The sequence below is a fragment of the Coffea arabica genome, chromosome 2c, assembly GCF_036785885.1.
Source record: "Coffea arabica cultivar ET-39 chromosome 2c, Coffea Arabica ET-39 HiFi, whole genome shotgun sequence".
In the NCBI taxonomy this organism is placed as follows: Eukaryota; Viridiplantae; Streptophyta; class Magnoliopsida; order Gentianales; family Rubiaceae; genus Coffea; species Coffea arabica.
In genome coordinates this window covers 75,628,140-75,753,696 of record NC_092312.1, presented here as the reverse complement: position 1 = coordinate 75,753,696, position 125,557 = coordinate 75,628,140, and the positions used below count along the sequence as shown (strand labels likewise).

The 125,557-nt window shown below is 35.7% G+C and overlaps 14 protein-coding genes and 1 pseudogene across 27 annotated transcripts; 11 read left to right on the top strand and 4 right to left on the bottom strand.

Annotated features, from left to right (window-relative positions):
- The first annotated feature begins 10,859 nt into the window (after positions 1-10,859).
- Positions 10,860-16,243, top strand: LOC113733237 (uncharacterized). The gene is made up of 9 exons (XM_072076579.1): positions 10,860-11,195; positions 11,334-11,601; positions 12,459-12,560; positions 12,659-12,741; positions 12,835-12,951; positions 14,170-14,272; positions 14,348-14,990; positions 15,278-15,483; positions 15,944-16,243. The coding sequence occupies exons 1-9, from the start codon at positions 11,062-11,064 to the stop codon at positions 16,058-16,060; spliced, it is 1,773 nt and encodes a 590-aa protein (XP_071932680.1). The 5' UTR covers positions 10,860-11,061; the 3' UTR covers positions 16,061-16,243.
- Positions 16,244-24,935: 8,692 nt separating this feature from the next.
- On the top strand, positions 24,936-27,552 carry LOC113723751 (1-aminocyclopropane-1-carboxylate synthase-like). The gene is made up of 4 exons (XM_027246728.2): positions 24,936-25,151; positions 25,275-25,406; positions 25,523-25,683; positions 26,388-27,552. The coding sequence occupies exons 1-4, from the start codon at positions 25,002-25,004 to the stop codon at positions 27,397-27,399; spliced, it is 1,455 nt and encodes a 484-aa protein (XP_027102529.1). The 5' UTR covers positions 24,936-25,001; the 3' UTR covers positions 27,400-27,552.
- Positions 27,553-39,388: 11,836 nt separating this feature from the next.
- Positions 39,389-40,420, bottom strand: LOC113724711 (putative ubiquitin-like-specific protease 1B). Its single transcript, XM_027247586.1, has 6 exons — positions 40,346-40,420; positions 40,167-40,259; positions 39,964-40,083; positions 39,761-39,870; positions 39,611-39,680; positions 39,389-39,490 (listed from the first exon to the last, which is right to left on the bottom strand). The coding sequence occupies exons 1-6, from the start codon at positions 40,418-40,420 to the stop codon at positions 39,389-39,391; spliced, it is 570 nt and encodes a 189-aa protein (XP_027103387.1).
- Positions 40,421-44,720: 4,300 nt separating this feature from the next.
- LOC113728123 (uncharacterized) lies at positions 44,721-46,065 on the top strand. The gene is made up of 3 exons (XM_027252637.2): positions 44,721-44,762; positions 44,859-44,934; positions 45,440-46,065. Exons 1-3 carry the CDS (start codon positions 44,742-44,744, stop codon positions 45,832-45,834), a joined length of 492 nt encoding a protein of 163 aa, XP_027108438.1. The 5' UTR covers positions 44,721-44,741; the 3' UTR covers positions 45,835-46,065.
- Positions 46,066-52,837: 6,772 nt separating this feature from the next.
- LOC113733235 (uncharacterized) lies at positions 52,838-55,915 on the bottom strand. The gene is made up of 3 exons (XM_027259491.2): positions 55,465-55,915; positions 54,892-54,967; positions 52,838-53,461 (listed from the first exon to the last, which is right to left on the bottom strand). The coding sequence occupies exons 1-3, from the start codon at positions 55,468-55,470 to the stop codon at positions 53,007-53,009; spliced, it is 537 nt and encodes a 178-aa protein (XP_027115292.1). The 5' UTR covers positions 55,471-55,915; the 3' UTR covers positions 52,838-53,006.
- Positions 55,916-60,570: 4,655 nt separating this feature from the next.
- On the top strand, positions 60,571-60,692 carry LOC113728330 (U6 spliceosomal RNA; annotated as a pseudogene).
- Positions 60,693-65,714: 5,022 nt separating this feature from the next.
- Positions 65,715-67,987, top strand: LOC113728119 (large ribosomal subunit protein uL6-like). 2 transcript variants are annotated; one of them, XM_072076577.1, is made up of 4 exons: positions 65,715-66,181; positions 67,216-67,338; positions 67,465-67,553; positions 67,748-67,987. In XM_072076577.1, exons 1-3 carry the CDS (start codon positions 65,807-65,809, stop codon positions 67,549-67,551), a joined length of 585 nt encoding a protein of 194 aa, XP_071932678.1. In that variant the 5' UTR covers positions 65,715-65,806; the 3' UTR covers positions 67,552-67,553; positions 67,748-67,987. The 2 variants fall into 2 exon arrangements, with proteins under 2 accessions (XP_071932678.1, XP_027108434.1); XM_027252633.2 differs by lacking the exon at positions 67,748-67,987 and having other exon boundaries at positions 65,717-66,181; positions 67,465-67,730.
- Positions 67,988-70,761: 2,774 nt separating this feature from the next.
- Positions 70,762-74,360, top strand: LOC113728120 (uncharacterized). Of its 3 annotated transcripts, none has more exons than XM_027252634.2 (7): positions 70,762-70,917; positions 71,924-72,029; positions 72,113-72,175; positions 72,286-72,333; positions 72,431-72,484; positions 73,811-73,868; positions 74,096-74,360. In XM_027252634.2, exons 2-7 carry the CDS (start codon positions 71,955-71,957, stop codon positions 74,137-74,139), a joined length of 342 nt encoding a protein of 113 aa, XP_027108435.1. In that variant the 5' UTR covers positions 70,762-70,917; positions 71,924-71,954; the 3' UTR covers positions 74,140-74,360. The 3 variants fall into 3 exon arrangements, with proteins under 3 accessions (XP_027108435.1, XP_027108436.1, XP_071932677.1); XM_027252635.2 differs by having other exon boundaries at positions 70,765-70,917; positions 71,938-72,029; XM_072076576.1 differs by lacking the exon at positions 70,762-70,917 and adding an exon at positions 70,970-71,030.
- A 1,779-nt stretch (positions 74,361-76,139) lies between these two features.
- On the top strand, positions 76,140-82,888 carry LOC113728118 (C-terminal binding protein AN-like). The gene is made up of 7 exons (XM_027252632.2): positions 76,140-77,059; positions 77,591-77,756; positions 77,837-77,967; positions 78,457-79,251; positions 79,374-79,421; positions 81,283-81,396; positions 82,452-82,888. Exons 1-7 carry the CDS (start codon positions 76,436-76,438, stop codon positions 82,521-82,523), a joined length of 1,950 nt encoding a protein of 649 aa, XP_027108433.1. The 5' UTR covers positions 76,140-76,435; the 3' UTR covers positions 82,524-82,888.
- A 1,968-nt stretch (positions 82,889-84,856) lies between these two features.
- LOC113728116 (protein REVEILLE 3-like) lies at positions 84,857-91,716 on the top strand. 5 transcript variants are annotated; one of them, XR_011839681.1, is made up of 10 exons: positions 84,857-85,309; positions 85,931-85,988; positions 87,030-87,153; positions 87,250-87,420; positions 87,547-87,681; positions 88,618-88,727; positions 89,874-89,933; positions 90,153-90,240; positions 91,074-91,192; positions 91,284-91,716. XR_011839681.1 is itself a non-coding variant. In XM_027252629.2 (9 exons), the coding sequence occupies exons 1-8, from the start codon at positions 85,029-85,031 to the stop codon at positions 91,149-91,151; spliced, it is 1,017 nt and encodes a 338-aa protein (XP_027108430.2). In that variant the 5' UTR covers positions 84,857-85,028; the 3' UTR covers positions 91,152-91,192; positions 91,284-91,716. The 5 variants fall into 5 exon arrangements, 1 of the variants encoding a protein (XP_027108430.2); XR_011839680.1 differs by having other exon boundaries at positions 90,153-90,246; XR_011839679.1 differs by having other exon boundaries at positions 91,074-91,716.
- Positions 91,717-92,543: 827 nt separating this feature from the next.
- LOC113728115 (uncharacterized) lies at positions 92,544-101,853 on the bottom strand. 3 transcript variants are annotated; one of them, XM_027252626.2, is made up of 11 exons: positions 100,822-101,853; positions 100,628-100,726; positions 100,255-100,466; positions 98,417-98,610; positions 97,460-97,565; positions 97,041-97,357; positions 95,783-96,145; positions 95,478-95,559; positions 95,373-95,402; positions 93,810-95,285; positions 92,544-93,021 (listed from the first exon to the last, which is right to left on the bottom strand). In XM_027252626.2, the coding sequence occupies exons 1-11, from the start codon at positions 100,887-100,889 to the stop codon at positions 92,864-92,866; spliced, it is 3,105 nt and encodes a 1,034-aa protein (XP_027108427.2). In that variant the 5' UTR covers positions 100,890-101,853; the 3' UTR covers positions 92,544-92,863. The 3 variants fall into 3 exon arrangements, with proteins under 3 accessions (XP_027108427.2, XP_071932679.1, XP_027108426.2); XM_072076578.1 differs by having other exon boundaries at positions 93,810-95,402; positions 100,822-101,007; positions 101,125-101,850; XM_027252625.2 differs by having other exon boundaries at positions 93,810-95,402; positions 100,822-101,850.
- A 5,780-nt stretch (positions 101,854-107,633) lies between these two features.
- Positions 107,634-110,269, top strand: LOC113728114 (large ribosomal subunit protein uL5c-like). Its single transcript, XM_027252624.2, has 3 exons — positions 107,634-108,093; positions 108,283-108,483; positions 109,649-110,269. The coding sequence occupies exons 1-3, from the start codon at positions 107,839-107,841 to the stop codon at positions 109,991-109,993; spliced, it is 801 nt and encodes a 266-aa protein (XP_027108425.2). The 5' UTR covers positions 107,634-107,838; the 3' UTR covers positions 109,994-110,269.
- A 1,480-nt stretch (positions 110,270-111,749) lies between these two features.
- Positions 111,750-116,109, top strand: LOC113728113 (sphingoid long-chain bases kinase 2, mitochondrial-like). Of its 3 annotated transcripts, XM_072076575.1 has the most exons (13): positions 111,750-111,893; positions 112,057-112,245; positions 112,377-112,453; positions 112,955-113,011; positions 113,088-113,147; positions 113,827-113,904; positions 114,048-114,094; positions 114,204-114,244; positions 114,405-114,489; positions 114,568-114,682; positions 114,832-114,954; positions 115,051-115,151; positions 115,563-116,109. In XM_072076575.1, exons 2-13 carry the CDS (start codon positions 112,074-112,076, stop codon positions 115,690-115,692), a joined length of 1,086 nt encoding a protein of 361 aa, XP_071932676.1. In that variant the 5' UTR covers positions 111,750-111,893; positions 112,057-112,073; the 3' UTR covers positions 115,693-116,109. The 3 variants fall into 3 exon arrangements, with proteins under 3 accessions (XP_071932676.1, XP_027108423.2, XP_027108424.2); XM_027252622.2 differs by lacking the exon at positions 111,750-111,893 and having other exon boundaries at positions 111,932-112,245; XM_027252623.2 differs by lacking the exon at positions 111,750-111,893 and having other exon boundaries at positions 111,933-112,245; positions 112,958-113,011.
- A 2,034-nt stretch (positions 116,110-118,143) lies between these two features.
- LOC140004290 (uncharacterized) lies at positions 118,144-120,221 on the top strand. Of its 3 annotated transcripts, none has more exons than XM_072076574.1 (5): positions 118,144-118,576; positions 119,222-119,331; positions 119,430-119,496; positions 119,647-119,698; positions 119,775-120,221. In XM_072076574.1, the coding sequence occupies exons 1-5, from the start codon at positions 118,204-118,206 to the stop codon at positions 119,866-119,868; spliced, it is 696 nt and encodes a 231-aa protein (XP_071932675.1). In that variant the 5' UTR covers positions 118,144-118,203; the 3' UTR covers positions 119,869-120,221. The 3 variants fall into 3 exon arrangements, with proteins under 3 accessions (XP_071932675.1, XP_071932673.1, XP_071932674.1); XM_072076572.1 differs by having other exon boundaries at positions 119,177-119,331; XM_072076573.1 differs by having other exon boundaries at positions 119,177-119,331; positions 119,430-119,506.
- Positions 120,222-121,820: 1,599 nt separating this feature from the next.
- Positions 121,821-124,927, bottom strand: LOC113728111 (uncharacterized). Its single transcript, XM_027252616.2, has 3 exons — positions 123,828-124,927; positions 122,205-122,747; positions 121,821-122,082 (listed from the first exon to the last, which is right to left on the bottom strand). Exons 1-3 carry the CDS (start codon positions 124,722-124,724, stop codon positions 121,969-121,971), a joined length of 1,554 nt encoding a protein of 517 aa, XP_027108417.2. The 5' UTR covers positions 124,725-124,927; the 3' UTR covers positions 121,821-121,968.
- Between the last annotated feature and the right edge of the window lie 630 nt (positions 124,928-125,557).

Below are 125,557 nucleotides of genomic sequence, written 5' to 3'. Positions count from 1 at the left end.
TATGGCGCTGGAGGAAGGATTTTTGAGGGGGTGCTGTGGGAGCGCGTGAGATTGAGGCTGGAAAGAGTTCATGAGATAAGAGTGAGGTGGCATGACAACTTGCAGATCATGTGGACCCCCTCTGCTTTTGTTCGGGTTAATAAAACGAGTGAAGAAAGTTCACAGTAACGCGTGCGCTGTAATATTAAATGCCATCTTTCTGGTGTCTGTAGAAGAAGTACAACTTCCTTTGGCCTCCCATCTCCGCTCTTTCCTTTTTATTTTTACCTCCTCCTCTCTCTCTCTCTCTCTCTCCTTTCTTTTTTTACCGGACCGCATCCTATGCCTACGGATCGATCGCAATGGATCAAAATTTGATGGAACAGAGATGGTAACGGTTGTCGTCGACTTTAACAGAGCAAGAGTTCTTCAATAACTTCTAAACTCGTTGCGATTCATTTGTATATTTTCATAATAAAAAAATTATTACAACGTCGTTTAGATTACATAAAGTATTATTTGAAATAATCACTGTAATATTTTTTTTAATATGATATATGTGAGATAAAAAAAAAAACAGTAATTAGAGTATTTGATACAAGCAAAATATTACGTGAAATAATTCAGTAATCCAAACACACTCTGTACTTGGAGCACTTGGGATCCTCGGTGACATGTTTTCTATGTCAACCCAATGCCACCACTAGTGTTGCGCCAAGTGTCATGTTATTATTTACACTTTAATTTTTTAATAATTCAATTTGGCTTGATTTAACACAAGTGTAAATAATAACATGACACGTGACGCAACACTAGTGGTGGCATTGGATTGGCATAGAAAACATGTCACCGAGAATCTCAATTAGAGCACACTTTTATTTTTATCGTTTCTAATTCATTATAAACGACTGTGATCGTTAATCACCGTTCATGTGAACCCGTACATGTTTGTTGTATCATGATTGTGCATTTTGTTCTCTTATCTTTACGATTTAATTTTTTTTACTTGGTGGGCAAAATTTATCTTCCGGGAACTTTTTGTCATTGGAATCGTCTGCGCCGTTGGTCCCAAGCTTGACACCGATGTCCGCATGCTCATATATTCACACTACTGTATCCTTCGTCTTACTACCTTTTATCCATATTTTTAAAAAAAGGAGAGGTATCGTGTTCCTCCGGAAAAGTATTTACTTCCCTGTTGGCTGCAAGCTTCCTACTTTTGAAAGGGGAAATTTGGATCGTCTCGTTACGTGACAAACACGAAAATAACGGAATCGGAGTGTGCAAAGGTGTTTATGTATTCTTGTTGGTCATGAGTTTTTCTTGAAGCGAAATGGAGAAGCACCATGAGTTCCAGTCCATTAATGGATATGGCCGGACTGTTGCCACTAAAATATTTGGCAAATCGAATCGTGACATCTACGTAAAAGGGTGTTTTTAAATATTCATATTTAGTCCACAAATAAAATGTCGGCTACCCGAAGATATGTCCAATCTTCAAACGGCGGGCACAGGACTTGAACCTCCTCCAGTCCTCCCGGAACTTGAAGGCGCGCGTGCGGGGGGCAGATCTTGCAGGCGCCATTAAAAGAAATTTAGCAAGCAGCAAATTTCTGGATTATCAAAATTAGAAAATGGACTATTGATAGTAATGTACTACTAACTTCATTTAGTTACAGGCATGCGGGAGGCTGCAAAAAATGGAATTCCGGCTGAGGGAAAAGTACACTTTTCATCCCCAGTAGCGGTTAAGGTGTACAGGATGCAACTGTTGGTGCAAAATACACAGCAATAAAACAAAATTTTGCAAATAAATGACAATCCAAACCATTCTTTCTTTCACATTAATATTTTTCTCCAATTAGTTGTAATGGAGTTGTTGGACATTTTTTTTTTCCCAATTGGCTGTAGTGGGGTTGTTTGTTTTCCACGACTTCATTTTCTCTGGATATATCTTCTTGTTCAATTGTGATTAAGAAGAGAGTAATGGTGGCTGAACATTTCTTAGTTTTTTTTTTGGTACTAAAATGAGAAAGTGAATTAAAAAAAGATTTTTAAGTTTTTTGTTAATCCAATGGTTTTTTTTTTACTAATGGGCATGCTGTGATCAAGTGACAATATTCTATTTAAAATCATTAACAATCCATCAATTGTCCTCAATTAGCCAAATCCATTAAACTATGAGGATGAAATGTGCTCGCGTGAAACTTTAAGGATGAAATTAGTTAAAATTATAAAATCACAATGATGAAATATGTTTTGCATGAAACTTTAGGGACAAAATTGTTTAACACCTTAAACGTTAAGAATGAAAAGTGCATTTTTCCCTTGGGCTAATCTTGAAAAGAAATCTACGCGAAAGATGGCTTTGCAGGGCCATCTTTTCTATTGCTGTAATTTTATTCTATTTTTTTTCTTTACACGATTGAAAATACTGACTGTATTAATTTGTTAAATGCGAGAACAAAGGTACAAGAACGAATATGAAATTTAGAGGTTCTGAATTCTAATCTCCTGCCGGTCCCTACTTCTTCAATGCCACCTCTTCCTGGCAGGGAAAAAAATCAACAAGGAAACTAGTGAATGCTAATATCTATCTTTATGCTCAAGCACGCATAACTGGTTATGGATTACTGAACAAATTTTGAAGGAAACTATCATGTGATCTGTGACTAATGTTCTCCAAATTAATTATGAGATAAAATAGAAAAATTATTTGATAGAGATCGAGTTGTTTAATAAACTACCAATTTTGAATGGGAAATGCTATTAACTTCAGGGATTTTTCGACGTGCTTTTTGAAAAGTAATAATCTTTTCTTCATGTTCAGACATAATTCAAATTAATCGCAAAGACTCAAAAATGCCATTTACCTTGTCCACTCAGTGCCACGAAATTTCCAAGTAAATACATGTTATCGAAGGGCATTTCTACCTGGGAATAAGCATATATTATCTAATGGGATAAAAACAACAACTTCCAACATTCCAATTTATAATTTCCCAAATATAATATTGCCGTCCATTCATGTTTTCACGGCAATATTCATACTCAACTTGTTTGCCTGATTCAACTGCTCTCCCAAATCATAATTATCTAAAGGATTAATCTTTTATATATGCACTGACAGTATATACACTGTTATGCATAGATGAATGTCGCACATGTTAAATTTAAATTTCACTTATGTGATATTCATCTGACGATAATAATGTATACACTGTCAGTGTACACAAAATTTACTCTTATCTAAGACGGATTAGAATAATTTTGGCAAGGAACCTCTTGTACGTTGACTAAAACAATAGTTGCTCGTCGTATCCATCATCCTCCTCTTGTCGCTAAAACCGTGAGATACTTTTGTCTTCTTCTTTTAGAAAAAATTTATATGACAATAAAATATTTAGATGTGCTATTCAAACTAAATTCGATGGACAGGCTAGAAAGAGTTTGAGTCCTCCTTCTAGAATTAGAGATTTCAGTTTCTGTGGCTAATTAAATTAGGATAAATTGCTACATTGAATAAGTAGCAAGATAGAATGAAAAGAATTAAAAGAGAATGAAATGAGGGCTCCATCCCAGCTATTTAGAAGCCAAAAATACCGGTAACATTCTAGGTATGTATATATGCATTGCAAATTGTGGAGAGAGCAAAAGAATATTTGATAGTTTTTAAACATGAATAATATTGTAGGCGAGTTTTAATTAGTTTCGGGAGATGCATCATTCCATGTCCAGCCCCCAGCCCCCTTTAATACTAAAAGATGGTAGCCGGTCCCTCTATTATATTTATTTTGATTCTGACTTCTGAGGGAAAAAAATTTGGAATTTCACTATTATCTAGTAATATTTGGCTATAAAAAAAAAGCTTTTAAATTTTTGTTGGGTGTTATTAGACCTTCTTACTTCCCTCCAAGCCCTGATACCAATGTTGGATCAATCTCTCCCTTACACATGGAGCACTAGTTTAGGATAATATCAACCTTTTATTCGATTTTACATCGGGATGAGTTGTTGTAATCGGGTTGGAACAACATCAACCTTTCATTTGAATCCATATTAGGATGAATTGTTGTAACCCGGCTCTAATATTAGCATCGGTACTATTAGACCCTCGTATCGTAAGAGTTAGCTCAAGAAACGAGACTTTCTCTCACACTTATTACCGAACACCCTGCTTCCTCCAGAACTCATGACATGAGATAAACCCGATAATTTCTACAAAGATTTAGTAGTAAAAGTATAAAAAAGACATAAATATTGTCAAGATTTAGCTTGTTCCTCATGAATTAAAACTGCATTGTGATGATAACAAGCTGATAGTACTACTTGCTATTTTTTATCGCCAGCTGGAGTTGAAGATTCGGGGATGGGGTCGTTTTCAAAATAGTCGGGTGAGTAGGGCCGGCAAGTTGCAATTGATCAATCCTTCAATTGTTTTTGTGCAGCCTTGACACGAGATGGCTCAAGTTCACGATCAAAGGGGTTGGAACGCTGGATCAGCTTTGTCGGTTGTAGCCGTCTTTGGCCCTCGATCCTCTGGCCGTTTTGCTTGTTTCTATTCTTTTTTTTTTTCTCTCTGACAAATATACCTCATTGTTATTCTAAGATGAGGTTGCTTAGAATATTATTGTAAGCGAATAATCTCTCTCTCTCTCTCTGCATCTATCAATTTCAATACACAGGATTCGCAAACTGCCGAATGCATGTGTCATTCACAAAATTGTTTCTTTACATAAAGTCATGAAGGGGATGGAATTTGACAGGAAGAAAGAACAGATTGTGAACCACGCGTATAGGATTCATATTACACGAGCTACCCAACCCAAGAAGTTCTGCCTGCAGATAGTTTCACGCTTGTTCTAGAGAAGGAAGCTCGTTCTTGGCCGGAATGACCTGTATCAGGATTTTTTTTTAAGGGTCAAAATTAATATTCCCACAAACGCTGATTTAGCAAGAATAGGAAGAGAGAATGGAAACCAAGAAACTGCTCCTGTCCCTTGGTCATGGGAAGGTGCAGCGGTTGTACGAAAGGTTTCAAAACCGCAAGCATGTTTGGTAGGCGGCGAGAGACTAGCCGGCAGGCAGGATGAAGCAGGGTTCTCGAAGTCTTCATCAAATGATAATGCAGGGAAGGAAGAAAGATAAGGCAACCATTAAACCGGACCCCACCAGCTACCGTAGCCACCCTCCATGCATTACTCCATTCCATGCATGTTTTTTCCATTACCATCTCCACTCTCCGTTGACTATAGCAAGTGAAGGAGTGAGGATCTTCATTCAAGGGCGCAGTAATATTCACCGATTTTGGACCAATTAAATATTTGGTATAGTAATTTAATTTATTCAAAATTATGAAAATAAAACGTGGCTCCACCATTAACCACAACCTAGTCATCTATCAATACATGTTGATTCAAGTTTAGTTAGAAAAGTCATTCTACTAATTTAAGAGCTTAGCTTAAGGTCATATGTTTGAATTACGCTACTATACTAATATAAGGGCTCTCTTTCACATTTATGCTTTCTCTGTAGATTTCTAAGGAAGATATCCTTTTTTTTTTTTTTTTTGAGATGATAACAGTTGTTTAATCTAATCTATTCTATACTAAGGGGGAAAGGGCGGACCTAAGGAGGCCTAAGGGTAATTCGGAGGGAACTGAATCATTACCGGATCAAACGGATGTACAACACACCAGCTTGAATTTTTTTGAAGCAATCTACTTAAATATGATATTTTGATGGAAAACAAGGTTTGAATCCTTACCTCCCACCCCAACAAACTAGGTGGTACCCACCAGCCTTTGGGCTGGCGGTTCTCTGAGGAAGATATCCCATTTGGTTCGTTCAGGATCTTTAAAATTTTATGGACACCCCTTCCCCAGTTGACTCCACTTCTGATTGCCTGGTGGGGTTTGTGTAATTGATCGCACGGGACTATAATCCTGCAAAATCAAAAGATATTATCGAATCCACCATGTCATGGTGCCGTCAGTAAAGACTAAAGAGGGGCCGAAGGCTTGAGATTGGAGGTTTTCAAGATTTGACTCGAAATGACTCGCAATCCTTACACTTTTCCCAACTTCAACGCATCGCGCCTTTTAGCGTTTTTCCAAACTAAGGTGCATCTATAGGCAAAAAAAATTGTGCCATTTACAAATCCTACATTATTTAAAGTTCTCACATTAGAATGTGTGTGCGTTTATAAATTTAATCAGTTTATACGTTTTTAAGAAATTTATTTGTTAATCGTTGAATAAAAGAGCATCAGCTGCTAGAATGTCTCCGACAAGTACGCTTTTGTCCTCCTCGCTTAATTTCTTTTTATTTTTTCACAATACTGAAAAAGTGTCTGCATTAATATTTTGAAACTCGAACCAACAAGTGAATTAGATGAACTTTTGGTTCAGGGTTCAGTTGGTTCGATTAGTTCAATCCCTTTTTTATTATTTTAATATTAAATTACTTAGATAATTTTAATAGATAAAAAATAAAAGAAATATTTAGCGAAAAGCCGATTGAAAGACTGTTTTTTTTATTAGTTTTGATCGGTCCAATCGATTATTAATCGGGTTTGAACAATTCATTTGACTTTCTATATTAAATATAGAATCGGACCGTTTGTAGTTCAACCAATGTTTTAAAAATCGGACCGTTAATTGAACCGGTGAAGTAAAAGGGTCGAGATTCAACCGGTCGGACCGGTTCAATCTCGGTTCAATGAATTTTTTAAAAAATTATTTATATAAATATATATATGTACAAAATAAGACATGTAATGGATTAATTTAATACTTTATATGACGAAAGGTTTACTATTTTTTAATAACTTTGATTTTTTAAAAATAAAATTTTTAAATTATAAGTTAAAACAAATAAATTTTATCTCAATTTCAATTATATCTAAATCCAACCAAAAAATATCACAATATTTTGAAATTATACAAAATTCACGTCTATGAGAATTTAGATATTGTGAACTTAAATTTTAATTTACGTTTTAGATATTGCAATTTAAAAAAGGAAGTTTGGAGTTCGAAGGAAGTCAAGAAAATCGAAAATAGAAATGTAAACTTGATAAGAAACAAAAAAATGAGATAAAAGTGAGTAGTTGTAGCATTAAATAATTTGGGTTAAAAAAATAATTCTTTTATAACTTTTTTTCAATTTAATGGACAAAAACAAAATTAAAAGATGGAAGAAAACATCAATAAATTAAAAATAAAGAGGTTTGATTAAAAAGGGAGTGACAAAAAAAAAAGATGATAGAGAGAGAGATAGTTGAAAATTAAAAAGAAAGAGCCATGAGAGGATGGGATTTTGTAAGAAAAATGAAAAAAAGAAATATGAGTATTTGATTTATATAAATAAGTTATCAAAAAAAAATAATAAGATGTGATGGTGCAATGGTTAATACATTGGTCTTCTATTACAAAGGTATTGAGTTTGAATCTTGATAGCTGCATTTTGCAAAAAAAAAAAAAAGAAAGGTTGAAAACCGGTTCAATAGCGGTTTAACCGCGATTTTTACGGTTCGACCGATTTTCTAACAAAGTCAACTATGATATTAAATCGGACCGGTGCCATGGCCGGTTCGCGGTTCAACCGATCGAACCGACCAATCCGATCCGATTTTCAAAACATTGAGTTCAACTAGTTGGATCAGGCGGGTCGGCCTAATTTTCAATACATTGGTTTGAATGGAAGGAATGGTGAAAAAAGAAATGATTTTGGATAGAATATTGAAAATTTCCTTCATTTGGGGATTTTAAGTTGAGAAGAAAAAGAAAAGAAATGGAATGATTGACTAACTTTTTTTTTTTTTTTTGGAAATAGATTTGACCAATTTAAAATGCTTTGCGTTCCTTTCCTGCCTTTTCTTCCTATAAGTGGCCGGAAATGAAAAGAAAACTACTTTTGTTCGTTGAGTTTTCGTGCGATATTACTTTACCCATTAGACAAACATTTAGTTACCACTCCTATTTGTAATTTTGTATAGGAGGACAGATTTGTAAAGCGAACATGCTGACTTACCTTCTCTCTTATTTTTATCTTTTCTCCTACGCCAAAATACAATTCTAATTCTTTTCTCTTTTTTTTTTCTGCCTCACCTAAAACTCCCATACTAGGCACAAGTTTTAAACCGGAACATATTATTGAAAACCTTTTTTACATTTAACATACATTTGTTTTTCCACACCATTGGATATTAAAGATGAATTTTTACATACAAAAATCAGAATGTCTGTTGAAAGGATGAATTTCTGAGGGCAGATTAATCAAAAAATAAATAAATAAAAAACTGTGATGTCGTGTCTGGATGAGGACCAATAGATTCTCACAGAAAATGGAGAGTCAGTTGAGGAGGCACACAGGTAGGGGATAGCCCCAGCACTACCAGAGGCAATCTTGCGTCTCCCAATCACTTCTACGGCTTCCGCCCTTTCCAGGTGCATGTATTTTAAACCATGGACACTTCAAAATTTCAGCCTTCCTTTGTGGTTCGTCCAACAATACCCAAGTCCTTTCATCTCTTCTGGAAAGAAACCTACACCACAAATGATAATGCAGGGAACTGATGATGACTCACTTCTTGATGGGCCAGTTTCTATTAGAGCATCCACAATGGATTACACTCTGTGGAGTGTAATTCACATGCCACGTCAGCATTTCACTTTCTCCTCTTTTATTACACTTTCACTCACAATGGATTACACTCCACAAGGTGTAATAGCATGGGTCCACAATTAATCAAATATTTATTTTAATAATGCATAACTCATATCCTATAAATAAATAAAGTAATTTTTAAAACTAATTTTGTTATTTTTAAAAAATAAAGTACTAACTTTCGTTAAATTTTGTACATTTTGAATTTTTTTATTTTCTAAAAATGATATTATTAATTTTTAAGTTTGAATAATATATCTTTTTCTATGTTTCAAAAATAATATATTGTTATTTTTTTAAAAATAATTATGTAGGAAATTAAACAAATATTTGATACTTCAAATGCGAAGATATCATAATAATCCATACTTAATTAATAATTTGGAATGTAATTAGTTGAACTCCATAACATAATATTACATAAGTTAAATCAAATAAAATACAAATAATAACAAAATGGGGAGCCGTGTAATCCATGGGAAGAAAAATCAACGGATTACACGCATCATACATATGATGCGTGTAATCCGCATGACACGGCTCCAATGGGGAGCCGTGTACCCCATTACACCCCCATTGGAGATGCTCTTAGCATAAACTCTCCAGTAGATGATCTGATCTGACTCTTGGGGGGGGGGGTGCTTTTGGCTTGATACTAGAGATGCTATAGGCAGGAGGATCAATAAACTCCATTACCCATCCCCTGCAAAACTCTCCAGTTTCCGGTCATTCATTATGAATTGATGCCTTTACCTTCATATTCAGCTCGTTAAGAAGTTTGGATTGTAAATTATTTGAGATATTTTTACTGCAACATTTTTTGTGATGTGATGTATGTGAAATAAAAGGTATTTGGGAAGATAAAAAGCCGTATTGAAAATTGTAATGATGATGTCAGCAAATATATTTGGGCAAATAATCTACTGTCCAAACAAACTAATTCCAACATTTTGACACCTTTTTGGCAAGTGCTCATACGAAGTTATGCTACTTAGATGCATACTCGCACTCAACTGCATTAGGTCCCTGTTTGGAATTGGTTGCGAGTTTTTATAAGTTCCTTTTTTGCAGGACAAAAAAAAACTGCTTATAACAACATGACGCGGGTGACGTGAAAGGATGATTAAAAAGATGTATTGAGAATATTTTAAACAACTAACGGACTTGACATTTTCAAGTTTCTCCAAATCCCAAATGAGTGAAATTTTTTTTTTAAAAAAAGATTAGATTTAGATTTTGAGATTTTTAAAAAATCAAAATTGCAAAGAAACAAGCGAACTTTTCAACCGGACCAGAAAAATAAAATTAAAATCCGAGGGTAAATCAAGACTTCTCAAACCACAATCCAAAAGGAGCCATTTAATTTAAGGTATAATATCGAAAACCGACCCTGAGATTTCTCTTAATATCACTTGGCACCCTTAAAGTTTCAAAAATATCGCTTACCTCCCTTACTTTTGTTATTTGTGTAACAAAATTTTTAAAAACCTTAAACTACCCTTTCACTTGCTAAATAAAAATATTCCTAAACCACTTTGTTCATTTCAAGAAAACCATCAACTCAAAAATAATCACTTAGAGTACTACTACATCATAATGTATACCCCATAAAAATATAAATTTGAAAATTCAAAAAAGTACGTGAAAAGAAATACACTTGCATCAATTTAATTCTATATGCTCAAAACTGATTTCTCATGAATTTATATATTTTTTATAATAACTTCTCAACCCTTGCTCAAACCATAAATTATACCAATCATTATAAAAATCAACTCAACATAAGCAAATAAACCACACTCCACTTTATTGGAATCACAAAAAGTAAAAGGCAAACAAAATTTAATTTATTATAATTTACAAATAAAATATTGCAAAGTCATTCAAAAAATACGAGTAAGAGAGAATGATGGAGAAAAGAGAAAAGGAAGAAGGTGGCTTTTGTTTCTTTTTTTTTTTTCCCAATTTTTGAGTTCTATTTATTTGATATGTTGTGAATTATGTGTCAAATGAGGGTTAATATACTATTTTTACGATTATTAGGGGAGGTAAGTAATATTTCTAAAACTTCAAGAGTGCCAAGTGATATTAAGAAAAACCTCAAGGGAGGTTTTTGATATTATCCCTTATTTTATTGGATTTGATTATTTTCACTTATTTATACACCTTGGAAAATTTTTCTTGCTATTTCTTCAATGTAAATTATTCGCCCCTTGTAGTTCCCGCGCAGTCTCTTGGTCCAAAATATTTGGGCAACCCGCCTCTTCCCTCCACTCCCACTCCCTCTAGAGTCTAAGCTCCAGAACCCTCCCTCCCCAGAAAACTTAAACTAATTTCAGAGCCCCTCAGTCCCATGCCATTTCTTACAATTACTATTGCCTTTGCCGCCGCAGGATACCAGATAAATGAGCGATGGTCGGGAGCAATAGTACGGCGGAGACGGCGTTTGCCAAGACCATCTGCTCAATCTGTTATGAAGACCTCAAACCCATTGTCGAAGACCTTCAATCCATCTCCATCTGCGGCCACGTTTTTCACGAGCTTTGGTTAGTTTCCCTATAATAATTTCTCAAATTACCCCTTTTTTGTTTACTATTTATCCAAACAGACAAATTCCAACTTTAATTTTTCTTGTTAAAAATGAAATCCTCAGTGTCTAATTGATTGGGAAAATTAAAATGTAGTCTTCAGCAATGGTTCGAGTATTGCACAAATGGGAAGAAGAAGAATTGTCCCGTATGCAAGCAGACTTGTTCCAATGCAAACGTGGGTCGGCTTTATTTTCAATCTGTTGGGGATCCGAATGACCCGGGTTTAACTCAGAAAGCAGGGAATTATGAGGAGAACCCCGAGGAATTGCGGAATGAAGTGAGGAGATTGGAAGGGAAGGTTCTAGGGCTTAGCTCAGCTTTGGAGCAGCTACAGAAGAGTTCTGAAGCTGTCAATGCTGAGGTACTATATTTGCTTATGATCTGTTTGGTTGCCTAGAAATGGAATGTCGGCTCACAAGTAGAATGCTCCAATGCTTGAGTTGTTTTGTCATGCATCTTTTATAAGTTAGGAAGGGTGGGAACTGGGAAGGAAGAAGCAGAAATTGATTAAGGATGGCCAGAATCGAACCCTTGTTCTAAGGCCAGGATCAGAGACCTTTATCTGGTGGGATTGTGTTCGAATTCCAATGATGTGAGGATTTTTTATTTTTTATTTTTTTTCCTTGTGGGGTGGCTAGTGGTGATGAAACTCGCGTTCTTCAGAGTATGTGTAGAACAGTAGAAGTTCAATTTTTTAAAAAAGCTAGCGAAGAAGCCTAAGCTGTGATCTCATCTATCTGCTTTCTTTCAGTGGAGGCATTTTTATATTGCGGTAGAAAAGGGCATTTGTCCTGATAGTATACTGGGTGTTTTAATTTGAAATATTGTAATTAGAAATGGATGGTCAATGCTTCCTGTTAAGAATTCGTGAACTACTAGAGCTTTTGAGCTGGTTGCTGCAATTTATGCTTGATATTAGTGATCTCTGATATTTAATCAAGTGTTCATTGCATAATGCGCTGCATTCTGGTGTTGCGGATTCTCTGTAGAGTTACACTTCAGGAACCTTGTAACACATTTACATGAGATACGTGGTTGAAATGTCCTGTTCATCCAACAGATTTTAAAAGATGAAATGGCTTAAGTTTTAGATAATTTGGCTCCTGTGCCATTCTTCTTGAATTGCAAGTGATAAAAAGTTGTCCTGTTTTCTGATATAATTTGAGGTTTTTATCATGATCTGAGGAAATTTATTCTCACTGGCTATCTTTGCCTTAGCTGTGCATGTATAAGGAAACGGTCCAAGTAGAGGTGGCTTTAAAGAATGAAGCTCTAAAGCAGAAAGCTACCATCCAGCAACTGATGCATTTCAAATCTGAGGTAGATGGTTACGTTCTATTTGAACAAGATGCAGTACTACATCATTTTTTTGGCACAACCAAAGAAATCTGCTGAACTGTTTAGTCACAATATTGCAGGAGTTGGACCGATCAACTTTGGAGTGCATGAAGCTTCAGGAAAGGAATATGGCCTTAGCCAAGGAACTTGCAGCACTGAAGCTGTAAGTGATTTGCAGAAGTAGCAAGTTAGAACATCTTCAATTTTCTTTTCAAAAGGTTCACTAACTTATTGTGGCTCTGGGGATTATACTTAGAGTATCTGATTTGAACTTGGATGAGGATGAGGCTCTGAAGCTTGCATGCTTGGGTAATGAGGTCAACAGCAAAGAGACTATTGATGTTCTGAAGAAATCATTGGTCATCCGTAACAAGTATGAATTCAGTGCTATAATTGTTATTATTGTTGCTCGTTGATTTCACGGCTGTTAATTGCTTATGATGTCTTGATCTTAGAGAAATTCTCAAGCATTTACACTTGATCTTCTTCTCATCTCTCTTCTTATTCTTGTTTGAAGCAAATGTGATTAACATATCCAGAGACTGCCATTCTAAAGATATTAAGGCAGCAAGATCGGACAGTGGTTTCAACAGCTAATATCACAACCCGTTATCATCCAAAAACAGAAAAAGCAATTATAAAAGGAAATACCTGTTATTTCTTATCATGACTAGTAATTTGACATGCCTATTGCTTTTAATTTTATATTCGAAATAAGAGAGATCAATATTGACTAACATTTCATATTCATCTCAATTATTATGCACAATCTGCTCATCCTGTCATTGAACATGCAATAAGGTGCACCAGCAATATCACCGGATAGGTGCATACTAAAAGATAGTCCACCTTTTGTTTTCCCTCCTTGGCATGCATAACACCTGTTCTTGGTCATTCTATGCCAGCTTAACAGTTTATTATGGTGGTATATCTAAATCTTTCTAAACAGAGGTAGCCCTGAGTGGTTTATTTGGTGTTTACCCATCTATGTATCATAGAAATGGTGTGATAGGTCATCCTGCAGCTTGTTAATTCGATTATCGAAGAGAAACTAGTGTCTATCATTGTTAGGTTTGAGCTGTTTAAGCATTTTTGTCTATTATTTAGAACAAGCCTTGTCTGAGGACTGTTATATTTAAAGAAGTTCTAATCATCTTTAATATGTTGTCCTTTCAGCTATTTTGCTTTTTAAAATGCATGTGCGCACTGCTTGTGCATCAGAAATGACCTCTTACATCTCAAAGAATGTTGTCTTTCCTTGCGTTCTTGAAATGAACTCACCTGCCAAACACAATTCTTTTACTCTCGGGAAACTCCATAAGAAAATACATTGCCCTAGAGGTAAAAGAGAAAGTTGACTTGTTTCATTTTAATGTGCCTATGTTTCTGGAAAGAAAACAAGATATAATAGCATCAATTTCATTCTGTATTTCATTTTCCAGCAATTTCCTTCTTTTGATTGTCTTTGATGGCCTTTCAGCTGGTTCTGTACATGTTAACTGGTAGAAATCCATTTTATATGCCTCTTTTGCTTCCTTAGTTGTCTCCTCTTGGTGTGGTTGGGATGATAGTCCTTGTGTGGATTTCACAGGAGCTACAAAGAATTGATGACTAAGTGCAATGTGCTTGGAAGAGGAGAGGCTCGGTCTCTTAGTAAACTAGAGAAGGCTAAAGATAAGATAAAGAAGCTGAAGGTTTGTCAGTCTCTAAAGTGATTCAAGTATTTTTTTTGTGCAATATAATGCGGACTAATATTCCTCACTAAATAGGAAAGGATCCAGGAACTTGAATCTGTTGCTGAAGTAAAAGTTAATGAAACTTTGAGAACTTTGAAAGCTTCTAGAAAATCTGCTTGTGAGGTAGAAAAACTTGCTAAGGGTTTCGACCAGGGTAGCAGAAATGACGTAACTTCATGCAGAGATCAAAACAAGGAACCTGTTCCGGAAACAGAAATGGGCACATCGGAGAATTCATCTTGTTCACTAAAGAAAAGGAAGCTTAACTCTTCTGGATTTACAAGTAATAGAAGTACAACTGATAATGTGGTTCCCAGGAAAATTAACCCAGCTAATCAGGATCAAGGCTACTTCTTGCATAATCAAGTTGAGAATGCGAGGGAGACTTTTGTTCACTTGAACTCGTGTGGACAATTGAAACCTTTAGCTGAAAATAGAGGGGCGGCCTGGAAGAGTGGCTCAAGGACAGGGGACACACTAAGTGAAATCCAAGCTGAGCGACATGGCAGCATGGATGGAGCATCAGGTGCTGTGGGAGATACAAAGCCTAATACCGAGAACAGAGCAGATATGGTGGATAATAACATGGTAATACTAGATGATGACATGGGATTACCTCAGTCTTTGCTGAATGTTAGAAAAGAAACTCCATTACCAGCTGTAGTTTCCCAGCCAGGTATTCTTTGATTTGTCTAAAACTTCTCTGGTTGTCCTCATATGAAAGAACGCCTCTTTATTGGCTGACATGATCTACCAGTAAAAATGACTTTTTAAGTTTGTAGGACCTCTCCTGATTTTCCATGTTGCATGTCAAATACCTCTTATGATACAAGGACAATTTTTTCTGTCTTGAATCTCATTTTTGGATGCAGTTCTTCTGGTTTCTTTGCAATGATTTTATAACTTAAACATACCATCAATCTAGAGCATTCATTTCATAGATACTTGTTACATCAAATGCAGGAAGTCACTGTTTCTCTGGGGGGTTGCTAGGTCCTGATGGGACTAAATGGCACTTGGGGAAATGGTGCAAGAGGAATAAGGGTCAAGCATCTCTGTCTACGGGACTGCAAGGTTCAAATGCAAGTACGGCAGACTTGATTGCTGTCGGAGCTGATGGTAGGGGTGGCAGAATTAAAGTTTTGAGATCTCTCAATCAGTCATCATTGGTGAGTTTCCATAGTCATCACATTGTGGATTCACTATGTATGTTGAAGTTTATATTCAAGAGTTCCCATTCGTTTGATCAGGAGTTTCATTTGAAGTTCTTTATATAGTCTTACATCTTTGGTTAATTTGAGTTCTGTGCATGGTATGATGGAAGTATACTTTTGTGGAGAGCCTAAATACTTTACATCAACATAATTTCTGCACTTCCTTTTTTGCTGATCTTTGAGAAAAGAATAAAACACCTGCTGCACTCTTTCAGGATACGTCATTTGTGATCCACTTAACAATAACTACAACTAATTTGCCAAGTGACTACCAGTAGTTAAGTTTGCAAATGACCAATTAGATGCTGGAGTGAGATTTTTAATTATTAATCGTATAATCTCCAACATACTTAACATATTTGTTAATCTTACGTAAGATGTTTAACTCCTGCTGTTTCAATTTTTTTCTGAGTAGGATAACAGAGAAAATCTCACAAGCACAAAGAAATGCAAAGTGGGAGACAAACCAAGTAGTTTCCAGTCTCATGGGTGCTTGCAAATAGAACACTTCTTCGGAAGGGCAAGTCAATAGTGGAGATTCTCGAGTGAAGTTTGTAGCCGGTTTTGGACATGAGGAGATTTTTCTCCTTGCGCTTGTGATTATGTTAACTTATCCTCAATTTAGTCTGTGGCTCAAATTAGGAAGGGTGTAGCCTTGTATGTTCCGAGTGTGGAAATCAAGTTGGAAGTGCTTAGTTGCATAAGCAATTTTTCATGTGCATTTTAGTCTCATGATTTACCTCTTTGTGTGCAGGGCAGTTTTGAATTTTCGTGATCCAACGCCATATTTGCTTTATTTCTTTTCCTCACCTACAAACTACAGTTATAAAGGGGCAAAATCGAGGGTGCAATTTCCATCGTCATGGTTCAAGGGATTGGAGTTATAAAACTTTGATGATTTTGAGTGGGAAACACATGCTTTGTAGCTTGACACCTGCCAGCACATGTTAAGAAGTTTTGCAAATTCTCTATGTTACTTTTTTGAATTCATTCAATCGTCTCTCCGAGTTTGTCTTTCTTTTTCGGTGGGTGAGAACGAGATGAAGAGGTAGGTAATCAGGGTATTGTTGGGCCTTGTTTCTGGTTGCCAACTTTGCTAATTTTCTGAGGTAACATTTATCTGTAGGAAGCAGCAGTAGTCATGAGCTGAAAATACAGTAGTAAAACTTCAATATGATTTGGCTAGAACTAGAAGTTGTCTGTCTATCCAAAACTGCAGATGTGGAATACAGAAGTTGCAGATTCACGGCCAAATTTGTCCGAGTTCGACGAATATCTTTAAGGCAATAACGAGGAGGCAAAAAGTTTTAGAGGTGAGACTATAAATTTCATTTTATGACTGCATAGTACTCTGGGAGTGGCAAGATGAACTGTTGTGCCTCGAAATCTTTCTCATTGAACTGTTTAATGGGGATGTGTTAGTTAGAAATTGGAAATTTCAATATGTAAGTGGGGAATTAGCTGGGGGTTGCCATGATGCCGGTCAAAGTTTCTTAAGGGTCATTTCTGGAGATTTTGATACAGGAGCCCCCAGATTTTTGTTGCTTTGAAAAATTTGTGCAGTCCCATTTTCCATGTCTCGTGAAAGAACAGATGCAAAAACTAGTCAGATAGATTTGGGAAGCACGAATTCTGATCAAATTGAAGTGTACAAACAAGATGGCATTGTGTATTGCATGGAGGAGAAGATGAAACGGGATTGTAAAGCTTCAAAAAATTGTGCATTAGTTTAGTTTAGAATCTGGAGGTTTTCGTTTCGTAACAGGTAAAAAAGTTAATGCCGCCTTTTGAACAGTTAGTCAGGATAAAGATTAGTGGCAGAAGCTTTGTTTGGTATATATTTGACTAAATATGAATATGTCTGGCGACAGGAAACATGTTTACTAAATAGTATTTAATTAGTATGCACTGGGGGCAACCTTAAACCGCTCCCTGTTTCACGAGGTGAAGTCAAAAGGATGCCTCGGACTGCATGTAAAATGGCTTAAAGCGAGTTTGATTTTGATGAGGAGTCGCAGGATAGTTTGATTTTTGGTAACTTAAATATTTTTTCTCAAGTGTTAAACGTTTTCGTATGCTGTATGTATGGATCATGATTAAACTGTTTCATCCACGGGTGGCACGATGTTGATTTTAGATAGCAAGAGTTTTTTGAGTGGTTATTAGCTTTTTTTTTTTTTTTTTTTTTTGGGGGCTCATGTTTTTCTTGCTTTCTTTGTTTGTTTTATACCATACAATTCTTGTGAAGTAGTCACACCTGAACATTTGAGGATGATCTGGCAACGACCATAGTTAGCTGCAGCAACTTCGGACTTTCAGTTGCAGACTTGACTGCGCCGGCCGGCGCGCGTTCATACATGAATTGCCTTCTTTTTGCTTAAAGTTTGGGTGTCAGTTGTTTCTTCTTAGGCTCTATCTTCTTCTGTGGACTCTTCTAGTAGTACGCAAGGGGTGGTTGAGAATCTTGAATTGAGTTTCGAAAGCTGGAGGTGGTGGTGGTGGCTCCATAGCTGAAGGTGGAAACAGAAAATGTTGTTATTGTTTGAAGATGATGGCATTGAATCGTGCCGAAGCTAGAAAGAAAAGGTTGAATTGGACTTGTTTGGAAGGGGAAAGATGATCCGAAATGGAGCAATCATCATCAATCCAATTAAGCTTGCAATTTGTTTATTTTTCCTTTCCCAATTCCCACCCACTCCATAAAATATAATACTACTACTCCTTGAGACGTCTGTGAATTGATATTTTTTGCATACTCGCTCGTGGAAGCTGTATCTTTCTCCCGTCCAATTTCACCCACTATTTCATGCAGCCATCCATTTTCTTGCAAAAAAAAAAGCTTTCGGTGATGCAGTCGCACGTTCTTTAATTTAACAGGCAGACAAACATTAAACATAACTGTTATTAGCACGACACACCGCGTGACGCAACAACGCAATGTAACGATTTAACGTACGTGGTGGTGCGGTGGATGGAAAATGTGTTGATAGAAAGGAACAAACGGACCAACCAACCAACGGGAAACTTCAAATTAATCAGTAGTACTACTTACGATCCAAGCAGCGCGTCGCGCGTCGTCACGTGGCTTCAAATGGCAAACAAGAATTTGTCAACCGGGAAACTGCCGGGAAAGTGTTATCAGATCTTACATACGACCGGGAGAGGAGGCGAGAAAGAAACGTTTTGGTAGAATCTTAGAATGAGGATAAGGATATGTGGAACTCACTCTCAGCGTGGAATTGGAATTATAAAAGAGTTTGGAAGACAGCCGGACAATGCGAGACAAAATGGTGTCCAAGACAAATACTACTACTACTACTACTTGCTAGTTTGTTTGTGGTACTTGAAAAATCCGAAAGAAAATCATAATTCCATTCCAATTCTCTGACTCGCAAATTCCTCGTGGCTATGCGAATCCAAAAGCACGATTTGGTTGACCTGTGTCTTCCTTGACCACATGTATTCATTCCATTTGTGAACTTGTCTCGGCCCTCAGCCTCAGGTGAGCAGATTTTGTGCGTGTTGATGACGATACATTTGTGAATTTTTCATTATTTAAGGAATATTCTCTCTTTCCTCTGACCTCATCAAGATGTGGAGAGGAGAGAAAATTTATCATGCCTTCCCTTTTGTCAAGTCCAAAAAAAAAAAAAACATTTCATCAAGCGTGCTTTTAAGAATTTTACCCCCTCTAGGTTTCAACTCCATTTGTGCTCAATTGCTGCCTCGTTTCATAATGTGTCAGGTAATTATCCAAAGATACCCGTTGGTGACGGCTAGTAATTTTCTTTGCGCACTATTTATATTATATCTATCTCCGGATCAGTGGCATTTTTCTAGAACGGTAAAACGAGAAATAAAATAGGATTTGAAAACTTCTGGAATTACCCAACCCGTGCGTCGTGGCTGCTGCTTGAATATTACTCCCCGCCAACAGATTGAACACCTATCGTGGTCCGCTGTCGTCTTGGCAAGCCATTCTCTTTATACTTACTTTACTAGTAGTTTTTTTGAACCTAAAAAAATTCCTCTTCTTTGAAAATTAGTCCAACACTGCTTCAACTCCATAATTTGCAGTGTGTGGTGTATATATATATAATTTCTCTTTGAAAATTAGTCCAACACTGCTTCAACTCTCTAATTTGTAGTGTGTGTGCGCGCGCGCGCATATATATAAGGAAAACATGCCTTGTACTCTCCGCAACATGCCTTGAACCACAAATTCGAATCATACTTGAGGATTTAAAATAATTGCTTCTTTTTTTTATTTTTCTTTCAATTTATCTAATTTTTAATATTCGTTTTTAAGATTTAAAATAATTATTAATTCAAAACTATTTATGGAAGCAAAGATATGATTTTTATAAAATAATAAGCAAAAACTTTTTTCTATTTTTTTGGATTACTTGAAGGTTAATAAATAAAAATATGTTCTTTTTTTTAATGCAATATGGCCTCAAAAAGGGCATTTTCGGCATTAAGGGGGTTTTTGTTAAATGTTTGATCATTCAAAGGGTGAGACCGTTATTTGGATAAATTACAGGGATTGGTTGGTAATATGGTCAAACCTCAGGGGAGATAAATGTAATTAACCCTAATTAATTTGATGATGAATAAAGGTCCCTCGATCGGCATATAGCTAGGCTGAGATCCCTCTTACACAATTTCCAAGGCTTGACTAACACGATGGTCAAAGATAGCCAATTAGCAGTCAATCCAGCAGGTCAGCCGTCTACATATATCAAGGATCACGCGTTGAAACTTGATGAACTTTGATTTGAACTCGAGCGTATATTTTGACAATTGTATAGTATGACAAATCAAATTTCCGTACACCTAAATACGATAGATAATATAAATAAAAATGATTGACGTCTAATTTAATTATATTTACCTCACGTGCATCATATTTAAAAATGTTTTTTAAAAATTATCTCAGATAATTTACTGTTCAGACGCACGGTCACTATCGTTACTGTTAATATTGAATTCACTTTATTTATTTAAAAGATGTAGTAGTAGTAGTAGTAGTGTTGTATTTATACGCACTTTTGACTTACAAGTGCAAACTATACGTACAGAGAGAGAAGACTCCAACACGTACGAAAAGCTACACTCACCAACCCATACGGCATATAAAGTAAACATGCTTAATTGAGTTGCAAGTAAAAGACACGTAGATATGTATCACGAAGTCAGAAGAATTTTGCATGCCAAAAATGTCAAAACCCATCTTCTTCTTTCATATCACGCAAAAACAACTTTCATTTTGGTCTTCACGGTTTTGATTTTTGAGGGAGTTTCGTGGGCAGCAATCCTACTTGTTAGGTAGCGGTAACTTTTAGGCCATGCTTGGATTGCTTGTTTCCGTCCGAAAATATTATCATTTTTCGTGATCACATTTCCCTATCACCTTTTTCCCTCACATATATCAAATCGTTACAGTATTTTTTCCATGAAAAATAACGAAAAATGCAATTCAAACACAACCTTAATTGTCAAACGTTTTTCCCCGGCTTTGCTACTTAGCCTTTAAAAAAAAAAAAAAAAAATCATATCATCATTTTATCTTGGAGCTCTGATTTTGCGGGCATGCGAATTGGCATAAAGCTAGCCTTGCCTTATCTAGCAACCTCTATATGGAATGGAACACCAATTACTCAATAACAATTCAGAAAACTAATAATAATATCCGGTGATTTTCAATGAAAAGATCGGTGCGCAACACTCTCCAGCCTTGCATTCTTCTGAACATTTCTTCTTTCGTTTTGTCCCTTAGCTCTCGTCTCGTAGTTTTTATTTTGACTTGGTTTGATTGAATTACCTTCAATGTACACACCAAGGCCCCTTCCAGCCACTCACCGGAGTAAATAGACAAATTTAAACAACTACTATAAAACCCTTCAAATTTTTAGTGTTAATGGAATTATGGATTAAAAAAAATTTTGCCATTATTTAAAATAGTTGCTTATGGATCGAGGATGTGAGACTACTTTATTTTCCGACTTGTGCCCTCCTAACAAGTTTCATTAATTTCTCTTATATATCATTAGAAGTATAAAAGAACTATCAATTTTGTTGCTAACATCTATCCAGATCAAACGTAAACCAGCAATTTTTTTGACGACTTTTAATATCATCCAATTTTTTTGTAACTCTTTTTTTTTTTGTATCAGAATCAACAATAATTAAAAACAAATTGCCCAAAATCACTACCAAACTATGGTAGTTCCATCACTAACCTAGTCCATAAACTTTTATTAAAAAAAAAAGTAGCTATAAACCTAAAAGCACAAGGTAACACTTTCTTCTCTATCTTAAAAAGAATCTATATTCCCAATAAAGCACTATAAAAAATAGCTTATCATAACAAAAGATTTATTGTTATAGTTGATCATTAAATAACAAATATCGGCATGAAAAACTTGAGGCTCCTTTTTTTTTTTTTTTAGTTGTGTCAAATTACTTTACAATTGTTTAGAAGAATGAATTGAACTTTATAAGGTAAGGGCATTTTAGGGTATTCATTAAATTTTTTACCTTATTTTAAGGTTTGGTTACCAAAGTGTCAAATCAATGGAGGTAAGTATAATTTTTAAAACTTCAAGGGAACTAAGTGAAATAGTCAAAAGCCTTGGGAAAGTTTATGAAATTATTCCTTTTCGATATCCTTTTTATCTTATATACACCACATTGTTACAATATATATCTTTATAAAAACTCCCAAAAACTCCATGATCTCTGCAAATCTTAGTCTTGTTTGTTCCCAACACTAGACTAAAACCTCAATATGCACTCATTGGCCTGTTCAAATTTAGTTTTAATCACCAAAATGCTCCTGAATTTGAACTGAAGATTGGAGTTTGTTCGAAATACAAATTCAAAACTTTGGAGACCCTAAAATCTGACTCAGGTCTGAGTTGGGAAATTTCTACATTTTTAAGTTGCTTGTACGTAAGCTAGCTAGATAGTTACCATATTGAATGCGTGGCGATGACGCGGAAGTTTACCATCGCGTCGTCGCATGAGGAATAGGGCATAAATCCGAAATCAAAGTTCATGTAAAGGCGGAGCAGTGGATTTAGGTCGGTGGATGTTTTTCTGGTTCATCGATCTTCTCAATGTCGTCCTCTACTCATTATCTTTCTGCAATTACTAGAATTGAATTGAAAAAGACGTATGCTTACAAGAAGTTTGGAAGCTGTACTGGTAATGATAGAGTAACTATACATAAAAAAAACCGCACTATAAGTTTTCCATTAATCCGTGGTGCACAAGGTGAAGAAATGGAAAATTGATGGACCAAAGAGTGGATTGATTATGTATAGTGATGAAAACTGCATAGTTTTTTTTTTTTTTTTAACCTGAAACATGTCCCGACTCAAACAACTTAGAACCCAAACCAACACATCAAACTGCGGGATACGCCGCGGCCCCCCACGACGCACCCAAGTTAGACGGGGTTCAAGTCTACGGTAAAATTTGAACTTAAGACCTCACTTAGTCCAAGAGTCCGTTTTACCGTTAGACTACCTCTTGGGGGCAAAAAGGGTAAAGCGTGCCTAAGTTTTTTTTTTTAAAATAAACCTTTGACATTCTAATTCCAACCAAAATGACCCCAGCTAAGGTAAAATAATTTGGTCGGCAGTCCCAACTCCAATTGGCAGCGGCGGCATGAGACCAGATTTGAATGAGCAATCCCAGAAGTTAGGGGGGTGGAGGGGAGGTTTAGGCGTGTAGAAGAGAAGATTTTGAAAGGGAAGGCAAAAGGAGAAAGGGGAATGGTCGGCCATTGTCCGTTAAAACTTCATTCTCACAAGTAAAACCTGAAAATGGCAACCTGCGACCTTGGAATGAGTTCGTGTGTTCCTATAACTACACTTGATTCACGACTGTAGTCAAAAGGGGATTTATTGTAGGACCAACCAAACCTAAAAACCAATAAAGTAGAGAGTTAGTACTACTTTCTTATCTTTTTGGTGTCAACGAATGCATTAATTCATCCGTTGATTTTTTTTTTGGTTTTTGACCAAAAAAAAAAAAAAAAAGATTTGATTCACAAAGTCTAAAAACCGCAGAGGCGGTCACCAGTCAGCACAGAAGCACGTGAGCACGTTCAAAGAAGTATAGCGCGTCGACAAAATTCAGATGGCTTCCAAACTTCATGGAATGGAAGTGAAGTACGAATTGAAATGTGTCCGCTCGCTGCTGCTCGGTGAGAAACTTGTGTTTGCGAAATTGGGCGACCAAACTTTTTTCTAACGCGAATCATCATCCGTAATGCCATAGTTTTCGAGTTTCAGGACAGCGGTAAGTGTTTTTCTTGACGAGGAAAACAAATTCTAACCAAACACTAAGCAGCCCATATGTGCATTAAGATAAATAGTAACTAGCATATGAGTTGAGTGGTAAAAAAGCAACTACCAGATGAACTCCTCTTCCATTATTATCACATGGTTACTATATGAAAAGTAACCATGTGATAATAATCAACCCAACATGTCCTCAAAATCCAACTTCGCTGGCTGGTTAGTAAGGATATTAGTCAGATGACGGTGAAATATGTGATTTGACTCTTAAATCCTCTCATTCCACTCGTCTTCCTTGTGATAATGCTTAGAGTCTCTATTGGGATCGAAAAAAGTTCAACAAAAACATTTCGAATTAAAATACATTTAAAAAAAATGAGATAATAGGAAATATACTGCAAGCATGTCCTCGCCATATAAAAGAGTCAGAAAGATATATATATGTATATATATAAATGTAAGATATATATGTCGTTTGAACCGCTCACTCCGTTTAGAGTGAGAATTACACAACTAGAAATTAAGTCCCAATCATTAGTGAATTTAAGTTATTAATAAATAATCTTTGTCTAAATATGTTGTATAACGGCCGAATTTAACATAAATATGGCCATTACAATAGTCACCGAAATTACAAATTTACGAAGAAGAATTGTAATTGGAAAACTAGTAAAATCATTTTTTAGATTTTTGTATTTTTGATTAGCAAGTACTGAGAAATTTCTTGGTCTCACGTGGAAATGATTTACACCACGAGTCACGCACGCACGCAAGCAATTACGACGCATGACTCATGACTAGTGCCAGCCAGACCCAGCGAACACTGATCAAACTATTCTCGGCAGCTCATTCTATATTCCCATTTTTCTCCTGTCAATCAGTTAATTTCCAAACTTTTGAACGTTGAAATAGGACTTTTACTGTCTTCAAGAAATAGGACTTTTACTCTCTCTCTCTGTCTCTATTGTTTTCAATTTATCGTGCCATTTTGCTCTAATCTCCGCCTATATATAGCTTATGTTAAGCCACACCTTGAGTCATCACACGACATTCCTACCTAGAGAAATATAGGGCGTGCCCCAAGTTAAGGCACACACACACAACACACAGAAGACACGTTGATTTATAATACCACAGACTTCATAGCCTAGAGGGATTGAGCAGATGGAGCAACTTTTGTCCAAGATTGCCACCAACGAACAGCATGGAGAGAACTCTTCTTATTTTCATGGATGGAAAGCATATGATAATGACCCTTACCACCCTACTCAAAATCCCAATGGGGTTATTCAGATGGGACTTGCTGAAAATCAGGTTTGAAGCGCATACCTAGCTAAACTTGTTTCCACGACTAATTCGTTCTTTATTCTCGGACGGTAACATCATTAATGTTGATATAATCAGTCTTACTCATTTCTCGATCTTTCTTGCGCGCAGTTGTCCTTTGACTTGGTGGAGGAATGGATTACAAAACATCCATCAGCATCCATTTGCACCAGCGAAGGAGTACAAATGTTCAGGGACATAGCCATCTTCCAGGATTATCATGGCTTGACTGAATTCAGAAATGTATGTCAATATTCAAGACCATCTCCCAGCTAACTTGCTTTTTGGTTCCCAAACTCTCACAAGAGAGAAAATACGTGCTCTTTTCTTTACACGATTTCCTTCAAATATTGATGCAGGCTGTGGCAAGGTTTATGGGGAAAGTAAGAGGAGGCAGAGTCAGCTTTGATCCAGCTAGAATCGTGCTGGCTGGAGGAGCAACAGGAGCTAGTGAGCTCATCACCTTTTGTTTGGCCGATCCTGGGGATGCATTTTTGGTTCCTACACCTTATTATCCAGCGTAAGCTTCATTCTCCATCTTAGTATTTTAACTGAAATTTTCGACTTTGATGCGGACATTCATTCAGAAAATACTACAATAATAGAAAGATAATGGTCGTATGCTAAGTTGGCAAGTCAATACGTAATTTGCAACTTTGCGAGTATCTTAAACTTTTCAGAACCGTATAATGTAATGTAAAGTCAATCTGGCAATTGAAACTTCCTGAAACCCAGCGGACATTTGGCATGAAGCAGCATACAAATTTGTAACAGCATGTCCCCATATAATTTTCAGGAAGTTTCAATTGCCTGAGTGACTGTATTCTATCGAATATTTTCTTTCCTACGCACAATCGGGTTCCCACACGCTCGTACGTCGTCAAAAGGGTTATTATCAGCCAGGGTACATATTGACCTCACAACTAGGGAGTTTTTGGACATCTCATTATTTGGAAACAAAAAATTAGTCAATTTACATCATAAACACTTTTTTCAACCAATTTTTTTAATTATATTTTTATCTCACATATATTAAATCGCAAAAATTTATATTATAGTATTATAATAAATAATTTTTTCCAAATATTGGATAGCCAAACACATTTCTGGAGCACCAAAAAAAGAAAAAAGAAAAGAAGCCCAAATCCATATGTATCGTTATAATACTTTTTAATTATAATTTCCATCGCTCACAAATGCAGCAATGTTGTCTGTACTATGCAGATTTGATCGAGACCTAAAATGGAGAACCGGAATACAGCTAATTCCAGTCATCTGCGAGAGCTCAAACAATTTCAAGATCACCAAAGAAGCGCTGGAGGAGGCATTTCAAAATGCTCAAAAATCCAGCATCAAAGTCAAAGGCGTGATAATTGCAAATCCATCTAATCCACTGGGCACCACTGTGGAGAGAGAGACGCAAATAACATTGGTAAACTTCATCAATGAGAAACAAATCCACCTGGTTTGCGACGAAATATATTCGGCGACCATCTTCAGCCGTCCGAATTTCATTAGTATAGCTGAAATCATAGAAGAAGTGGAATGCAACCGGGACCTCATTCATATAATCTATAGCTTGTCCAAGGACATGGGCTTCCCCGGATTCAGGGTTGGCATCGTTTACTCCTATAACGATGCAGTCGTAAACTGTGGTCGGAAAATGTCCAGTTTCGGACTAGTCTCCTCACAAACACAACACTTTCTGGCCTCAATGCTATCGGATGATGAATTCGTTGACGATTTTCTTAAAACAAGCTCCATGAGACTTGCAAAAAGACATCAAACATTTACCAGCGGGCTTGAGGAAGTCGGGATAAAGTGTTTGAACAGCAATGCAGGTCTTTTCTGTTGGATGGATTTACGTCCATTGCTCAAAGAACCCACGTTCGAGGCAGAAATGGTGCTTTGGAGGTTGATCATACATAAAGTCAAGCTCAATGTCTCTCCAGGCTTTTCGTTTCATTGCGTTGAACCCGGTTGGTTTAGGGTTTGCTTTGCTAATATGGATGATGCAACTTTAGAGATCGCGCTAAAAAGGATAAGGATCTTCATCCAAGCGACAGTCAAGAAATCAGATGTGCCTGCGAAGAAGTCGAAACAGTGGCAAAAGAATCTCAGGCTTAGTTTCTCTGGGGGAAGTAGATGTGAATATGAAGAAAGCCTGAAGTCACCTAGTGTGATGTCTCCTCATTCTCCTATGTCTCCGGCACAGCTGGTCCAGACGAGGACTTAGGATATTAGCATTAGCGAAGTAACAACATTAATATTGACAGCACAAGCTAGTTTATTACTCCGCCGTCCCACTTTGATAGTCCTGTTTTCCTTTTTCAAATGTTCCAAATTATAGTCCACTTTCCAATTAAAGAATGTAGTTGTATTTTAATTTTCCTAAAATATCCTTATTCAATGTAAGTTGTTGTTACTATAAACCTATCTCATTTAATGAGAGTTGATTCTTTTTTTACTATTAATTCAAGTTCCCATAAAGTTAAACTCTAATTAATGTGAGAGTATTTAAGAAAAATAACTACCTAAATTGATTGTTCCAACAAAATTAACTACTTTTTCTTAAACTGTGTGAAAAAAAATCAGAACTATCAAAGTGGGACGGAGGGAGTGTTGTTTATTAGCACAAGCTGCCTTGGGTATGACAATAATTTAGTTGTTTTTTTGTTATTACTTTTGTCCAAGTAACAAATTGGACAAAGGAATAATTGGTTAGTAATTTCCTTTCATGTACTAGAATTATTAACTTATGTATTTTGTATCCAAGAGGGTGTCATGATTATTCTTAGACAGTTGAATGCAATCTTTTTGTTATCCCTATATGTGTAGCTGCTTTAGCGAAAATAAGTTACTACATGATATAGTTTAACAGCTGAGTCTAGCCTCTCTTTCTTTTCTTTTCTTTTTAATGAAAATGCCAAATAGATTATTATAAGTTATAACCTCTCTTTTGCAATTTCATGGTTCTTCTGAAGGGTATTTTTCATACTGCTAATTCATTTTTTTTAACCTCGAAGCCTCTTATGTATGAGTTTAACGAGTAAACCAATTTAAAGCATTAAGTGGAATTATTCATAACTTGCTTTAACATCTCCAATACGATGGTGGATAGTACTTGACACTAATGAGTAATCTAATTGAAGAAGTAAAAATGAGCATAAACATTAAAGTTCTAATATTGTTTGACCCTATGTTGTATTATCTCTGACTAAATGTGTAAAAGCAAATAGACTAATGAGAGACGAGGCCAATTAGCATTATTCTAGCTAATTAAGTATGGAAGATAATCTCAACATGACACAAATCGCACAGTTCGGTTGTAATATCTCATGGACGGCAATTAGTTGTCACCAGAAACTGCTCATTCTCGTGATACAAAGTTCTCTCAACATCAACCCCTACAATTACATGCAATCTCAATTGGGTACTGCATGTTGATTTCTCCTAATTATATGATGGTACAAGTAAAAGAACGTGACAGATCTATGTATACCTAGATTTGCAAATGTCTAAACTAGGAATTGCTCGGGGATAGATATCACGTGCAATATTTATTTATCTTCAGATTGAACATCAGCTACAAGGGCGAACTAAACCACTGAATTTTAGCTCAATGGCCATCAAAAAGGGGATTAAATCCCTTTTTTGACTGTAAGTCGGGGGTTTAAACTTCACCTGCAGAGAAAAAATTCAAATGAGGTGCCAAAATACTCTTTTGCTTTAGTCAGGTCTGTATACCAGCTATCCCTTATACAATTTCTTTAGACTCCCCTTCCTATAGAATAAGATACATTATGCCCCCGTAGAATAGAATAAATTAAATTATACAAATGTTATCGTTGAGAAAAAAAAATATACAAGTGGGAACTAAGATGGTCCGGAGAGGGACAACCTCCTCCCTAGTTCTAGAAATTCATGCTTTGTTCCACACACACACATGTATATATATATATATATATATATTTGCCCCTTACATCTAGAAGGTTATGCTTTCTCCTCTTCAAAGTTCAAGAATTTGTAAAATTTTCTAATATATTAAACTATTTGTCTCCTAAAACTTTTTTAAAAAAATTTATGTTGACTTCAAAGTTTACATGTGTATGCGTTTCATCTCTCAAACTAAATTTTCTAATTTTGTCATTGATCAACAAATCATGACAATTACTATTCAGGGAATCTGTACACAGCTTAGAGGCTCCTTTGAAGTAAAATAATAATAATGATATTACTTTATTACAATGTGCATGATTCTAGGTTAATTAATTTCTTTTTCATAAGGGTTTGAAAGAGAGAATCTAAAGAAAATGAAACTTCATCGTACTACGTATCTTAATATCCAATTTTTGACAAAAACAACAAAATTTGCAAAATTTAAGAATGATAAAGAAATAAGGTTGAAATATTAGCATTAACATTTTAGAAAAGAGTTTTTAGAGGAAAATTCTATTGGATAATAAGTGAAGAATATTGATAATGTATATATATATCTACCTACTAGATAAGAGAACAACTCAAGTTCTCTATTGAATGCCAAGTGTCAAGGTGTTATTGGAGAAAGCAATTTTCATTTCTTTATTTTGGGCATTAAGGAGTGAGAAATGTCTATTTGAGACTTGGTATCCAAATTGTAAGTATCAATAGACAATAGGTCCATACTATTTGGGGCTAATTGGTAATAATAGCTTAATTATTTTCCTTTCTTTCTTTTGTTTGTATTTTTATTGGTAGCAAAGGTCAGTTGGGTCCTTTCATGAAAGCTACCTATCAAAATAGTTGCTAAATATTCAAGGTCATTTTTGTACATTTGAAATTATTCCTTTATAATTTTCTGATCAAATGCAAATAGTTGTATACTGTTTGTGGGCTCCATTCATCACATGGGCTCTTTTCTGATTAATTAGATAATGAAATGAGTCTAATTAGTGTAAGTGATATTAGGCTGGTCAATTAGTGAAACATCCAAATTTGCAAGAGGTTAGTCTAACACTTAACCCTAATGAAATTTTGTCTTAAACATTTTTAGTCATTCTTTAGGTTCAAGACCCGAAAGCTTTCTCAGTCCTCCTCTTTCTTTCGCTGACGTAGCTGACTATCAGCCTGCAAAATCCTTACTTTTCTACCAATTCTCTCAACAACTAATTGTACTTCCTTCGATTGCAGCCATAAAAATCCTCCATATGCACGTAAAATTTTCTTTTTCCCAAAAAATCTGCTCACTTTAGGGATGAATGCTGTACCAATTTATCAATAATTTTTGTACTAGGTTTGAATTTACCAATGAAATTCTGCTCTTTCCTGAAGTGATATTTGCTTTTATAAAAGATTTTTTTAATCATGTATGGTACAGCTTCCAAAACCCACCATTTACACGAAAAAGGGAACAACAAAGCCTTCTTATGTCATTTTCTCAGTTTCGTCAATATTGAAGAGAGTAGAGAAAACATGGGTACAATTATTCTCTTCTCTCCTTCTACTCGTAGTTATATATTTTTTTACTTGGAATCATTTTCCCTTTTGTCAAAAAGACGCCCTTGTTGTTCTTATAAATCACCATAAATGATTTATATTTTTTCTAATTTTTAGATTTGTCTCCATCAAGGTAGAGATTTAAGTTTCAAAGTGATTTAACTAGGTTTGTCTTATAGCATTAAATTTAAGTACTATTATGTGTATGATTTTATGCCTAAAAGAATAAGTGAGATGGTAGTTTTTTGGATTAGGTTATCTCTATCTATTAGATCAAGGATAACACTTACAATTCTTTGCTATACCTAATAGGAAAAGACTCATACTTATCACTTTGTACAATGAATTTGAACATGATGAAGGAAGCAAATAGCAAACATGGAGTGTGTTTGGACAGCCAATTATTTGGCCAAATATATTTGCTGACATCACCATTACAATTTCCAATACACCTTTTTATCTTCCCAATTACCTTTTTATCTCACATACATCACATCACAAAAAGTGCTACAGTAAAAATATTTCAAATAACTTACAATCCAAACACACTCATGATTAATACTGCTCCCTAATCATAGTTATGCACGTCAAAGTGACTACATTCAATAGTAAAACTTTCTCTATGCATAATAATTGTTTACTAATAGACTTCGAAATGCTTCATAAATTCTCTTACTAAAAATTTTCATGATTTCTACAGTTTTGTCATTCACTACAAGATACTCGTCTGATATTCTAATAAATCCTCTACTGCTAGATAAACTCTTTTTGAGGCAATGGTAAATTTAATCTTCTTTTTACTTTTGACTATAAAATATTAATGCACTCCCATGGTGATTTCTCTATCTGTATTCTGACTATAATCATTCAGGTGTACTTTGAACAAGGAAGAAATCAAGAATTTGAATGATGAAAAAATGTACAAAGATCCAAACCACTTACTTCCTCTCACAAATAAAGAAGATATCAAAGCAATCAGGAATTTCCAAGCATCATTTCCAGTTGTAGGTGCTATTTCTTATTTAAAAATTCCACCTAAACATAGCTATTTTGTCTATACCACGCTTGCTTTACTCAACCAAAAGACGATTTGGGTGCAAGGAATTGCAAAACTTGCTTGTGAGGAATTCACAAAATATTGGACTACTACTTGCATGAATTGCCAGAAAATGTTAATGCCGACGTTGACTGGATTATCCACTGTCGTTCATGCAAATAGCAAAGTGAAAATGAACTCAAGTTAGACTATTAATTTATACTCTTGAATTATAAATTATTCTACTGTCTTATCATAGATTAATCTTAATTCCCCTTATTCAATTAAAAAGCTCGAATTCCAATTACTTTAACCAATGCTTTAGGATCAATGCATTATATTATATTTGGAGCAGATGCTGAAAAATTGATTGAGTTCACTCCACTATAACTTAAAGCACAAGAAGATGTAAGTGAAGCCTTTTTGTTTTATATTCAACCATAAATACGGAAATACATAAAAAAAATTCACTAAAACTCAAAAACAAAATGCTATAGGGCATTGTAGTAGACACTAAATTTAACGATACCTTGAAGAAATACACAATCATGTGTTTTTTGGGGACTTATGAGTCTCATTTTCAAGTCCAGCCACAAAGAAAGAATAGTGTCTCTAAAGCTTACACTACAGCTGAGCTATCAAATATTCCACTCATAATAGCATGTCTAGAAAGCATTGAAGTTTCCTCTTCACTCGGCACTTCATCAGCAATACGTGAAGAAAAAGCAACAAAGGACCAAATGTTCTCGCCAACCTCTAAGTTAGGGCTTTAAGAAATAACTACAGCCACTTTTTCCAAGAAAAACCATATATATCTACAAGCGAAGAGTGAAAAGAAGCCATGGCTTTCTAGAAAGTCCATCTCGGGATGAAAATTTACCAGCAAAAACACCATGCAAACATCCAACAGAGACTACTCAGCAGTCTACTAAAGAAACAGCTCAATAGAACACTCCACCTAGCAATATCCAAGATAGTCCAGCAAAGAAAGTTAAAGCCAAGCAGGTCTGAAATTGCCTAATTTTGTACTTTTGTTAAGTCTTTTGTTAACTAGCTGAATGACTGCCTCCATTGCTTAGACAATCTCTTTTGAATTATGTTACGATCCATTATTCTTTTCACTCAAGAAATAAAGATCCCAATATAACTATTAATAGTTTAGTTAGCAATGAATCTTACTTAGAGCTGTTACTATGTAGTGGCTAGCATTGAAGTACATGTCCTGCTAAAACATGAATGGCTTGGTTTATGTAATCTATGGTTGTGATTTGCATATGATTTACCCCTTGAACTGACAAATACATTATGAAGTTTGAGCAAATTATCCTCATTATTACAGCAGACACAAACAACAAAAGAGTTAAATAGACAGCAAAAATTTTTTGGCCCACAATTTAGTTATTGATATTACTGGGCAGGCCGGTGCATGGCACGGCCAGACCCATGCTAGTATATAAATAGCAGAGTACGCCAAGGAGGGTTTAGTATAGTGACGAAAGTTGAGGTTCAAAAACTTAGAGGTCTTAGGTTCTAACTCTAATCTCTCTTCTCTTTCTATGCTTCTTAAATCTCATCCCTTCCCTATTAAAAAATTTTAAAATATATATATGCGTGTATCGAGGAGTACGTGCAAGAGAAAGTACCAATTTTTTTTCTTAGTTCAAGGGACCATACAATGGCTCATGTCAACTGAGTTGAATCTCTCAGTCTTTTTTTTTTTTTTTTTTTTTTTGCAGTAGGTGGAATTCCACTAGACCTATATTTGATTTCAAAATGCAATCTAATTTTGGATAGAATTTCCTTCCTCTGTTTGTATGGACCAACTGGCCTTTTCAACTCCGATATCATGATCACAAAGTTTCTTGACTGAATCCTTTTTACATGAACAAACTAGCCTCTGCACCTTGGTGCTGAATCAGTATAACTTATAAGTATTGTGGCCAGATCTAAAAGTCCGCTGGTGAGGATGACTACACCAGCAGGAAAAGTGCTGATTATAGCATTGATGAAATCTACAATTTCTCTTCTGTAATGCCAAATGAAATGCATAATAATCAAACACTTTCTGTTTCTTATGTAAGAGTGCAACCAGGACAACACCTAATCATCAGGCCAAATGTTTCAACCAAAATGCAGAAATACTTCTTTTGTGAGCACAACAATTTTGTCCAAAGCGCATCCCGAAGATGCCAAGTGTGTTGTTTTCAACTAGCAAATAGTGAATCAATGGGATTGAGGCCTATTGAGGTATTGCCGTATTGGAAAGCTTCTTGACCCACCAAGATTGATTCATCATATTAATTAGTAGATTTACTGTGCTGCCTGGTTTTCTAATGCCATCATGAGCCGTGGCACTAACATTATATGGACAGTGCTACAGTACCTATAGTTATGGCAACGATGTTAGGAAAACCTGCTATTACAGGTTTCTATTACCTTTAGTGACAAATCGAATTTTTTAGCGACTTTTTAAATATTATATTAAAATAATTAATATTAACTTTAGTAAGTTTTTAATTAAAAATAGTAAGTATATGTCTAAAAGATAAGTTTTAGTCAGAAATACAAATTTACACTTTGAGTAATTTAATTTACTTATTATTTGACAAAATTTACTTTAGTTTAAATTAAACTTACTAATACTAAAAGTAAAAAATTTTCATATTTTAGTAAAAACCCACCGATTTCTAAAACGGTTTTGCCTCACCAAAGTTGGTTGCCTCTCCAAACGGTTTCGCACCTCAGGACACGATGGAATAGAAATTTTTTCCTTGCAAAATTTTTCAGTTCACACTTTCCATCTCTACTTCTTGATCGATCGGGCATATGCAGACCCAACAAAAAGGTTGAGAATTTTATTAAGGCTGGGTGGTGGTATCAAGCAAGAGAGCGGATAAAAAATATCAGCCGAAAGGTTAGACTATCATGTTACTTGAAAATCGCTTCATTATATTGCTTTAATTTGTTTATCTTTCATTTGATTTGATTGTCAACTTGAAAAATGTATGGGAAATGACTTAGACCCTGTATGTGAAACATAGTAGGGTGTCGGCATTTATGGCAAAAGCAGTTAATTCTGGAATGTGATTAATTTGGGAATGCATATAAGATGTTTGGTAAAATGTCAAAGAGAAATTTGGGCTAGCTATCAAATGTCCGTTTGCAAAAGAATCAAGAAGTCCAAGTTTTTTTTTGTTTTAAGGCCTTAATTAGACAGCATGTACTGTTTCTAGTTAATTTCCAAGCGTCACCTACAACCTTCATACCCCCATTCAGCTTTGAGGATCATTATTGTAATTTTACTGCAGATTTTAGCACGAAAACATGGCAAGAAAGCAGAGAAAACTAACTATGAAAAGACCTTACCTATATATATATATATATAAGCATCCTTTAACACTTGTCGTGATGAAGTTTCTTGGACTAGCACGTAACTAAATTGATGTAACATGACAGCCCATGAATTGTTCGAATATATATACATATATATGATGTATATAAACATCAAACTCTTGCATGTAGATTACTATTGCTGCAGAAAGAAATTAATTTCTCGGATTCAAAAAAAAATTCGTGACAACTCAGTAATTTCTTGGGTCAGTAAATGGTAAATCTTTTGACTCAACCGTCGGTAGATTCTCTACTGAGGCATCTTGCTTGGAGGTTTACAGAGGTTTAAAAGTAAGTTCTTTTCTGAAAATAGTTAATGGGCACTTCCAACCAAATTACAGAGACTCTAGAACGCACAAATTTCAGGAAAGTAATAGGTTGTCAGCACAAATGCAGCGTTCTAGGCACTGAATGATCTGTCATCATGTAAAGAGCTGAATAACTCAATTGAGGAAAAAAAAAAGCAAAAGAAACAAAACCAAAATTGGATCAAATTTGGTTTTAGTCCTGCCTTAGATAGGTACCAATCAGAAGTTCACGCACAAAGTGTCCCTGGATGAGAGTCAAATGATGAGATTATACCAGAGAACAGATGTTACTTGTATTTACCAGAGACACGATAAATAAGGAAAATGATATAAAATAAAGGAAATAAACATGTTATGTGTATCCATATAGACAAACAGTAACAAATTATGATAAACCTTAACTTTTATTTATTTATTTTTCCTATCATAGGCTCAAGTGGTAAATCTCTTTGGACATAGAACTAGCTGTAATTTCACAAAATACAGCAGGACATTTTGCGCTTTACCTAGTACAAGTCAAATGTTTGTACTTTCACTACTGTTCTCAACATGCCGTGCCATCCTAATTAACATTTTCCCCAGAAGTTGTTATTATATGTAAATCTTCTTATCTGTCAGAAGGTTTCGTCCTGCCATCGCAGCTGATCATGCAACTTCTTCCTCCTTAAGATTAGAAACTGACAATCAGTACTACTTCACCATGATCAGACCCAATTTGGGTTTGTATTCCTCTTTTTCCTAGTGCTGCTAATGGAAATTTATTGTTGGGATCCTTGATTCATGACTTAAAATAAGCATAGGCTTCTTTTTCATAAATAATCCAAGCTACTACTTTCTGATGATAGTGCGCCCCTCTTGCTATTTATTTCCACTGTCCTATTACTGCATATTTTGTTCTCCGTGATCTGATGGGCTCATGACACCTTTTGCAGCTGGACAAGAGAGGTTCAGGACCTTGACAAGCTCATACTACAGAGGTGCTCAAGGGATCGTTCTTGGTATGTCATGGATAGATCACTATAGATTCTTTCATATTTATGAAGCCTTTTTGTCATCCTGCAAAATAAGTTATTCTTTTAAGACGTGATTGACAAGATGAGATTTTGTTTATTTAATTGCATTATCATCGTTCTCGGATTTCTGGTCAATTTATGGACTACTGTTGCTTAGAAAAACAGAATACACAATCATTCTTTTAATTTTTGAGCATTGGCCATTTTTTAACATTGCTGAACTCTATGCAAAATTTGCTGTTTCTCTGCTGTTTCTCTTGTCGGAGAATTTCTTGATCCTTTTCCTTTTGCAACATGGTTGGTAAGGTTCCTTCATGCATGTTTCTTTGTTTGCTTTAAGACCAGATTGCTGCCATCCCAGTCCGCAGTCCAGAGTTTTCCCATTTTGTGGGAGACTCTTCCCAGTTGAGTAACTTCCATTTTGTCCATAGTAGGCATTGTCTATGCAGTCAGTTGGTATTTTGCCCAAAATATTGTACGGTACTGTGAACCTGTAGGTTTTTATAGTACTATTTCACTAAGATGATCGTCTATATGTGCTCTTGGCACTTCCTTTTTGTAAAGGAAAGCACTTGTAACCTTTTTTAGAGCTTGAAATTAAAAGAAGCTATGAGTCCTAAATCATATGAGCATGATAGGACCAGTATATTTGTTGAAGCTGAAATTTTTGTACAAATAAATTCCAGTTTGAGCATTGTCAATCTGTTTTGGAGAAGAGTCATACAATTATTGATGAACTTTAGTAACTTTTTAATTAAAACTAGTAAGTATATGCCTGAAAGATAAGTTTTAGTCAGAAATACAAATTTACACTTTGAGTAATTTAATTTACTTATTATTTGACAAAATTTACTTATTGTTCATTCAAACTTACTAATACTAAAAGTTAAAAATGTACATATTTAAGTTAAAAAAAATGTTCCGGTTCCTGAAAACGGTTTTGGGTTCCTAAAACACTTTCGGGTATCACCTATCTCTTTAAAGTCATCTGCCTTCTTCTTATTTAGTTCTCAGTTCCAATGATACGATTGAATTCCCAGGCCAAGGTTTCCACCTTGGTCCATAGCAATAGGTGATTACAATTGAATAAAATTTCTCACTTCAAAATTTTCATCTTTAGTTCACACTTTCCCTCTATCCTTTCTCATCGATCGGTTGGTTTTGGGTGCTGCCATATGCAGACACAACAAAAGGGTTTTGCGACGGTGGTAGCCAATCAAAGAGAGCAGTGCCGAGGTTAGTCCATCATGTCCACCTGAAATCGTTTGACTATATTGCTGTAATTTATTTATTTTTCATTTGTTTTGTTTGTCAAGATTTTCTTGCGAAATCAAGGCTGGGATTTTGAAGATTTTATTGCAATTTTGGGCCTGAAAATGTCCGTTGAAACATCTAGGAAATGGTTGTAGTTTTGATTGTCTACGGGTAAAATATGCTTAATAGCCATATGAAACATCTAGAAAAGGACTTGAGACTAGGCGTTTAAGTTAAATGTGATTAATTTGTGAATGCATATAAGATGTTTGGTGAAATGTCAAAGAGAAATTTGTATGTTATGATTGCTACTCTTGACGGGTGAGAAAATTAAAAGTTCTAATTGCCAAATGGACTGTTACTATAGTTACTCAGTTATTTTTGAATCTAGATAGTATTTTTCTCCTTCCCCTCTTAAATTCTAGTCGTTCCAAGGGAATTATGCAATTTAACATAACTTTCAGCAATCTTTGGGTATGGGCTGCGTAGGATTCCAATGTTGGGTATGATCAACGAGCTAATGGATAGTAACTGGTTTGAGATCATTCTTCCTGGTCAGGTAATATATAGCTTGCTTTTATTTTTGTGTCGAGACATGAAATATAATTGTGCTGTATTTCCATTTGAATAGGCATTAATGTGGGCATGCAATCCTTCATTAATCCAAAGTCATGTACGAAACAATAGCTTGTTAGGAGACGGAAATATCCAGGTACATTTTTTGCTTCTTGAGGCCTAAGTTTTATGTTACCTATTTGCTATGATTATGTGTTGTTGTGGCTTTTTTTTAATACAAATCTTGTGATGGTTTTGTAGTGAATGAACCAGATTTCAGCCAAGACCATTAAGAAATTTTATTCTTGAGAGGGTACAGATTTTTCAGATGGACTTTGCTCAAAAATTTTAGGATGCTTTACATTTCTTCGAAGGTAGTTTAAAATTGGTACATGTGGTTTACTATAGAAATGTCTCTCACATGGCTTGTTGTGCTGCTAAAGCTTAGGGTCTTGAAGCATGAATATGTTTTACTATTATTCTTGTCATCATTTACTATTATCCAAGGTTATTAACAGAATTTCTTTTGGTTTTTAGGGAGTGGAGTGTGAAAGTATAAGTGGGAGATAGAGAGGGATGGAAGAATTGGTCAAAAATTGAATGCTCGACCAAAGGAAAAAACTACTTTCTTGGTCTATTTGTTCCTGTGTCTATGTCCTATGTAAGTTTCTAGGATGTCACAACTCACGCGTGTTAATTTCCATTTGGAACTCAGCCCGCTTTGATTATGAATTTTTTGTATTTTCAGTAATCAAAATTGGCAAAGCCAAAATGTTTAACTGAAAGTTGCATAATGTTTAACTGAAAGTTGCATTTGCTCGAGTAAACTTGATAAACTATTAATGTTAGCAACTCCCATGACTACCCAATGGCTACTAACGTCGTGGGTGGTCCTGCGTTATGTATTTGGTACAAAATTCTCAGTCAAAGAAGGGCTCTATAGTCTAAAGTAGTAATTGTTGAAAATAATACAGAGATTTCTGTTTAGTTCAGATTCCTTTTAATTAGTAATTAGTGTTTGTCATATGCACTCGGGAGAGTACCGCTTCTCTCTTCAAATATAAAGCACATTTAGTAAGATAGGAGAATAGCAAATATAAAGCACGTTCTTCTGCCTTATAAAGTACTTGGTATTCAGCTAGAAATAGTCAAGATAAATTAGAATTTTTTCCCAACTACGAAGACTTGTATTGTTCATCTTCTCTGCAGATGATCTTGTAGAAGAAATCCCCATGCATTCTTACGGTGTAGGACCAATTCCATTGCAATGTTAAAACGTTCAGTCTCGGATTGAAACTGAAAATTCATGACACCATAATAGAATTAGTGAGTTAACCATGCAAGTAAAGATAACGGTTACAATGACATTTAAAATTATTTACCACAAAAAATGCATATTAAATTACAAAACTGTACCATGAGTGAACTCATTTGTTCCACTTCAGATGACTTCATGAAATTAATAACGTATACACCACAATCATAGCTGCATGTAAATCAATCATCACAATAAATGAGAGAAGAGATTCCAATGCACTGCACAACAGCATAATTAATGAAAGTTACCCATTCAGCTGTTTAGGAATGTTAGCAGATTCGTCAACTTCAAATAACGATGCCTGAAACTTGTACTTATCCCCAAATTTGTGCTGTAGTACAGTATCAAGATCCTGAACCTATTATCCAAAAATAAAATCGCGATTGTAACACAAAATTTCCGTATCATTATTTGCTACACAACTTAAAATGATACTTACTAACTTTCTAACCACAACACCTCGTTGCTTTGTTGAATTAGGCAACGAATCCAATATGTACACTTTCTTTTCGCCAAAGTCAACTAGTGTGCAATACCAATGTTGGTTATCTTCATTTATTGGGACAAATATCTGCCAAGAACATGTAATTACTTAATAAAAATTAGTTTAAAACCCAAAAAATATGCATAAATTTTAAGCATTATTTAATGAACCTTCTCACACATCTCAATGTCTCCTCCATATCTATCAGCATCAAAATATATTGAAATAGTTGTAAGGTCAGGTTCGGCAGTTTGTAATTTGCACTGCACAATTTTATCACAATTCACAAAATTTTCAAAAAAATATGAATTGATGACAAACATAATCCGTTAATGATATGTCAACCTACCGTGAAGAAAGTTGGCATGTACCATGTGTTATATGTTTGATCTTTATGGTTCTCCTCAAAGTCTATCCGAAGCATGTTTGCAACAAGATTGATTGGCTGCAAATATATTACAATTCATCTTTACCCCGTGTTGCCATTCATATGTTGGATGGTATATCTACCTTGTGTGAATTAGAAATTATAGTGGTAAATTAATAAATTAAAATTAAGTTTTGGGTCATTCGGGTCCTCCCGCCAACCAGACAACCTGGAATTTTCAGATTTGGGTCAGATATCCTGACCGATTTCGGCTTGGCGGGTCAAGTTCGGGTCATCCAGTTTTCTCTTATACCTGGGTCTCAACCCGACCCGCCACTCCGATTTGGACCCGATTGTCACCCCTAATTATATTGGTAAAAAAATAACATATTTTACAGATTATTCCAATTTATTTAGAAAATGTTACTAATTTCATTAGAAATTATGAAATGTAATCATGGTTTATTAATTTTTAACTAAATATAAATACTGTATACAAAAGGAAAAGATATTTGACTTTGTTTTACTTTGATTAGAAAAACTTGTGGTAGAAATAACAAAATAGTGACAGGGGTGCAAATTTCAATTCAACAACCAACGTACACTTAATTACGATAATTTTTTAGTTGACCAAACTAATATATGCCATAAAGTAGTAACATTTGATCATTTATAAATTGGCAATTTTAGCAATTTATATACAATTCACCTATAAAAATTATGATTATTATAAAATGCCATTTTTAATAATTTACATACTATTTGCCAATTAAAAGTAAGTTTGATAAAAAAATGTGCATATAAATCCATATTGTAAATGATACAAAATATATTTGAATCTCACGGAACTAAATATGTGGATAAATTTACTATAGTTTTCAAAGATTATGCCACATTAGTACAAATTTAACTTTTATACTTGTGACCTAGAAAATAAATTTATTAGAACACATAACCTTTGTAAATTATACATACATTTATTAAAATGCTTAAAACACATAACATTGATGAATGATACACACAATCATATATTATACATTTACGTTACCAACAATTACTAACTATAATATTAAATTTCAATCATTAATAAAAAAGTGTTAGTATTATTTTAAATAAACTTCCTAATACTTGTTTCATATAAGTTTCTTTAAGTAAAATAGTAAATTTATGCCACAAACTAGTAAGTCTTGATGGTTAACCAAATTTACTATTCTAGTAAGTTTTCTATCTAAAATAATAAGTTAACAGTAATAAATTAGTAACTTTTATACTTCAAAAGGTAAGTTGGAATAAATATTAAACTTACTTTTTAAATAAATAAATTACTACTTTATTTCCCAAACTTACTTTTTAGAGAGTAAGTTTAATTCAGGTAATAGTAAGTTTTTATACATAAATAGTAACTCTTACTAATAACATGGTAAATTGATTAATAATCAAAACTTACTGATTTATGGGACACATGTGCTATTTTATTTTAAAACATATTTCAAACTAGTATTAGGAAATTCATTTGAAATAACGATAAGATGTTTTATTAATGATTAATTCTTAGTACCTTAGTTAGTAAGTACTCATAATATACCTGTATAATACATGATTATAGGTATAATTTAAAAAAATTATTTAGATATTTTAAAATACTATGAAAAATAGTTTGACTTTTCACATAATCTTGTAAAATATTTAATAAAATTTTGTCGTATTATAACCTTTTAATCATTTTCAATTTTTGAAAGGTTTGAAAGCTCGAATAACAATAACAACAAATCTTCCTAGTTATATATAGAATATTATTTGTTTATATATCAAAATTTTTATAATTTAACACCTATGAATATAATAGGATGATAAAGTTTTAATAAATTTACATTTGAGACACAAGAAATAATAAGAGTAAAAGCCTAAACAAAATGAGAAATAATATAATAATAAAAATGACAAAATTAGTATAACAATTAATATAAGAAAATCAGTATGATCTTGATTTTTTTCCTTAGGAGATTGTTCATAAGAATAGGATCCAATAATTATAAATGAAAATCACATGCATGTATAATCTATTGTATAATTTTAATTAAATTTAGTTCACCTATAAAATGGTCCTAAAATAATTAGTACACTATGATATATGTTATTTTAACAACAAAATTTTTTTTTTACTAAAAGTCTGAAATATCCTTGACATATGTATGAGGGATATTTTACCATATTTGTATCTCACATCTAATCATGAAAGTTAATTTGAGAAAAAGTAGTTTTGACAATAGAATTATTTTGAATTTAACCAACAAGTTGAGATTTTTTTAACAATAAAAGTGAAATATTTTGGGAACTTAGTTGTTTATTTTTCCATAATTAAAAATTTAAAATATGACAAATTATTCTTACATATTTTATAAGGTCATATGCAAAAAAAAAAAAAGTTTTCATAGTATATTTAAAATGTTTCAAACATATAACATTTATAAATGATACGTACAATTGTAAGTTTCTTTAAGTAAAATAGTAAATTTATGCCACAAACTATTAAGTTTTGATGATTAACCAAATTTACTATTCTATCAACAATATTTACTATTAATCTATAAAAACTTATTATTACTTGAACTAAACTTACACTCCAAAAACTAGGTTTCAGATATAGAGTAGTATTTTACTTCAAAAAAAAGAGTTAGTTCCATATTTATTCAAGTTTACTTTTTGAGACATAAAATTTACTAATATATCGAGTTAACTTACTATTTTTTATGCAAAACTTACTAACCAAAATTTTAGGTACTATTTTATTTAGATGACCAGTACAACAGGTCATCAAATGGTCGCTAAAAGTATTTTTACCTGTTATATCAGGTAAAAGTAGTTTCGTTACCATAACTATCGTTACTTCAGACTTTTCCACATTATAGTCATTAAAGATAAAGCAAATTGTCTTTTGACAGTTTCATGTCTACAGGCTTCTTGTTCGATACGTATGTTCTGCTGGATTTTGAATATCGTATATGAATTATGAAGAGATTTTACCCGGATCTAGTTGAAAAGAAAAATTGAAATATGATATCACTAGTTTAACTCTTTCTATATAAAAATTTGATGCAAAATTAATATTCGCTGCATAAATGCCGACAAATCCTGTTAGGCTTCAAATCAATATGCTCACACTTTCGCACCATATATTTGAATTTTGAATGCGCAAAACCCAGTCCGATGACATTTTTGATGGCATTAGAAGTTTTCAGTAGACAAATTGCTCCTCCAATAATGTTAGTACTGTCATGTGGGTAGGAGTATTTGTAATTAATTTCAAAAAGGTGTCTGAATGCACGAGGTGCAATAATTGTGATCGTATGTATTCACATGATAAGTTTAGCGTAATTTTTATGTGCTAAAAAATTGTAATTAATTTGAAAAAAAAAAAGGTAGGTGTCTGAATGCACGAGGTGCAATAATTGTGATTGTATGTATTCACATGGTAATTTCTATGTCCCCAAAAAAAATTCTTACTCTTAATATACTTTAAACCATGTTCAATTGTATTATACAAGGATATTTATTTTCACAAAATTTTATAGCAATCTCAAGAATATTTCTTTCCTATTCTTAAAATAGCAGCTATTCGTAAAATATTTGAGGAAACTTAGATTAACAAAGCTGTACGTACCGCAAATTTACACCCTCAAGGTCGAGGCAGCTTTTCTTTCCTTTTCCTTCTCGCGAAGCAATTAACTTCTAGTAGCATTTCTTAAAATATTTCAAGCAATATTCAATTCCAGTATATAAGGAAATTAATGCATTCTTACAACTTCTATTTCTATATCCAAAACCTCATAATGGAAATTTTGATTCTCATAATATATAGGTTCTATTTCTATGTTAAGGCCTCATTTTCCAATATTACAGAATTGGCTACCAAAACCATAAGATTTTCTTTTATATATATACATACGTTGTTGTTGCGCGAGGGATGTACCGTTACAATTGCCCAAATCCCTAGCAGTAGTAGTACTCAAGGCAATCAAGAGGTTCCCTTCCTGTTTTTTGGTTTCTCTCGTGCGTCTCAATACTTCTTCTTCTTGATGCATGTATTATTGTTTGGTCTCTCGTCTGTCTTTAAAATTAAATATTATTGCCTGATGCATTATATATGTTGTTGGGAAAAAAAAATTATTATTATTATTATTATATATATATATTTTTTTTTTTTTTGCTTCTTTTCAAGTAATTGTTTACATATCATATTTTACTGAATCTTGGATAAGTAATCATGGTGGGTGATTGGTATACAATTAATTTTTTTTTATTAACAGTCAAAAGCATGATTAGTGTATTTTTTCTTGTTTCTCTTGGATCAGTTGGTGATATTTCCGTCAGTGGTGCAATGGAGCCTTATGCAGATGCAGTAAGTGGTACCCTTTTTTTTTTTTTGTGGAAAAAAAATTCAAAATGCAAACACCTATTTGTACGTAGCTAATTTATTACAATTATGGCATGGCAGTGTTGTATCTTGAAAGTGAATGTCAATTGTGAGGCGTGTAAGATGAAGGTGGTCGAAGTGCTGAGTTCTGTTATTGGTAATCATCCATATTAAATTTTGTTTAAGTTATGGTTCTTGTCCACTTGAAATTGCCATCGACATGATGATATAATATATAGTTGTGCAATTATAAGTTATGAGATTGAGTTCTATTATTTAATGTTTTGGCACCATGCATTATAATTATTGAACTATAATATTGTAGAAGGAAAATGGAACAAAAAAAATAAAAATGTAACATATGCTATGAATTTGGAAGTTACAGATTACTCTTATCCACTAGTTTTATATATCAAATACCTGTACTGCATTTGTGATGGCAGAAGACATGACTTGGCTTCTTGTAGCTTCAACACTACCCCTTCTTGCCTTTCTAGCCCGCCTGCCTAATGTTGCTAGGAGATGATGAAAGAAAATTAGAAGTCTCCCTGGATCTAAATTGACTATGAATTAGCAGAAGAAATCCCTCCAATAAAAGGAGGTCGGTTCTCCTTATATGCATGAAAATTCATGTCCTCTCTCCATTTTTAACTGATTGGCAGGAGTGTATTCAGTAGACTTGGATGCACAAGAAGGGCTGGCTAAAGTGTACGGGGAGGTGGATCCAAACATGCTTCTCAAGGCATTAGCCAGAACTGGGAAGCATGCGGAGCTGGCATGGGTGAAGCTGAAGCATCCGGTGATGAACCCGCGCGGTGATGACTATCATAATTACAGCAACTATGGCTACAGGAATTACGATGAACCCCACAGCTATAGCAGGTACAGAAGCCCGGGATGGCAACAGCAGTTCTACCCACCAAGGAGGTCGACAATGGCAGATCACCAGAATCCTTATAATTATTACAATCACTACCATCAAGGTTATGGATCGTCGTACCGCCCACATACGTACCCCTATGATGATTATACCGCCAATAACTGCACCATCATGTGATCTGACTTGATCATTATTACCAAAGCTTACTTTGGGTTCCCAAGTGTGATACTGTGTGGCGATTATTTTCTTGAATTTCTTTAGTTTTGGTTTGATGACAGACTTGAAAATACAATGCTAATGCTAAGGACCCTAAAGTTTTATTTGGTAATGTATTGCTTGACATTATGGGATCTTATAATGTCATCAAGGTGATTACACTCAATCGATTATGGGATCTTTAATTTTCCAGTGCGTTTCTGAAATTTAGAAATTCTCTCTCACTCTTTCATTTTTTTTTTTTTTTTTCTGTCAGCAGCTACAAAATATGTTGTTTCTTCTGTTATGTATATCTTTCCCTACTACTGCTGATGCTATATTGCTATTTAATATTCTATCTATAGTGTCGTATCATATCGTTTATCGTTTGGCCTGAACCTTGCTCCGAGCTGAGGAGACTCAGAACCGTGATGACAGGATCTTCTCACTAATTCTTTTACTACACTGCGTATTTACGGCCTTCATGACATGTACATTCAGCTAATATATCATGAAGATGAAACAAATTTTCTTCTGATGATTTTAGATCCACTGAAGGGTCGATAGGCTTCTTTTGCTATATGTTCTTGGTTTCTTTAAGATCGTTATCTGAAGGGATCTTCGCTGCCTGGTAAATCTTCTGCCAATTTACTTTTTGGCCGAGTTTTCCAGGATTTTCAACATATTTTCCTTCTCTCTCATTCTTTGCCCCCTCGCAGTTATATACTATCATATGCGTGGACGATTGGTTCTCCTTTTAGTTTTTAAGGGTAGCATACGAGCATTGGCAATATCGTGAGACTCAATGCCTTGTGTTCCAAATCAAATTAGTGAACTCCACTTGCAGAGGAACTGTATACCTTGTTCCACGAGCTGAGGCTTCATTGCATGCTGGCGTGTTGACTCTTTACAGTGGCATTGCGCACTAAGATGCTGATATTTTTGCTGGTGCTATATATTCTCTGCCTGGTTGTGAATTCCTCGGAGCCACCTCTAGCAGTTGGTTTCCAGTTTCTGACTTGGAAGAGCAGAAAAGAAAATGGAAAAAGAGTCCATGTAAAACATAGCTTTGACTTAGGATCGATCATCCTGTATCTATTTTGTTCCTCAGATCATACTTATAAACTGAGCATTTGGACTGATACATTAATTATGAACCAGCAGCATATCGAAAATTTTGCTATCTGAAACTAGCAGTATCTCATCTGGCACAAAATTTTGAAATTTGTCATCAAGTTCCATGGAAGAATAGTAACCTAAGGGAGCATGAATCACTACCAATTACGTGCATGCTACAAATTCAAAGAAAACAAGGCAACATGAAAAGCAAATAGTTCATCAAAAGATCAAAATTTCATTCCCAGCGCCGGGGTTATTTGCAATTGACAATCAAATCTCATGTCCTCGAAAACTCCATCTTTCTCTCCTTCTCTAAGCTGGTTTGAAACGCTGGATACAACTAATTGATTAATCACTACTTGATCTAGCCAGCTCATAACCTTTGCAAAGAAAACAGATGACACCAGAATTATCCTTTCGCGACCCCAAAACACAAAAGAAAGCGAGAACTATATGGTGCGTGCGAGATGACATGAGCATGTGATATGATGGCCACGCTCACAAAGTAGGCCTGCACTGGATTTCTTCTCAATCAGCTGCCGTTCCGTGCTCACAAACGGCATTGGCCGCCCGTATATGTCTACTCACTCTGTCTCTCTGACGCTGATGGAGACTCTTAATTATTTTATTAGTGCTGTAATTAGTCGACATCCGCGGCCGCCTCACTTATCCAAGACTCCAGATTGGATCGCTCTACAGTGGAAAATGTCGTCTGACGGTTCCCACCACCACAGAGCCCGCTTGCGTGCCGAAATGGACACGTAAGTTGCTGTATCAAATCTCGATCGCTTTGCTTTGTGGCCCGGAGGCGAGTCGTGTAGAAGCACTTAGTTACAACGCGCCTGACTATGAAGCAGTGGGGCTCAGTGGCAATATTTACATTCGTCCTTATTTTTTCTCCTTGTTTAATCAAAGTCCCAACATCCTTCCTTGCTAGTTACTACGATGCTTTTTTTTTTTTTTTTTTTTACAATTCATTTGTTTGTTCCCATAAATTAACATTATTATTATAGGATTAAATTATCCATTATACATTAAATTTTATGTACAGAGGAAAGTACAAATCAATTACAACCTAATTAGGTACTATAAATAATTAAACAAAAATTAACTATTTTCTATATTACACATGTTAGGTTCTATTTCATGCGCAGTGATACCTTATTTATTGGAGACAATTGTGAATTTATGAGTTGTAATATGTTTAAATTTCATTGCATTATTTGATCAGGTTTGAAACTATTCTACGTTTTATCCAAATTAGCCCACGAATCGAGTTGACTCACTATAGCCCTTTCCTATTATGAGCAGATTAACTTTGTGCTAAAAACACTTTCTCCTCTAACATATTATTATTTTTTGTTGCACTTTCTCCCTTTGACTAATTGATTTGAGCGAATAATTTAGCAAAAAAGACATTAGTGACCTCAAAATAACAATTAGTAGAAACAATATTCAAAAAGAAGATCTTCTGTTTTTTTTTTTTTTTTTTGGGCTTCCAGAGAGTGTTCTTAAAAATGGGATCCAACTATTTAAGAAAATCACATGCCCTTGAACTATATTGTAGGATATAAAACAAAATAATTTCATCATCAAACAATTGCTAAAAAAAATACATATGTATGAGATATATCTTACAACCTTTGTATCTTACCTCCATTTATTGATATTTATAATTTAAAGAGGAATTTTTTTTAACAATAGAAAAGTTTCAAATTTACTTTTTAATAAAAACGGAATATAGTTGGATCTTAGTTCTTGATTTCCAAAAACCAAAAAAAAATTTTATGGCTAGAAATGGATGGCATGAAAAGCTTGGGTAGGAAAAACAGAACAGAAGAAAATGAAGGCGGTATTAAAACTTTTGACATTTTTTAACTAGTAAAATCTAATGTGAATTAACAAAGAGTAAGCTGCAAAAATGAGAGCGTTTGGATAGTAGATTATTTGGAATAATTTTTTTAAAAAATAAAATATTATAGCACCTTTTTATGTGATCTATATGAGATAAAAAATAATTAAAAAATATGTTAATGACGAAAGCAAATAAAATTTAACAAATAATTTACTAGTCAAACAAAATGATAACACGCAAATGACACCAAACATTAGGGAGCTTAGTGCCCTTAACCCATTTAATTTTTCAGTTCAACGTTTTTGCCAACGTACTCCGTCCGGCAAATAGCTGAGATGTCCCTAATAATTGCACTTGATAGTTATTTTATATTTCAAATCGGTACCTTCTTATATTTTATTGTATTTATTTTCATACCCCCTCCACTACCAGTAATTTTTTTTATTATTTACTATTACTTTTCCGTCTTTATTGTTTCATGCTTGGAATCCAATTAATCCCCCAATGGCTGCGCGTGTGGGTCTTCTATCATGCTTTGTGCATTTTGTATCACAAACTCCAATTGCATTAATAATTTACCGTACGTGTCCATTTCTCGTTTCAACGGACTTCTTTTATCTACCATACGTAGAGTCAGACGGTACCCACAGTAGTCGAATCCAGTGAAACACCACCGTTTTGATTAACTATTTTTTGAATATTTTTAAAAAATTTTACAATAACAGTATGTATGAAAAATTTTTACTATAAAATTTTTTTAAAAATTTTGATATATTGTATGGATGAGATGTTTTTTGAGTTATTATATATTACTGTAATATTGTATTTAAAAACTTATTTTTTAAAAAAAATGATCAATCCAACCACTCTTTGTGCTCGTACATCTCTATGCCAAAATTAGTGTTGCACTCGAAACACCTTTGCGGCATCACAGACACTTAACATTTTCCTATAATTAATGGCACATTGTTGTCTCTGCTGTGTCATCAGTGCCGGGGTAAGTTAGTGGCTGTAGGTTTTCTTTGGAATAGGTTAACTTAGTTAAAAAGAGACGAGGAGATCAACAACTATTGGGATACGAAATCTAAGCAAGTCCCCAACTTCTAAAAGTTCGTCCGAATTGTTATTTTTAAGAGTTTTTGTTGAAAAAATATAATGTAATGATTTGATATATATGAAATAAAAAAGTGATTGAAAAATATGTTCGAGAAGAACGTAAAATTTTTTCTGTAAAAGACAGCAATCCAGCTTCTTACCTAAATATATCAGACGCATGTCTTAGCTCAGCTCTCAGGTGCGAGTTTTACAGTATACAAAAATTACTTAAGTTAGAAAATGGAAGAGATGTGGATTCTTCTCTTAGCTGCATGTCCTTGTCCTTGTCCTTGATAATGAGGGTGTGACTCACCGCATTAAGCCTAGCTAATTTTTCGTCTCTCTGCATTTGGAGGCAATACATGAATCTGAAGTTTTTCCTCAAAATAAAAAAAAAAAAAATTTTTTTTTTTTTTTTGAGCAAAAGTTTTTCCACGTATTGGATGTGTCATTTCTGACTCATAAAGAAGATTTCGCTGATGAATTTGGTCCTCAATTTCAACTTTATCATGCTTTTGCCTTACCTATTCGACCGACCATTGCTGTAGCTCCCCTGTGTTTTCTTTCGCGAAGATGATACTGAATATTGAAAAGGGGGCTGTGACCTCTGGTTAATTATCACCAAAAGCATATAATTTGATGACAAATTAGTATTATTAATTCTAACCCACTTACAATAATACCTCATTGGCTGGCTAAAATTTGCATACAAACAAAATAATAAAAAATTTTCATAGGCCAAGCAATGCCAGAAACCCTACATCGAGCTAAGACATGCAGACGAGACAATTGGGCTGAGATGTTACAGACGTGGAGTTTTATATATAAACATGTGGATAGTACAATAAAGAGGCAGAATATACAGAAGAGATTGAATCATGCAATGAGGACAGGAAAGCTGATAAAGACGGATGATATCGATGTGGGGTGGTCGAGGCGAAACTAGAATTTCAGAATTCAATTGACTGACGTATATATTACGTGCAGTGCAGGAATTGATGGGACTTAGAGAGATTGGCTGGTTGATGTTTCTATGCAAAGTTTGCACCATGCCACGATTGAACCTCCGGCAAATTTCTCCCTCTCCATGGAAAACACGGAGTTGTGGTCCGCTCCTCCTATGTAGGGTACGGCGACCTTTTAGGCAATCAGAGTTCGAGTCTCGCTGTTAACGCGCGTTCGGGAGATGGAATCTCTCTACCCGGATCGAAATGGGATTAGTCGGGCCCCGTAAGAATTGATCCGAACACTCACTTCATCAAAAAAAAAAAAAAAAAAAGTGGTAATTCTAAATCTTTCCGACCATTTATCATATTCCTCCATTGAAATTGTGGTTTGGGACTCTTTGGCACGTACTAATATTCATCCCTCTCGACTTCTTGAAACTAATTACGTCCTGTGCCTTTCGTTTCTCCCCTTTTAGTTGAAATTGAGGAAAATAGCTCAGAAGATTCCCAGCTGCAGCACCCATATTTGTCATTTACAGGATTTTTCATGGTGTCAAAAAAAAAATGAACCTTGATATTAATTAGGTGCAAATTACACATTTTAGATACTGACTGTTGTACTAATTCGAAAAGAACAAAATATTAATTGGAAAAATCCCCTCCTCCAGCTCAAGCACACCTGCAATCCCACGTCAGTGAAAAGGACTGCTGATTTTGGCCCTCAGGGATGAAGTAGTAATTTTGTGGAAGTACCTAACCAGTACTCTTACCAACTTCTTCTTCTAGGGTAGGGTATGGAGGGTGGGAACGGGGAGATGTGTTTTCGATCCTGATCTTCCCTACTTAAAGTTGCTAGTAAGTTTTCATCAATCTTGGACCGAAACGAAATCTAGTAGCTTGAGGTTGAAATCAACTCCAGCACCATGATTTGTTAAGTTATAGACCCCACAAGCTAGCCACAGCTAGTTAGGTTTTTCTTTTCTTTTTTCTTTTTTTTTTGTCGTCGCAACGATAATGTAACATTAGTATATCCTATTCTAATCTAATCTAGAAAGAGATAGTGACATATTTAGTAAAAATCACAATTAAGTGACAATATGGGAGGTCAAGGGTCCTCTTTTAAGTGGCAAGGTGGGAGCTATAGCCTTGGGGATGACCCAATAGCCCAAAAAGCTGTTGACAGCAACAACTAGTTAGGTGACGAGCACCATATATAGAATTGCTTAATCTACATTTAGCACCATATTGACATTCTGTAAATCTTCAGGAGACTTTCAACACTCTTGCTGTCTCTCTCATTTAACATCCAGGACCTAGCTTATGCCTGCCTAGTCCTTTGGAGAATTTTGGACCTATGGTCACAAAATTTCCTATATGATCAATCAGGCTTCGTGCATAAATTTGGTTAAGAAATTGAACTTACAACCAAATTTTCGTAAAATCAGACAAGGTTTTTTTTAAAAAAAAAAAAAAAAAAAGTGCATATGGAAGTGTACATGTTCTTCAACTTGTGGAGCCAGCCAGCAAGTTGGATCAATTATTCTCTGACGAGGCAAAAGTACCATCTCCACATGCGTGTACGTTTAACACTAACGTGTAAGCAAATGGGTACAACTCCCACGAAAAACTAGAAATAATTTTCATGCAATTTGATGGTTGAACGGTGGCTAGCTCACTGTTACCATCAAGCATCTACCAAGAATCTGCAGCAGTATTGGCTGCCCTTCAATTTTCATGAAGAAGTCTGTCAAATGCCTTTGAAGTTTGGGCAGGGCAAGCAATAAAAGATCGTGAAGAAAGTACTTTACCTGTTCGGATAGCTTGGAATCCAATCACAAGCGTTTCCAACAAAACCTGGGCAACATCAACAGGATTTTGTGAAGCTACTTGCTACCTCATCGAATTGGGTAGGGGAATTTGAGTATTCATACTCTAAAAGGTTGCGTCGTCTAACTAATGATTTGAAATATAGCTGGCAAAATTTCTTATTCAGCGCCTTCACAGACAAACATATAGAACCGCACCTATACACAGGAGCTTCCCTTGTCACGGCCCAGGTGTTGCCCTGAATTTTGTATTTATAAAGCACAACACCATCTATAGGGAGGAAAAGAAAAGGCAAAACAGTCTTGCCAAAATTAACAAATAACACATCCATTTGGATACTCTTCCACGCTGTGGTTAGGGTGATAATAGGTCTGCATTGGAGGGTAATATGGCCGATATGGCATTACTGAGCTCTGCATCGGAGGGTAATATGGCCGATACGGCATTACTGGAACTTGCACTGGGACTGGAACTTGAACCTGAACTGGCGCTGGTTCTGGAGCTTGTTTCTCTTCATCTTTCTTGGGTTCCTCCTTTTTTGGTTCGTCCTTCTTGGACTCTTCTTTCTTTGGCTCCTCTTTGGCTTCCTCTTTCTTAGCTTCTTCCTTCTTTGGCTCCTCCTTTTTCTCAGGCTCTTTAGCGGGACCAACTGCGATTATATCTGTTGGCCAAAATTTGCGCAATTTGCTCGCCACGTCAACTGGATCAACTGTTCCAATTATTGTTAGTTTCTTGCCCTTGAGATCAATGGTCATCTCATTAATCCCTGCAAAAATTGCAGTTGGAAAACTAATTATTGAGTAAGCATCGTGCCCTTCTATGCAGTATAACAGTAAACATTCACTAGACTTATTTCAGATGAAAAAAGGAGAGCAAATCACTGCAAGATTATCTTCTGCGACACACAAAAAGAAAAGAAAGCTCTCTGTCTTTTTCCTGAGCATTCATAGCCGTTGCAGAAGAATTTACTTGCACGTAGGCATAAGAACCAAAGGCAGATTGGTTTAATTTTGGGGCGTAAAACAGGGGCCAGTTTAGGTGCAAGTCCGTTTCAAGAACTCGTTCTTCTTGGCTTACAATAAACCAGCAGGATCATTAATGCCACATAACAATTCATAAGATGTCAAGCAAAAATCCTATTGCTGAAGGTCACTTCAATACAGAGCACCTAGAACAAGTAAAGATTCAACCTTTTCCCAATATTCTTGGGAGCAAAAGAATAATCCTTCCCCAATTAATACGTTCTTTAGTTGCTTACTCAGTGCAATTGAAGGCAAAAGGGAGCATCAACTGTTCTAATCTTCTTGTTTGCAATGGAAAAAACAAATAGGAAAACGCAAAATTTGTGGAAAAGGGATAGCAAAAAAAATGCATATTCCCATTATTGTTCACAAAAGAACCTAGACACTCCCAATCCCAAAAGGAACTGCCATGTTACACCAAAATCACATTCCCACAAAAAATAAATAAATAAATAAAAAATAACGATGCCTAGAATTAAACCAGTTGTTTGATGATTTTGACGAACTTAAAAAAAAAAAAAATTTTGAAGATCCAACTTTCCGGCAAAGTTACTACTTTAATATCTGACATTTAATTTTTTTTTCCCAACAAAAAATGTGATTAAGAGAAAATTTTAATGCAGTAACATGCATAGTAAGCTGCATAGCTCTCAATATAAACGGGGATTAGAATATGATACCAGTCACTGGACTACAGCATGAACTTAATTCAGATGATTGGTCAAAGAAGCAAATAAAACATATGTGGATCCGACCTTTGCAACTCCAAAACTGCAATCAAGTTTTTCCAACATTATAAATAGTTACTTCTTTAAAAAAAAAAAATTATATATCGGCTCGACAACATTATATGTATGTACGTAGGTATCTCTGTGCGTGTGTGTGTAGACACACACATAAAAACTAGTATAAAGAACTAATAAGTTATTTTCCATTCTCCCAACAGTAGTATTAACCAATCCAGGATGCCCTGTTTACCAGTATTGTTTAGTTTGAGAGACGACACTTAAAATTTTTTTGAAAAAAAAAAATTAAAGCTTTGCAATCATTTTCTTCATTTTATCCTTTATTCCTCGTTTGAATACATTTCTAAGTTAGTTTGTCAAACAAAAAGGGAAAAAATGAATTCTTAATAATCCACAAAACATCAGCAAACGTAAAAGCAGCCCATTACCTTGAAGGGCAGCGACTGTCTTCAAAGCCTTTCGCTTCTCTTTGTCATCATGCAAGTCCAGTCCGAAGATAAACTTCTGTAAAACGAGATTCCATGAATTAAAGTTCAACAATAGATCAGATTTCTAAAACCACGGATTCAATTCAGCTAAGTTTAATACAAGTTAACCACAAAAAATTAATAATAAAAAAGAAAACTCTCTGCTCAGTTCAATCTGATGAATAAAAGGACTAAATATACCCTATTTGACATTTTTATTTTAGTAGTATGTCATTCATGTGCATTCTTTCTAAAGAACAATCTGCTACTTTTGAGAGACCTTAAAAGTAGCCAAACTTTTGAAAAGAAAAAGCAAAAGGTGAGGGGCGGTGTAGGAAGATAAAAGCAATCAATTTCTCTGCAAGATCAAATGATGAAGGAATCAAGTGAAACCCAAGATTCTCATGCAGCTTTGAATGAAAGGAACATTAAAATAAAATAAAATAAAATAAACCACCAAAGAAATCCCAGAAAGGATTTGACAAAGCTAAATAGAATCAGAATCAGAATCAGAATCAGAATGAAGAACCAGACCTTCATCTGTTAGAAGTATGAATTAGGAGGGACTTTGACAGTGAGCTGGGAAAATCAATCTGGAATGAAGAATCCAATCAAGAATATAGTTATAGGAAGCAATATAGCTGGCAATGGGGGGGAGAGAGAGAGTGGAATTGGTGAGGTAGATTGAGGGAAAATGAAGATACAGAGACAAGAGACAGAAACAGAAATGATTCTCTTTTTGAAAAAAGATGGAGAGGAGATAGATGGGATGGGTGTTTTTGTTAAGTTATATGTGTGTGTGTGTGTGTGTGTGTGTGTATATATATATATATATATATTTTTTTTGGGTGACAAACTAAAAAATGAAAAGAAAAAACCACCCAAGAAAATCCGAATCAAAACCAAATGGTGCAGAAGAAGAGAGAGAAAAAGAAAACTTGAGCTCAACGCCCCAATAATACTTACGTAGAATAAATAATAATACTATAATAAAAGAAAGAATGGAAGAAGATGGGGATTGGCATGGAGTCAGTGGATGGGGAGGCTTTCAGAGGGAAATCAGAAATTGGCAATGGAATCAGCGCAGACGTGCAAATTCGGAAGAAAAGCGACGCAACTCAGCTCAAGTGGCAGTCAATTTTTTATCGGAGGTTGATTCTGTAATTAGCTCGTGGTTGGCCTTTTTTATTATTATTATTTTTTTGAAGCACGGTTCAGGGTTGGTTAACTGGAGTAAAAGTATCGCTTTCGCCTTGTACGACTTGCTACTACGGCTTCGGTTTGATGGACCACCACCCATGTTAAAGAGCGTGCCTCGCGTGGAAATAAAAATTAGTACTGTACTATTTTGGTAGTTTCTTATTTGTAAAAATTATCTTTTTTTTTTTGTCTCCACATCATAAAGAATACTATATTATTTTTATTAAAAAAAATGTCCAAACAGTCTCCTGTCCGAGCACAATAATTCACCATGGAGACATGAGTAAACCCAATACTGATTTTGTTCATTATACAAGTGTGCTTTTACGGAATACCATTTAAATTTTTTTTAAAAAAATATTGTAACATTTCTTTGTGTAATATCATGCATGTTAGGTAAAAAGATAATTGATAAATATATTTCAGGTAAAAAAAATTTGATAAACATGTTTCTGAGGATCCTACGTTATTGATAAACACACTCAAGTAAAAATTAATTGTATAGGATATTATTTGAAATATTATTTATAACAATTATTATACCACTTTTTTATTATGTGATGTATGTAAGATTTAAAAAAAAAATTATTGGAGAGATAAAAAAAATTGATTAAAATTTATAATTATGATGCAAGCAAAACAATGTTTGAAAAAAAATTTACTATTTGAATGCACTGCTTGCATGTGAAAACTCAAAGATCTCATGTTGAGAATCCATGCACAATAAATGCACACGCAGAGTATAGATTAGACACAAAAATTTATCAACAATTTATTTTATCCAAACCCATATTGAAATCCTTGAATTAGACCGTTTAACCCAATTAAGAATCTGACCAGTAGTTCTTCTTGGCACAAAAAAGGTAGACTCCAGTTACTTTTACTGTCAGAGAATGTGACTAGTAAATATTTTGATAATTTACAAAACAAAGATAGATCAAACATGGTCAATATCTAATAATTGAATCCAATTGTAGCACTGGGGTGGTTAATGGTTCTGGTTGTGAAAAATAATAATATACTTATGTAAGAAGCAAAATGATACAAATAATTCAACCTGGACATTAGTGGTTTGACACCTAACTTTTTTTTTTTTTTTTTTTGGGTGTGGAAACGAGGAGAACCACTAATCACTCTTCCAATCCGATTTCTTTTGTTTTTTCAAATCTAACTTCATTAGCCATTGAAGGTGAATATCTTTCCTCAATGGGGTTCACGTTGAATATTTTCCACCCGGGGGGAAAAAAAGAAAAGAAAAGAAAAGAAAAGAGAAGAGAAGAGAAGGAAAGGAGCAAGTGGAATTAAGTACTGCTATGTCATTTTGAAAGAGCGTCACGCGCGTTGATGTTGGAGAGTGAAGTGGCCGCCTGGGTAGATGGGTGGAGCCCACTACTCTTGAAAGTCAGAACAGACTCCCGCTGAATTTTTACATTTCCGGCGGCTAAGTGTTGCCGCCAATGCTGACACCTCTCTCATTCTCACCGCAAAGGGCTAAAAGTAGTAATCATGCGACTATCTGATTCTTGATTGACAACACTTTTTTCTTTTTTACTTTTTTTTGTCAGTAAATTTTAAAATATTTCGTTTATAATCTCTTTCACTTTACCACTCAAATTACAAAATAAAAATTAATAAATTGAAACCATATATTTTATAAAACTATCTAACTTTGGATCACTATGTGTGACTGTCACTTTAAGTGGTTTAAATCCATACGGGGTGCATGGTACATCTGTCTGATGCGATGTTAGTTCAGTTTCTGTCAATTGTCGATTCTCCGGTGATTCAATTGGAGCCTCCCTTTAGTATAGTCTAGAATAGTCTGATTCGATAGTAGTTTAGTCCCTATCGATTCTCCCGTAACCCAATTGGACCCTCCCACTAGTATAGTTTAGAGTAAACAAGTGTCGAATTAATCAAAAAAAAAAAAGAAAAAGAAAAAGAATGCCTGTTGAGGATGTCTTCAGACAATTTAAAAATGAAAACAAATTGTATAACACCGAAAGGTCAGCTATTTTAGTATGATAGACAAGGTGCATGTTGCTTTCCTCTGAGCATATCTACAGCTTCAATTTTCTACTTCCGAAAGTAAATTACATTACCGTCACCTTATAGTTCTTACAATAACATATTCTATTCAACATTTTTAGAATGAATTAAACAAGATTTTTGTTCATCTTCAGAAAACATGATACCATTGGCAGTTCCAATCCTTCTACATTTTTCTATGCTCATTTAAAAAAAAAAAAGGGAGAAAAGAAAAGATTGAAAGAACAACATGCAAATTCGTTTTATTCGATCTTATGAGGTCAGGAGTCACGACATTCGGCCCCACTACGTAGGTAGGACGCAGTACTCATTTTTTGTATTCAACGAATGATGTTATATTTTAATGAAACGTGGACTGCGGGCTCCATGCCCTTTTGAACAGAAGATGCCACCGGAATCATACATTAAGCTTTGTGAAAAAGATGCACTACTAGTACGGTAGTATTTCCTTTTGTTTCCAAAAAAAAAAAAAACTAGTATTTACTTTAATTTATGATGGATTTCTAATACGTGTGGTTAGAAGCATGCCATACACTTATTTTAATATCTCATTTTCAATTAATAAATATTAACCTTAAATGATTTTTAACTAATTAACTCATAAAATGGTTATACCTAACCACGAAGGGCAGCGTGTTGGCGGGGATGGGAACCTTTCTCCCTTTCTCATTTAGTATTGAACGGTCGTTACAACTCTTAATTAATGACTTGGGTTGTTTCTTTCGTCGACGATGAAACTTATCCTCCGTCATCGTATCTGTCATATCTAATAGTATTTAGAGTTTGTCACGAAATCCCAACTTAATAATTGATGGAATGCTGAGTAATTCGAATTGTTTTGGAATGATATTCAAGAAAAAAATATTCTAGAAAATTTCATAGAATTAGAGCAACTTTTCGTTTTGGACGAATTTAACGAGGAATACTTTGAACTAGAATCATGAATTGGATGCGAGCCAATACCTCCGTGCGACTTTCCCCTTTTAGTTGATCAATGATAGGAAGATCCCGATGTACGTGAATAAAGGAAAGGTTCCATTATCTATTTTTTAATAACTCTTCTCTTTAGTGGAATCATTTTCTCGCCAGAGAGGTTACGAGAAGAATTATAAGGCCTTGTTTGGATTGCTTGTTTCTGTCGAAAAATATTATCGTTTTCTGCGATCACATTTTTCTATCACTTTTTTCCCTCACATATATCAAATCGCTATAGTAATTTTTCCATGAAAAATGACGGAAAATGCAATCCAAACACAACCTAAAGCTATCCGGTACAACTCCTTGGTAACTTAGAATCGTGAAACTTGACATCCTTATCAACAAATGCAAAATAGGGCTGGTAGAAAAGTTTGCATGCAATTGGACAAACTACATTTTCCAGTGTTTGTGTCAAGTGTCTAATTATGTGGTCCATGGAGATCAGGACCACTATATTCGAAGCATCTGCTGCTAAAAACCATTTCCGTGGTTATAATCATCCATCATGGTGTGGTAAAATACCAGAACGTACGAGAACATGGATCGTGTATTGCGGCTACTGCCAACATCAACTTTTGTAGAGCTCAAAATACTCGTTTGTTTTTTTTTTTTCCTTTTCTTTTTGTTGTCAATTGACACTTATGTTTCCTATCAAAATATTCGTTTGTTGATAGAAAGGTTTTTGGCATCTTCGTGAAAAAAAAAATCATATTCATAAATTTATTTGAGATAATTACTGTAGTATTTTTTGTAATCTGATGTATGCGAAATGAAAATGCGATTGAAATTTATGAAATAAATTATTTTACTTGAAATTATCTCAATCCAAACAAACCCGATCAATAGTCGTTTTGATTAAGTTACCATCATCAATGGTCGTTTGTCTAATTGCTATTATATCTTGAACCTTTAATTCATTTTCGAGAGAAGTTCGTGCAACCCCTTCTCTTTGGATGGATGGATTTATCAACAAGCGACTACTACTCGCAATGGGATCAGACGCATACTTTTCTTCTTAAATTTAAGATGACCGACTAAACCTCCCCAATTTAACCAACTCCCATTAACAAACAAACAAGCGAGATACGACTTCACCGTTCTCACAAATCGTCGTGGTATGGTTTCCCCGGTCCGCCGGCTGATTGCTGGTGCAGGAATGGTGATGGATCAAGAGCAAAGGGTGAAAAAGTAGCCGGCCTTTGCTTTGCAGCCACTGGCGATGGGGCACACAACCACTGATGTATCTGTCTGCGGTTCATATAATTTCATGTACCAATTGTTTTGTAGGCCCTAAATCAAAAATAAATTGGTCCTCACCAATATTTTACAAGTACAGTTCGCCGGATTCGTCAAATACTACGAGGCCTTTTCCCTTTGTACTTTAACAATTAAGTGGATTCTCTTGAGCGGAAAATAATGACCGCAGGACAGCCGATAAAATTGGGACGATACAGATAAGATTAGCATGCATGGGCAATGGGCATGGCCCCTGCACAAGGATGACGCGCACAAATCGAGAAATGGAAAATCAACCCATCCATTTGATCAGACAATATCAACTTATTTTGTGGAAATTCTTTTTCAGAGAGCTGATATTCTTTATTCTCTTTTAAAACAAAGGCAAAGAACTTTAAGAAGAGGGGCCGTGCGTGCATCTTTCAAGTTTCAAGAAGAATGTGTGAAAGGTTTGAAGGATCATTGCGATTAGAGGTGTCAAAATGGGTGATGTGGACGGGTTTGGGTTAGGTAAAATGGATAATGGGTATAAGTGAGTCAACTCATTTATACCAATTTAATTTAATGGGTATAAATGGGTAAGTCAAAAAATGAATTGGGTAACCCAATTACCCATTTATAACCCATTTATTTTAATTTTTTGTAAACTTATTTAAATTCATTTTTGCAAACTAAGTTATCAATTTATACCACTCTTTGTACCCATCATTAGTTTTAAATATTTACTTATAATGTTCAATAAACTTAATTACCAATTTTTTTTTCATTTATACTCTGTGTCACAAAATTACCTATTATTTAATAATTGAATAATAAGAATATAAAAATTTGAACTAAGTACTATAAAAATCAATATAAAAACTTAATCCAAAAATTTTGAACCCCCTAACATTTTTTCATATATAAATTTAAAATTTCATTTTATAAAGATAAGAAAATAGACTAAAATTTATCATAAATTGATAATGCTAAAAAATGAGCAAGTTAACAAACTAAGAGAAAATAAAATAATAAGATAAAACCAACAAATAATAATAATAATAATAATAATAATAATAATAATAATAATGAAACAAAAGTAGTTAACATCATGACAAAATGAAAAATTTGAAAAAAAAAAGGTGGGGGAAAAGAAGTGACTTGGGGGGAAGAGAATTCTAAATGGGTTAATTGGGTTTCATGGGTTACCCAATAATACCCATTTAATAAATGGGTATTATTGGGTAACCCATTTATATCCATATACAAAAATTTAAGATACCCATACCCATCTATTCATGGACGGATATGGGTAAATTTAGTTAAATGGGTTGATTTGCCGCCTCTAATTGCGATTGCCCATCATTTCTATTGTTTGGACAAGAAAAATTGTTATGTTTTTTGCGAATATATTTTTCAATCACTTTTTTATCTCACATGTATCAAATCATTACAGTTTTTTTTCTTTTACAAAAGATCCAGAAAAATGCAATCCAAATAAGGCCAGCGCATCATCAACTTTTTTTTTTTTCAAAAGGAGAGAAAATATACTAGCATCAACTTTTCTGTACATTCCTATTAGCTAAGTGCAATCAAAGTAGCCTAGCATCAACATTTTTTTTTTTCAAAAGGAGAGAAAATATACTATACCACCTTGGCAACAACTACTAACCGTAGATAAATTAGAAGGCAAACAGAAATAAAAACCAATGAGGCCGAGTTTGCAAATGCATCGGCTCAAAAACTTCTACAATACCACGTGCGGCAATACTCTGTTGGCACAAAAACAGGGTTATGATTTAAGAGGATTTTTGTGGAAAAAAAATGTATTGGTTGATTTGCCAGATTACATCCTCGTGGAACGTGAGCGTAGTCTCAGTTAGAATTGGGTTTCTACCAGTTTGAACGGTTGCACAGCCAGCCCAATCTGCGGAAAGGTTTTTAAATCGCCGATGCTGCAGCTCCTCTGGCCCAATTGTTTTTGCCATCCATAAAATTTTTTTTTTCTCTTTTCCTGTTTTGTAGCAACTATTTCATTTAGGGATAATTTCATAAACCTCCCTTGAGGCTTACCATAGTTTTACTTAGTACCCCCTTAATTTAAAAAAAAAACACTTGCCTCTCCTATTTTTAATTTTTTGTAACATTGTCAATCTATTTCAAAATATATTATTTGAAAACTCATTTTTGGATAGAGAAGATGCTTTTATACCAAAACTACCATTTGTTGGTCGTAATTTTTTTTTTTTTCATAAAACTGAAAGCATGTGATAAAAAGGTTGACAAATTGTTCAAATATTTAATTTTGATAAACACACAATATAACAATAGGTATTTTAACATACGAAAATTATTTTTAAGAATATATGCAAAGTGTTTTCAAGCCTAAAAAGATTTTTACTTTATTAAGAAGTCGTTTCGGTCAATTCGATGAGTTTTTTCAAAATTTTAAAATTTTCAAAACTTTTTGTCTAGATTGATAGCTTGAAAACAAAAAATATTTTTTTATTGTAAAATTCTCAAGTAACTCTTATGGATTTTCTAAATTATTTAGAATCTCAATATTTTATTATATATCTTGTGTAGATTAGTGACGCATAAATTATTAGTATGTCTCTCAACCTTGTTAACACTTTGTAATTTCTAAATAAAAAATTATATCAATTAAGTTTTTATAAGCTAAATGGTTAACTACATTTGTTATGAAACAAAAATGGATAACAAAAAAGTGCAACATGGTAATGAAAACATATTCTCTATCCATTAGTGGGCTTTTTTAATAATATATTTTGAAATGTGGTGACAATATTACAAATAGTTAAAAACAAAGGAGGCAAGTGATATATATATATATTTTTAAATTAACAAATGTACTAAATGATATTGATACAAACTTCATGAGAGATTTCTGAAATTATATCTTTTATTTATTCAGATTGCAGCTAGAAATGGCAAGATGATAAAGGAATGGCAAGTCTTACTTTGAACATCAGGACAACTAGGGATTGGAGTTTCACTGGTTTTTGATTTTTCCTGGTTAAGATAGAAAGAGAGCTGGATGAAGGTATCTTCAACGGTTGGAATAATATTTGTTAGTATTGGTAGATTGTGATGTAATGCTACACATTTGGCACTCATCCTTCTTGGAATTTGTTATAATTAGTTGTGTTGCATCTAGGTACAGCATAACTGTGGTGTGGGCGGATGATCAGGGAAAAGCATAAAGAATGAGAGTTGAAACACTGTGAATTGTTTTAAGTCGGAGTTTTATTACATGAAAAATAGTTAGACAGGCGGTTGAGTATTTCTAATCAATATGCGTAGAAAATATTGAACATACCAGATAACTTTTGCAATCTTTTATTGCTTTTCTTGAAATGGGTACATTGTTTATTCACGTATATAGTGTAGCCATAGTTGGGACTAGAGCTGCAAACGAGCCGAGTCGAGTCGAGTTTTGAACTAATCGAGCCGAGCCTCGATTAAATTTTACCAAGCTCGAGCTCGAGCTCGAGCTCGACGAGCTGGCAATTTTCGAGCTCGAGCTCGAGCTCGAAAAAAATAAAAAAAAATTATTTTATTTTTAAAAAAATAAAAAAAATAATATTTTTTTTGAATAAATAATAAAATATTAAGGATATATAGGTAATTTCACTATGAAAATAAAAAATTAAAATATATTTATATATAATATACGTAATTTTATTATTAAATAAAAATAAAAAATATATATAAATATATATACTCAACCTCGCGAGCCGGCTTGCGAGCTAACGAGCTTAATATTCTGAGCTCGAGTTCGAGCTCGAGCTCGACTCGAGCCGCTCGCGAGCGGTTCGATTCGTTTGCAGCCCTAGTTGGGACTAAGCTGTTAGGAGCCCACGTATGGGCTTCTTACTGTATATCGATAGATAGGTTGCAACCTAGGGTCTGAAGATCTTCTACAGTTAAAAGAATACATTGCTTAAAAATATATACTTACCCATTGGCAGCTCTACTACAATGCAATGCTCATCCATTGAAGTAATTGATGTTTTTTTGGCTTTCTGCAAATCATATTGGCTTGGAGGTAAATGACTGCGATGAAAAGACGGGCCACGGCTTGTACTCAGAAGAAATGTATCCTGGTGAAGATGGCCAACTCTCGTGATTCACTGCTGGTGTTAAGTGTTGGTCTTGGTATGGGGATTGTTGTAGGATTTCTCATGTGCTCGTATCATGCAGCTACAAGGAGTTTCAGGAGGAGATTTTTCTAATCTTTGTTAATCATAGTTCATCACGTTGAGTTGGAAAGTACAGCTTTTGGACCTTCTTTCTTTCAGCAGTATTGAATTCAAATCAGCAAAATGTGAAAGGCATAGTATTGTAGGCAGTTTATCCTACATCTGGCCGATGCTGGTGTTAATTGTGGTTTCAGTTGAGATGATGTGGTGCTGTATGCTGATGTGCTGTTCCATTTTCTATGGAACCTGTTCAGAGGTATCCTGAGGTGAGAGTGGCTTGTGATGTGGCATTCCAGGAGCCTAGGAAGAGCTGTTCAAAATTTTAGACCACCACATCTTGTTAGGATGCCTATTCAGTTTTAGCTTAGGTAACCGTTGTGTGATGGAAGCAAAGAAGGTGACAAGTACACGATGTATCTATTCTTTTTTTTTTTTTTTTTTTTCGCAACGGTAACATTCCTATAACCTAAACCATCCTGATATAAGAGGAAGGGGAGCCGATGAAAGTAGAAACTTCATCGGAAAAAAGCCATTGAAGGTGGTCACATATAATGACAATTTGGTGGGAGGCAACACCACCAAGATTTAAGTATTTGACAGTGATCACCAAGCCCTTTGACCTGGTGGCATATGCCGTATCTACTTGTGGGTGGTTTAGATGTTCTCTTTCATTCCTAAGGGTACATTCCAAGTTGTTTTTGTGCAATGCAGCAGTAATTTTAACACATTTTCATTCAATTTTGGTGATTTTTTTTTTTTTTTGCTTTTGGTGGTGTCATTTGTTGCGGAGAAAACGCCGACTTAGTCATCTTGTACAAAATCATAAAGGAATTACATTGATAAATGCAAAAATCATAAGAGAGGTAAAGCGAATATTTATTCAAATCACAGGACAGTTAAGTGAATGTTATAATTTCATCGCCCTCACTTGTACAGCGTGTGTGGAATGATCGGTTGCGCATTTCATCCATTTTTAATTTTAAATGGGAGTTTTGTGATTATTTTGAAACTTTAGGGGATCATCTGATATTATATAAAATCATAGGGAGTATATGTTATTTACCGTTAAACTATTCATGCCATGGGAGTCATAGTCAGTGGGGTTATATAATACCCATTGCCTCCGGTACGGTTAGGGTTTTTCGGCTGCCACTTTTTTGCACTTCCGTAGAAAAAAGAGGAGGCGGGATTGCTGTGAGCGATTGTCCAAGATGAAGACGATTCTGTCATCGGAGACTATGGATATTCCCGACGGTGTTAAGATTAAGGTGAAAGCCAAGCAGATCGAAGTGGAGGGACCCCGCGGGAAGCTTACTCGCAACTTCAAGCATCTCAACCTCGACTTCCAACTCATCACCGATGAGGCCACCGGAAAGAGGAAGCTCAAGGTCGACGCTTGGTTCGGCTCCCGCAAGACCACTGCTGCAATTCGAACTGCCCTCAGCCACGTCGAGAACCTCATCACTGGCGTTACCAAGGGCTACCGCTACAAGATGAGATTCGTCTATGCACATTTCCCAATCAACGCCTCCATCACCAACTCCAACCGTTCTATTGAGATCCGCAACTTCCTTGGCGAGAAGAAGGTATCTACTATTCTACTGGCATGATGAATATTTGGGTCTTTTCTTATCTCTTTAGATTTGTCATTTCTGATTTCTTTTACATTTTCACACATGTGAATTTTGTTGATTTGATTAGAATTTCTTGATACTGTGAGAGGACTTAGACTTGTGCGGAGGAGTTCTGCCTTTTCCCCTTCGGTTTGAGTGTGTATTTGAGCAGAGTTTATGGACCAGACTACCAATGCTTTGTGTCTGTTCATTTCTGGGTTTATCGTTAGATGCTTTTGACCCTTCAATTTGAGAATTAAGCCAACTAAGCCCAGAATATGATCCCCAACTTGGGCTTTTCGTGGTTGGGTTGTGTGAGGTTGCTCGATAATTCTTCTGGTTTTGGTAGTGATCTAATTGCTTGTCTGGTTTGCTTACCTGTTGATTACATTGTCAATTTTAGTATCCTGTTTGGTTGTTATGTGATTGTACTGCGTTTGGAATCATTTGTTTGTCTCACTGGTCATTGGAGATAGGAGATGCGTGGTAATAGTATTAGTACTAATAATACTATATGCATCTTTAATTCATAGAAATGGGTAGTAGATGCTATTGGTATTATGGTTTTGACTTTAAATGAAGTAATTACTTTCCTTTGCCAAACATACTGTATTTTGGATTTTTTTTTTCTGCCTTTTTCTTTCTTTGGGGATTTCTGCTGGAACATCTGTAGACCAGTGTTGTTGAGGCTAATTAATAATGACCGGGTCGTGGTTGAATCTTCCTACTAGACCAATTATGTATGTTTGAACCTTTCTGCCCGATGCTTGTATAAACTTCCCATATTATTTTTTGGCTAATCATAAACAGCTCCTCCTTTAGCGAGGGTTCACTTTTACTTTCTTTTGAAGCAATTGATTGGCAGGTTAGGATTTCTCTGTTGTCTTGTTAGACTATGAGAGGTATTATGGAATTGCTTCCACTGGGTTGCCCCCATTATGCATGTTGAGATTGCTTGAAATTTTTGATAGGGAACATTTTGTAATGTATGATGTTTTCTTTATCAGGTGAGGAAGGTGGATATGCTTGAAGGAGTCACTGTTATCCGGTCCGAGAAGGTTAAGGACGAATTGGTGTTGGATGGCAATGACATTGAGCTTGTTTCCCGATCTGCTGCCCTGATAAACCAAGTAAGAGTCACTCTGTGCCATATTTATGACATTTGAATCTACAAGTTTTGTTCCTTGTCACTTGTCTTTAAAATGTAGTTCATCCGGCTGCATTGCTAATATACTACCTTTTCTTATTGTGGACAGAAATGCCATGTGAAGAACAAAGATATCCGGAAGTTCCTTGATGGTATCTATGTCAGTGAGAAGGGGCGAATAGCCGAGGAGGAGTGAGAGTTAGTGGCCTACATTTCTTGATCGTTTTCTTGGACCGATTCCCTTTTATCATATCAAGCTGCTTGTGGGGATTTGTTAGAGATGACTTCTATTTTGAACTTAAAAAATTTTGTGTTTGAAGGCTCTTTTCGTCTGATTTTGCTTAATATAGCTAAGGCTTCAAATGTTCTGAGTTAGTTGTTTGGTTTTCTAGGATGTGGTGTGCGGCAGGCGAGCTGTTTTATTGTTTGTGTGACCGTGGTTCCAGTTTTCCGTATATCTAGCCCAAAGGCATAGCAGAGTACGTAAATTATTGGTCAATGTTACCCATTCAAGTCCCAGTTTGTGATGATAGTGACAAAAACATCGAAAGCAATGGACGACTGCATTATTAGTATAGTAAATTTCATCATAATTGGAATACAGATGCTAAAGCCTTTGGTTTGACTCGCAATTTTGGGTTAATCGGCTGTGCTGCAACTTCTCTATCTAGGCAAGAATTTCATAATGCGTTGTGATATTCCTTTAATTTGGCCAGAATTTCTTTGTACTTGCATAAATGCTTGATTTGCTTCACTTTGGCTATTGCCTCTCCAGTCTCAAAAATCATTTCTCATGGATCCTCTTGGAAGAATAGGAGGAGGAGGAGGATTCTCATGGATCTTCTTGGCAAAGCAGCGGTGGCAAAGGTGGTGAGGGGAGGGGGTGGCGGTAGTGGGAGGGAGAAGGAAGAGTAGTGAGGGAGGAAGTAAAAATTTTATATAAATTATGGCCTTGTTTGGCAATGTCTATATGATTTATTCATAAATTAGAAGGATTAATCTTTCCTACTACACTGATAATATACACTACTAGTATTGGATAAATGATAAATATATAAAATTTGAATTTAAAATTTAATTTTATATATATGTCATAAATCTAACGATAATATATATATATATATATATTGTCAGTATATATAAGATTTACTGAAATATATAATACTAGCAGTGTTTTATAAACTTCAAACTAAACATGGAAAAGTGTGCGGTGTCTAATTTTGCAAAACCCAATTTTAGTGGAAAGGAGAATGATTGTTCCAATTTTGCTGCTGTAGAGGTTGGACAAACGGGGTCTTTTCGGCGTCACCTCTCTCTACATCGGATGACATATTGTTAGAAATGCACCTTTTAATTGGTAAATAAGGAGGTAACCAAAGGGCAATGTTGGAAAGAAACTATATGTTTTCTTTCTCAAAATGAGTATGTTAGCAAGTGTATTTTGAATTGGGCCATCTCAATTCCATTAACCCAAATATGACTCAACATATAATTTTATGCATTTTGATACATAATACTCTCTTCCACATATTGACCCACATAAAATGATTGTTTTACACACACAAACACACAGTTTCATATGCATGAATATATTTTCATACACAAACGCTTCCACATACACAAACACACTTGATGCTCTTAATCCGTTTACGTGTAATATAACCACTGTTGGTTTGTTTGGATTGTAAGTTATCTGGGATTATTTGGAATATTTTTACTGTAGCACTTTTTGTAATGTGATGTATGTGAGATAAAAAGGTAATTGGAAAGGTAAAAAGGTGTATTGGAAATTGTAATGATGATGTAAGCAAATAAAACTGGGTAAATAATGCTCAATCCAAACAAACGATTTTCAAAGGAAAAAACCCTACCAAAATTTTTGTTTAGTTCACCTTGATAGATTTTTTTTTTTCTTTTGAAACACTATTTTATTCATTAGTTTGCCCAATCTTTATTTATATTCCTTTTTTTCTTTTTTTCTTTTTTCCGGTCGTGGACCTCATGGTTAGGGACCAATGAAAAATGAAAGCGTCAAAGTATTGACATAACAAAATATGTGAATTAGAGGGGTTGCATCCTGAATATAAAAAAGAGACACGGACATTTCTTGTTTCAACCACCATTTTGCTTGGTAAAAGATTCCTACGTATAGATACTTTAATTTTATGGAATTTTATCTTGTAAACATTTTTGTAGGATTCAGTCCGTACGCCGCCATTTGGTCAGAATATTAGTTTTAAGTTAATTCAAGCCAACTACTGCTTGCGAAGTAGCGTATTCTGGTATAGGAGTGTGTTTAACGAATACGACAGCCAAAATTTTTAAGTGATATAGGTGGAAATAGGAATCAAATGTTATCTCAGCATCTTGACTCAGTGGATACCTAACTTAAAAATCCAAACCGTCAAAAATTTATTTAAATTTCTTTCACCCAATTCGAAAATAACCCAATACGCAACTCATCCAATCCAACATCCCAAATTAGTTTGACAAATTGGTTGGCTGGGTTATTGAGTTTTGGGTATTTTTGTCAGTCAAAAGTTGGGCATAGATTTCTTAACGATGAATTCTTTATCCAAAATCTTTACAAAATGATATTAATGCACTTACATAATAGTTCTAGAATAACGCTATACTTTTAATCGGAATATGAAATATTTTGTTAGAAAAAACACAAAGTCATATATTTTAAAAAATTTTAAAAAAAAAAGATGGTATAATGTCAAAGAATTAGAAATTGTATTGTCGAGAAAAACTGAATTTAAAAATTCCTAAAACATTTGCACAAAATTTTCATCGCTTATCTTTCTTCCTTTAAATTGTAAACGGATTAGTTTTGATAATTTTCATTTACTCTGTAGCTGTCACAAGATTTTCACGAATCAACAAGATGCTATTTGATAATTTTATGTCACATTCATACCTTGGTATATTGGTTGCATTCTACATTTTTAAAAAAATAAAAATTCTCTAATACATTTTCTATTTTTATCATGTTTTTATCTCATATAAAACATATTAAAAAGTGTTACAATAAAAAAATATAACCACATAGTTTTCATTCAAATTGCTATCGACATTGAGATAAATACATTAAGTTGGTTAGACTTATTTTTTATGAATTATCTAATTCATTTTAAGACTAAAAAATCAAAATGTATAGTGTAATTATGTTTAGATGTATTTAGTAAAAAAATAGGTATTTATTATGTTACAATCATTTACGGGTGTTTAAGAATTAGTCAGGAATATTTTGATCATGAAAAATATAACTTCATCTTAACGACCACGAGGGTAAAGTGTATATGTTTGGAGCTCAGGAGGGCAAATTGTTATAAGAGTCCAAGGGGGTAAAGTGTAATTAATCCTAAAATGTATAAGACCGTATGCTATCTTTTCTATTTCCAGAACTGCTCACGCGTACCGTCCTCCCATTACTGCTCACGCGTACAGTCCCCTCTTCTCCTTCTCTCTCTGTCTATTGCGCGCCGGAACACAAAAATCCACGCTCGATTGGCGGAGCAATACCGGGCGTGAAATCCGTCAGCTTTAATTCAATTCGGTAATGAATTATTTCAATATCGTTATTTTCTTTGTCCTATCTAATTTTGCTTGATCTGTTCCATTTCTGACCAGTTGATACTTCATTCAGCATCAATCTTATCTACTTCCGAGGTTTACGAATTTTCGATGTCAATTAGATCCTTTAATGATCTCAGTTAGTTAATTGAAGAATTTCTGAGAATTTGAATATTAGCTAGAGGATCTCCTGTCCCTTGCTCTTGTTGGTATTATGGATGATTTTACTTAAGATTATTCTTTTTTTTCCCTTTATTTTGCTGCGGTTGTACGCATTAAAGTTTTATTCTTGTATTTTAACGGTAGCAGTTGGAATTTCGGAGTAGGGTAACGTCCTACCTAGCTATGTAGTGAGTCAATTTTTGAGTTTGAGCTCTATAATTGTTGGAAAATACTTCGCAACCTGGTTTAGGTTTTATTTTCTGGATTTTTTTTTTCCGTTTCTAATGTGCATGCTTAGAAAGGATGGATTCGGATTTCCAGTGTTGTACATCTGTTTTTGCTGCTAAGAACTCTTTGTCCTTCGCTAATCGCTACTTCGACAACATTGTTGAAGACTAATTAAAGTGAGAATTGCGTACTTTGAAAACTTAGAAGACATATTTACACAATGAAGAACAAGATTTCCGTTGTCTAAAACTGGTTTATAAATGAGAAGCACAATTCTCATGGATAACGAGAAATACAATACTCATTGGCTATTTTCTTGTACTATAATTTGGTGTTGTATGTATGGATTTCAATCGTACATTTTGATGAATGATGGTCTTATTCATGGAAATCACTAGTAAAATTCAATTCATCTTTTCCCAGTTGTATTGACTTCTTGTGTTTCTGCTCTTCATCACATGAAGTGCATGTATTTCTATAAAATATTGCACATAAGGGTGCAAATGATGAGCAATTACTTTGACTTGTGTCTTTGAGCAGTGAACTTTATGTGATACATTTCCTTCACGAAGTCCAATTGAACTAATGGCCTATTGCAGCTTTTGTTTGCTAGGTCTGTGAAGGAAAAATATGTCAGGCATGGAGGAAGTCAAAAATCAAGCTGTGGGGGACACCGAAAAATCCTTGCCATCGTCCCAACAAGAGGTTCTACAGTCTCACGATTTCATTTCGAGTTTGCTTATGAGTAGCTTTTGGTGCAGTGTTGTTAACACTTTTACTTTGCTTAGGAGGAAGTTATTAAGAAAAAATATGGAGGTATTGTGCCAAAAAAGCCGCCACTAATTTCTAAGGTGATGCCCTAAGAATCTCTCTACATTATAGAGCTTGCCATCATGCTGACAGTTACAGCGTGATATCAGTCTTTTGCTTTTTATCTGAAAAAGGGTTGTGTTTGCTTTAGGATCATGAACGAGCTTACTTTGACTCTGCTGATTGGGCTTTGGGAAAGGTATTCATCTTTGCTCTACTTTACCTGCATTGCTTAAAGGTTAAGAAGACTTGGCTAATGTTTAAATTTCTCACCGTACATTGAAATATGGATGCAGCAAGGTGTGGAGAAGCCTAAAGGACCACTAGAGGCACTTAGGCCGAAATTACAGGTAGTTAAGAAGTCATTTGTTTGGAGTTTTTGGCTCACTGCTTTGCTATCATTGATTGCATGGTTTGTTCATGGCATGATTTCTTGGGTTCATGTTAAGTTGACGTAAAGAAGTGGAGAACTTGTTTCCTTGTAAATTAGCAAACTTGAAATTGTGTTCGTGTAATTTATCACTTTGGCATTCATTCCTTACCCTTTCACACCTAGGTGTTTTTGAAAACAGGAAAATGTATTTTCTCATTCTTGGTCTTAGGAGTCATAACTCGAAGTTGGGCTTGCAGCATGAAATAAAGGGATCTTATCAGTTATGTACCTTTATCCATAGTCAAAACCAATTTACCTTTTATGTTTTGGTTGATTGCCTTGCTAAGTCATGATAATATTGGATCTTTGGATGCCAAAGAACCTATAATGCTTGTGCAGGTAACAACTAGTGAATATTTTGTGATCTCATAGATGATCAGATGTGATAATTGTCACATTGAGTGTTGCAGGAAATCTAGTTTGTTAGGTTTATAATTGTCTTGAGTGTCTATGGGCCTTCTTTTTCTTTAATTTAGTGCTACTGGGCTTAAAAGCTGTGGAAAATGCTCACCAGCATTGAAGTGGGACTTGAATAATCTTGGTGTCAAACTCACCTGCCTTTGGAGAAAGCATGGTCTATGGAAGTGCCAGGCATTCGTTGTTAAGTTTCTGTGGCTGTTAATCACAATAAGTAAAATTTATGAAGGCTGTTGTTAGCAGATAGCTTTTGGAATAGCTCAGTTAAGATAAATCCTAGCGTTCTCACTCAGTCTTTTCTTGTTGAGCCTTTTTTGACTTTGGCACATGTTAAGATAGATTCACTTTGTCGCATGCTTGAACCTGACCAAAGATGAAACTACTACTTAAGGCGTCCTAAATGCTGCATGAGAGGATGACATGGTTTGCATGCTTCATTTTCTGGTTTATTTGTTTGGACTCCTTGCTTTTGTTTTTGATTCTGCGTTGATAAGCTAAGTTTTATCTGCCTTTGTGTCTTTATGTTGGTTTGTAAGTTCAATTTGGTACATCAGAACCTGCAGCCTGTTTTTACCAATTCTTCTTGGCCATCCCCAACTGCACTAGAAAATCAAATTGTCAAAAAAATAAGGTGAACAATTGAAAATAGACAACAGCGTGAATATTTTGTGCTGCTTCCTGGAAGACTGATTTAGTTATAAATTCAGCTGTCGGTTCTCAATTGCTATAGAGTTTGATTCTCCAATTCTGAGCTGCATTAATGAATATGGGCTCAGTTTGCCTGGAATTTGACTTGTTTCTTCTCTTTTCTGACTTGGTACCCCAGCCAACACAACAACAGACGCGATACCGCAAGTCCCCGTGCGCTCCATCAGAAGGTGAAGGTAAGAGAGATAATTTTATTGAATTTAATGATTACCTTGGACCCTACTTTTTCATAAGAAGGGCTTTCCGGAACATGATTTGATGGTTTAAGTTCTGACTCTGGTTTTCTTCACATTGAGGACAACTTTTAGTGACTTCAAGGCCCTTTGCCTTGGGACCTAATTTGCTGTAAATTTAACTCTCTGTTCTTCACTTGATATGTCTCGTCTGTTGTTTTGTTTTATAGATGGAGCCAATGCCTCCACAGAGGATGCAACTACAAATGAATGAGAACCATAGAGATGCCCTTGATCTTACCTGGGTGGTTTATTGTTGGCCACATTGTTGAAATTGAGTAACCTTATGTTGTTTCAGAAATAATATATGATTTTCTGCGGATGTACCTGTGTTGCTATATCTTTCGGAGTTTGAACATCACCCAATCTTGTTCTTTATGTAGGATATTTTTTTACCCTACCATTAAATGAGAAATGAACTTGTTATGATTTCCATCTGTTGGTGCCACCGTTTAACCGTTTTTTATGTGGATAATTGAGTTTATAAGTTGTGAATTACCTTCATAGTTTCTCCCTATGTTTTTTGGTCCATTGTTTGAGAGATATCATTATACTTCTGAATAACTGGGTGTACGTTTGTATCTACCTGAGGCAGCAACAGAGTCCTGTTGCGTCGGGCACAGGGTAGTTTCATGCAGAATAATTGCGTTTTTATTGTGAAATTTTACAAGTAATTTATATAAAATTACACTATTTAAAAAAGGTTACGCTGTTCAAAATGACAATGGACCGCCCCTGGTTTTGTTACGTTAAGAGTGAGTGCTTTAAGTGCTGACGTCGCCGAAATTGCTTGGCAAATAGAAAACTAGTGGTGCAACACTCGTTAGTTTTTGAAGCTTTAGCAAGACCTTTTGGAATCGGTTCAGAAACGCACTACTTTTGAGTTTTGACCCTCTGGGGCCTAATTGCGAGAAGCTGCCGTATTTCGACTTTTTGAGTGGTGGTGTTTAATGCAACGGTGGGTGGAGGGATCTGAACCGTTGCCATCAATGTTGTCAGGTGGTTTGAATTTGAATTGGTGGCAATCATATGGACAAAGGAGTTTTTTGACTCCAAGCATCTTCTCTCCTCTTCTTCTTCTTCTTCTTCTCTTAATCTACACGCTTTTGCCTGGGAGTTGGCACATTTGGTGTGCCAAAAACTCTTTAGTTAATGACTGGTAATTGGTGCATCTATCCAAGGAAGTTAGCAGTTGAGATTTGATCAATTTCTTGTGCCCACCGGTACTACAGCATTTACTACGAAACAAGATGCGGACGGGATCACTCGCCTCACAAGTTAAAAAGTAGTCCAGTTCAAATCAGTTTGATTTTAGTGTAAACTTAGTGTAAATTCTTATAATATTAATGTAATATAGATTTTACATAAATTTAATTATTTCAATTGACAAATTTAAGTGTAAACTCGATTTATATGATTTTATATCAAAGCTCTTAAAAATTACTGCAATAACCGGTTTGAACTGGACAACTTGCAACTTATGAGCAGTCATCCATTTAGGCATACAGGAAATTGGCCAACTGAATCCATCTTTTGTCTTCGTAAGAATGATATTCAATCAAACCAAAAGGATCTTACAAGAGCTCCCAATCATCTCCTACCCCCTTTTTTTGGAGATTAAATATATCCTAGGAAGCATTTTTTTTTTTTTTTTACGAAAACGTTAGAAATTCTATTGATATCAAAAAATAAACCATACAACTTGAGCAACGACCCGTAAAAGAGCTTTTATAATAGTGTCGTTTGACACTGAGAACTTAAATATTCCTCATCTTGCACTAATATAGTTGCGTACTCGCTAATTTTCCTACCTGTCTGATTACACTGGTGTCCTACTAAGCTAAATCAGCATTTCATAAACAAAGCTGTAATTCGTTAAAGGATTTGTTTAATGGATGCTCAACATGCATTGATTAAGAGGAAATTGTTATTTTTTCAAGTGAAGTTAAATCAAGAAATCACTTAAAACGAGAGGGGACGATAAGTTAGAATGTTTATCCTTGAGGTTATGTACTATCTAATGTTCATGTTCACTGAGTAGTACTCATCAGGAAAAGGAAATAAGCACGAGCACTAGTTAAGGAGGAAAGGAATCGCTTTGAAATGGGGAATATTCTTGGAAGGTTTGGACGCAACGGGAAATAAATACATTTACAAGGACATTTCTCGGAATTTCAATTTTTTTTTTTTGAATATAAAATGAAGAAGAAAAGGCCAGTAAACAGAGCAGATCAGCCGGGCACGGGCAGGCGCTGTGAGACCCTCGCCAGAAGAAGACTAGGGGTCACCAGACACACCCTCCCTCCCTCACTCTCTTCCCAGTTACCACAACACACACACACACACACTATAAAAAAAGGAAAAAAAAAACTTCCATGGCAGTTGGATTCCACCAGTAAAGCAGTGCAGTGGTAATGCACGGCTGCTGCTACTAGTGCTGCTGGTTTTAGGTTTTAGAGAAGAAGAACACACAGTCACACAGTGACAGACAATCCTCAAAATTAAAAAGGATGAGTGGGAAGAAAGAGAGGTCTTCAACTTCAACCTCCAGATCTCCCCCCACAATGTCTCACCATTCCAGTCCTCCACGACGTCACCCTTTGCCTCTCGTCGTCACTCTCAACTGCATCGAGGACACGACCCTAGAATCCGACTGCTTAGCTGGCGTCGCCTCCGTCGAGCACGTTTCTCTCAGCCGTCTCGCCGACGCCCGGATCGAGTCTGCCGCCGCCGTTCTCCTCCATTCCCTCGCCTTCCTCCCTCGCGCCGCCCAGCGCCGTCTCCGTCCCTGGCAGCTCATCCTCTGCCTCGGCTCCTCCGACCGCTCTGTCGACTCCGCCCTCGCTGCTGATCTCGGCCTTAATCGGCTCTTCCACGTCGATGTCAGCCGCGCCGAGGAGGTCGCCGATACTGTTATGGCCCTCTTCCTTGGCTTGCTTCGCCGGACGCACCTGCTCTCCAGGCATGCGTTGTCAGCTTCTGGCTGGCTTGGCTCCGTTCAGCCGCTTTGTCGCGGAATGCGCCGATGTCGCGGGTTAGTGTTGGGGATCGTCGGGAGATCTGCCTCGGCTAGATCCTTGGCTACTCGGAGCTTGGCTTTCAGGATGAGCGTGCTCTACTTTGATGTTGATGAGGTATGTACAAGTCAATTACTAACTCTATCCATCCAAAACCAAATGTTGCATTTTATCAAGTTTCCTGCTTTTTTTTTCTTGGGGGAAAAAATGTCGAACTTTAATCACTGCAATGTTATAGCTCTTGCATAAACTGGGAGGTTACATAGTATATATTTGACAGATATTTAGCTGTTTGTTTATGATTCTAAATCCTAGAGGAAGTTGTTTGATTGGCAGATTGTGCGCTATTTTTGATGTCGTTGAGATCTAAAAGTCAATTGTTAACTTGACTGATCCTAACCAAATGCTGCATTCATGAAAAGTTTGAACTTTAAGCTTCATTTGATTGTTCTCCATTCAATTGTGCATGTCGTGTGTCCAATGCCACAATTATACATCAATAGGCCAGTGATGTTGCTCCTACCTGATTCTAGGCTTTTCCTGATGCAACAAATGTGTGATGTCTTGTAATCAATATCTTGATTTTATATGTACTTTTAGAACTGAAAGTTTATGGATGGTTTGCTTTTGCTTGTGACTTGCTCGTAGGGAAACGGGAAATTAAGTAGATCCTTGAATTTCCCTTCTGCTGCCAGGAGAATGGATACTCTTAACGATTTACTGGCTGCAAGTGACCTAATATCACTACACTGTTCATTGACAAATGAAACAATTCAGATTATTAATGCAGATTGTCTGCAGCACATTAAACCCGGTGAGTTCTGCTTTAACATGCATCATTCTTATTTTGCTAATGTGTATTGGTATTTATATGGGATTGGTTCTTTGATGCAGGTGCATTTCTTGTGAATACAGGTAGTAGCCAGCTGTTAGATGATTGTGCTGTGAAGCAGCTCTTGATCGATGGCACCCTCGCAGGCTGTGCTCTTGATGGTGCTGATGGGCCACAATGGATGGAAGCATGGGTATGATGTGTATTCTTTGGGTATGGGGAATGATCAGAAATATGTTGTGTTTTTTCACTTGGTAGTGTAGTACATGATGTTTGGACTTGGTTCCTCTCATCTCTTAATCTCTCTCTCTCTATTTGCCTAAGATTTTGGGATATTTGGATATTGCAACATGATAGCACATGTCACTTTCATCTTGGACATGATAGAGGTGTTTGAAATGTGACTTAACCAACAAATAACTTTTAATTGGTGACATCTATAACATGGAAAGAAATATTGTAAAGATGCATGAATTGAATGTTTAATCGGCACTGAGCTACAATTGGTGAACAGTTAGTTTTCAGTATCCAGCGTTTGATGATTATTGAATAAGTGAATGACCCAATGTTATAGGAGGTAGATTAGCAGTTATGTTAGCTTTGCATACTACATGTTTATCGGCATTCCAACTTATAGTTAGGGTAGGTTTGTATATTCAATAGTTGAACTAATTATTTTCAGGTACGCGAGATGCCAAATGTGTTGATACTCCCTCGTAGTGCTGATTATAGTGAAGAAGTCTGGATGGAGATAAGGGAGAAGGCCATTTCCATACTGCAGTCTCTTTTTGTTGATGGAATCAACCCAAGAGATTCTGTATCTGATGAAGAAGAATTAGAAAATGAGGTAGGCCATGACCGGGTTGAGACACAGGACAGCGAAAGTGCGCTACAGAGTTCAGTTTGTGAGCAGCTAACTTCAGACATTCACTTAAATGCCGAGAGCTCTCAGAAAAAGGCTTCAAATCCATCAAAGGAATCTTCTGGCCAGCATCAAGGTCCCGTTTCGTCACAGGGTACCTCAAGTAGAACTGAAGCAAAACGAAGTAGATCAAGCAAGAAGACTAAAAGGAGGCATGCCCGCCAAAAATCACAGCACAAAATAGAAGAACATATGACACATGAAAGAGAGAGCACTTCACATCATGAAGATGATACAGCAATGAGTGGTACGGATCAAGTGTTGAGTTCTAATTCACGTTTTGCTTCTCCTGAAGACTCGAGGAGTAGAAAAACAGCTATTGAATCAATACAGGAATCATCTGCTGAGCAGCTATTAAAAGCAAGCAGGGAATTCACTAAGAAATCTGGTGAACTGCTGAAAGATGGTTTTGTTGTTGCATTACGCCCAAGAGATCAACATGCACTTTATGTCTCCCGGCAACGAGTTCAAGGTGGTGCTTGGTTCCTTGACACTGTGCCCAATGTGGCAAAAAGAGATCCTGCAGCTCAGTTTCTTGTGGATTTCAGAAGCAAGGTTTGTTGTATTAAAAGTTTATTAATTTTCTGTTGTACGCTTTATTCTGGAAAGTAGGGCTTGGTTTGTATGGCTTCTGTGAACTTGGTAAATAAAATATGTGTGTGAATATATTCTGGCAGGATGCAATTGGTCTGAGGTCATTCACTGCTGGAGGCAAGTTGTTGCAGGTATGACATGCTATCTTGCATGGAAATTTGAACATGTGTTTGTAAAGTTGTGTTATGTAGCTCTATTCTGCTGTAAAATGTATTTAGATATATATTGTTTCTAGCCATTTTATTTTATTTGTATTCACCCCACACAAAACCCTCTGATCTTTTGGTTTTGCCATAGAGAGAGCATGCTTATTAGTTTGAGCACAGCTTGTTAGCGAGTGCGACATATGTGCTTTAATAAAACACAATTCTTTGCCACAAAGTCATAGGCTTGATGAATATGTATATTGAAGAAGTTAAATAGTAGTAATATGTAGTAAAAAGTGTGACTTCAAGTGTTTATTGGGATCATTATTTTCTTGAAAAGAGTCTGGGTAAAGATTATATTATTGTGGAAGAACTCAGTAGTGTTGTAGTTAAATTGATTAATAGAAAGAGTTGAATATAATTGTGGGATTGCCCAACACATTGTAGCTGCTCGAAGTTGTAGTTGCAACTTGCACATGTTCCTAAGCAGCTTCTGGATGGTTAATGTCTTACTGTGACTTTTTATTAGGGTTGCAAACAAATCAAGCCGCTCATGAGTGCTCGTGAGCCGGCTCGACTCGAGCTCAAGCCGACCAAGTCGAGTTTGAACTTGAGCACAGGGAAACTCAGCTCATTAGCTCGTGAGCTGCTCGATTATTTATATGTATGTGTTTGTGTGTGTGTGTATTATTTTTTATTTTAATAGTGAAATTATACATACCTAATATTTTATTATTTGTTAAGGAAAATTACTATTTTATTCATTTTTTAAAAAATAAAATAGTTATTTTTTTTTCAAGCTCGAGTTTGTCTCTCTCAATGTAAAGCTCGAGCTCGAGCTCGGTAAAATTGAGTTGAGGCTCGATTCAATTAGGTCAAAACTCAACTTGATTCGACTCGTTTGCAGTCCCACTTGTTATATAGCATGACCATAAGAAAAACATTTAACTTTCCTGTTTGGGGTTAGAAACATGTACGATTTCTGTTAACTATTGCGGTCATATTTTTGAATTTATGAAGTACTCATAATTCTTGTAAGCAGAATTTGAATTGTTAAGAAGTTTTTTGACATGTAAGGTTACTGTTAAAGCTCAGATTTATTACTTAAGGACTTACACAGATGTTTAACAAAGTGAATCAGTTGGTTCTAGAAGGCTATGGAATCTGAAGCAGCACTTCTGACTGGTTTTGGTTTGGTTTTGAGCATGTATGTAATTATACTTGCTTTTGAAAATATTACATTGCAATCACAGTTGCAGTAACTTCTTGGTGGGGGTTTGCTAGTTTCATAAGTAATGAAGATTACCCTGAATGATCTCATAGACTTTTGCTTAGGGTTGGTGCAGAATGATCTCATAGACTTTTGCATAGGGTTGGTGCAACTTATCCAACTAGGAGAAATACGCGTTTGGTGGGTATTAAACTTTTCCGATTGAATTGGAGGTAAATTTAGCACAGGGTGATCTGTATGAACTGGTTTTTGTGTTTGGATAATGTTCAACTCCGATCACAACCTTGAGCATTTGCTGACATTAGGTGTATCATTCCCATAGTTCTGAAGGTAGCATTAATTCTTTGACTTGAGTCAAATTTTCATAAATATGAATGCATTATTTTCATGAGACTAAAATGTAGAATCATTATTCCCTTTGCTGTGCTTAATTATTGTTCCCTTTGTGGGAGTTATCTGCAACAATAATCCTTGTTGTATTCTTCTTTCTATGGGAGTTATATGCCATAATAATCATTCTTGAACTGTTCCTTTTTTGATAAGTTGGTTAGAGTATTTTGATGGAATTAAAATATTGATATGTTCCTTGACGTCAATCGTGTTTTGACTTTGCAGATAAATAGGAAAATGGAGTTTGTATTTGCCAGTCACAGCTTTGATGTGTGGGAGAGCTGGACGTTTGAAGGTTCATTGGAGGAATGTAGGCTGGTAAATTGCAGAAATCCATTGGTGAGTTGCCTACTCAACTTGCTATGAACTAGTTGATGATTCTCTGAATGTATAGTTGAAAAATGGTTGAGACTGAAGCATCTGCATTTGGAGTATATACATCATTTAACAATCTCTTGTTTTCTTGCTTTTATGTGCATATTAAATCTGCAGATTGTCCAATATGCTAGTTTAAGCTGTATTTACTAACCACATAGCATCCACCCTGTGATCTTTTCCCTCATTAACATGGCTGCCTCAAAAATATATATAAATAATAAGGTTGCATCTCCTTTTTTACTTTTGAATTTGCAAAATTCACTTGTAACAGCGGCAGGAAATGTCTAGACTTTGATGGTAGTTAAAGAATGCAAATACTCAGCAGATCTGTTGACAAGATTTGGTAACCTCAGTGATGAGTAAGATTGGTTTTGCAATGTTCTAAAGTTTCGAAGCCAGGATTGTTCTTGTTTCTCTCAGAATAGACCTAGAGTTGATGCATCCCACAATTTTCAAAGTCAATATAAATGGGCTTGGAAGTCTTTATCTAAGAGAAAGAATTTAAGTGACCTTGTAGTTTTATTGAGTTTCATCACCAATGGAAGATAAGAAATACCATATCTACTTTTGAGAAGGGGTAGTTCTTCATAAATTATACATTTGGATGAACAGTCAGTTTCAGCATGACAACTAATTATTATTCAAATAACTGGGGAAGTCTACTACTATTTGTGGAAAATCAAGTTCCAATTTATCTTTGAGTTGAGCCTCATTTCTCTCTGCTGTACAATGTTCTTTGTTGAGTTATTATTCCAAGGACTTAATGCTTAATCAAACTAGATAGGAAACGGTAGAAAGTAAACAAGGAAATGAGAATCTATAGGAGATAGGCTCCAATGATCATTGGGTCACTTCTTGGAGTTAATTTTCATGGATTATTAATTATGACATGGGAATCACATGTTGGCTTCATCAAGGAAAGTGACAACTCTAAGCCTGCTTTGGTTTCTTCATTTAGTAGCATTTCTGCATGAGAGACAGATTGATCCATTATCGATCCTACATATGACTTGCAGGCGGTTTTGGATGTACATATTGAAATTCTTGCGGCTGTAGGAGAAGATGGTATCACACGGTGGCTAGATTAGGTGGTGAAATGGGAATCTTAAGCACTCTTCAAACACAAGATAATTTCTTTGTACCACATTTTGTGACGCTTCTGAAGTGCTTGCGAGTTGTAAAGCATTCAATTTTTACACTTAGATCAGAGTTGCAAGGGTTTGTACCGTATGGTTAGTGAGCTTGAAAATGAAAAATGTTGTTCATTAGGAAATGTCCATTGTTCACCAAAAATTCTGGTATTTTTATTGCTGTATTGGTGCCCGCACTGTTGCACGAGCACTTCCCTTTTGAAGTGTGAACTTGGGCTGAGGTAGAATTTGGTGGCATGTGCTGTTTTTGCTGTATCATAGCCTGTACCTGTTTTATTTTGTTCATTAGTGAATTTTCTGCACCTGTTCTTTTCTCGTCCATCCTTTTTGGCCAGTTGCACCTGTTATTTCATCTCAGAGCAAAAGGCGTTTCTGTGGGGGAAGAGAAGTGGATGGTCCACATAGCTTGTAACAGAAGCAAGGAATTATATGCTCGTTACCGAAGGTCCACACTTAATGGCCTCATGATGTGTCTGTCACTCGGTAATGGACTCAATGATTGTATCAGTTGGTTGGTAAAGCATTTAGCATCGTAAAGTAAACCAGCTAGGTGAGCAGCAAGCAAGTAGACCCCATTGAAAAGTGGATATAGATTTTAGTAGCCATATATAGCCAATTGAAATGCTTGCGAGGAACGCGAGTTTCTGCGGTGTCTTCTGAGAACTGTCTGCTCGGAGTGTGGGGCGGGGTGTTGGTGCATTGCGCATTGAGGCCAAGAATACTATGCAATGCTAATTTCCAGCCAAGAATAAGATGCAATTTACTATCAAATTCTATGCAAAAGGGTCATGTTGTCTTGTGCGTGAGTTGTGATACGGCATGTCCATTAGCTTTCCTCCCAAAGTCCGGAAGAAGCGCTGTTTTCGGCGTCTGGGAATCGTATCCTGTTATTGTTTTGTATCTCAGAATGGGGCGCATAAATAAAGATGAAGGGGCTAATCTCTTCAAACGAGGCTCAGTCAAGTCTTCAGGATATAAAACGGGTCAAAATCAGCAACGATAATAGTGCTAGATGGATCAGTGTATGGGGCAAAATCCTTGTTGCAAAACAACAAGCTCTGTAAAACCTGTGGGGTTTCTATCCCACATCGATGTTGGGGGGGTTGGGTTTGGGTTGATAAGTCCCCTGGACGCCTTCAAAAGTTGCCGGCTTTTGAAGGTTGTTCGGGGATTAGGTTTGTTGACAAAAGTCTGAGTCCACTCAGGGTTTGACAAAAAAAAAAACAACAAGCTCTGTAACGTTTTGATTGGGCAAAATCCTTGTTACTCTCGGGTATCGTCTTGCTTGCCTCCTTGGAGGTTACCAAAACCATTTCTTCTTTCTAGCATACCCCCAACATGGGCAGGTTGGATTCTCTGATTTCACTACTTTCTGCTATGTCACGAAACCAGTGATATTAAACCAGCATCATTGTACCGAGTATGGGCGAGCGTGGCTTTCGTCTTTCGATTTTTTTAAGGTGTAGTTTTCCAACTGTCAAGTTTCAAACAAAATGATAAGGTGACTGTCTCTATCCAGGCAATTCAACGACGTAAGCATTCGAATGTTATTTTAAAAAGTTGAAAATAAAAAAAAGGTAACTATTTGAATTTAGTAAGCATCTTTTATTCTTTTTACTTTCTAAAATTGGTTTGGGTATTTTTGAGAAGAAACATTTGATCTTGTAAACTTGTATTTTTGCCAGCTTACTACTATTATGAGCAAATATCTATGCACAAAAAGGAAAAAAAAAAAAAAGGACTTAATTGGCATGTTATAGTTATTCATAGTTGTCAAAGATATTTATTTAAGTTATCAAATCATAGTAGAAATATTTAACTATATGTAAACACGTTTAAACGGTGATAAGTTGTCAAAGAGGGAAATTAAAAATAAAAAAATTAAAAAGAGAGAGAGAGAGAGAAATATATTCTTTTTTTAAAAAAAAAAATTCCTCATTTTGGCAAAATGAATAATAAATGAGAGGGAAAAAAATGGAAAAAGAAGAAATTTTTAGTACTGCTACTTTTTTCTGAGGAAAATATTTGGACGCGGAGTAGTCATGCATTGCAACTACCCAATTGAAAATTCGTTTAACGGTACAAGTTTAAAATTGGTCCAAGTCATTCTGCGGAAATCAGGCCAAGCAGATGCTGACACATAAGGCCCCCATTCTTAAACCCATCACTCGTTGGAATCCACGTGGACGGTTGAAGATCCACTTGTTCCTTCCCCTCCAAAGTCGGTTACGTCATATTTATAATTTATTTAAACCCGACCACGCTTTGGCCCCATTCTCCTCCTCCTCCTCACTCTGACCATCCAAAACAACACACACAACACACACTGTGTCGCGCTCTGAACACCAAACCAAAAACTAAAACCCAAAGAGCGAAAGAAAATTTTGTTCTTTTCTTTTTTACCATTTCTGAAAAATTTGCTTGTATTTTCAGTTTACATATATGGTTTCGGTTTATCCAACTCCACCTGCGGCTCACCAGCAAGATTTTTACTATTTCCCGGGCATGGGGGATCCGATGAAAGTGGGTCTTCCCGGTCTGCATTCCCTGCAACCGCCGACAAATGTGAATGGTACAACCGGCACCGGTAACGTGATTGATTCTGGCACCAGTGTGGTTCCAGAGGATCCAAATAAGAAGGTCCGGAAGCCGTATACCATCACCAAGTCTAGAGAGAGCTGGACTGACCAAGAGCATGACAAGTTTCTAGAAGCTCTTCAACTGTAAGTAATTGTATTTTAGGTGATAGATAATATGCCTCTGTTTCTTTGTATTATTCTGGGTTGGAAAGGTTTTTTTTTCCCAAATTGTTATTGTACTTATCTTGGGGAGATTAAACTGAAAAAAAAATGGTTTTTTTATTGGAAAATAGTAGGATTAAATTTAGTGAATTTTTTGTTGTAATTCGAGTGCTTTTTAGTTGAATTTGGGATGGAAGTGAGGGTGTGTAATTAGGGTTTTTTTGGATTGAGGGATTTTTTTTGGTCTTTAAGTTGGATTTCTATCTTTATTTTTGGTAATTGGATGGAGGGTTTGGGGATTCTTTTAGTTGTTGATGTAATAGCTGAGGTCATTGTAGAAGGTACTTTATGGATTCAAGGCTTTGGATTGAGTATGAAAAATGATGCCTTTTGTATAAGGATCAGAAGTACGATGAGCACTATATAAGGTGGTTCAAGATCTTTATTGCATATACATGGGTTAACGTCCAAACACACTCACTGTTTATTTATAAAGTTAAAATTTTCTATTGCCCAGACTGAGATTATCTTTTGATACCTTTCACTTTTCTGATTTACCTGTTGTGATACCTTTCACTTTTCTGATTTACCTGTTACTTTTAGATTTGACCGGGACTGGAAAAAGATTGAAGCTTTTGTTGGGTCAAAAACTGTTATCCAGGTAACTACATGTCGATACTCAAATTTCTCATGCCATTTAATGTTGCTTGATATTGACTTGGTATTTTGACTAGTCATTCATTGAAAACTATCCAAGGGAAAAATTTCCTATATCCATATTCTGATTTTTCGTCTGGGATAAATTTTGTCTCTCCTTTGTATTGCGTGAAGATTTATACTGAAGTTAAGGTTTCTTTTTCCTTTGTTATTTTCTGTTGAGGTTTATAAGCAGGGGAAAAACCTACACTTGGTGCACAAGTACCTGGCCAACTGTGTGGCACGTGAGGGGTTGATACTGGAGTTGTTTTAGTTAACACGTGCTTCACGTGCTGTGTCATTGACCTGGTGCCTGTGAACCTGGTGTAGGTAAGTTTTTCCCATAAGCATGAAATGGTTTTATCCCTCAGGGTTAGGCATTGACTCAGGTTGGGAATTCAGAAAAAAAAAAAAAAAAACTGTCTTCAATTTTATTCCTTATTTGTTCAACGCTATGGAGATGCTCGGAACATGTCATTAGTTGTATCTACTGAAGATTGAAAACTTTTAGTTTGATGAACCTTTCATTTATTGTCTACTTTTAGTTTGATGAACCTTTCATTTATTGTCACTACTTTGTCTTGTGATTTGATGGCATCTGTTTGCATGTTCGGATGTTTATAGTATTATGGCGCATTACCTTTTTCTGTTTTATAGGTTGATCTGTTTTCATTATTCTGAACCTACTTTTGTCAAAATGTTGCTTTATATCTGGAGAACCTGTTACATTTGTTGTGATTCATTATTTTTGTGGTTTAGTTCTCTAGACGAAGTCTTGCTTGTATATCATTCTGCCTGAATGATTCTATGGTTGCTGCTAATGAACTTGTTGGGTTGTGATTTAAATGTTGGTACTCATTTTCCTGGGGGTTATATCTTTTTCTCCAGTCCATGTAGCATATTTTTCTCTTCCCCCCCCCCCCCCCCAAACAATTAGATTTTTTCAGATTTTCTTCAATATGCTTCTATCTGCTTTATTCCAGATGCTAAAATGTGATCCTTGCAGATACGTAGCCATGCACAAAAATACTTTTTAAAGGTGCAAAAAAGTGGGACAAGCGAACATGTGCCTCCTCCTCGGCCAAAGAGGAAAGCATCACATCCATACCCGCAAAAAGCCCCAAAAACTGGTTGGAATTATCTATTATAGACCTTGCCATCTTATGAGACTTTTTATTATATTATATTATTATTATTATACTAACATGCCTGCCTGCCTGCTGCAGCTGGACCCCACGTTACTGGGCAATTGCATTCCTCCTCTGCATTGGTTGAACCGAAGTATGTTATGAGGCCTGATTCCTTGTCAGTTCCTGGCAATTCAGTAAGCAACCCTGTTGTGTCTCCTTGGACATACAATACGGTACCAACAGCAAATACGTTATACATGACGAAAGGTTTGTTTATCTTTTCTGACCTCTGTATGATACCCCAGTTCTCTTTGTTTTTACTGGTTCTGGTAGATTTTGGAATTGATAACTTCATTGCTTCTTGATTAATATAAAGCATGTTTCCTTTATCAGATAAAGATATGGGCTTAGCTGGTGCTACAATCACACACAATTATAGCAGCAGCAGCAATGAAAGCACTCCAAGGATTTGGCCTATCAATGAGACAAGTGATCAAGTAAAGGAGAAAGATAACAAGCTAGCCAGAGGTTTGTATTTTCTTGAAACAAGTTAATTTGGTTAAAACACCTTTATGATCATTATTCCGTGATCAAGTGGTAATTAAAGACTAAAATATATCATCGCTATGGTCTCTCAAACATTTTGCATCTTTAAAGAGATTGCAGAGTTACCATACCATGTTGAAGTGACTGGAAAGAAAGGTAAAATATGAGAATTTTTTGGTTTCAAATTTTAGTTTATTTGGTTGCCACAGTAAGAGTCTGATTGATAGAGCCCATATCTTCCGATTTAAGATTTGATGGAATACTGCAAAAGCTAGTTTCAAACTCTGATAAGTCCGTTGTATTGGAAATTTGGGATCAAGGATGCAAAAAATTTACAAAGGAAATGGAATGGTTGGGTTAAGTTTTCTCCTTGTCACGCATACTCAATATATTTGCTAATTAATAATACAAGAAAAGGTTAATTCATTTTGCTTCCTGCAATAATGATGTCATGTACTGCAAGTCAGTGGTGTTTGATTATCCTGTACTGTATGAATGTACGTCCATCTCTCTATCTCCCCGATAAATAATGTGTATCTTCTTTGTTGAAAGTCAACAAATGACAATTTCTGAATTTTGGAGGGAAACAGTTGAGTTCTTCTTTGCTTCTCAGTTGAAGTCTGTCTTGACCTTTTCTGGTCTTGTATGTGTGTATTGAATGGGAATGTGAGATTCACCTGTTGCCTTGATTGTACCGTTTTCTGTCTCACATTTCATTTTTTCTTGAATTTTTTGTGCCCTGTGTGAACACATTCTTGGCAAGCTCCTTGTCACGGAACATATCATCCTGGTTCTGTATTTTTCCTTTTATGGATATTATTCTACTTCGTGTCTCTTGTTTTTGATGGCATGTTTAAGTTTCATCAGATGTCATTCTCAAATATACTACAGTATTGATGTCTTTGTTGTTGGGAACAGTAATGCCGGATTTTGCTCAAGTGTATAGCTTCATTGGTAGCATCTTTGATCCCAATGCAAGTGATCATTTGCTGAGACTAAGGAAGATGGACCCAATTAATATGGAGACGGTATGTCACCCTAAAGCCATTATTTTTTCTGGAATTTTGTTTATGGATAATTTCTTTATGATAAGATGAAGGAATGCCAAAAACAGTTATTTTGAGACTAAAGAAGATGGGCCCTGTAAATGCCTGGATGGTAGGAGATAATTAGAGCTTAGCTGCTGTAACTCTCATTTGGCTGTAATGGTTTGTAAAGTTAACAACATTTGATAGGCTTTTTTCCCTGCTTTATCTGGTTTTTTACTTTGTTCGTCTTAGTTATCTGTGGTGGGTATCCTGTGAGCTATCATGAGCAGGGGCACTTGCCCTTTCTCATTGAAGTATGTATGTCTATCATACATATCTCCATAGTTACCAAAATTGAGTATCAACTTATCATATGTCAAAGGATTTAGTTTGTAACAAAGGTGGGGCCTTCAATGTCAGGGTCAAAGATCATTATCTGGTCTTCTCTTCTGTTCATGCTGGCTTTTTGCACATACTGGTTTCACCTCTATTGAAATGAGCTTCTTAGAAAAGATCTCTGGATAATGCCTATGTGCAATAGAAAGTTAGTTATTTCCTGCAGTATTAGACAACTAATGATATTGCTTGTGTTCTGTGCTAGTCAATGGATAAGTACAAAGTTCTTTTACTCATACTGATGAGCCTTCTCAAACTTGTTTTATATGAGTGTAAGACTTGCTTCAAGATTCAAGACCTACATGTGGAGTTTAAAGCCTGTAGAACTGACTTGAGGTCGAAATGTAGAACATACACAGAAACAGCCATGTATAGATCCAAAGTTCCGGTTTTCCTACTTTTCCTTCTCTTTAAATCAGGGCACACTTGCCCTTAGTTTTCAAATTAACTGTGGAGATCCTTGCTAATACATGATGTGATAGAAGTTTTTAGTTGATGTCTTGCTACTGTTCGTTGTTTGATGTCTGGAATTCCTTCTTCTCTTGCCCAACATTAGCTGTTTGGGTACAGGATTTACTATTAAAAAAATTGTTTGCACCCATTCAAGCACATTGCATATTCAATTTGTATGTTGCATTTCTCAGTAACCTTCATGGTAACATGGATGCCATTTAGCTTAGTTTATCCTTATCTTGCTTGCTTTGGTGTAAACTGGCAATTTATAAGGGTTTTGTTCTGTGTTTTATGCAGGTGCTGATGCTGATGAAGAACCTTTCTGTCAATTTAGTGAGCCCTGAATTTGAGGATCATGTAAGCTTTTCAGTATTCCTAGCTTTTGAGTCTTTTTCTCCATTGTCAATCTTCTGTTTACTGTAAGTTACATGATAACAGCAGCTTCATCTACATATTAGAAAGAAGACTTAACTGGCATCAGTTTTTTACTGTAGATTGACCTTGCTTGTGTTCTGTGATCTTCTTCAATGCCAATTATGTTTTTCAGTATGACAATAAATGCTTATGGTTGTATAGGATGTAATCCATTCACTGTCGGGCTTTCACTTGTAATCCACCAAGAAGATCTCAGTTGTGCTGAACAATCTTGTGATCCTCCAGTCATGTAATGGTACCTAATCAGGATAGATCTAAATTTTGCATGATTATCAGGACTTTTTAAGTTATTCAGTTTTTTCCCTCAGTTTGTCAACTTTGCTTTTGCATCACTATTCAGCATAAGCTGATGTAAAATTCATAAACAAATGGCTTGAAGAACATTGAAGCTGGCATTCATGATTCTTACATGATTTTGATTCTTTCACATCTTCTGTTCTCTGTTCAATTTCTTGGGATACTTTTGGTCTGAGTTTGTCATTACAAAAGCCAGGGATGTAAAGACTATATTTGGATCTAGGTAAACTTTACTAATGGTTTCCCTGGGTAACATATGGTAGTGCAGTCGTTGTTTAGTAGCCCTAATAGAATGCTGTTTTGTTGTGTATTTTCCGAGTTGGCAAGCAATGCAAGCAATAACCTACTGGCTTCTCTTGTTTGCTGGAGAAAAATATTGAGTACACTCTTTGGAATGGATAACATTGTTATTTGATGTATGATTTTATTTTTAAATCTTTTTTTCTCCATTTTCCTTTGATTTCATTCTCTATTTTGGGGTTTTTGGTTTGGGGAAGAGAGAGAGAGAAGAGGGGGGGGGGGGTTGATGTGAGGGTAGACAAGGTGAGTGTTGGAGGAGTTGGATATGTTGACTTTCCTGCAGCTGCAGAACTTTGTGGAGAGCTGATGTATTTTGAGAAAACAGTTGGGTTGCGAAACTCTTCATATTCCTAAAGTCTGTTTGGATGGTTTTCTTCTGTTCCAAGACATGTTATTTACTTGCTTGACAATGCTCTGTTCTTTTGAATCTTTATGCCCTGATACTTTTCTCGTCGATTGGTGCAGAGGAGATTAATTGCATCATCTGGCGGGGGTACAGAAGAATATAAACAGAAAGCGCCCAACAAAATGATCCCAGCTTAGAAGCTAGAGCACATGGTTTGATCTTTGTGATAGTTTTGAAGGTGGGAAGTGCTAATGTGTCCTTCAGTTCCTTTTTCCGTTCACTAGCTTGGAAGTCTCTGCTGATTTAGTTATTTTACAATGGATTATCAGCTAGGTTATGTGGTTGAAGCTGTGGGCCATGATTGCAACAGTTCATATTATATGCCCTTGTGTGATATCCTATGTTTGTTGCATGGGCTTTCAAATGTCCGTGTCTGTCCAATGTACGCACGTTAGGTCACATGTTTTTGGTGGCATTCGGAGATGGAGTTCCTGTAACAAGCCAGCTTATATAGGTTTCTTTCCAGCCACGCCGCTCTGGATGGCTGATGCTGGCTTTGGTTTCTCGCTCTGTGTTTACTTTTGGTGGTCATGGGCTGTTGCCTGTAGGCTGGGGTGGAAGGCGGATGACAGTTTTGATTCTCTTGCTTTTAAGAAGTTTTGCTGCTACCAAATGTTAGATGGAATCACTATGTATAGCAATTATTATGTATATATGTACATATGTTTAAATTTCCGTTAGTCATGTCATGATTATTTCTTATTCTACGCTGGCAGAGTATTTAGTAATCTATCAAGTACTTGCGCTGCATTTTCATGGACCCCGTGATATCCTGTCCTTGCGAGTCCACAGAACTAGCAACTCTATTCTTGGTAAATGGCTGTTTGCCCAGGATCCTAGCGACCGGCACACCCACCCACCCATTAGCTTTGTCGGTTATATGGTACGGAATTGCATGGAATCGGTTTATTCTCAAGGTTTAAGTCCCTCCGGACATTTTCTGGGTTAGAGACGTTAGATGCGAATCAAATTCGATGGTCAACTACTACCCAATCAGTAGGAGGCTTTCTACCGATTAAAGGAAATCATTCAAAGGGATGAGTTCTATAGGGTAGATTGCAATTCCTCAGCCTGAAGTCTCTGCCACAAGATTGTTGAGAGTCGATCTGATGATAGTCAAGTGAGGGAACCCACCTTTCATTCGGTGATTTTAAGAGCCGTCAAGTCTTGACTTAAACTTCTGAATTCACCGAATACTACTGAATATTGTGTTCAGATCATGCCAGGCAAGGTAAGATGGGATTTATAATACGGTTTGGGAATCAAAGGACACAGGTCGGAGTTGTGGTGCAAAAAGAAGAATCTTAATAATTGGGATGCAAAAGCCGGTAGCTCAAACTGAAAACGTTGGCTGATTCAACTTCTACTGGGGCTCAGACTTGTCACAGGGGGGCTCATTTTGCAACACTGGCAGATGCAGTAATAAAGATGCTCGAGCCCACGTCAAGCCCCTCAATATCCACTAAACTCTAAGAGTCAGTCTCTTGACTGAGTTCAGTCGCGCCTTTAGTTGTCGCAAATGCAGTGGCTGACATAACAGAGAGATATTAACAAATATACCAAGTTATGAAGAAACCCAGGGAAAAAATAACAAAAACAAAAAAAAAAAAAAGGAAAAAGAAAAATAGATTGCTAGTGAAACTACAAAGATCCTGCACACAAAATACTGGAAGGACATTACAGATTTTGCTTTTCCCCTCATTTTTGAATGCCAATTTCAAAGGATCAAATGCAAAGAAGCCCAACTTGATTGCACATAGATGACATTTATCCCCAATTCAGCATGTACCAGTTACAGCTGGAGCCAAGATGATGGACAAATAGCAAGCCAGATCATATTCACGATCGACTACCTGTAGCGGAAACCCATGTCAAGCTCATGACCGTACATAGCCTGGCTATGACCAGCAGCAAAAGGAGGGATCTGCTTTGATTTAGCCCTAAGTTCCATTTCAACCAACCTTTGAAAAGCCTCTGGGTGATTGCTTCCACCGTTGACATCAGGAGCTAATGCATCCAAAAGAAACACAAAATCAACCTTCTATTTATATAGAAACCATGAAAACTAGCACTAGCTCACCATTCATACCAGATAAACAGATCAGCAAGCTTTCTAATTCAGTTGATCAAGAAAGCGAATGTAAGAAGACACATTTTGAGTGACTACCAATGCTGAGCTATGAAATTGTTCCTATAGCACAACTGGTAAAAAGCATACCATAAAGTCATACACCAAAGTCAACTTGGACCATGTTTCCCTAGGAACATTTGGAATACTTTTTGGTGTCTTCGGCTTAAGTTCTTTCTTTTCTTCTTCTTCTTCATTTGTTCTTTTAAAGTTTGAATAAGCCATTTGAAAAAGCAGAAGTGCATTTCTATTTTTAAAGGTGTGGACAACTTAAAGTATAAATCAGCTGTTTCAAAAATTAAAAATAAGTTTTTGTTTTCACAGTTTTTGAACATCTAAAAGCTGTTTCCAGAAGCATCTTGAGGGCTGATTTTTTAAAATCAACTTTTAAGCTTAAAGTTGAAAGGCTCAGATATGATCATAGGTAGGCCTTGGATCACAATAAACTGCCTCAGAAAAACAGAACATAAGATAAGGAAAGTTACTTATGAGCCAGGAGCAACAGTGATATCTTTGATATAAAGAATGCAGGATGCTCATCATCAGCATGGATCCTTCATCATTCACAGAAGCAAGTGCATTAAAAGCATATAGACTTTTAACTTGTGAATGTGGAAGGAGAAACATACACACCCAAAAAAAAAAACAAAACAAAAGGCTTCTCTACCTGGAAATGGCATTCCAAGGCCACCAATGTTGGGCTGATGGGGCCCAAAAGGATATCCTGGCATTGGGTTGAGTTCCTGCAATAAACCAGGTGCTTGATTACCAAGATGAGGGGCTGGGGCACCCCTTGAAAAGTCGTTTGCCATGTGTGGAGACAGACCACCTGCCATCTGCATTTGCTGCAGCATTGCAAGATGCGCAGGATGATCAAACCCAGTCACACCCACACTAGGCTGATAGAAGGGAGGACGAAGCATATTTACAGGAAATTGCTGATTGGCAGGAGCATCATGCTGAATCATGCTCTCCCTACCAATGAACTTCATTTGGGAATTCATGTGAGCTGGATGAGAATCCAGCGGGTTGAGCAATGGCCTCTCATGACTCATCTGCATTGAATGAAAGTGGGAAGCTGATGTTTGAACATGAAAATCATGATACGGAATTTCGTGTTCCATCTGGTTAATAGGACCATGTAAAAAGGGCGGCCCATCTGAACCAGTCATGGACCTCTCATCTTTGACTGCAGCACCAATTGCTGCCAGTTTCTCTGCCATATCGCCTGGTGCATTCAAGGCTGAGGATTCTTTTTTACTTGAAAATTTGCCAGGCATTGACCTAAAAAGTCGAGCATTTAGATCTTCACTGACAGCAATTAAGCTTTCCTCTTCAGGCAGCTGGTATTCAACTGATCCATCGAAGCCAACATGTTTCGAAACAAGTTCATATTGTTGCTTTGATAAGTTCAACTCGGTTTGAGGATCGTTTAATCCCAGCCATTTTTCAGTTTTATCCATCTTTACTTGCTGCCTGTGACTTGACACCAACAAATTCTTTTCATCAGTCATCTTATCCAGTCCTATTTGATCAAATGTCGTAGGAAATAAACCATTATCAGTAATAGGAAAGGATAGTCCTTGCGGTTCCAAAGATTCAGTTTGTGCAGAACCAACAGGACCCCTTTGGACAGAAACAGGTGCTTCGACTGATTTGAGCTCCTTCATGAAAGCAGTCCCAAAAAGAGTTTCGAGAGTAAGTGTTTCTCCCAAAGTGCTACTATTCTTGCCAACTTTCTCCCCAGTCTTGTAGGGGGCAGGACCAACATCACAAACATCAGAAACAGGTTGTATTTCTGAAGGATCAATATCTGCGGGAATGCTCGGTGTTGCATTTTTCTGGCTGGCTCCCTTTTGTAACAGTGAAAGGAGGTGTTGAGATGCATGATTATCAACATGTGCTGTAGGTCGTCCAGACTTTGCACCAGAAAAACTCCAGCCTTCCAAAGGTGGTAATGAAGTTGGACTCTTCTCACCGTATTCTGACAAAATTGTCTGCTCAAGGTCTTCACAGGTTAGGATGGCTGGAACTACCTCTTGCTTATTTGAACAGGATAATGATTTGGAGACTCCAATTGTTGCAGAGGATGCATTTGTTATAGGCTTATTAGCAATTTCAGTTCTCTGATCAGGAAACTCAGCTGGAAAATGCTCGAAAATCTTTGTATCAACTTGATTTCTTCCTTTATCATGACCAACAATCAGCGAGAGCAAATCATTTGGCCTACCTGAGGAGTGGTCATCTTCTGTCTTCCTTTCTGCAACAAGATAAGTGATGACAGTCTGAACAGGATAACGGAGCACGAAAAGCAATTTCCTAAAAATTTCCGTACCTTCTTCAACAAACCAACGGGCAAACTTTGACGAATGAACAGATTTTTTGCTCCAAGATTCATCTGGTATATCATCATGATGCTAGGAGAGGGGGGAAAAAGAAGGAAATCATCAACATGATATCTTTCCAGTTCAGCTTGACAATGAGGCATACACTCCCTAGACACAAGCATTTGTAAACTTCGACAAACATGCAATGCAAGAAAAACAAGAACGGTGCCTTGTTTTTTGTTCACAAAACCCACAATCCAGGATATGCACAAAGCAGGGGCATGACCAGAAGTACGTGAGCAAGAAAAATTACCTCGACAGAATCTGCAGAGTCATTGCCATTCACTGTTGATGCATTGCCAAAAATCTTTTCCAGAATTGATGTTGCATCAGTCTCACGCAAATCTCCACCAAGTTTGAGTCCTGACACTTTGGCATTGAGCTTGATCATTTCAGGTTCATCCAGGGCTTCATGGGCCTCTGGAAGGATGGAAGTTTGATGTAGAAAATCTACCATGCCAGTTTTCTTGCTGGAAACATCTGAATTTGATGATGAATTGGCAATTTGTTCACCCTTGTTACTCAACAATGTATGAATTGTCTTATCTTCAGGCGGTTCGTTGCTCAAACTTATTTCTCCTGAAAATTTTCTTTCCAGACTACCAAGAGTGCCATTCTGGACAGAGGAATGAAAAAGGTTTTGACACTGTCAGTTTTTCCAATATGTAGTGACTAGATAGAATATCAAATAAAATGACAGCCTAGAAGTGGTCATTGATAACTAGCAAATGAGACTCGGAATAGGTGCTAATATAGGCCGTTCTGGACAGAGGAATGAAAAAGGTTTTGACCCGGCTAGTTTTTCCAATATGTTGCAACTATAGATAGATTATGAAATAAAATAACAGCCTAGAAGTGATCATTGATAACTAGCAAATGTGACTCGGAATAGGTGCCAATATAGGCCATGCCAAAAGATACAATCAGAAATCCAATGGAGAGTAAACAAACAAAAATGATCATCCTACTATTTTGTACATATATCCCCAAATATGAACAAAAGTTACATGCTAGATTACAGAAGGCCACTATAAATGCTTAAATATTCTAATACAACCCCCATAACCTGAAGAATCAGACAACATGCATGAAAAGGACCACATTTGGGGAGAGCATCACATCCAGTTCTTTTCCATTGCTTTCCAGTGACATTCCATATAATCTCACTCTATCTGATCAAAGAAGCCTACTGGAAAAATTCTTGCTGTGATGTATCATTTTATTTGCTTAATATTGCCTTTCAACTTAAATACATGGTTAACCATTCTTGTTATGATACTTCATATCACTTTAAGCAAAAGCAGGGAATATAAACTATTTGTTGCAAATGACAAATACCAGATCCATAAATTTTCAAAAAAAAAAAAAATTTTTTGTGGGGCTGCTAGTCACAAAACTTGTCATGCAATGGAGTGAGCTACTGATTAAATATGACAAGGCAGTCCAGGTATAGTCTTTTTCCAATAGAAAGATAAAAATGATTCATGGGGATAGAAAGCCATATGAGTTACCTCTACTGAATAAGACTGGGTCAAGGATTTGACTCCAGAAGTCTTCTCCACAACTGCATTTTTGAAACCTGGGGGAACAAGAGGTCTACACGTAGCATGTGATGGTAAAGCACATTTTCCACTATCGATGCTTGAAATAGATGGATTAGTGGTTGAATCTAACTCATTTTCCCTGTCCAGAATAACCTTTTCCTCATTAATGTCATCCGACAGGACAGAAATATCTGAAGAAGCATCAGCTTTACACTTCTCAAGACTAGATTGCTGCTTCTCCTGCAGAGCCTTTTGTTGTTCCTTCCTCATCAACTCAAAAGAAGCTAGAAAAAATTTCAGTAAAATAACTTAGAACATAATCAGAAAGCCAAAAGAAGGCATAATCAAGGGAAAATACTGAGCTCATCACTCCAGGTCTACAATACCTCTCCTCCTCCTTTCTTCCTCAACTCTGTCCTCACTTGTACACTCTGTTGAACCAAATGTCTCATCATTGTACGCGTCAGTATCTCTTCGTGACAGTGGTGCTGCCTGAGGAAATTAAAATTTAGGGAAGGCTAAGTTCAGAGAAGTATCTCTTATACAATTTTCATCTGAATATGGATAATATGCTTATGCCAAAGAAATAAAAAGAACAAAGCAAGAGAGAAAAATAAGAACTAAACAGAAAAAAAAATTCCAAATTTGTTTACAAAACGTCAAAATATAGATGTAACTGAGAAACCACAACAAAGAGCAGCACTACAGGAGTGAAGGGATGGCAACAGGGGCGGGCACCCGCCCCGCGGGGGGTCATTGGGGCGGGGGACGGGGGTATACTCCCCCGCCCCGCCACCCGTTTGAAAATATATATATGTACATAATTATATATATAATGATATTATCAATTATACTACTAATTATGCATGTCTATTAATAAAAATTATTAATTATTTATACTAAATTTATGAATACATTTATGTTAAATTTCTAACTACACTTAATACAATAACACTTTTCTAAAAAAAAATACAATAATAATTTAGTGATTGTATTTGTATCAAAAGTGAAAACTTGATTATTTTAGTTATATTTGTTTTATCATATTAGATTGTATTCAAATAACCTTTGTTTAATTATTTGTATGAGTTTCAATTGTGAAGTTATAATAAATAATAATTAGGTGATGTGTTAATATTTTAGTACTTGATTATTTGCTCAAATTTAATTATAATGAAATTATATAATAAAATTTTTTAAGCCCATGGGTGCCCCCGCGGGGGAAGCGGGGCAGGGCGGGGGAAGCCGGGGGCAGGGGCGGGGGGAATTAAAATGCAACGGGGCGGGGGTCAGGGGAGGTGTCCCCTCCCCATTGCCACCCCTAGTGATAGGTGAAAGTGGACCTTGTAAGGGCGAGGAGGATGATATGGCTCATTGCTCCTGTTAAGTTGGTAATGATCATTTGCTCGAAGCTTTGGAGCAGAGATCCCCGTTGTGTATCCAGATGGTCTTGGAAATGAACCACTACCAAGAAGCCCATCATGCTCAGTTCCCTGCCAAGACCTTCGAGATTGGTTGTTATAGCGCCTTCCAGACTCTACATATCATTTGAATGATTCAGAAGATCAGAAGAAGAAGAAGAAGAAGAAGAAGAAGAAGAAGAAGAAGAAGAAGAAGAAGAAGAAGAAGAAGAAGAATACAGAAAGAAAGAAAGAGAAGAAATGAATCACAAGTTTAACAGGATTGCAAGCAACAAAACTACACAAATTAGCCACTGGAACATAGACATCATAGCATAGCGGAGAGAAATCCATTAATCCAAAAAAAATTCTTAAAGTAACTCGACATTCCAGAAAGCTAATTAACTTGAAGATAAATAAGCTGGAAGCCACTTAGCAATAACATAGTCTCAATAAAACTTTTTATTCTCTTAATATGGTGAACAAAAATGTAGGCTATAGATGTGGAATCAGGTAAAATAACTGGGGTAAAATTCATTGATATTGCAATATAAGCAAGACATCAAATTTAAGCTTACAAGTGTAGATAGCAGTAATACCCTTTTTCTACACATTCCCAACCAGTAAAATACAGTAGTCAAAATGGAGCAACCATTGTGTTTTAAAGTGACACAGGCTACAAATATGATAATAAAACAACCTCACAACTGCACCAAGGCCCATCCCAAAATCCCAAGGTGGTGGAGAAACTCTCCAGTTTAAAATGACATCAAATTATCCTTCACATATCAGAATACAAAATAACTTGGCTTTGCAGCTCCGTAGCCTATAAGATTATCTGAAACTAGATCACTGAAAGCAGCAGGCTTTACTTTATTACAGTAATAGGTACATGATTTTCTGTTAAGTGTGGTTTTGTTGACATGTTGTGCATACATATTCAAAAGAGCAGTATCAAAGTGATGTAAAGTTATAACTACTACCAAAATATATATATATATATATATATATATATATATAATGTACACACATATACATAGAAAAATTACTTAACTGCTCTAGGTTTCTAGATTTTAAATTTCTATGTCATCAAACATCAAGACATATCAAATTCCCTAAACTAACTTGTATGTGATAGTGATATTCCCTTTGTATACAACTTATTCTCACAGACATTCTCAACTTTTTTATTTTGACAAATACTAGTATATCTCACATAAATTTCAGAAGGATATGCTCAAAGAATAATAAACCATATAGAAACTTCTCGGGAGATGATATTTTCAGTTTAAATAGAATAAAAATCGTAGTGCTCAAGCAGTAAGTTCAGAAGCAAAACAAGACGATAAAATGAAAAGTAACAATGGCAAAAAATCAGAGATCAAAAAACAACATTGTCCACTAGAATTGTTTTTAATGACTTTCACAAGATTCTAGAAACCTGTGTAATAATTCTCATTTGGCAATATGACTAAACAAAGGAGCTGAAAATTGAAGATGGATAGATGGATAGTAGATGGCTAGGCCAACACTTTTTTTTTTTTAACGTCTATACTAGTCAACCATAATTTCTACAACAAATTCATGTAATTCTAATGGTGCTCAAGCAATGCATTCATCAAATATAGTCAGTTACTTAACAAAAGTCACTAGATAGGTGGTAAGAAGCAAGCAGACTGGCCACCCTCCAAAGGTATAATCAAGAGGTTGCAAGCATCCGACATAAATCAATCTGAACACGCACAAGGAAGTCAAGTACACATACACATCCCAAATCAAACCTGATTCCCTATCAGATTGTGAGTCACTGTCTCGGTCACTGCGGCCAGAAGAACGGCCGTCCCACCTTCCATATATGCCTCGAGAGTAGTACGCAGAGTCCCCTCGAGTTGGTGGGGATGACCCATATTCAGTTCGCCTGAAACCCTGCACTGGTAAGCTGCCATGGGTCCTTAGCCGATCATTAGTACTTTGTGGACCATCTTCCAGCTCACTGATACAAGTTAAGAAGTGATAATGTATAAGAAAACTGTGGAATTACAGAAAGGAATGATCAGGTATTAAAGCAAGCAAAATGCAACAAGATGCACCAAACTAGAGACAACAACTTAGTTCGGTAGTCACTTAATCATCAATCAAAAAAACATTCTTCACCTTAAAAGCGACTTGTCAAGACCACTTGGCAACTTCTTGCAAATCTCCAACTCGCTTAAAGATAAAAGAAATTCTCTTGTATACACTATTTTTGATCCCCTGGGCCAAGAAACATAAAGATTCAAGAATAAAACTATGAGATATAAAACTTTGCTAAACAATGAACTAGATAACACCAAACGCAGGGTGCTTACTTTTCAGTTTTGCGACTTGCATCCACAGCACTATCCAGCGAGCTACGGCCTTCTTTTTCCAAACTCATTCTTCAAATCCACACAGTCAATACAGTTCTCTGACAAAATGCTAACCAATATAGTACACGTGCACCTCTCGACAATCTATTCTAGTCCAGAATAACGCTCAAAACTGCTTCCGGCAGGCTACAGTTTACGCCATTAGTCAGAAAAAGCAGCCCAGAATATCCTAAAAAGCTAAATATCACCAATTTTTTCAGCCAAAGAAAGCTAAAATCTAGCCCAGTAAACAATATTCAATACCAGCAACTCAGAAATCAGCCCCATCACCTCCACCATATCCATATGTTTGCCTCAGCATCGATATCAACTAAAGAAATAAACCAAAAAGAAAAAGAAAGAAGGAAACAAAAGCTCACAAAACCACCCTAAGTTGAAAGTAGTGAAAGTTAAGCTAAATTAGCATATGATCCACCTCATTCTAGATTCAACAGCAAACCAGCTTGGAGATAGAATTCCCTAACCTTGTGAACCTTTACACATAAAAATGTCAAATCCAAATGAAATCAAAACCCGTGGCAGCCTCTTACCCTAATAACAAACATTTCCCCCAAATTAATCAACAACAACAACAACAACCTATCTCTTCATTTCCCTCACAAAAATAGCACACATCAGAGGCTCGTGATTTCCTAGGGTTCTCTATCGATCTCTGCAAAATTTCTCCCTTTTTTCCCGATCGAAGATGGTATTCTCGGTCTCCTACATATACATATATATGTATATATGTAATTCTACGTGTATATATCGAAATACATAATTTCGACAGAAGCAATATACCTAATTATATATTAGTATAGGCTGGGGGGAGGAGGGATGGTTTTGAGAGCGGAGACGAAATGGTGAGGATGGTCAGGAGACTTCCTTTTTTTTTTGTGTTTTGAGATGCGATATGAATCAGAAACCAGGAAGAGGGATGACGTTGCCCGCCATTGAACAGCTGAGAAAGGGGTAAATAATAATAATGAAAAATGAAATTTATATTTGAGTTGCTTCTACGCGCTGTTTTTGGTTTGTGCGCACGCTTTTGAGAGATATGACTAATCAAATCAAAATGGGATAATCGTAGAAACCTTCTCTAAGGTTTCTAACTATTTTACTGATCTCTCCGTAATTTTTAAAAATTATACTAACCTCCATTAAGGTTAATTATTTTGTAACACTTAGGCCCAATTGATAATTAAAAAAGTGATATTAGGAAAGTGAAGATAATATAATTCTATTATTACCCCTTATCTATTACATTATTTAACCAATTTAATATTAACTCACACGTTAACGAAAAACACTAAAATGTGATGTTTATTATTAGGGATCAAATCACACGTACAATCAAAAAATAGTATATCATTTCATATTTTTTACTTAATACAAGATTCAAATTATTCTTTTTAGTTACATACTCATTGTCAAACATAATTAACAATAAATAATCAAAAAATTTGCAACCAAAATATTATAGAGAATAAACTTTAACATCATGAATATTCTTATTAACATATTAAGGTTAGTTACTGAGATTTTATGGTATTAAAGTTAGCTGTTTGTAATATTTTGGTTATGGATTTTTTTGATTGTTTATTGTTAATCATGTTTGATAATGGGTTTGCAATTGAAAAGAAAAATTTAGATCTTACATTAAGTAAAATATAAAAAAATGGTATAGCATTTTTTATACCATATGTGATTTAATTTTTGATGATAAACAACAAATTCTAGTGTTTTCTTTAATGTTTGGGTGGGTATTAGATTAATTAAATAATTTAATAAATGAAGGGCAATGGTAGAATCATATTATCATTTCTCTGCTAATATCACTTTTTAATTGTCAGATGGATATAGATGTTATAAGACAATAAATCTCAAGAAAGGTTAGTATAATTTTTAAAATTTGAAAGAAAAATAGTAAAATAATAAAAAAATCTCATGGGATATTTCTAAAATTATCCCGATCAAAATGGGGTCAATGGGTTGGACGGCGGTTTTTGTTGATTTTCGGACGGATGGTGTTTTCTGTTGCACATGGGGAAAAAGTTTTCAGCTGACTTGAGGAAATCCAATGTTTATGATTTATGTGATTTTTTTTTTTCCCTTGTTCACGTCTTTTCCTTCTTTATCTGGTGGTCTAATCCAGTGTATTTGTGTTAATTGTTCGAAATGCCAGCTTTGTTTATTACTTCATGATACTTATGCTCTATTAAAAAAAAAAACTACATTTAACGGAAGTTTTCTGACTACACTCTTTGAATGATGATCTGATTGAATTAAATGTGATTGTAATGGTGTATGTACTGACGTATTTAAAATTTTGGATTGTGTTAAATGTATAATGAAAATTGGAAAGTAGTAAATCATTGAGCACGCAATAACAATTTGTTTGGACAGCTATTTTTCACAGAAAAATTGCTATATTTCCCGTAAACACATTTTCCAATCACCTTTTTACCTCACGTATATCAAATCGTTACAGTAATTTTTCTACAAAATTTAGAAAAATGCAATCCAAACGCAATAGTAACTTAACTTTCATGAAAGTAGTGGTTTCCTAAAAAAAATAATTTTAAAAAGTAAATTTTGGGAATGAAATGCCAACTTGCTATTGCAAAAGAATATGTCTACCCATATATAACATCCCATTTTGCAAATGCAACCCGTCAAAATGTTTTGCCACTCAATAATTATAATTATGTCACTCAAATTTATCGCCTTAACCCACATGATAAAAGACTAAAATCATACTCATATTCATATACAGAGTTTTTCTAAGGACACCCGTTAACACGTCTAGTATTCACCTAACATATAATATATATACACGTACTAAAAATTATTATCTTATCTTGCATTTATATACTTTCTCTATTCAGTTTTGTCTATCCTTCATTGTATTTATTTACCTTCTCTAATTAATCTTATATTTCAAAAAATATAACACTTGAAATATATCTTAACGTTATATATATATATTTGTATTTGAATTGCAATTTTCTGAAGTTTTTGTAGAAAATGTATTGTACCGATTTGGTACATGTGACATAAAATGGCGATTGGGAAATGTGTGGTACCAAACATCAAAATTTTTTTATTCTTTTTTTTTTTTTTACTCCTTCATCTAAAGTATTTTATGAAATTTCATTTAAGATTTGAAGTAGAACAAATGAAACTTGGTCTCCAATCAAATAGAGTTAATTACACTTTTATTCCTTGTGATGTGGATTTTGTATCAACAATCAGACATGATGGAACTGGAATTGCGTTTAAATCTCAACAGTGCATTTGATAAAAAAAAAATCTCAACAGTACATTACTTTTTTTCTTTTTTTTTTTGAGGTAACAGAAGCATCCAATTCAAGCTTGTATTGATATTTTGAACTTTTAAACCAACTTGACGAGGCAAATGGAACTACTTTCGTCCCGGAAAGATGCCTAACATCATCAGTTCAGACTCTTACCAAAAACAAATTCCGGCAGCTCTTCAAAAGAGACAAGTGAAGGATAAACATATATTGTTGAGAAATATATTAGACTAGTAGTAGAGTATTTCTCCTAGTTGTTAATTGAATTTTCTCCAAGCTTTATGATTTACTACTTCTCGAGGCACGTTCGATACGTGTGCAACTCGACAAAAAATCTTTATAATAATTTAGTAATGTGAGTGCATAATATGGATATCTTCAAGTGCCCCCAGAATCTTTTTCCAAAAAAAAAAAAAAAAAAAAAAAGGAGATAAACTGTCTAAGTATTAATACTTTTTTCCTAGATGATTACTCTGCCGTATAGGTAATGCAAAAATTTCGAGTGCTTTATGAAAAAAATAATAGGCTAAAGATGCAAGGCAAAGGCGCTTACGATGAGAAAAATTGTCCCTCTTTTCAGAAAATCATGCCTTCACCGGAGATTCAAGCATTGCTTGCGAGTCCTTCTCCAACTGGCAGAGTAATCATGCGAAGTAGTTACGCCCAGGCGGAGCAAGGTTGATGTGTTGCAGCTTACCCACACCACACAGTGTGAGATCGGAAAACAAACATATATAGGCCCCAACTCAAAAAACTAATGCAACGAAACATTTAGTATCATGATGATAAGTAAAGTAAAAACTAATAAACTAACAAATGCATAACTGTGTCAGATTAATCCATCCCCAATGCCACAACTTTGCTATTGGCAACAACACGGATGATACGATTCTCGGTCCTCCAAGAAGAATCAAGAATACTAACCACGGGTTCTAGATCTAGATTATGATCAGAGTTTGAGGATAGATTATCAATGTTTGGGGATAAATGTCTTTAACCTGTCTTGGACCACTCAAGAAAGATTAAAACGGGTTGAACGATGCCACATATAAGTTGAATATTTGATTGATAAGTCGACGAATTACCTTAGGACAACTCTAAGATATTCAGGAACGGCTTCCACAAACTAAAAGAATTTTTCTCACAAGAAAGAAATTCTGAAAATTTTTCAACGAAATCCTTATTCCATATCTTGTATAACTTACAAACGCGTAATTAAGGCTTTTATAATATTTATAAGATTTAAAAACCTAACACGACTAGAACTCACATAATTAAGACTTATCCCTAATTCGGCTTAAGGTTCAACTATGGTCAACATGACCTGGTCTGTTATCATTAACTAATGACTCAATATTACCCTTAACCAATGTTTTCAGAACCGGACCGGACCGGACCGGCCGGTTGGACCGCGAACCGGCCATGTCATCGATCCGGTCTAATGCTAAAGTCGGAAGTTCATGGAGAACCGTTGAAACCCGGACGAACCGTTCGAATCATGTGAACCGTTAAGAACCGTGAACCGGCGATTTTTTAAATTCTTCAACAAAATATCAAGAATGGTGTAGCTAAGATTCGAACCTGGGTCTCCAAGTTTAAATATGACAATCTTACCGTTAGACTGTACTTAAGTTTGTTGAGAATTCTACTTGACTAAAAAATATATTAAAACATCAAGTTCTTCTCTTATTTTTTTTTTCAATTTTTTCTTCTTAACCATTTTTAACCCAAATATCCACAACAAGATTTTCTCAAGTCTTCACCATTATTATCAGGTTATTATCTTTCACAGATTGTAAATAAGTTGAAAATTTCAACTTTTCTTGTTTTCCAACATTTTAGTAAGTTTAATTTTTTTCTTTTCAAGGTTTTTTTCTATATTATTATCTTTAGTTGATTTTTTGCATTTTCTTCTTTTTCCCCTCAATTTTCATATGTTTCCCTCATTTTTGTTTTATTTTTATTCGATTAATTAAGGATGAAATTTTTGCAAAGGTAGTGCACATCCGTGTAGGAATTGGGTAGGAATTACAAATAATAACATTGGGTTGGTAAAAAATTTGGTAGTTGGCACATAATCGAAGCTATTGATAATTGAATTTAAAATAATTAATGGTATAGGATCATTGAATTTAACATAACATGTTAATTAGTAATGTTTAGTAGCAATTAATTTTTTATGTGTTTAACTGTATATTTGTTTTTAAAAAATTTTTAGTTTTTTTTTAGTTTGAGCAATTAGATTTATATTTTTATAATAAAATTTTAACTTTTTCAGCTTAAGTTGATGAAATTGTGAAGGTGGTGTGGTTGCTTATCATGCCACTGATAAAAGTTTGCTATTCAAATAGTTTATCTTAACTTGAACTCTTTTATGGATTGTTTTAAGGGTTGTAAAAGAATTTCAATATTTAATTTATTTATTTTTTGTGTTTTTATTTGTGATAATTGGTGCACATTTGGATTGTATCTATTTATGTTTATAATGAATTTATGAAAACTTGTGGTGAATTATGATATTTTAATTATATTTATCATTCCATGTTTTGTGTATAACTTTTAGAAAATTTATTATTATCATAACTTAAATTAAGTTATGTTGGTAAAGTTCAAGTGTAGAATGAAACCTGCTTAGTACTTAACACTAAAAAAAAAAAAAAAAAAAACAATGAACCTTTGAACCGGCCGGTTGGACCGGTCGAACCGTGAACCGGCCACCTCTCCGGTTCACTGACCGGTCCGAGTTTAAAAACATTGCCCTTAACTAACATGAATTTGACCACTTAAATAAACATGAAACACGGCTGGAAATAATGCAACAAACGCCAACATGAAAACTCAATAACAATGACAATTTAAATAAACACACTAGACTAAGAAAGCGACGTTGGATTGTTGGTCTTTCATTAATCAACCACTTGTAAGACTTGAACATGAATTATGAAATCCTATACTCGCATCAATGGAAACCTAGAAAAAAGATTTGACAACGTTAAAGATTAAGAAACATTTATCTAATGAATTTCACATTGTGCATATGGGAGCAACAATGACTTAGTATAAAAGAACCATATGAAGCAGCATTAAATTTTGTGAGGAATGGTTGTTTTAGTGGAGAAGAACGGAGACTATTAGAAGATGGTCTAGAAAGTAAAAAAATTATTGGTAAGAAAGAAGGTGAGAAATGAAGGGAGTTAAATTTGGTTTAAAATCTGTGTGTTAGTTAATAAGCGTTAATGAATAAAGTTAACAAGTATCGATTCAAGCTTTATTATCGTCGCTACCAGTTACTAGTATTCGTAGATCACAAAAGTCCGGCCATGTCCTATCCGACGGACGACTGTCCAAAACTGACGATAGATCCATTTCCTTACGCGCCATGACACGCGTGTTTCAACAATTCTATCCGAAAACGAGTTTCGTTTATCCTCCTCACCAGTCTCCTCTCAATCAGATACTCGTATCCGTACATATCCAACCCGCCCTTTTCCCACTATTTACATCATATGGATCAGTGGCATGCCCGTAAATCACCCCAAACTCAGCCTCGTTTCTTCTAGACAATCCCCGCACCCCCCTCCCCCTCCTCTCTTTCTTTATTCTTCCGGTTCTGAAACCTCATCTCCACCCGCTTTTCTTTTCTACAATAACAACTCCAACAATGGCGTCGTCGCCAACGCTTTTGCACTCCACAGCTTCTTCATTTTGCGGTCAATTTCCGCCGCAATCAGTTCGGTTGCCGTGCGGTGACCTCAGGACCACGCGTCCCGGTGGTCGGCTGTCGGTGAAGGCCACGGCAGCTACAGTCCTAGTGGAGAAAACTGAAGCCAAGCAAGCTAATCGGCTCAAGGGTAGATACCTCCAAAAAATTGTACCTTTGCTCAAGGAGGAGTTCAATTACACTAACATTCATCAGGTAAATTGCTGCTGTTTCTTTCATTCTCAGTTAGTATTTCTCAAGTTATTAATAGTCAATTTCAATCACTGAAAGGTTGCAGAAATGAACGAATTTGATTTTTTTTTTTTTGGCCGGTAGATGTATGAATTTTTTTCTGGTGAACTTTATTTAGCTGAATTTTGGTAATGATTGGTTGGGTTGGGGCAGGTACCAAAGATTGAAAAAATCGTTGTGAACTGTGGCATTGGAGATGCTGCGCAGAACGCCAAGGGTTTGGATGCGGCCATGAATGACTTGGCTCTTATCACAGGGCAAAGGCCGGTGAAAACCAGGGCAAAGAACGCCATTGCCACCTTCAAGATAAGAGAAGGTCAACCACTTGGAATTGCTGTCACTCTCAGGGGAAATGTAAGCCATTTTTCTTCCCTAGCGACGGAGACAACCACATTTTGAGTTTTGAAGAGAATAGGAAAATCACTATTACGCTCATTTTGTTGTCTCCTTTATCTTGTTGGTTTTTGAACCTACATATGAGTGTGATCGTTGTTTCCTTGTTTTGGATGTGCTTTATTTAAGATATAGTATACTATTTCCACAATTAATATAATTCAATGCGAGGAATGACTTAGGTTTGCTGAACCAGAGCATCTGAATGTTTACAGAGCTCATTAATCTTCTTTAGTGGTAAAGTTTTTTTAATATTACCCCCTGCTTAATAGGGAGAAAAGGAAGAAATAAACTAATAAAGAACGTTCTTATTTTTGATCCATGCGAACTGACAGGTCTCACCTATACGTACATATGCTTATTGACAGCCACAAGAAAGGTTAATGGCTAAAAATTTATCATGCAACAGGGGAATATTTAACTTTTTGGTTTCAGATAAGATAAGATGTCTACTATCGAAACTTTTGCTCCAGATGGTTCACAATTTGGATTACTGGCACCTTTTTGCTAGAAAGAAAAATAACAGATAATGTACTTCTTCTTTTTAAATTCAGTGCTTAGTCAATGAATCAAGTTTTAGTGAGCATTTATCACTTGTTTTTTCACTTAAACTCCTAACAAGAATTTATATGCTTATTGAAGATTAGGATTCTGAACATTGAAATGAGGATATTATTCATACTAGTAGATTGGCAGCTAACATGATTGGTTTACTCGTGACCTTGAAAATTGATTTTGAAGGAAGCAGGTGAACATATATAATTTCCACATTTGACACAAGGAACTATAGTTGGAAAAGTGCATGCAGACTTCAGGTCATTTTTTTGGGTTGACAGTCAGGTTTTTGATATTATGTAATCTTTGTTTTTAATCCCTAAAGTCGGTAAGAAGATTATGTTTTGACAGTTTTGGGAACTTGAATGCGTGCTTGACTGTGATTAGTGTTGTGGAACTGTCAAGTTATGCAACATAATGCTGAAAGTTGGCATTTCTTCTTCCTTATATCCAATTGTTTTCCAAATGTCTTGACTTCTTCAGGAACTTGTATTTCTTGTGGAACTAATACTGACTAATTTAGGCTTGGCTTTCATCATTGATATTATTATTATCCTTTTTTTTTTGGCAGGTCATGTATGCATTTCTGGACAGGCTAATCAACTTGGGACTCCCTAGGACTAGAGATTTTCAGGGTGTAAGTCCAAATAGCTTCGATGGACATGGAAATTACAGCATTGGATTCCGTGACCAGAGTGTGTTCCCTGAGCTAAGTTATGATGCTCTCGGTAAGCCAAGAGGAATGGATGTTTGCATAGCAACAACTGCTAATACAGATAAAGAAGCTCAGAGGTTACTTGCTCTCATGGGAATGCCATTTAGAGAAGGCAGTACTGGTCCAGCAACGGTGGTAAGGAAGAAAAAGCTCAAAGCTCATCATTTTGACTCAAAGGCAAAGCAAAGGGCTAGAAGATGAAAATACCAAGAGCTGCGTGTTATTTTGCTCACCTGCATCATTTTTTCCTAGGTTGTGGAAGGCATGTGCATGATGTCACTAAACATGTAATTGGCATTTACTGCTTTGTTAGGACTTTTTCTTGAGAGGGATTTTGTAGTTGGTAAAAGTCCCAGGTCCTCACCTGTTAATGCTTAGTATATAATCATGAGACTTGCTAAATTGGGCGAGGAACATCCCTTCTGAAGATAATTTTGTAATTTTGATTCTTCATCTTCAATCCAATTGCTTCAGTCATACCTTTTCCGCACCTCCCCTCTCCTCTCTGTGCCCCCCTTTTTGGCTGTTAATATGATACTTATTTTCTTTCTTGAGGGTGGAAATGGCTCCAACAAGCAGGAAACAATTATTTAAGTCTTAGTTAAAATGAAACATTCGATTGCTCTGTCAGTCTGAAGGGATTGTGGTTCTGTGGAGTGGTTTCAGGTGCTGGGCTGATGGTGCTTGCAAGATGAAGCAAATCAAGCATCAAGAAGGAACAGATTGGTTATCAGATGATAACTGATAAGGAGAGCAGGGACAGGAAATCTTGTGCATTACTGCTTTGGATGGACAAAAGTCAAGAAGAAATGATTAATCGCATCCTTTGCTACAAATTTCCATGTCGATAAGTCAGTAATAGGTCATGAAACCTAATCCAGGGGGGCCAAATGCAAATTTCCACTTCAGAGTTGGCGATTAATGCCTAACTTGTTTTTATCATAATAATTCCGGGGGTCATCAGTGACACCCATACAATGAAGTTGTGAAGGAGGCTATAAATTTGGAAAACAAGGAATGCAGCAGTTGACAATCATATAAAATTTCAAAGGAAAGTCACAAAGTTGGTGAAAATTACTACCACATGCTAGCATAATTCTTAACAACCAAGTTCAGTAGTACATCTTGCGGCCCAACCGAATGACGACAACAATATTGTTACTAAGGTTCTGTTTGATAAAACTGAATCTGAAGTTTGAATTCTGAATATTGAAACAATTAATTTGCTGAATTTTAAACACTAAAAAAAATTTATGAATGTCTGAATTTTAATATTATACCTATTTATACTGTTTGATGAACATTTATAACTGAATGTTTAATAAGTTAAATTTGATGATTTTGCCCTTATATCCTTTCATTCAAAAAAAAAAAAAAATAGAACATATGATTTAATTAATTCAAAATGTTAGGTATGAAAATGGCAATATTTATTTTTAAATCAAATTAATATAAAAGATTAATTATATTATATGAGGAGTATGGAGAATAAGTGAAAGTCATTCAAAAGGGAGAAAAGAGAAATAAAAAATCATTAGATAGAGAATATTAGGTTGTTTAATTATATAAGAATTTTGAACATAATTAATAAACAAGGTTAGATTTGGTAGATAAGATAAGGTAGTTGAAGTAATTCTATTGATTCTTATTAGAATTAAGCATTCAGTTAGGATTTTTATGCTGAAAAAAATACACACAAGTTCAGCACTACGTAACAAATTCAACAAATGAATTTTTATTTATCAAGCATTCAAAATATTTGAATGTGTGAAAAAGTTCAGATTTAATATTTTTTTATATTATCAAACAGACCCTAAGAATATTCAATGGATTGACAAGGATTTAAAATTCAAACGGCTGCCTTGGCACTTCACCGGAAAAATTAGCCGCCACCCACCTCCACCACCACCACCTCCTCCTCTCCTACTAGATAGCAAGGATAAAATTTACAACATCTTTTGTTTCAAGGATACATAAAATCCTAAATTGGCCGGTAATCCCAAAACTAATCCTTGTCTTGGATGAAACAACTAAGATCCTACTATGTGAAGCTAAGCTGTAAAAACAACTAGTAGTAACAGAAGGAGTCAATTCAGATTTGGTTTGGTTCTCTCACTTCCCATTCCTAATTCAAATTTGTTGTTCTTCAAGTCTTGTTGGATTAGACTTAAATTAATCCTGCCCTATTAATTAATTACGAGAGCATATAAACATTTCGTAACGTTTAGTAAATGCTAAAGCGTGGTGGCATCTTCCTGTATCAGAGTATTAATTACGAGAGATGTTAGCATTTCAAGGCATAGCTACCGTGGCAATGGCAAAGCCGGCCTGCCTTATCAGAGCAGAGCAACCCTTGGCCACCGATCTCACCGCAGCTGATCGCAGTACTATTTCTCTCGCTGGCAGCGCCTCCTCTCGCCTCCGTGACGTGGTCTTCGTCGTCAATCCTCGAGGTCCCTCTCTCTCTCTCCCTCTTCGTCCCACCCTCCCTTCCCCCACCCACCCCTCCTCCCCCGCCGGGGAGGGGTGGTATTTCTGTTAAAAATTTGATTTTTTAGTTAAATTTGAATTTCGAAATGAGCAGGCTCTAATGGACGAACGGGTGAGCAATGGAAAAAGTTGCTACCTTACATCACGTCTCGCCTCGGTTCCGATTGCAATGTGAGTCTTTCTTTTTCGAATATTTGGATTTTTTAAAATTTTGAATTGCTGTATAGCGGCAGCATTTTAAAGTTGAATTCATTCAAGTGCAATTAAGCTGTTGCTTGCTCATAAAATGTTGCAAAAGTAGACAAGTGATGCATAGTTGCAGTCAAATTGAGTTTGGGGATGGTTTAAATTTGACATTTCATTGTTTTTTCTTGAAATTTGGGAAAAGTAATCATTTGGAAGGAAAGAAGATCATTGATATACTTTCCCTGCATTTGATGTCAATTGCGATTGCTTGGCAGCTGGTTGTTAAAGTAATCTGGATTCGGTTGACAAGATTAATGGGTGCATTCAACATAATGTTGTGGGAAATGTTAGGCTTGTTTGTAGAGCATGTATTTGAAGCTAAATGTCAACCACGGCTTCATTAAATGTTTCTGTGCTGTGGCTTATAGATATTCTTGAATATGTTCTATGGCTCTACTATTTAAATAGAAATATTTGTTTCTCTAGCAGATATGTGAGTCTTTGACTTCGGGACCTTGTCATGCTATTGACATAACGAGGGAGGTAAGCTTCTTGATTCTTAATGCTCTAAGTCTGACACCAAACAGAATGTCCTCTATAACATTATCTGTATTTCCAGGCTATTCGTGAGGGTGCCCAGGCTGTGGTTGCTGTTGGTGGTGATGGAACTCTGCATGAGGTGTGTCTCTATCCACTTCTTATAGGACTCTGGACCTATTATTATCTGCATGTGAATATGTTGAAAACTTTGGTAACTTGCCAAAGGAATCAACCTCCTTTAAACCTTCAAGACCCATGTCCCCTTTTATTGTAAAGGAGAAAATGCAGAAGAGCTTTGAGCATGTGCTAGATTTTGACCGCTTAAACCATGAGCACCTAATTGTCCAGAATACTAAAGATTCATAATAAAATTGTAGTCTTAGAAGTTGATTGCCATTTTTGAAAAAGGTCACTAACTATAATTAATAAAACAGGTGTCCTGGATGCAGCATATACATTAGAACAACAAAGTTTTTCTCGTTTTTTTTCTTTCATTTATCAACACTATCTAAATGAGTGATCTTGTTTCTGTTTTTTACCTGAAAAAAGAAAATTGTTGTGTACCGTGTCCTGAAGATTTGTTTCAGTTAACTACTATAATTTTTATGAGTCAAGTGATTCCTTGTGAGCTCTAGTATATAGCCCATTTCATGGTGTACGCAAGCAGTCGCTTACTCCAATTTACATTTACTTGTTTTTTAAGACGTAATATTCTATTTGTTCTTTACTTTAATGTATCACCTTGCAGAAGACAGGGATACCTGCCCACAAAAATCTTAGTATCAGTGTAGAAATTGTTGAAATCTCATGATGTGCAGGTTGTGAATGGTTTCTTCTGGGGTGGAGAGCCTGTAGCTAGCCATGATCCAAAGTCAAGTCATAAAACTGCTCTAGGTGTAAGTTATACATCAACATGCTTCAGAGTCAAATTTCAACATTTTGTGGTCTTTTAACCATGAATTTTCCAGTTCATATACTTGTATTGAATGTAACTTGTCTGCTCTAGATTTGTGAGATTAACTATTATCATTCTCTACAGCTTATTCCTTTAGGGACTGGATCTGATTTTGCCAGAACATATGGCTGGTCAGTTGGTGCTTCTTCCTAGCATATTGATTGGGTTTTACCGTATGCAGTTCTTTTTGAGATCCTTCAAACTAACCTGCTGCTGTACATTATTTTGCTGTTTGAACAGGAAAAATGATCCTCATGATGCCATTGAACGAATTGCCAAAGGTAAAACTTGCTAGAGAAAATATTTCTTTGATGTTCTAATTTTCATCTGGGCTGCCAGTATTCTGCTCTTCTCACTTTCTTTAGTGCCCGCCATTTAGCATCATTTAACTTCTCCAATTTCAATCTTCGCTCTTTCTCATATGACAAGTGTGTTCTTCAGGGCTCAGATCTCGGATTGATGTCGGAGTTATTAGTGGAGAAAGTGGGGATCCTCATTACTTTATAAATGAGGCTGATATTCATTTGTAAGGATGACTAATCATATGAACTGTTTAATATGAAAATCTCAGTGGTGATTCGTTGATGCCCTGAATAATTTGCAGAAGTGCAAAGGCAGGTTATTATGCATCAAGATACAAGAAGTTTGGAAACTTGTGTTATGTTATTGGTGCTTTGCAAGCTTTCTTTAGGCACCAGAATAGGGATTTAAGGATCAAGGTTGGTATACTGTTGTATTTCCTTGCACAAGGAATCTGTTTATATGCCTTTCTTACTGTCAAATATCCATTATACGTTTCTTCCATTATTTTAGGTGTTTCCTTTTAAGAGTCTCCGTCTGTTTGTACTCGTTCAATTTGTTGATCTAGGTTGATGGAGGTGAATGGGAAGTATGTTCCCAGGTAACAGCCCTTTGTGTTGGAAATGCAAAATACTTTGGTGGTGGAATGAAGATTGCTCCAAATGCAGACCCATCCTCTGGGAATTTTGAGGTGTAGTGAACAAGTGATTTCATTTTTTGTTGGTACTTGATAACATATGAATTTACTATTGACAGCATAGAATTCCACTTTGACTTTCATCTGTAGGTGGTCATCCTTCAGGACTTCAGATGGCATGACTTCATTCTCAATCTGCATAAGCTGTATAACGGGACACACTTATCAGTGAAAAATGTATTTTCACGAAGGTTTGAATCTGCTCTTTGAAGAAAGTTGCTAATTGCTTTCGATGCTTGTGTAGGTATTCATTACATTTATGTAGTTTTTCTTAGTTACATACATGGCTGACAATAATTGGCAGGTTTGGAATATCAAACATGAAAATGGTCTGAGACAATCCTGTATAGCTGTATGGTCCACCTACTATCTAAACGGCTAGAAATGCGAAAGACACGATTAACCTTTTCCATTCTTTTGATAGCCAGTAGTTTGTTAAGCATAAGCTTCCAGTTCAGCAACCAACCAAGTGAATGTTTGTGTTTGAAATGCAATTGTTCTGGGCTATATCTGCTTTCCAACACATTAGCTGTTTGAACGTCAGTATATCTTGCTAGTGCTATAAGTGAGCAATATACTTATAGAATTGCTTTCTCGTGCAGCGTACAATCAATTGAAGTTGAGGAGATCATTCCAAGTGACAGCATTTATGTTCAGTCTGATGGGGAATATTTGGGGTTCCTTCCCAGGAAGTTTTGCATATTACCTGGTGCCATTGAAATGATATGCTAGTATGAGACTGAAGAGGAATTGTCATGCAGAGGCTTTTAATGTAAATATAGAATGATGCATTGACTCACTTTTGTGCAGGGAGTTTAACACTGACTAAGCATACACACTACGGGCTTCTGCCTTGGGAGAGTAGATTGAAATTACAGTGTTTACTTCTAGGATTCAAGAAACAAGTAATCTTTATGCTGATGCAAATGGAGTGGTCGAATTGAATTGAAATGAAATGGACGGAACTTGTGAAAGGAAATTCTTTTGGTGTTTGCTAGTATTTTCCATCTTGATGTGATAGGCACTTGGAAACTTCAGAGGTCAGCTGTTAGGCCGGGGAGGGTTTGTAAAGATTTGTAAGGGGCTAATTATATCCTCGATTTCCAGCAGTATTATCAATTATTCACGTGCAGCATCGATCTGTATCCATATCCTGAAGTAATCTGCAATGTAACTATAAGTGGACTATATTGCTAATGCTACAAAAACTACAAGTGGACTATCCGGCAAATGAACAGTATAGTCGTTCACTCACTGGGGCATTAGTTTTGGCGTTTGCCTCCATTCTTCCCATGTATATGGGCATGCATCTGTTGAGAGCTTTTATTTACTCTGTATAATCGCACTTTGTCAAATAGTTGATGACATTTGTGTGCTATAATACATAGTCAGAGCAGATATATCAGCTAACGGAAATAACTCTTAAAACTCAAATTTGAATGAACCATGAAGAAGACATGCTGCCAATCCGTTCCAAAACCTAAGTATGTGGTATTTAGTAATATCTTAATTGCATTCTTCTGTTTATCTTCAAATTCTACGCTTTTTAAGGCACATGTCAATAACTGCATTTTTAAGTTTGGGTTGCGAGGTGCCTTGCATTTTTGGGTTGATAGTATTTTGAAAGTTTACTGGGATTCTATGGGTTGATTCCTTGTTCATTGAGCACTTAAATTTAGCCAGTTATTTGCCAAAAAGACGTTCCAATTGTTTCCATCAAGAATCATTTTTGGATGTCCTTTTCCATAAAGAATCTTTGAGGAACACGAGAGCAAGAAACATGAGCTTGCTTGGATTCCCCAGGGAGACTAGAGCATTTCTGCTCATTATATATTCTCCAGTTCCCCTCTACCCTTTGCCCAGTTCTTGTTGTACGTGTCCTTTGGTTACGGAGCCCTTGAATTTGTGAAATTTCTAGACGGTCTACATCTTTTGAATTACTAGCAGCGACGGCACAATTCTCTTATGAACAGGAAAACAAAAATTCTAGTGGTCGATGATTACATTAATAGAGGAAAAAATTTAGGGATAATTTCAGATGCATTTCAAATCAATATAGATTAGGAATAATTTCATCCCCTACGATTAGCATTTCAGTAACAATATACACCCAATATGTTAAATTTGTTCTAAAAAATCCCAAAATACTCTTTTGTTACTTAGAAAGGGGAAAAACTCACTAATAAATTTCTTATATATTGCAACTATTGTAAACAACATAACCACCATTGTAATGAACTCAATAAACCACTTCAACTTAATCCCCATATTCTCATAATTTTGACAACCTACTAATATCTCTCTAAAACTTCCCATGCAAATCAACTGTGACAATTAAAGTTTGTATTCAACCTAATTTTTAGTCACTTTTTTTTTTTTGGCCTAAACTCAGTGCTTGAATTGATCAATGTCGCTATCCAAACTCAATCTAAATGGTTGCAACCTTGTTGATGCTAAAATAATCTAACCCAACAAAAATACCATCACGGAGCAACCAAAAGCAACACAGGAGACCATATCCCATGTCTTTAGGCAAATCTGATTGCACTTTTTATATCCCAAAATTCTTTTTTACACAATTGGCATAATAATGTAACATTCCTCAATCCATGTTCCCTTTTTAGCTATCACTTTTATTTTCTTGTCTATATTTTGTATCACCACCATCCTTTTCACCTTCATTTAGTTTGACAACAAATCTGATTGAGCAACTTGTCATTTGGCAATTTCAATTCAATAACACTTACAAAAAAAGGAAAACAACAAAGGGAAAAAGGATCTATTTCCATAATAATGAGGATTCGAGATGTATTAGATGGTTATGTAGATGGCAATTACGGAAAAATAGTGGATTATGAGGTGTAGGAGAATGAAGGTAGGAGAGAGAGTTGAAGAGAGAATAAGAGTTTATTTTGTGTGATAACTGTTGCTTTATAATGAAAGACTAGTTGTACTTGTAGGAGTATTTTTTTTTTTGTAAGAATTATTTATAAGTGAAAGATATTATAGTCATTTTACTATACGAAGGGAGCTTAGTGTAATTATTCAAACCTGAAGGGAGGTGAGTGCAATTGTTAGAAATCTCAGGGGAGGTTTGTATAATTATCCCAAAAATTTATGGCTGGCATTCATTTCAAGGCAAAGATATTTAAAGCCAGAGGCAACCCATGGGCATAGGTCCAATTCTCAGCCGCGTATCATCGGACAAAGAATTTTTCCCAGGAAACCTTCTCCCGAAACCACATGGCAACTCTCTTCTCTACTGCTTCCATCTCTTCCAAGCTCTACACTCATCATCACCATGTTAGTTTCCCCGATGCATACAGGTCCTTTCATCGCCAAAAGACGTACAAATTGCAATGTAATTTGAAGAACACAAGCAACACTTCATCCTCTTCCTCTAGTCAAGAATCCGAACCTGAAAATTTGCTGCTGAAGATGGCATGGTACGGCTCTGAACTCCTAGGCATTGCTGCTTCTTTTGTACGTCCTCCAAAAAATGTTGAAGCCCCGCAAGGAACGTCAGAGCTAGCTCTTGATAGGTCCGGAATAACTGATCGCAACTCAATTGTGGAAGCTATTAAAGATGATTTTCAGAGATCCTACTTTGTTACAGGTTCAATTCTGAATCCAACTTGTCAAGTACCAGTGTGTTTATTTACTTATTTATCTATTTCACATTCTTCAAAATCACGTCACTCAGCGCTGGTATTTTCGAGTTTGATTCCCGATTACGTGCTTCAACCGTTTCAAAGACTTGTTTGTATTCATGAAATTAGAGTTTGAATTTTGTTCAGTTGGTAAATAAAAGTTATACTAGACACTAGAGACATTAGTTGAGCAAATTAATCATTAAGATGGTACCTGACATGTATGTTTTCTGTGGATTTGGCCATCAAGATTTTGTTTTGGGCTGAAAGATCCCCTCAAAAGCTCTAATCTTTGTAAGTTTTCTCCAAAATCCTCATTTTCACATTGACATGAATACAACGGACCATTTTCTAATAGAACAATAACTTGGGGATGAAGAAGTTAGCCAAAGTGAATACTAGGTATTTGCTTAAATGAAGGGATGGCATTATGTGATCCCACTCTTGCTCTTAATTGGTAAAGAACCAGGTTAATTTCTCAAGGAAGGGAATAGTAGCATGCTCAAGCAATAAATACACATAAAAGCTCAATTTCATAACTGCTTGTTCTTCGTGTTTGTGCTCAGGAAACCTGACACTTGATGCATATGAAGAAGACTGTGAATTTGCAGATCCAGCAGGTTCTTTCAAAGGCTTGCGACGGTTCAAAAGGAATTGTACGAATTTTGGTTCCCTTCTTGCGCAGTCGAACATGAAACTTATGAAGTGGGAGGACGTTGAGGTCAGCTAAGCATCTGAAGAAGTTAAATGGGCGAGTGTGCACAAGTTATCTACGCTGGAGGGTTACAAACTGTTCATATGGAATTCTTTTGGGTGCAGGAAAAAGGCATCGGACACTGGCGTTTCAGCTGCATTATGTCATTTCCATGGAAGCCAATTCTTTCAGGTATCTTAAGGTGCTTATGTGACACTGCAAATATGACTTATTTTCTGCAAGTTTATTCAAGATGAAAGTTATAGTAACAAGGACATCGTTATACGCTTACGAGCACGTTTGCAGTTGGTTTTACTTGTTTTTACGCTGGTTGTGTTGCAGCAACTGGTTACACGGAATATTATTTCAGCAAGGAATCTGGAAAAGTATGCCGGTATGTATTACTTCTGGGCACAGTTTCTTGATATTTAGCTTGATCATCTGCTAACCTATCTGGTGGTAACTTGCAGGCATGTCGAGCACTGGAATGTCCCAAAAATGGCTTTACTGAAGCAAATTCTGAGGCCTAGCAGAGGGTTTTGGCAGAAAAACGAAGGTAGTTAAGATAATGATGGGTGTAGGTAATGAACAAAATCAATAGAATAGTTCGAGAAATGTATTATAATGGCAACCAAAATGAACAGACTTCGGGTTCTAGAAAAGCATAATTTGAAAACTTTACCTCATCAAAGAGCCAGGGGAAGTGAGTTTGGTTGGTCAACGCTCCAAGAAATGTATATAGTTCTCGAAGACTTGGTCTGCTTAACGGACACCATGAGGACTTGATTACTGATTAGGCTATAAATGATCAGATTTATCATCAATATGGGCTGGTTTGGATGGCACAAAAGTTGTCTTAAGAACAATTCCTATTTTTAATTCTGCTTATTATCATCAATATAGGCTGGTTTGTATTCCGGGCTTGGACCACATGCTCACATTTACCAGTTGATCATCTAACAAACATTAATTGGTGCTGAGAAGCTCAGTTTCTGCTTCTCGAAGGGGAAAAACTCTTCCTGCTGTGTGTTATACCAATTAGATTTTAGGATAAATTACCTTTTATCCTCCAGTAGTTTGGTGTTTTATCATACAATTCTCTTATGGTTTAAAAACCTACATATGACGCTCTCATGGTTTGAATTAACATGTTATCCTTAGTTTTTCCGTTAAAACTAACGATCAATAGTAAAAAGTCAAAATCAAACTAATAAATCGATAAATTTACCCCTTTGTTACTTCTTTTTTTCCTCCAAACATAAAAAATGAAGAAATTGAAATAAAAATAGATAAATAGGAAAAGATTGATCTTTCTTACACTAACAATGTGCATATTGTCTGTTTTGGATGGATGACAATTTTGCAAATTTTGAATTTAAAATTCAATTTTTGCACATGTATCATAGATTCAGCAGTAATAGTGTATATAAGATTTATTCAATACGAAATAGAAAATACCATTAAAGATTTGGTTTAAAAACTTATAGTGATATTTGTAGTAAAAAAAGATTTGGTATTCATTGTTTCTTTTTTATTTGTTTTATATTTCCCTTTCATATTTTTTGTTTCTTATTTATTTTTTATTTCCCTTCCATCTCTTTTGTATTCAGAGAAAATTAAGATTTTGTAGGTTAATGTATAAATTTTCAAAATCATCTCTTCTTTTCCCAAAAAAAAAAAAAGAGAGAAAGAAAAGGACAAAAAAGAAAAAAATGCAGTGAAATGGTGAATTTGCCAATTTATTAGTTTGACTTTAATTTTTTACTATTGATCGTTAGTTTTAACGAATAAATTGATGGTGACACTTTAACTCAAATCACGAGAGAACTATATGTAGGTTTTTTTAATCATAAGAGTTTATGCAGTAAAGTATCTAACTATATAGAAATAAAAGGTAATTTACCCTAGATTTTAATCCACACTAGAGCGACATCGGAGATAAACTTTGATTGATTGGACGGTTAGGAGAGTATCTAACTTAGGACCCTGTGGAGTTTGGAAAATCCCAAGTCGAGATTCGTTGCAAACAGAAACTTATTCACTTCAGGGGCCTCTTAATGTGTAGAAAGAACTGAATTAAAAAAACATAATAGCAACATATTTTTCCCCAAATTGATATGCTTTAATGGCCAAAAAAAAAAAGGTTTACTCACCCACCTAATTACCGAAACTGGATCTGGAAGTTGATTTCAACTTTTGCAAACATGAAAAGCATACCAATCTAGCAGAAATACATACCACCTCTTTGGTGGGGTGGGAGGTAAGAGTGTGCTTGTCTCTGAAAAAAATTCAGGTGGGTGTGCTGTGCACCCGTCTAGTCCGGTGGTGGTTTAATCCCCTCCGACTTATTCCTGGGTCTCCTTAGGCCCACCCCTTCCCCTTAGTATAGGATAGGATAGATTAGGTTTATCGTCTTCGAAAAAAAAAAAAAGCAGAAATACATATTTGGGGCCTTGTGTTGACTAGGAAAAGAACTATATGTAAACTTACAAAAATTCATTTTTCATCCCACCCCCCCTTTTTTTTTTTTTTTTTTTTCACACTTGGGAAGGATCTTGTCTCGAGCCATTAATGTAAAACATTATATGCACTTGCATGCCGACGTATCGAGTGTTGGGATCACCACCACAGCAAGTGAAAACAATAGTAACAAAGTTGTTTAGTTCATATCCTGCTATACATTTCAATGATTTCGTCTTCTACACATTCACCAACATCAATTATCATGGTATCTTTCTTTTCTGAAGGCAAAAGTCTGCAGCAATTTCTTCTACGAGACTGCTCAAAAATGGAAAAAAAAAAAAAAACTAATGAGAACTTGATAGGTCAACACCAGCGCAGAGTTGTGATTTAGCATGCATTATAATAAAACTAAAACCAAGGGAATAATGCATACATACCTTATCCCAAAGGAACGGATTAGGCTTCTTATAAACTTCCACCTTACGAATTTGTGAAGGATCAGCCATCTTCCATTCACACTGATGACCTGATTTTTTGTAGTAGACATATTGGCTAACAGTTTGATTGGTCAAAGGATTGTAATGAGCGGCAGACAGTGTATATACCGCGGGTCTCTGGCAAGAATTTTTGTTGAGAGATCGAGTGTTGAAGGTGAATCCAGTTTCGTCAGCCCTTTTGTACCAGTTGACAAAGCTTCTTGCTGGCAATTCCATCTCCCTCGGGGTGACGACACCCCGGATAATCTGGACAGCGTAACCCCATGAGACCGAAATAGTCCAGTTTCTAGCATTGTCATAGCATATTGATTGCTGCGCTAGCGCTGCAGAGTCCAGTTCCATTGGCACCTTCAGTCTCTGCAACGCTTCAACTTGGTTTACATTTGGGAAGATGGGCAGAATCAAGTCTAGATGGTGGAGAGAGACTAGGGGTGCGATTGGATGTGCTGCCAAGATGCCAAAGACATTGCCAAACAAGTCGAACTGTTGCACAAAATGTATAGAGAGAGAGAGAGTTTTAACTAAGTTAACCACAAAGAAGTAAGAACGAACAGCAGTTGGTTGACCGCATCTGTATATGGTCTAATCTTCTAGCTTGGTCTTTCAAAATCATACAAAATCTGACTTTTGTTTTCATCTAATTTTGGGTTGCCAGCAAAAGGCAAACAGGATCAGGGGTTGTTCACCTGAATTTCAATTAAAGCTCCTATTTCATCATGCATTAACTATTATATCTAATCAGCCCCGGCCCCTTTAGATAATCTATTAATATCCAACAGACAACTATTGGAGCAAGTTCACTTAATCATACCGATGCATGATATGTGTATCTGAAATTTTGTGTTTAGTGTTTAGGCGCACCCAAGCCACCCACACCCACCTGGTTGGTTCATAGCAGAAATGATGACGAACTTGACTTGACCTATATATCTACAAATTTCAAGATTTTTGCAAGTGTTTTTTTGACATTTCTTGACACCCTTAATTGCGTTATGATGAATTCTTGTGTTACACTTGCCCTACCAATTCATAACTTGTATATGGTACTTATCCCACCAATTCATCCATGGATCGATCCCTCTACAATTTCAAAATCTTACCAACTTTCAATTTTAAATTAAGGAGATTAATTTCAACCATAAATCGTTTCCATCCATTGTGTTTGAAACTCAAATCCCTTATCTTATGATCCTGCGTTTTCTTGAAATTCTAAATTAACTGTAATGTATTAATTAACCTTAACTCATTAATTCATCTAACTCAGCAATAAATCGGACTTCACCTAAATTAATATGGTTGCTAAGAGACAATAACGATGAAATAAATGCCATGCCATACTAGGATAAACGTAAAAAGTCGAGAACAAAATTGATCTGTAACAACCATTCTGGACTAGGCTAGCTAGTCCGACGAAGATTAAAAAAAAAAAAAGAAAACAATGGTTGTAGCCATAAAATTAATCTAATGGAAACAAAGCACAAAAGAAAAAGAAATGTACAACTAATCAAACAGACAGAAAAACCAGAAAAACTTCTTGAAAGTTGAAGGGGGAAAAAAAAAAACCTGGTGAAATCCAAGCTCCTTGGTCAGGGGGACTCCAAGTTCAGCCAAACAAGCATGGACTCTATCATCTGACCCGTACAATTCCGGGTACCTTTGTATGCAATTGTCCTGAATTTTTTCCAGAGCTTTGGCCAAGGGATAGCTTATGGCAAAGCCTCCACCACCATAAGCCATGTTGTACGAAAATCTAATGTTCTGCAAATGGCTCTCTGAGTTGCTACCAATATAATAGAACTGATTATGATCATACTTGGATAAAACTCCAACAAGATTATCAGCAACAAAGAATGTATCGTCATCCCCCATCACAATCCACCTAACATCCTCCAATCCCAGCCTTAATGTTTCGGATACAATCCGGGTTAAACGTAATGCTGATCGATCACCTTCCGTATTCTTGTACCTGAATTTGGTGGTGTCGCTCGACAGTTTTAAGGTCGGAAGAGAATTGTCATCCTCAGTACCTGTACTTACGGTCTTGTCGAGCCAAACAAACCCTCTCGTCTCCCCCGGCCTCCACCATAATTTTACGTAGTTCTTTCGTTGACTCCATAGATGGGATGAAGCTGCAATGCCGAAAACAATGTGATGGAGCTGCGTTTTTCCAGGGTTTTCTGACTCTTGTACTCCTCTGACGTTCGACTTGTTTTGACTAGAGTAAGATTGTGTCTGCAGAGACGATGACGATGATGATGATGAAGATTTTTCTAGATCATGGATGTGAAGAGGGGTCTCGATGTATATGGCTAAGGGGCACAATAACTTTATGTAGTAAATAACGCAGGTGATGAAGGAAACGAGAATCACGGACACCATGAGTTTTGTCAGCCAACCAAGAATGGAACTTTGGTTCTTCATGGAGTGTAACAAAATCCTAGCAGATTCTACATCTTTCATGGTTTTGGGATTTTCAGGATCTTCGTTATGTACAGAACTATAGAAACAAAATCTAAGGGATCATGACAAATTCTTCAAATGAACAAATTCAGAAGTTGATTGTTTGATACGATGAAATCCAAGGAATAGTAGTATATCCTAACCTTCCTTCTTCAGTGGTGGAATGCGAGGAGAAAGAAGAGGAGGAGATGTTGCTCTTGAAAGGTTTCTTTAGTCAAGGAGTCTCACTCATTTGGGTTGGGTGTTCTATCTAGCATTTATAGGTCTCTCGGACGGATCAAAAAATTTCAAATTCTGTTCCACAGGCTCTCTCCCCATCTCCCCCACACCCCACCCCACCCCCCCCCCCCTTTTTTTTTTTTGGAGGAAACAGGACATATATATATATGTATTATTTTAGTATGTTATTAGTAGTAGTAGTGTTGAATGGGTTTTTAGTTGAACCTATGTATTAGCACCAAATATGGGTTAGTGGTTCAAAGCCCAATGGCAAGCAACGTTTAATAGGTTCACGAATAGAGAGGTTAATTACCACAATCCATTAGTTGTACTTAATTCGATTCTGGGAGGCAACTGTACAGCTTGGGTTTGGATTAATTGAACCTTTGCATATCAAAACAAGTATTTAGTACCTTTTTAATATTTTCTATTCTTTTTGGGTCAAGAAAGGAAATGCAAATATCTTTGATAGATTGTGTACTAGAAATTGAATCAAAAAAAGTACACATTTATTTATTGAGGTTGAGAATCTATATATATATATATATAATGAATGTATATATATATAAGGTGGAAATTAATAAATTGATTGAAAGATTCATATATATACATAA

Excerpts from the sequence above, each read along its gene's own strand:
- LOC113728114 (XM_027252624.2), top strand. The coding sequence starts at position 107,839 with ATGGCGTCGTCGCCAACGCTTTTGCACTCCACAGCTTCTTCATTTTGC. Across the intron at positions 108,094-108,282 it reads ATTACACTAACATTCATCAG|GTACCAAAGATTGAAAAAAT; the intron begins GTAAATTGCTGC and ends GGGTTGGGGCAG. Across the intron at positions 108,484-109,648 it reads CTGTCACTCTCAGGGGAAAT|GTCATGTATGCATTTCTGGA; the intron begins GTAAGCCATTTT and ends TTTTTTTGGCAG.
- LOC113728123 (XM_027252637.2), top strand. The coding sequence starts at position 44,742 with ATGGAGCCTTATGCAGATGCA. Across the intron at positions 44,763-44,858 it reads TGGAGCCTTATGCAGATGCA|TGTTGTATCTTGAAAGTGAA; the intron begins GTAAGTGGTACC and ends ATGGCATGGCAG. Across the intron at positions 44,935-45,439 it reads AGTGCTGAGTTCTGTTATTG|GAGTGTATTCAGTAGACTTG; the intron begins GTAATCATCCAT and ends ACTGATTGGCAG.
- LOC113733237 (XM_072076579.1), top strand. The coding sequence starts at position 11,062 with ATGGTCGGGAGCAATAGTACGGCGGAGACGGCGTTTGCCAAGACCATC. Across the intron at positions 11,196-11,333 it reads CACGTTTTTCACGAGCTTTG|TCTTCAGCAATGGTTCGAGT; the intron begins GTTAGTTTCCCT and ends ATTAAAATGTAG. Across the intron at positions 11,602-12,458 it reads CTGAAGCTGTCAATGCTGAG|CTGTGCATGTATAAGGAAAC; the intron begins GTACTATATTTG and ends TCTTTGCCTTAG.
- LOC113728116 (XM_027252629.2), top strand. The coding sequence starts at position 85,029 with ATGGTTTCGGTTTATCCAACTCCACCTGCGGCTCACCAGCAAGATTTT. Across the intron at positions 87,154-87,249 it reads GCAAAAAGCCCCAAAAACTG|CTGGACCCCACGTTACTGGG; the intron begins GTTGGAATTATC and ends TGCCTGCTGCAG. Across the intron at positions 88,728-89,873 it reads ACCCAATTAATATGGAGACG|GTGCTGATGCTGATGAAGAA; the intron begins GTATGTCACCCT and ends TGTTTTATGCAG.
- LOC113728111 (XM_027252616.2), bottom strand. The coding sequence starts at position 124,724 with ATGAAAGATGTAGAATCTGCTAGGATTTTGTTACACTCCATGAAGAAC. Across the intron at positions 122,748-123,827 it reads AGGAGCTTGGATTTCACCAG|TTCGACTTGTTTGGCAATGT; the intron begins GTTTTTTTTTTT and ends TTTGTGCAACAG. Across the intron at positions 122,083-122,204 it reads ATCCGTTCCTTTGGGATAAG|TCTCGTAGAAGAAATTGCTG; the intron begins GTATGTATGCAT and ends ATTTTTGAGCAG.
- LOC113728118 (XM_027252632.2), top strand. The coding sequence starts at position 76,436 with ATGAGTGGGAAGAAAGAGAGGTCTTCAACTTCAACCTCCAGATCTCCC. Across the intron at positions 77,060-77,590 it reads TCTACTTTGATGTTGATGAG|GGAAACGGGAAATTAAGTAG; the intron begins GTATGTACAAGT and ends ACTTGCTCGTAG. Across the intron at positions 79,252-79,373 it reads TTGTGGATTTCAGAAGCAAG|GATGCAATTGGTCTGAGGTC; the intron begins GTTTGTTGTATT and ends ATATTCTGGCAG.
- LOC113728119 (XM_072076577.1), top strand. The coding sequence starts at position 65,807 with ATGAAGACGATTCTGTCATCGGAGACTATGGATATTCCCGACGGTGTT. Across the intron at positions 66,182-67,215 it reads ACTTCCTTGGCGAGAAGAAG|GTGAGGAAGGTGGATATGCT; the intron begins GTATCTACTATT and ends TTTCTTTATCAG. Across the intron at positions 67,339-67,464 it reads CTGCTGCCCTGATAAACCAA|AAATGCCATGTGAAGAACAA; the intron begins GTAAGAGTCACT and ends TATTGTGGACAG.
- LOC113733235 (XM_027259491.2), bottom strand. Across the intron at positions 53,462-54,891 it reads GACAGTCGCTGCCCTTCAAG|GGATTAATGAGATGACCATT; the intron begins GTAATGGGCTGC and ends CAATTTTTGCAG.
- LOC140004290 (XM_072076572.1), top strand. The coding sequence starts at position 118,204 with ATGGCAACTCTCTTCTCTACTGCTTCCATCTCTTCCAAGCTCTACACT. Across the intron at positions 118,577-119,176 it reads GAGATCCTACTTTGTTACAG|GAAACCTGACACTTGATGCA; the intron begins GTTCAATTCTGA and ends GTTTGTGCTCAG. Across the intron at positions 119,699-119,774 it reads GAATCTGGAAAAGTATGCCG|GCATGTCGAGCACTGGAATG; the intron begins GTATGTATTACT and ends GGTAACTTGCAG.
- LOC113728113 (XM_072076575.1), top strand. The coding sequence starts at position 112,074 with ATGTTAGCATTTCAAGGCATAGCTACCGTGGCAATGGCAAAGCCGGCC. Across the intron at positions 112,454-112,954 it reads GCCTCGGTTCCGATTGCAAT|CAGATATGTGAGTCTTTGAC; the intron begins GTGAGTCTTTCT and ends TTGTTTCTCTAG. Across the intron at positions 113,905-114,047 it reads GTCATAAAACTGCTCTAGGT|CTTATTCCTTTAGGGACTGG; the intron begins GTAAGTTATACA and ends CATTCTCTACAG.
- LOC113728115 (XM_027252625.2), bottom strand. The coding sequence starts at position 100,889 with ATGAGTTTGGAAAAAGAAGGCCGTAGCTCGCTGGATAGTGCTGTGGAT. Across the intron at positions 100,467-100,627 it reads CTTGACAAGTCGCTTTTAAG|TGAGCTGGAAGATGGTCCAC; the intron begins GTGAAGAATGTT and ends AACTTGTATCAG. Across the intron at positions 98,611-100,254 it reads ACAATCTGATAGGGAATCAG|AGTCTGGAAGGCGCTATAAC; the intron begins GTTTGATTTGGG and ends AATGATATGTAG.
- LOC113723751 (XM_027246728.2), top strand. The coding sequence starts at position 25,002 with ATGGAGCAACTTTTGTCCAAGATTGCCACCAACGAACAGCATGGAGAG. Across the intron at positions 25,152-25,274 it reads TGGGACTTGCTGAAAATCAG|TTGTCCTTTGACTTGGTGGA; the intron begins GTTTGAAGCGCA and ends TCTTGCGCGCAG. Across the intron at positions 25,407-25,522 it reads GCTTGACTGAATTCAGAAAT|GCTGTGGCAAGGTTTATGGG; the intron begins GTATGTCAATAT and ends ATATTGATGCAG.
- LOC113724711 (XM_027247586.1), bottom strand. The coding sequence starts at position 40,420 with ATGCTTCGGATAGACTTTGAGGAGAACCATAAAGATCAAACATATAAC. Across the intron at positions 40,260-40,345 it reads ACATGCCAACTTTCTTCACG|TGCAAATTACAAACTGCCGA; the intron begins GTAGGTTGACAT and ends AAAATTGTGCAG. Across the intron at positions 39,491-39,610 it reads AACAAATGAGTTCACTCATG|TTTCAATCCGAGACTGAACG; the intron begins GTACAGTTTTGT and ends ATGAATTTTCAG.
- LOC113728120 (XM_027252634.2), top strand. The coding sequence starts at position 71,955 with ATGTCAGGCATGGAGGAAGTCAAAAATCAAGCTGTGGGGGACACCGAA. Across the intron at positions 72,334-72,430 it reads CTGATTGGGCTTTGGGAAAG|CAAGGTGTGGAGAAGCCTAA; the intron begins GTATTCATCTTT and ends ATATGGATGCAG. Across the intron at positions 73,869-74,095 it reads CGCTCCATCAGAAGGTGAAG|ATGGAGCCAATGCCTCCACA; the intron begins GTAAGAGAGATA and ends TTTGTTTTATAG.